Below are 113,631 nucleotides of genomic sequence, written 5' to 3'. Positions count from 1 at the left end.
TTGAAAAGATAAAAAGATATGTGAAAAGCTTTCTCAATTGAAGGCAGTTTAAAAACTGTTTAATTAGATTTCCTGTTAAAGGTATAGTTCCCCCAAAAATGAATTTCATCATTTACTCACCCTCAAGTTGTTCCTAAAGTGAACAAGTTAGCGGTAAACATTGATTTTCATAGTTAAGAAAACAATATTGAAGCCAATGGCTTAAGGCAACTGTTTGGTTGCCAATATTGTTAAAAAATACAGTCTCTCCTTTTGTGTTTAACAGAAGAAAGAAACTGGTTTGGAACAATCCAAGGTCAGTAACTGATGACAGAATTGACATTTTTGGGTATCCCTGTAAATATGATATATAAATAATAATAATATATATATATATATATATATATATATAAAGCAAGATAGTACAGGCAAGACCATTGTTTTTTCATGCACTGGTCCATTTTAAGATTTTGGGCTGTTTTGTTTCCATAACAAATTAATTTTAGAAAATCCTCCAAAATACACGTTTAAGTGTTCATTTTATAACACTTTTTCTATTTGCATTTAAATATTTCAGATACAGTACATGTTTTTAAAGGCCTGTTTGTATATTGGGTTAATTTTCGACTAAGCATAATGGTGCAATACTCAGTATTTAATCATGTACATATTAGGGATCTTTTATGTTTTAACTAGTCTACATTGTAATGCACAGGTGGTGTATAAATGGGAATATTAACAGCTAGATTTCTAAATATATTATTTCCCTCCTTTGCCTGAACACCAGATCGGAAGCAAAGATGTAATTTATCAGAGTTTTGATCAAAGCCTAGGGATTTTTCAGTTTAATCTTCTGTAATATGGACCTTCCTACATGATGTAATCTTTTGCCTCAGTCTCTGCTCATGAGCGTTTGATTTTGAAACTCATGCTCTGGTGTACCCCATGTTTTACCGAGGGACATTGTAAGTAACTTTAGACTGAAGGACTGTGTTTTGCAGTCAAATGTGTGGATAGATATGGGTGTAACGTGATATGCATGCAGGTGGGTGCCTGTATGGCCTTTTAATGTTTTTTTGCAGCAATAGTTAAAGCTTGGTTATTTGTGAGATGGTTAAGATTAACTCTCCGGAACTCTACTTGTAAGGATCATATTTTCACACACACACACACACACACACACACACACACACACACACACACACACACACACACACACACACACACACACGCACACACACACACGCACACACACACACACACACACAAGTAAGTGATCTGTGAAGAAACATTCAACTTGTTGTGTGTTTTACTGGTTGTGTAGACATGATTAAACTCAGAGTCACATTAAGGAGTTCAGTGGTTGAACCCTGACATTAATTACATAAATTATTATGGAAATTATAAAATGTAAGATCTGAAGTGTGATGGGAAACATATTCATAGCAGACATTATAACTGATTTGCTCAAGACATATTTTGGTTTATGGGGTAAAGGTCAGTTTTTTAGCATGGCATGGCATGGCATATTAAGTACTAATATGTACCTTTAAGGTACCAAAATGGACCCTTTAGGTACCAAAATGAACCTTTTAAAAATGTACTGCCCCAGTGCACAGTTGTACCTTTATTTCTGAGAGTGTAGAGAGCAGACGTAATTGTTATGGGGCAGAGATTAGTTGTCTCATAGCTGGGCTGGACTGCGTCATTCATTATGAGTTGTAAAGATAAAGATGACAGAGTCCTTACTGTCACACTCATTTATCATTCGGTCCACGATAATTTAGTCATATGGCCAGACTAAATGTATCACTTGATTTTCATCAAAACTTTCTAGAACTTGTAGAATAGATGGTCAACACGAGGAATCAAATGTAGCCATAGTATTATGCATTATTACACATATTGCACTATTACAACATTGTGTATACATACAACATTATGGGTATGTTATATAGTAATGCAAAACTAGTGTTTCCTTGTAAAATGTACTCCAAGAATATTTGTTTTATTGACAACTTTGACAAATCAGTTTTTACAGTGTAGTTCAGGCTTAAAAGGTTTTGTCAAGGTTTGTTTGGTACCAGTATGGTACTTGTATACAATGCACAAGGGATTTCTGAAGGGAATGCACTGATCTGCTGTATGGTTCATGAAATGATTATCTATAAACTGCAGTGGAAGATGGAATGTTCCCACCATAAATGTCAGTAGATTGTTTTTATGATTTTACGACTTACACTTAATGTTATTTACAATTACTTGTGTCTATGTTGTGTATCTTTTTGCTTAGTACAGTAATTACATTTTTATCAGACTGACTATAAAATTTGTTCGCAATGTCAGTCTGTTTACCTGGCTGTGAAACTCTTAAATGTTATATCACCCTGGCTGTCCTAGGTTTCCTTGGTTCATTGAACTCAATCCTTTTTATTGGACCAGTGCACTGGCACAGTTATTTGATTGGGCGAACTGATTAAAAACACAGGATATGACACGACATAGGACAATGCTGTAGAGTAGCATAGGTCAAAACATAGCATCTTTATTCTGTTTCAGTCTTTTCCTGAAACTGTTATTGTAAATTAAATTCGGTTCAGTCAATTTTGAGGTCTATGCTCAAATCACAAATAGTAAGTAAAAAAAAAATTGGGACTAATTTAATAAATATAATATGCATTACAGAAGCCTTTCAAAGCTGGTGTATAACAAAAACAAAGCAGGCTACACAAGATTCTTGGAAATGGTTGGCTTTCCAGATAACAGCTGTGTCTACCATGTTTACGTGCTCTTTGTCGAACCCCTGCTACAAGTCAACAAGACCTCATGAATTAAGGCTCTCATTCAGATACTGTATGTGAGCCTTACAAGTCAATTAGGCATTATTAAATTAATTAATTTATAATTTATGTTCAAACATTCCAAATGCTCCAGGTCAAGACTTCTGGAACTTTTTGGAATAATAAAAAAAAAGATCCACATTGTACTATGTTTTGAAGCCTAAATTCACTTTATTTTAGCTTTACAATGTATTTTATTTTATTTATTTTACATTTATTTAAACCAAACAGTTGTTTTATATATCGTAATATTTTATACATTTTATTTAAAAATTAATAAAAAATAGAATTAATTTAAAATTAATTCATTTTTTTTTACATTTAGAAATGCTTATGAGTTTCTTGACATGTTCTGCAGGTCATCAGAGTGCCCTATACCGAAGCCCATACTTAAAATGCTGCATTTTTAAGTTAGAACATGGATTTGTTTTTTGTTTGGAGTTTGGAGATCCATGATGCAACAGCAAAGGTATTGAAATGAAATCTAGGCCATCATTCCAGTGATAAGTTTAAAAATGACCTCTGACCTTTTTGTATTCATAAACAAGTGACAGCACATCATATGGTCAGGGGAAATTTTAGCTGGTATGTTGTGTGGCAAGAGATGGTAAACAAATAATGACCTCTGGATAAAGGAACTGAGAAGAAGAGGTTCTTTCTGTTGCTTTTAATATGCATTAGAGTAAATAGCCTCATTTAATTTAATTTAATGAGAAATTATTGGCTAAGGGCAGGAAAACAAATTTGTGCACTCTCAGACAAACACACAGTTGAACTGCTCAAACTGTGGTAGACGTTTTAGACTTTCTATTTACAAACTTCATTTTCTGTGAATGATTTAGAAATGATGACTCTAGAACGCACACAGGATACAGTTGTTTTCTGTTACTGGATGAATATTTCCCCACACTCACACATTGTGTCTTTTTGGGGAATGTGGCCACATGGAACCATGTACAAGGACAAAAGCGATTTTATTCAAGTGGAGGGGAAAATAGAGATCAGCACATAATTTAAAGGATGACAGTAAATGTTTGTGAATAGAGGGTATTGTGATGGTAATTCATTCAAGAGTATATGTGGCCAAGGTGAGATCATGTTTCTGAGAGAGAATAGAGGGCATGTCACTGCAAATAGAATCACGGTTCACTGAAGATGGGAACACGGTCTACTTTGGATGGGGAGCAAAAGGCATTAAAGGAATAATAAGAAATGAAAACATTAAGTCATTCCAAACCTATATGACTTTCTTTCATTTGTGAAACACAAAAGAATAATCTTCTGAAGAACATCCTGACTAGTCTTTTATAATGAAAGTGAATGGGGAGTGGGTTAGTTCCAAAATATCAAAAGAGTACCATAAACTATCATTAAAGTAGTCCATAAGACTAGATTTTAAAGTCTTTTGTCAACAGCAAAATGTAAAATGTAAGTTAGAATTACTCAGTTTAGGCGTTATAATACTTAAACTGTTCCTATGAACTCTTTGGATTTATGGACTATAGCTGAATCAGAATATGTCCCAGCACTACATTAGGGGGTGGAGTGGTACAACTATTTCACAGTTCAGTTTATTTCACGATTTTATAGTCACGGTTTCGGTATGTTTATGGAAAAACTATATATTTCAAATAAATATAAAAAATAAGAATATTCCATCTTACTGCAAGCAAGAGCACAAATAAAAACAATAGAGTAAAGATAAACTAAAATAAACAGTGACTTTCAGTTTTATTTTTTAGGGAGGTCTAGCATTAGTTTTTAGGTACAGAAATTGAATAAAGTAATCAAATGTAAAACAGCATTGCATACTGGACTGTATAAATTGAAGATTAATCTTTATAAAGTTACAAAAGCATTTCAATCAAGAGCAGTGAATGATTTCTTTGTTTATGCTGTATGCTGTAATATAAAGACTGTCACTTTAAGAGAATGCACTGACATAATTTTGACCCAATTTTTTGACATAATTTTTGTGTGAATTTGTCCATTTAAACACATTACTTTAGAGAGAGCTAAATGTTTTTTCGCGTGTTCTGAGGTGTGGGTTTTTTCCCCCCGCTGTTGTTGTAATGTCTGGGAAGCCAGAATATGCATCCATCAACAGAAAACAAATATATGCTGAACCCTGTTTGTTTTATATGTTATTTATAGCAAACCATATTACAGATGCTTTGTCAGATTTAAATTGAACTACGGTCCCAGCGTGTTCTGAACCGTGTTTGGAGAACCGAACGGTTCGGGTTTTTTTCAGTGAACCGTCCCACCCCTACCCAGCACTATGACCACATTGCCTCTGCCCTGTCTTTAATAATACTTGCAGACAGCCTTACAAAAATTCATTATGTTAAGGAGTAGAATGTTATGGACATTTTTACGACAAACAAGAGGTTTCTTTTAGGAGCATTGTTTCCCAGAAGGCCTGCTGTGGTTTGGTGGCTAGCTACTAATGAGACGGGCTTTCCCTTTTCAGAGCTCCCACTGAACTGCTCTCTGAAGAACCCTCCTGCTGTGGCTATGTCAGTATGATCTTTTTGAAAACAGTTTACTCTGTTACTGTCACAATTATGGACTTCTGTGTTTCATTTACTGTTATCCTGTTTAGTTTTGTTTCATGGCCTAGTTTTCCTTAGTTCCCTTGATTAGTTCATTCAGTTCCCGGTGTCCTGTTAATTTAGTCATTACTCCATCTCTTGCTTTTGTATAAGCACTCCCCGTTTTCCTAACAAAATTCTTTACAGCACATCCAATGGACAGTTTAACATCTCATGAGGCTATGGGAGAGGTGTTGTGAATTGCAATGAAGTGACGCAACTTTCTCTAGTAGGCCACATGACAATGTGACAAATGTAGTACGTCTGCATCAAGTTCAAACTACAGACATTATTACTGCATATAGAATAATCAAAAGAAGTACATACTGTATGTGATTTCAGGGGTTTTCTAGGTACGCGAGTACAGACATTTTTTAAATAAAGAACTGTCGCCTTATTATGTCATTATGATAAAGTAGTTAACTACAGTCTGAGCTACTAACTAAAAGTAGAACTACTTTGAAACTACTTATATTTAAAAGTATATAACAGATTATGTAATTATTATGTTATGGGAACAAAGAAGAAATGTTTGAGAATGAAGAGGGCAGTTTTATACAGTATTTTACAAAAAAAGAGAAGACAAGTACCACTCATATTACACGCTATATACATTATATTAAATACATTTATTGTCAATTTAATTACTCTTAATATCTACGCTATTGTCCTTAAGTTTAGTTAGTTACCCCTCAACATTGATGCTGACATAGTTCTGTGACATTCACTGCACCAAAGAGCTATGACCTCCTGCAAAAATGTTCAGTAGTACTTTGCTTACATCGCAAGAAACTTATCATGCTATTTGTTATGACAGCATCACATCATAACAGTCATCTGACAGTAAGTGTCAACACCAGGTCAGACCCAACTGAATAAACAGGGCACTCAGTTCCATGCCTGTGTAGCTAGCTCTCATGCTAGAGCTGCTATTATCATGGCATGCTCCATTGCTAACTGAAAACATTAGTCTGCTGTAACAGCAAACTCTAGAGGGCTGTCAAACTGGTTGTTTAACAAGCAGGTGGTGAGGTCCTTCTCTCCTAAACCTCATTCTGTTTGAGTCTCAGCCCCACTTACCGTCTCCCAGCAACCCAGCACCACAGCCACCAAACATGTCCTGCATACTTGAAAAAAATAAATAAAAAGAAGGCAGCCTCAATTTATGTGAAGGGATTAAGACAGTTGGAAAACCTGTCTGCGACACTCCGTAAGTGGACTCATAGTGACAATTTCAGTAATTCCATGCCAAGTTTTGCCCAGAAAATGTCAGAGCCATGTTGATCCCACTGAAATATGTGTGATTATTAATGTTTTGAGCCCCTCCCACTTCTGGGCTGATCTGAAGAGTCACAATTATATGTGGGTGGGGATTCTAGATGACGTAGGAAGGGGTGTGTTGTCGGAAACACTGATCTGTAATATAGACAATATTAGCTATTTAATATTGTATATCAATAATCTAGAGATCAGTGAGCTGAAATCAATTTTGTAGTTAATTATAATGAATGTTTTTTAAGGCTTCTTCCATGTTATTTTTCCAACTTTAATGTGTGACATCTCATAATAACAAATGCTTGAGATACAACTCTAAGGTACAAGTTTTCCAGGTGCACCTGAAATGCTGTATGGAGGTCACAGTTGCCATATTGCTGCTCATTAGAAGCCCAACTGATCCCTGGGCACCGCCTCAATATGGCTGCCCACCGCTCTGTGTGTGTGTTCACTACAGTGTGTGTGCACTTAAAATGCAGAGCACAAATTCCGAGTATGGGTCATAACCATACTTGGCCACACGCCACTTCGTTCACTCACTTATAAAGTTTATCAGATGCACACTTCAGCATCTCATAGGAAGTAGTATGTCAGCTGTGCACGAAAACAGTTTTAACTCTTTTCACATACTTTTTTTTATCTTAAAATGCTATTTTGGATGGAGCCTTGATGCAACCTTTATGATGCTATCTGAACATTATTATGACCATTAATGTCTTATAAATGATAATGATATGATATGTCTATATAAAATGTTTTGTTACATAAAATAGTATATAATAGTATGTTTTTATAGCCTCCCTTTAGCAACTGCTCAGCATGCTAACTTAGGCTACCACTAGCATAGCATGGCATCTTAGCTTAGCCTATACCCTGCACTTATGTAACTGTTAAGTGCACCTGGAAAACTCATTCCTCAAGGCATTCATTGTTACTACATCATGCATTCAAGTCTGAAATGAAACATGAAAGTAGCCTAAACAAAACAATTGCATTGTGAACCATAAACCCAAATCACTACATCTGAATTCAAAATCATGTCACCTGTTTATACATGCTATCACAACTAAATGTGAAGCAAACCATGAAAGTCGAGTGATTAACACCATTCACTACAGACTTGCTTTCCTCTCATTGATCTTTATATATACTGTAGACTATATTATCTATATTATAGATCAGTGTTTCTGTCTATTTCAAATGTAACCCTTTCAACATCAAACTCGTGTATCATCTAGATTCATTTATGTGTTTCCCATTTGTAAATATGTTTTTGCTCGGTTATTCAAATGCTCCCAGCTCAATTTTTCTGACTTCACTTGAAGGGCACAGTAATCACAACATTGATCAGACATTACTAATGGCTACAAATCAATGTACAAATCATTCAGGATTTTCCTTTGATTATGAATGATTGCAGGTTGGTTTTAATAATTTAGTTGCAGCTTTAAGACCTCACAGTTTAGTGAATGTAATGTCAGAGCTTGAGTTGGAATATTTTTACATATTCAGAGTCATTACAACATTGCTACTCACCTTGAGAAATACTTAGAAAGGATAAAGGGTTTGAAATTGTTGTAGTTCATAATACGGGCCACGTGTTACTGCGGTGAACTAAGCCCTTAGTGTTGTTTTTCATCACTGTTCTCACAGACTGTACGTCCAATCATAACTTTTCCAGTGTGCCAAAAAACACAGGCTTTCAGATGGGCTTCCGTCTGGTAGGAGAGGCAGAGAGAGTGTGAGTCTATCTAGTGTACAATCTATCAGGGTTGTGACCCTGGCTGAAGAGGCAATTAGAGGACAAATGCAATGCCTTTTCCTTTCTTTGGTTCTCTCTCTCTTTCACTCACTGATTGTCTCTGTCTCAGTATGTCAGACTGTTGCAGCCTGCAGCTGTTCCTCTTGCTTTCTTTGGATATAATGAGGCATTGCCGGTGCTGCAGGTTCTCATGATCTAATAGTTGGAGCGTTCAGAAAGAGTTCACTCACTCACTCACTGCTGTTTTCAAGGGAAGACCACAGATATTTCCTTTGAATGTCTGCTTTCATGTTTTTCGCTGCTTTCCATTCATGAACTCTGATGATTGTTGAGGGCCGTGAGTATTTAAACAAGCAATTGCGCAAAAAAGTTTAAGCATGAAGGTCAAATAAAGTTTTACTGTTTATACTATAGACTAACTAAAGGTATAGAGGTGATAAATAATTTAAGTATATACACTACTTTAACCACCAGTTAAACGTCTACTCATTCTCATTATAATTAGCAAATTGTTTCCACTTCTTAAATTAGCAGTAAAAGCATAACATTTTTAAAAAGCTGAGAAATGAAAGTGGAATTATGACCAAAAATGTTAAACAAAGCTAACATTTAGATGTTAATGTTAAACATCTGGTTTTTAATATGTTATGTATATAATGTAACATTCATATCACTCTCCATCCATTTTCCAAACTGACTGTCCTAAAATAATAATAATAATAATACAAATAACACAATAAATAATAATAAATAATAATAATTATGTAGTGACCAAAAATGCAACAAAGCAAAAATATATGAAATATTATTAGAATTAAAACAGTTAAATAAGTACTGTGAGACTTGAAGTGTATGCAGTGAATTACCTCTGATCTGAATGGACAAACACTTTTGTATGCTGATCTCATGTCTATTATTAATTCTCTGGAATAGCAATGCATTCCTCTCTTAATTCAGACAAATAGAAATACACATTGCATAATATACTTAACATGTTGTTTTTGTTCATTCTTTTTTTGAATCTGTTTTCCAAAGTTGCCAAGTCTAGACAAACACTTCTATATTATATGATATATAAATAGGATAATGTTAAATTTGTTACACTATTGTTCAATTTTTGTTTATTCATAATAACATACATTTTTCTTGAAATGTAGAAATGAACATTAATCTAGAGTAATAAATGTTAATAAATACTGTTTGATAACCAAAGATGTGTTACCAGCGAATATCTTCTTTTGTGTTCAGCAGACGAAAGAAACTCATACAAGTTTGGAACAAGTTAACAGATTTCATTTTATTGTGAAGTGTTACCAAATATATTTTAATTTTGTGAAGCTCACGGTTGAAATCGACAGTATTAAATCTTTGTGTGACGTTTTATAACACACACTGTGTGGAGGTTTAGCGAGATGTGCGTTTCACCCCGTCCTCTGTAATGGAGGGTTCATTTACTTCAAAGTCACCTCAGCCGCTGTACAAATGTGATGTATTTTCCAGTCGGAGGTTGAGACTTAGATGCTGAATTTAGTCTGGAATGTTCAAGGGAATGGTTTTCAAATTTCACAGCCGCCAACCTGATATTCATGCACAGAGACAAATACAAGATGGGTGAGATTCTGGGACAGAGGAACTCTTGACCTGCAAGAAGGGGGCAGTTAAGCATTTCTTTTGTTGGGGGTTTAGAGTGGACAGTCTTGTCTAAACCTCCAGACACTCCCTGTGCCGTTAGTGGCACACAAACCACAACAGCTCTCCCTGATGGCGTCATGCGCGCTCCCTTCCGTAAATGCCAAGCTTTTCCTGCCTGTCATGCAAACAGTATGGATGCCGTCTAGACGTTCTCTAATTCGAGCATGTGTCAAATAAGGAAGCCTACACCTGAGTTAAAGTGAGGTGGACATTGCTGAATGTTGCCCAAAATGGAAGAAATAAAGAGAAAATCTAAGCCAGATGTTATGAAAAGTGCTTTGTGAGAGAGGTGAACGTGAAGGTTAACAACACACTGGTTTGAATAAGTCAGTGGAGGCCGTGTAATCTGTAAACTCTGATGAGACAGTGTGGGTGGGCTCTTCAGTACTTATTCAAAGCTGTTTGATGTTAAAGGGGTGGTTGATTATGATTTCACTTTTTTAAAACTGTGTGTAAGATTGCTGTTAGAGCATAAACAATGTCTGCAAAGTTACGATGCACAAAGTTCTTTGCAAGGGACGATATTTTCTTTTATAGAAATCGCTGTTTAAGGAATACTCACAAACACACACATACACACAATTGCCTAATAGACTACAATATTGCCTCTGCGAGTGAGTGACATACAGCCAAGTATGGGGACCCATACTCAGAATTCGTGCTCTGCTTTTAACCCATCCAAAGTGCGCAAACACAGCAGTGAACACACACCATGAACACACACCCAAAGCAGTGGGCAGCCATTTATGCCTTTTAAAAGGCTGTAGGGGCTACAACAAGCTTCTTCCTGTGTTTGTGACATCACTAATTAAATAATTAATAAATATTATTGTCAGAGTATACATTTACTTATGAAAAACCATCAATATTGAAACATGCTTTCCCCTGCATAATTGCCAAAAATATAATAAATTAATAAAAAAATAATAATTAAATAATAAAGAAAAATAATTAAAGTTAAAATAGTTAAAAATAAATAATTATATGTACATAAATTAATAATAATTACAACAGTATTTCTTTGTACACAATAATTGAAAGATTTACTGTCAGTAAGACTTTGTTTTTTGTTTTGTTTTAAATGCATTTAAATGCATTGAATTTACCAAAAGTCATAAAAAGACACTTACATTTTTTTTTAAACTTTCTATTTATAACAGAATCCTGTTTTTTTTTTTTTTAATCTGAAAACCTTTAACTGTTTTCAACACTGATAATTATAAAAATGTTTCTTCAGCAGACAATCGGCTTATTAGAATGACTTCTGAAGGATCATGTGACACTGAAGACTGGAGTATTGATGCTGAAAATTCAGCTTTGCCATGACAGGAATACATTCTATTTAAAATTGCATTACAAATGGTCCTGAACTGTAAAATTCACAATCCTACTGATTTAACTGTAAAAATAAATGCAACCATGTTGATCATTAGAGACTTTACAGGGCAATGCTAACCAGCTAAGCCTTGACCGCCTGGCACTTACTGTCTTTGGAACTTCCAATATGGTCCTCTACGTCATATTCTTGTAAGACCATCCTGTCCGTCCCACTGTATTTAGACATTCAGGAAATGTCTGTGTCTTGGCATTTCAAGTACATCATTTTATCAGACTGGTCTATTTGTAACTGCAAACTCTGCCCACATCATCACATTCTGTCTCTGGTTGGCTACAAGTTATTTTTATGTATATTTTGACTGCTAGAATATACCCTTCCATCAGCTGTGTAAAGTTACATGTTATTTTGTCCATGTGGTTCCTGGAATGTCTTTCCATGTCCGTGCACTCAGTTACGTGTCCAGCTCAAGCTTTACTACTGCACAGACCACATGGAAACATTCTTCTTCACACACACACACACACACACACACACACACACACACACACACACACACACACACACACACACACAAATAATTCTCTCTCTCTCTGTATATTATCAGTGAATGCAAATCATAATTAGTCATCTCAGACTTTTGGACAGCATGTATAAATGAAGTAAAACTGAAGAGATCAGTTGGTTTAAATAGAGGACCTCTGTGTCTGCTTAAACGCTCTAATGGTAAAGTGAGAAGCAAAATGATATTGTGATGAAAACTAAACATTTTAAAGGATGTAAAAAGCCACTTAATTAGCCTTGATAGTCCTCCAGACTCTGCGAGGTGTTGAAGAGTGTGTGAGAAAGGATTTCATGGGTGTGAGGGGACAAACGAGCCATTAAATGGGGGCTGATGAAAGCAGTGTGAATTATTCATTATATTATGGGACAAAGTGTGAAATGATTGGCTCCATCCTGAACATTTACACTCCAAACACATGGACTCAAACCTTCAGTTCTCTGCCTAAACACACATGCCAGCACAAACGTATGTAACAGCTCTCCCTTTTTTTGCTTGCCATCTGTGTGATATCCATACTCTTGTGAACAAAACAGGAGTGAATCTGTTTTCATTGGCAAACTAAAAGAAGTGGAATAAAGGAATATTAAAGGAATATTTCAGTTTCAATGCAAGTTAAGCTTAGTCGACACCATTTGTAGCCTAATGCTGATAACTTCAAAACATTTTTTTTGTTTTAACCTGTTCTTGTTTTCAAGGAAGAATAAGTTAAAAGCAGAAATATGAAGCTTGAAAATGTATTTTCAAGATTTTACCATTGTACTGTGCCTCACTTTAACCTCAAAAACAAGTTGAAATAAATATATTTTTGTGGTAATCAATATTATGCCACAAATGTTGTTGACTGAGCATAACTCTTGCTGAACCCACAATATTCCTTTAAGTCAGGGTCAAACCTAGAGAGAGAAACAGCCTGGGTTGTTAGTTTTACACGTACCAGGAGATCACATTATAACAGGGTCAACAGGTTTGGAAGATGGGCAGTCTGGCCTTTCTGTGACAGTATGAGAGTTATGTTATTCCAGGAATGTACCGAACTCAAATAATATATCATGTGATATGTGATCATGTGATTTGCACCAGTTCCTGCTGTTCACTGGTAGGAATATTATAAACAGAAACCATTCTGCTGAATCTACTTTTACAAAGTTAAAGGAATCAGCATAATACAGTGCCAGTGCAAAAGGGTAAATAAGTGCACAATCATGCTGCTTTTATTCCACTGTTCTCTTTCTAAACTGTCATCAGCTCTAGTCAGCAGAGCCGTGTTGACACGTCTGTGTTCTGACTCTGGGAACTTTTCACAGCTGGGGGGGTTGAGAGAACAGCACTGCATTACAAGAGCTGGAAGAGAGATTCATGGCCACCCTCACACCTTACCAGCTGTGTCTGACCACATCATCATTCCACCTCTGACCTTGTGCACACACAGTGGACATATTGGAACAAGTATTCATTCATTAGACAGTAAATACTGTATATCTAAGAGAATCCTGTATGATGCTATTTTAGTATTATTTTGACAGCATAGCTTTTTTTATTATTATTATTACTATTAGGCTTGGTAGCCAATAACACTAATGTTCTCTAATGTTCATTTTTAATGTTTTTTTTTTTACGATTAAATTTTTGATCTAATATTTATATTTTATTTCAGCTACCATAGAAATAATGTTAATCATTTTCGTTTTAACAATAACAAGACAAATGAACAAATAACAAAAAATGTCATAATCTCTGTATGACAATATTTTATTGAGCGTCAAAGGTGCTTTTGAGAAATGTCAATATGTTTTTGTATTATGTCTAGACTTGATGAACAAATTAATTTAACATCCAGTGTTTTGATTTGCCTGTTATCTGAAGAATCTGTAAAACATGATGTTTTATATCAAGGAATCTTGTTTTATTTAACATGCTTTATTAATTACTTTATGTTTTCAGCACCTGCATTTGAAAGAATTCAATTACCGAAATGATGTTTTGAATTATGTAAATGTTGCCCTCTGCTGGTGTGGAGAATGCACTTGCAAGTTATTTGACAAAACACGCCCATAGTATTTCAAGCTTTGTATTAACCACATACAGTAGAGCCAGAAGACCACACAAAGATCACAAGCCTAATTCCCAATACCTAAATAATCCATTTAATTTACAATACCTGTAAATCCATTAGGTATGGTAATACACAAGCATTGATTTATATCTCAACCCATTCAGCCATTTCAATTTCAAAAGCAGAAACTAGACACATATGTTCCATGAAATATCACACTCAAGTTTATTTGTTTCAGATTTCTTGGGCAGTATGTACAAAAAAAAAGCAATATTTACAATGATGATTGCACAGGAAAAGGTCACAGAAGCAGCAGCTTAAAGGAAAGCATAACAACATCTAAAAATGTATACCCTGTCATCAGCAAGGATTTTGTGCTGCATCTTTTATTCCCCAGACAAATCTGACTTCTGCACAGGAACAGCAATTACAGTCCTGTACATGGACACTGCAAATGAATGGTGCTTGATTCATGACTCACCACAAGGGGGCACAGAAACCCTGCGCAGCGCAAACAGAAGCTGACTAAAGCCATATTTCCAACATTTTTATTGGTAACTTATCCCATGACTCTAGGGGTTGTATTTAGTATGTTAGTAATCCCCTGTAGTTTTTGTGATGATGTACAGCATTTTAGTGCGGTATTAAACAGAAAAACAAATTTATATATATATATATAATTAATTTTTTTAATTCAACATCTCACAGTGGCCGGCAGCTGCCTAATCAGTCTAAAACTTCATAGGCATAATGAAACTGCTTTCAGACACACAAGATTATTAATTTTTTTTGTACGTTTTTTTCTTTCTTTTTTTCCGAATAAGCTAATAAGGCAAAGCTGAATTTTCAGCAGCCGAGGTCTGAGTTTATCATGAGGACGGATCAGTTATGGGAAATGTATAAAACAAACATGGATCAGCAATGAGGGCTAGTTTAATTGAAGCCACTAAGGCCAATCATTTATCATATATAGATAACAAAAAAATCTGCTAAGCTTTTCCCTTCATATATTTTGATACTTACAGTAAGGCATCCTCAAACCACTCCTCCGTATTTAAGCTCCATTCAATGCTTTTTGGCGTTAACAAAGAGCAAACATCACAATGACTGGTTTTTGGCATTGATGACTGGTTTATAGATTAGCAACAGCACATTTGTTTTAACTCAAAACTCCTGTCTAGACTGAGTTTTTAAAAGAGGACTGTCACCTTGGCACACAGTTCAGACATCAAACCATCTGTACATTCAAACACAAAGCAAAGAGGAGTCAAATGAGTCAACATAAGGAAAAGGATATCCACTGGGGATTTTTATACAGTTTGGAAAAAAAAAGTCTTTTGAAAAAAAAAAAAAAAAGATTCACTATAAGAAACAAAACTCGAGACCCTGCAGCCCTGATCATGAGCTGCTTGAGTGGCAAACAGATAAACCATCAACATGTGCATTATAATACACTTGTAGCATTTAAAAAGTTCAAAATAGTATAACATTTTAATATTGGCGATTTTTTTCTTTGCAGGAAAAGTTTTTGAGTGCTGTTACTCTTAAATAGTGCCTGAGGGACGTATTGCAATGCTGCAATAGATATCAGATTAAAGGTTTTCACTCCTGAAATCTTAATGACAGAACATCAGTATCAGAATATGACAAATGGTTTGGTCTCTACAGCCCTGTGCCAAATAGCACATTTGATGTGTACTGTACAGTGAAGTCATACCACGTCCCATTTGTCATTTTAGGTTTCAGAAACATGCGCTATCCTTTTTGCAGAGTCCACCAGTTGGGACAGCTGAAAAAGCTTTTGCCGTGCAAGCAGATGAAATGTTCTTTAGGAGACAAACTTCACAGAATTGAATTTCAGCACAGTGTTAGGACCTCAATTAACCTGCTAGTTTAGCCACTCACCAGCACAGTGGCCTGTCAGTAGACGCTGCTACAGAGGAGGTTCTCGTTCATTTACTGATGTACTCACAAGGAGGGTGAAGGACAGGTTGGAAGGAGGGCCAATGCACAGTCTCTGGCTGCCTTTAACCAACTCCTTCCTGTTTCTGGTCAAGTCTGCGAAGGTATTCAGTGTCCTGATGGAGATATGGTCACATGATTGGGGTTCTGGGACATGTACATGTTGTCACTTCTGCAGCCAACCGTTGTCGTCGTCCTCTTCTTCATCAAGATCTCGTTTTCTCTCTAAGGTGTTTCTAATGGGAATACTGTTTGGTTAACAAGGTTTGGGACAATAATCAGGTCACTGACACTATAGTAGCATGAACAACAAACTACATTAGAGTTGTCATATACAGTACACTGCATAAACTACATTACATTATCAAATAATTCATTTTTATTTAATTATTTCATTTATGCTCACCAAGGCTACATTATTTGATCAAAAATACAATAATATTGTGAAATATTATTACAAATTAAAATAACAGTTTGAATATATATATATATATATATATATATATATATATATATATATATATATATATATATATATATATATATATATATATATATATATAAAAAGTTATTTAATTCTCCAGTCTTCAGTGTCACATGATCCTTCAGAAATGCTTCTAATAAGTCGATTTGGTGCTCAAGAAACATCAAAGAATATCTTTAAATATAAAACATAAAAAAAATATCATTATCTTTGTTGAATAATAATGCTGATTATTTTTGTGGAAAAAGTGCTACATTTTTTGATAGACAGAACATTCAAGAACAGTATTAATTTGAAATAGAAATCTTTTGTAACATTATAAATGTCTTAAATATCACTTTTGATCAGTTTACTGCATCATAGCTGAAAAAAAGTATTAATTCCTTTAAAATAAAAATCTTATATATATATATATATATATATATATATATATATATGATTATTTTTATTTTTATTATTTCCACTTAAAAAAAAAGTATGGGCTGCAGAGCAAAAAAAAAAAATACATTTGAAATGTTCAGGTACTGAGACAGAGGTTGCATTTACCAAAATTATTTATGGCACCAATTATTCATAATTTTGGCAAATTTTAAAAACATTAACAATAACTAATTTTTTCCCCCATGATTTCAGTTGAAAAACTCTTAGTTAATAGTAAAAATGTGTTCTCTAATCAAAAGTGTTACCGAAAAAATTATCATTTACTTGCAGAACTTTAAAAGATTGTCATAATATTATAATAATAACTAATTGAGTCATGATAGTATATCTAACCTGCTGATGGATGTCCACGAGGCAGTCAAGAAGGAGGAGCTAGCAGTTCTGCACAGATGCACACACAGTAAAAGAGTTACAACAGACACGGTATTGTTCATTTCATTACTGGTAATAAAATCTATGATAAAACATGTTTATCGATGAGCTTTTTTCTCATGACTGAAACGTGATGACGATGAGATTACAATAGGTCAATAAATGGCAACTTTGTCTATATCAACATGCCAAGTCATTGACGATAAAATACACAACTAAAATGTACTGAGAAAAAGGAGACAAAACATTTGATTGCGGACTGCTGTACGTGTCTTTACTTCGCGAGTGTCCATCTGTACGGCTGCCAGATATTAAGAGTTCAAATCCACAAATCAGAGATTCTCTGTTAAAAGCATATATTTTCTACCCGCTGTTTTGCTTAAATTTTGCAATCTGGCAATCATGTGCATGTGCTCGTTCATCATTGCAGAAGTGCCGACAATGCTCTGAAAACACTGTCAAACAAAGTAAGCTGAAGTTTAGTGATGTCCATGTGAGAAGTTCAACTAAAATGAAAGACTCAGGCAGGCAGTCTGTGTTCCATCATGAGATCCTGACTATTTTATTTGCAATTGTGGTTGCTGAATAAATGCCCTTATTCAACCACTGTTGTTTTTATAGAGAAACATTATAGCAATTTGGAATTATTATAATATTTTTTGTTTGTTTTTACCAGTTTTCACAGAGAGAGTGCATATCTAAGTCTTTGATATTAATTTATATATTAAATAGCCTATAATAAATCAGTACACTAGATGAGGTAAAATAAACCATGTCTATGAGTAACCATTCTGCTGGTTTGCTCTTACTGCAAGAAGACCAAGGGCTTAGATTAAGCCAGGATTAAGTCAGATTTTTAAGTAGCTTTTTAAGACATTTAAGTAGCTTTTATTAACCTAACTGGTGTGCATATTTGACTAAGATTAAGATTAATTTAAAGACTAAGACTAAATAAAAAATGACTGACAAAATTAACACACTTCATAGTACAGTATCCACACTCGCCCAGTACTTGACTAAAGAAGCTGCCATCCTTTATGTACAAACTGTATGCATAACATGTACCGTATTTTCCAGACTGAAAAAGTCACACTTTTTTTCATAGTTTGGCTGGTCCTGCGACTTATAGTCAGGTGCGACTTATTTATCAAAATTAATTTGACATGAAGCCAGAGAAATGAACCAAGAGAAATGAACCAATAGAAAACATTACTGTCTACAGCCACGAGAGGGCGCTCTATGCTGCTCAGTTCTCCTGTAGTCTACACTGACATTATGTTTTCTCTTGGTTCTAAATAAATGCGACTTATAGTCCAGTGCGACGGTACACGGTTGGTCAAAAGTTTGGGGTCAGTAAGATATTGGCTTCTAATGGTAGCTATACCTTCACACTGAAGCCCTTCACTATGTATAGACTAGATCAGTGAGACTCACAGATGAGGACTTGTGGTCATTCGGTCGCTCAAGTTTGATGCGGATGTCTGTACGGTTCTGCTCCTGGTTCTTTCCACCATCCGTTCTGCCAAGAGCTGGAAAAATAAGAACATGTAGTTAATAGAAAGACACATAAGCTACACAAATATACCACTGTTTTATTTTTCAGTGAATCTATTTGTACAGTTTGTTTCTCTCACCAGGAGAGCTCCCCCGGTTGGTTGTACCGGTAGTGCTCATGTTGTCCTCCAGCCATGTGGTGTACGTGAACGAGTCTCGTTTATGAGGAGTATCTGCTGACGACAGACTCTCCTGAACGGGACAAATACAACAAGTTGATTGAGATGATTCTAGTCTGTAATGCATTAATGATATGTGTGCTGTTCTCACCATGCCAGTGTCGTAGTCCTCTGTGGCCTCTGTTTCATTTTCCTCTACTACACTAGCAAAGCTGCTGGCGTTAGATGAGGAGCGGGACAGGTCACGAGCCTCAGGAATGGAGGGAGCCCGGCAGTACATGCTTGAGCTACACATATACAAACATTTTCTTAATGCCTTCGGCCGTAACGAGCATGAAACTTCTATAGTTCTTGTTGTCAGATCACTTGCATCCACCAAAACTCACAGCAAGGGTTCAGTAGCAAATCCTATCAAGCAGCAAATGTGAGTAAAAACAGATTTTGGGAAGAAAATAAAACAAAATGACTCTCTTGGATTAAGTTAAATGCTTTGGAAACTGTAACATTAATAGGGTGTTTCACAAGTTCAGTTTTTCTACTAACAATGTCCAACAGTGGAAATATTTTCAGCCTTTTTTCTCAAACATTTCCACCACATCTAAAATTATGGAATTGGTGGTAATTATATTTTACAAAATATTTTTCATGTTTTGCATATTTGAGAGAAAAAAAAGAAAACAGGACAAAACGCACTATAAAATGTTACCTTATTCATTATCTCAAGGATGCTCTTCATTAACATGTTTGTCTCCTTGATAAGCAAGTACACTAACATTTGAAAAAAAGCTTATGTGTAACCCCTCTCACCGGCATGGGAGGCGGACGCACTAACAAGGAGGCTAAATGGCTAAAGCCACTAGCGCGTCTCTTGAGATCGGGGAGTGAGGTTTATTTGCACAGCACTACCCACTGGCCTCAGTTACACTCAGTTAGCACCCCCTAAACCTCACTCCCATCCGGGTCACGGCACCAATGTCACCCCTCTCACCCGGGTCCTCTGTGACGCTCCTCGCACTCGCTCCGAGCGGGGCTCGAACCCGGGTCTCCGGCATGGGAGGCGGACGCACTAACAAGGAGGCTAAATGGCTAAAGAGGGCATCTCTTGAGATCGGGGAGTGAGGTTTGCCCTCACAGCACTACTCACTGGCCTCCCTTACATATGGGACAATTTCTTTTGTCGTGGTGGAAATGGTCAGAACAACAATTTTCAATATATGCCTATAACATATGTTATTAAATGTAATATTCTCAATAAAATAATGAGTTTCAAAAATAAATCATTACGTATAAAATCTCTTCACATTCACATAATTCTTAATTAATTCATTAAGATGTAAACTAAAAAAACAGAAAAATAAAACCTACACATTAAAATACAAATTAAATATAGGAAAAAATAAAATAAATAAAGTCATGGTAAAAAAATCTTCATATAACAAGAAGTTGAAATTAACCATTTAAAAAATATGGTTTAATGCAAATGTATAGTCTGATCCACACTGGTATATGTGAACAAATGAAATCAATCATCACTCAGGTTAATGCTTTCACTTTACCTGTTCTTAGTGATGAGAACCTCAGGAGAGCTCTGATTGGAGGAGTTTTCAGATTTGGGTTCCTGGGAGGCGTGGCCACTATCAGGCGTCTTCTGTGTGCTGGGAGAGCACTCTCTACTGCTGCAGACACACACACACACACACACACACACACACACACACTCACCATCAGAGGGCAGCATAAGCATTGTGTTTGCAACCCTACACTCAAAGGTGAGGTGACTCTAGGTTAGATTATATACAACAGTACATGCTGATTCACATCACTACACTGAAACACATGAATTCAGAGCAACATCATTCAAAGGGCCTGTAAGTACTACAGCACATATGACAAAGGCCAGTTCATGCAAAATCAGTAATACAGACATTGATTGGCTGAAAATCAGCAGACCACCAATCAGTTGATCATGTTGATTTTGCATGTGTGACCAGTCTAATAATGTGCGAAAGGCCATAATTCTTAGCATTTCAGATGCATTTCTATGGCCAGGTAAGGTAAGCAGCTACTCTATGGTTAAAGAAGTATCATTCTATGGTGACAGTTATACTTGGAAGGATCCACGACGAGCCTCCCATTCTTGAGAGTGACGCTGGGTAGAGAAAGACAGAGCACTGTCCTGTCCTCTGACAACAGAGCAGCAATTCTTCACCCAACATATGAACACACACAAAAGGAGGGAGTTCAGTTGGAATATTATGCTTTCTGTATGTTCTGCCAATGAAGGCTTGTTCAAACCAAGAACCATAACAAAGATAACTATAATGATAACTATATTTGTGTCCACACACAATATTGTTCTGTTTATTATAAGCACTATTCTGCAATTATACCATCTGCTGCTTTAAATGCACAAGCAAGTTAGATTATGTTTGAGTGTTGAATGTTTTTAGCGTTCATCAGCTGGAATTTTTTTTTTTTCGTTTTTAAAGATTCTTATGCTCTCTAAGGCTGCATTTATCTTCTTACCTCTTCTCCTGGACCTCCTGGATGTTCTCAATGCCGATAGCACTGCTACGTCGAGAGCTGAAGGGTCCTGACTTTTTCCTAGTTGGGCTTTTTCCAGGAATGATCAAAGACTGTAAGAGAGAACAAGAAGAACAGTGAGCCAAGGATTCATACAGATACACCTTCACCGTGTGGTCTCAAAGGAAACATAGTAATTTAAGGATAATACATCATCTATAGGTCAGGTTTATGTTATACCACTTGCAATTGTGATCTATTATTTCTTTTATCTGTGGCGTGCTCCAGTCTTTTTGAGAACAAAAGACACTGTTTCGTATCTTGACTGGCAAGGTGGATGTGAAGTGTGTGCTTGAGGGTTTCGGCCTGATCTGAGAGATGAAAGATGGGAGCAGGATCTTCTGAGCTTCACTGGGCGCTGTGCTCTTGCTAGGGACACTTTGTTCTCTTCAAGCCTGAACGCTGGGATTTTACAGCTACTGCTTTATGACTTCAAATGAAAGGCCTCCAAAAAGACTTTTATCTAATATGGCTTCAAAGGTTTCGGAAAGACTCTGTTGCCTTTTTCCTTTGTGTTTCCTACGCTATTAGCTCAAAAAGAGTGTACAGTTATCAGACAAGGGTATAGAAACACACCGAATAGTACATACTACGGAACAAGAAGTAACACTGGATATTAAAAACACAGCAGAGCGATGCATTACATGCAGGAAGAGATGCTGAAAGGGGAGCATTGATGAAATATCTGACTTTTCACCATGAACATGAACACTGCAACAATGCTGCTACACATAGATGTACACAGATCATTTTAAAGAACAGTGGCAACAGATATAAAAATGTGCAATATGATTTTCTGACTTAACAATGCTGAACTTTCAAAGTGGCTTACAATAGGAAATGGTCTGTTTAGTAAGACCTGATAGTATGACATGAATATCTGCTTGAATGGCTGTTAAAATGATGGAGGCACAATATATTTGTTTCATATCAGTTATCGGCCAATATTAAAGATATTTTATAGTTATTGGTCGATATTGGATATCTGCTTTTACAAATTAACTTTACCATCTTGTTAAGCTCACTTAAAGTTCATCTTTATAAAATACTAATAATTTTAGTTAACAATTTAACACTTTAAATGTTATACTTGGCTAAATGAATCTCAAAATGAATATCCATTTTTATATAGTACATTGTAATTTTGTGGTGCTTAAATTCACTTCAGCTTTTAAAATGATTGATTTTAGTTTTATTGTTTTATATTTAGTCTTTTTTTTGTTTAGGTAAAATAGTATAGAATTTTAATGGACAATTTATCAGTTATCAGTCATATTTTATTACAGCAACAAATTAAAAATACAATGTAAAAATAAATTGAAATAAAAAAATTAAAAAGATGTCATTATAGTGTTAGATGAAGACTTGTAGATGTAGTCAGGGTAAAATGCCATATTTAATTAAAACAATTAAAAACTGCTGTGAAATGTATAGTTTTTTTTCCTTTTTTAATCAGTTTTTGTTTTAAATATGTCTATATAGATTTTTATTATTTTATACTTAGTTTCTGTTATTTTTACTATATAAAATTAAATTAACTGACATTTGAAACCAAATGAAATTTTCAATATATTTTATTTCAATTAAAAAATTTTTTTTTAATGAAAGTAATGAAAGATTCTATGGATTTAGTTGTAGTTAACTACTGTATAATAACCCTGGGGTAAGCATAGTTTGTTCAGTGGGTGTATTATTATATACACTAGTGTCAATCATTCTGTTAACATGCGGTGAGAACAAAAGATGCATATGGGAGAGGAGTGAGAGATATACATGAACCTCTTCTATGGTTCCTATTCCTATGGCACTGCCACGACGTCCATATTTACTTGGGCTTTTGCCTGGGACAAGCAATGACTGCACAGAGCCCACAGAGAAAGAGAGAGAGAACGAGAGAAATCATGAGTCCATGCAGCAGGTTATGTGTTATATAAACAAAGTAGCCAACAAACATCTGCTGGAGAGACAGTCATCAAAGCATGAACAGCAAGAAAAAAGCTGTCATGAACACAACAGAGTAGCCACACAAAGAAAAAAGGGCCAGAGGAACCTCAGGAGGTGACCTGTGAAGGACAAGAAAGCTGAAGTAGGAGCACACAGCACACAACTGGAGACAACTGGACAGTTTTCATTTGTGCACAGCATAACAGTTAGTCAGGTTAACATTACTGGAACAGGTTAGTCAGACAAAGAGGTTCACATATATCATATGATATATGATCAAATAAAATCAAATACAATTTTAAATATTAAACTAAAAAAACAAGCGTATAAAACTTAAAATTTTACTATCCAGCTCATGTTATTTAGCAAAAAATTGGACCTAAGTACTTTGCAGTTTCAATTAGACTTTAAGGATTGCTTTTATTTGTAATTATGTAAAAATGTACAAAAATACAAATACAATTTAAAAAAAATAAATAAAAAAACAGAATTTACTAAACTTTTCATTTTTACTGTCTATGCAAGTTTCAGGGTGATTTTAAAGTTTTTATTTACTTTATGTCATTCATTTTGCATACTGTTGGACCTATACACTTTGCAATTTCAATGTGTTTCATGGATGTTTATAATAACAAAAAAAAAATAGTTTTAGTATTCAGTTTATGCGAAGAATTCCGTATTATTGGACCTATTCAATGTGGATTTTAAAGTGATTTACTTGTTGATAAATAATCATTTTGGTATGTGTTGGGTTGGGTTGTCAGTTGATGTGCACTGGGTCCTGGAGCAAAACCAGTTGAGATCCACTGTCACAGAGGACCATAATGGGCCCCCCATTACTGTTGATGGCCCTTATGACTTAATCACCAGAGGGGGATGAATCACTATGAACAATCTTTTATTTCGCATGTAACCTTTGGGATTAAAATCTCAATAGTTGAAAAATCATTTGTGCTAACATTCTGGTTTTTATTTTCCATTGCATCACCTGTATGAAGGTCAAAAAGTCCATATGACTGAAATGGCATATGATAGTGCTATTAATAACAGAAACATTAACTGTGACAGAGACATGGCTCAGTAACTCTGAAGTGTGTTCCAGTGCAAGTCCCTGTGGGGAAATTCACTAGACTCATACGAGTTGTGCTCAGAAGGGGCGCTGGCTGGACTTAGCATGGCTCTCAGTGCCGCTGCACTTAACCTGTGCAAGCATTATACTTACCAACATTACACCTGCATATTAAAACACTAGTACAGCAGAATCCATTCAACATGCACACACATAAATATGTAATGCTCCCAGCAAGTCCTTATGTGCTGATGTGCATCTGATCCTGTGGGGGATGTGGTAAGGTCAGTACATTCACAACCATCTTTATACTATAACACTGCCACAGGCCGCCTTATCCTATTTCAAAATCAGATAATATTCATTCCTGAGGGGCACTGCAAGGAAAATAACAAAGTAATGTCTCACATGACCCCTTATAGACTATCTGACAGTATTTCATTCCCTCATGAACAACATGCAACACATTCCAGACCACTTTATGTCATGCACTCCTCAGAGCACCTCAACTCCACCATAACACACACGCACTTCCTGTGATCGTTAAAGGAGTAACTGCCTTCTCTGGGGAATGCTCTAATGCATATCACATGCTTTTGGGTCAATGACATGTTTATACAGTAAAAGTGTACACAACAAACAAAAGTAAAACACTAAAACAATATATACTGTATAGTTTAAAAACATGTATTCTTTGTATTCACGATTGGATTTGAAAACATGAGCATTTTCAAAATAAAAGAAAAATATTTTCAAGGCATTTTACAAATGATCTATCTATCTATCTATCTATCTATCTATCTATCTATCTATCTATCTATCTATCTATCTATCTATCTATCTATCTATCTATCTATATATATATATATGAATAATAAAATTGATCAGATATATTTTATTTGCACCACATGTATATTTACAACTGAACTAATTTTATCTGATATTTTAAGAGACATACTGTATGAAAAATTTTATAAGAATTAAGTAGTGAAGCAGTTGCTATTTAATTTCTTTTATTTTAATTATATGTAATTAAATATTTAATTTTATCTTTGTACACACATACACAGTTATGATCACAAATGCTGGAACCATTGGTAAATATGAACAAAGAAGGCTGTGAAAATATTTTATTTTGAGAATTTAAAAATCTCATGAATTAAATGTTTTTCTCTAATACACGTTGGACACACTTAACTGTTCCCTTTTATGCAATAGTTTTTGCAACCTATTTTTGCCAGTATAACAGCTCTGAGTTTTCATTATCATTATGCCACTGTGTGTGTGTATATATATATATATATATATATGGCACTCAACTATCTCACAGTACATATAATTTTATATCAAACATAATTTTAACAGAAATTAAAACATGCTTATACAGGGATGCTGAATTTGGAATAAATGAATAGGTAGGCACTTCATGTCATTGACCCTTTTAACTCAGGAAATACTGACTGTTGCTAGAGCAGCAAACATGAGCAAGACCAGTGCAAGTGACCCTTTTAAGAAATGCTCGGTGAATAAGATTAGTGGCTACAGAGCTGACAGACAGAGGGCACGATGGGAATGAGAATAAAAAAAATGAGGATAAAAAAAGGGACTGGTGCATGAGGGCAATTATTAATCAACTCGAAGTTGGTTGATTAATCATTAATTATTTCATCTGCATTGTGTTGCTTGTTCTTAGTTTGCCAACTCAGAGCATCTGTAGTCAGGAATTAGTGAAGTACGTTTAACCAGGACCGGTTTTTTACCTCATAGTGAAGGGGAGTGAGGGGAATAGCATAGTTTGGCCAGTAGGGCAGGGGGTTACTTACTATCCCAGGGGGTTTGGGGGACTCTGGTGAGTGGTTGCTGTTGTTGTTGTGGGTGAAACTGCCGCTGTGACTATTGGAGACTGTGTACTTCCTGATATTGAGGCCCATGGTGTCCAGAGACTGGCTCCTGCTGCGGATCACCCGCTATAGCACAGGGAGAGATCAGGAGGAGACACGGTGAGCAGCGGCAGGTCAGGGTGGGCCAGTGGAGTGGGTCTGAAGCCAGTGAATCAAGTTGCTAAAACAACCCGAGGAAAATACCTGAGCCAAGTGTGCAGTTCTGTTTGTAAAAGTAAAAAGCATATGGCCAGAGGGAGTACTGATGATATGAAGTTATCAGGAAGTCACTAAGCTGAAGCCAGCAACCATTAGAGAGCAGAACTGCCTGAGAGTGTTAATGGATATTGATTAAATATCACCCACTAAAGTGCTGACGATTTCAAGGGAAAATCCCAGAATGCCACAACCACGGATGAGCTGTGTCTATGCTAACAAGTGTGGCTATAGACAGCTGCTGATGAAAACGGTCTGAATAAGTGATTGTGGAAGATGCGGAAGCAAATATAATAGGTTAAAAGACAATGAAAATGATTTATGAGTAGTCTGATTGATTTTTCATGACTGGATGACTACAATCAATGTGTGAACACCAATGAACACTTTCAATCAAAAACCCGGCTCCCAAGCACATACAAACAGTCTGTCTGTAATGAATTATTGCTATGGAAAATTCACATTCATCTATATACTCATCAGGCATGATGCTGCATTTACAGAACAATAGTTGTGTACGTATATCAGGTATGATTAATCGTGTAGTACTAATTAGTTTGCAAAGTATATTAGGAAGCGAAACACTTTAGAGCACAAGATCAATTTCATGAGTGCATCAATGCTCAGGACTAATTAGTGTTAATTACAGTAATGAGTAATTTAATCTAGGTAGCATCGGTTACGTCACTTGGAAGCTGGAGTCATAAAGACACCGCCATCTAAATCCCAAAAGAGAAAAACTGCTACCGTTCGTAAAGAATAATAGCAGCAAGGTAAAAAAAGACCAGTCTGAACCAGAGTTATTATCATCATTAACTGCAACTAAAACTACAACTAAAACTTTTATTTCAGCTGATTTTTTTGTTGTTGTTGTTTGTTTCTTTTAAGCTGAAGTACTAAAATAACTGAACCTATATTAAATAAAAGCGAATAATTAACACTGAATAGACATATTAAAACAGAAACTAATACAAATGACAAGCACAACTAAATGACTAGAACTTTAAATAAATTATACATTTTAAAATAAATTAAAAAAATCGTATTTAAAATGATAAAAACTAAAATATGTTATATAATGATTGTAAAATAACACTACACTGAATTGAATGACACATCTCATGTCATGAAAATATTCATGGCCACTAACCAAATGCACCCTGTCAACCTTTTACGCACAAGCCACAGTAATGCTTCACGGACATCCCCATCCTCCTCTATTCTGGATGTAAGTGCCCTCAGAGAGACCCCCAGAGCTCTGTGTCCTTGTGGATTACCTTGAAAGACTCAAAGAAGCCCCCTCCCCCTCCTCCATTCTCCAGTTTGTCCTCCTCTCCTCCCATTCCCATCATCGCCTGACTGTTGATGTGCAGCTCCTCGTACAGCGTCTCCAGCAGAGCAGAGCGGGTACGCTCCTGATGATGATGAAAGTGGGATAGTGTACTTGTATAGCAAATACATTTGAATATAAATAGTAAATGAATGTTAGACGAGGCTTGTAAATTTATTTTAAGGACATTTACATGCATGAATTTGTAAGTCACATTTATCATAAAATACATTTTATCAATACATTTGAAACCATACCTTGGTGTTGCATATGAGCACTGACTTCTGACACCTTAATGACACTCACCTCTAATTTGGCAAATTTTTCAGCTTTGTAACAAGAGTATTCGGCATTGATCAGCTTGGTAAGCAAGAATTCATGAAACTCTGGGCCCTGAGAGACGCAGGAAGGTGTAAATGGAGAGCAAATGAGAGAAATACAGTTGGAAGAAGAGGAAAGTCTTTCTGTTACAAGCAATACCATTTAAAATATACATCTCTTACAAGGATGCATTTGACTGATTAAAAGTAACAGTGATAGGCATTAAAAAAAAAAGAATAAAAAAGTCAGCATATTAGAATGATTTCTAAAGGATCATGTGACACTGAAAATTCAGCTTTGCCATCACTGGAATACATTTCTAAATATATTAAACTAGAAAACAGTTGCTTTAAAAAATTTATTATATTTTAAAAAATTACAGTTTTTGTTGTATTTTGATCAAATATATGCAGCCTTGGTGAGTAAAAAAGACATTCAAAAACATTTTTAAAAATCTCACTGACCCCAAACCTTTGGATTGAATATTACAGTATTTAGCAGATATTCCCCCACCAACAACCAAATGCCATACAAAGATTATTTACTCTATTTATTTTATCATTGCATTCCTTAGGAAATGAACCCATGATCATGATGTTGCTAGTGCAAAGCATAAATACTCCACTTCCATTTATTTAGATTCAGCAACTCACTTTCTTAAAAATGGCTGGGTTGGGGAGGGATGGTCCGAAGAATGGAACGTCGTCTCTCGCTGTTACTGAAACCTGGAGAATGACAGATACGTGTATCACTTACTCACTCACAGAGAAGTGTTACAGAATCGCTAGATTGCAGTTATACTGTGATAATGTACCTTGTACAGGACATTGTCAGAACAGGCATTTTCAACTTGCACCACTACGTAGGCATGAAGGAAGTTGGAGGCAATCATGTCTGGCACAAATGGAGTGTTCTCTTCTTGAAACACGATGGCCACAATGTCATTTCCTATATGCCTCTTCTTTTGTAGCTGTGATAACAAAACAAGACAGTTTAATTTTAAAATCCTTCAACACTTGCACTTTCAACAAATACCAAACAGCTGTTAAAGTGAGATTTCTAACAGTGCACTCAGGCTATCAATTTTTACCCATCATGTGTTCCCAGGGAATCAAACACCTAACCTTGCGCTTCATTGCACAATGCTCTACCACTTGAGCTACAGGAACACTGATAATAATAACATAATAATTTAGCTTTAAAAAATATTGTTTTAATGAAAAGTTGTATCTTTAATATTAATTTAATAAGCCATTTTATACAATCAATATAGTGATGTGCCATGTCCAAATATATTTGATGTAATACACAAACCCAGAATTGTGATGAGTGTCATTAAATGCTCTCCTGGCTGACATCCGATGATAAATTCCATTCATTTTGGGATTTAATTTATATGTCAGTGATGCCATGTGCTGAAGTTGTTTTTCACAACATGTCTCAACAGATGGCCGTCAAGGGCAAACACAGAGGTTGCTGCCGCTCATTTAAACATGGACATCAGTTCACCAAGCCGATCTGCTGTCAACCTCCAATCACTGCAGAGTGTGTGCACATATGACAGTGAGAGAGAGAGGAGCACGCTTCATGTGCTCTAAATGCAGAAGATTCCCTGAGGAGTGAGATCTAAAAACAATCTTCTTCAGAGGGTGCAGCGCTGCCAGTGAAGGTGCAGAATAAAGGTCACTCTGTGAGTCAACAATCGTCTGCCAGCACATCAGCAGTGTGTGGTTGCAGGAAACAGCATCTGCCCCAATGCTAAGGAATGGATTTCACCCCTCCTGCCAAACCAGATGGCTTATACCTATGTGGCTTGTTTTTTTTTCTCTGCATCAGATCAGTATCTAAAAAGACTTTTAGTCTTTTTAGGATATTTTGTTCCACTAATAATTACCACAGTTCTATTGATTAAAGGATCTAGAAGCAGGGAAATTTGCTATCAGTAACCCTCTCACTGAACCCACAGCATTATGAGTAGGGATGCACCAATCCGATACTCAATATCGGTATCGGCTCCTATACTATATTTAGTTAATTGTGTTTAACACACGAAAGATTGATTATCAGGTCAGCACAAAGAGGTGTAAAAAAATGTGAAATTCTACACTTAAAAAAAAAAAAGACAAAAAAACCTGCACTATCTGATCAGATCGGTATCGGCCAATTCTCAGAATTTTGGGAATCGGATCGGTTCTGAAAAAATGGTATCGCTGCATCCCTAAATGTGAGTACCTGCTGTGTATCACCCTCTGTGTAAGGCAGCTTAGTTGACACATGGAACATGATCTCCTTGTTGTGGAAATTGTGGTACACAGATTCAGAGCCTGTCTGACCATGTGTCACGTCCAATCCTCCACGAAACCTATTAGAAAACATGAAGGGCATTGTTAGCACTATACTTCATAGAGACAATTATTGCAAATTTTGTAGCAAATCTTTATAATACAGATATCTCTCAAAAGGTTACATACTGTAACATTCAGGGGAAGATTTCGACAATGATATTTCACCACACTGTTTTATTATTCATTAATAAATTATTCAGTCTCTCACTAAAATTAAAAAAATAATTATTAATTTAATTGTAAAAAATGCAAAAGGATAAAAAGAAATATAAAGAAACCTATTGGTTTTAAATGTCTATAATTTTGTCAATTTGAAAAATGTATTACCATTAACTAAACCATCACATTTATTTAAAATACATACATTTAAAAGTGATTTATTTACATTTTTATTTAAGAAATAATTAAATAAATAACATAAATGAATTAAATTCCTTTATTCTTAAGTGTCTCTCCTTGTTCTTTAGTTTTATTTTTTTATTATTTATATACAATTACATATTTTAAGTATATTTTATTAGTACTTATTCATATACAGTATTTATTCATGTTTATATAGTTTGAATTTTTACGTTTTCATTTTATTTCTATAAGAAGTTTTGGTAATTTCATGCGCTTTTGTCATGTTTATTTGTTTTAGTTTTTCTTTAAATATTTCACTTTACCTTTAATATTTCTATTCCAGCTTTAGTCTGAGTAATTTTAGTGCTTCAACATTTTGTTTTGGTTATTTTCCAGGGCAATATTTAAAATTTATGTGCAGATTTATATTTGATTTGATTTGATTTCATCTTTATTTAAATAAAGACTCTTTTTTTTTATAGTTTTTTTGTTCATTAGTAACAACACTGGTTTAGTCCAGTTTAATCAGAGGAAGCATAAATACATGCAATGTACATGTGACATTTTTTTGTGTGATTTGAAGGTTCAAACAACGCAGACAGTGCGTGAAAATAAACTGCGCTATAAGAAAGTGTAGTTTGTTCTTAGTGAAATCTCTCATCAGAAGTGCACAAATAAAAACTCCAACATCCAAAATATGTTGTTAAACATTTCATCCCGCACGTCTACATCTTGCTTGTGCCATATTGAGAGAGAGAGAGCTGTTCTGTTTATAAGTGTTACCCTTTGAAGTCATGGAGCTCGATTTTCTGTCCCAGAAACTCTAAAAACTCCACCAAAGCAGGACTCTCCTCGTTATTCCCAAACAACTCCTCCTCTGAGGTCTACACAGATAAAAACACATCAAGTGCTTATAAGTTTCATACAAACATTTGTATGGTGCCCTTGGCAGTAGACACAGTAACCCATCAGGAACAATAGAAGGTCATCTCAACAAAGAAGCTTCATGCATTATCATTACTTCAATTACTGAAGGAAATAAAGTATTTCAGCCTTTCACAAATCACAAATCTCCCAAAAACAAGAACACATAATGACGAAACATTATGTTACAGCACAAAGCCCAATATTAAATAAACCCCAAATGAAATGGACCCACACACACAAAAACAAGAGCTTCTTGATGAAGACAAAAGCAAACTCTAAAATTAGCAAACCTAAATGGCTCATTATGAGTCAATTAGTTTGATGAATATGTAAATCTTTCCCCTGAATACACAGTCTCGCATTTAAAGTCAAGGAGGGCAAGCGGAAGTTTTGAGAATCGATCCAAAAGGCGTGTTATAAACATGAGCATGTCCCATTAAGGGCCTCAGTGTTCTTACTGCCCACACAGGAAAGGTTGAGTGTGTAAACACACCAATCTGTGAGATGAAGAGGCTGTTCAAGTACATCTCGCAGCCTCCACTGTCATGCTATTACGCTAAGGGCATTGCTGTCACCTCTCACTCTCTGCCTACTATCTGCAGCCTTAAAGGTCAAGGATCTGTCTCAATGCAATCAAAGCTCTCCTCTGGGAACAATAGCCTCATGATTTGAATAAAAAACAAATGAAGACAACGGCTTGATTGTTGTCTAAGCAGAGGAGCCATTGTGAGGTCAAGAGGAGGAAGGACTACTTTGTTAGCTGCTCGATTCAAAAGATTTAAGGTGTTGTTCTAAATAAAGATGAATTATGATGGTGAGTTACAGCACTGATTCATCTCTGTGCATCGGAAAAATGAGAAGAAATCAGTTGTGAAGAAGCTAACAGTGATAAGGCGTCCCATGCGACTCACCTGTCCAAACTTCTGATAAATGACTCCGAACTTGAAGTTGTTGCTTATGACGTGTTCGTCGAAAGTGACGATGAGCCTGGAGGCCTGTGGGAGAGTAGATGTGTTCAATAGAATGATGAATGTCTCTTAAGTACTAGAACATGTCCCCCCATCAAACTTTTAATAACACGTAAATTTATCCCCCACTCTTTGTTCGGGCAAGTCAAGTTTTCAAAGGCTGTGTGAATAAATCTAGATTTAAATTCAAAGTGATAGGATAGTCTGTGCATGTTCTGATATTTTATTCAAATCCAGAATGAGGCGATATGAACATTGTGGCGCGCTAAAGACTCTCATGCAGTGTATGTTTCATTCATACTCAAAGCCTTAGGGTAATAACATGACATGGCAGGAAATCCCTAATATGGACAAAGACATCCAGCTACCGCTGTATAAGCTGAATGAAAAGCAGAAATGTTTTGACTGATGAGATGTGAAGACATTACACACGATTGTGAGAATATATGGTTTTAACACCTGTTTTCAAGTTATCTCCAGGTAATAAATAAAGAAAATGAAAATAAATAATGCAGTGCTAATTCAAATAGCATTTATTATAGCATAAAAAGATTCTACCTTATTCAATGATAAAAATGGACGAATTAAAGTGTTTTTATTATATAAACAAATACATTTTTTTATATGTATAATAATCTTAAAGAAAAATATTATATTGTCCAGTAGAGTATTTGATTTCTTAGCCTATTAAAAGTAGGAAATAAGAGAAAAATAAGCAAAAAGTCAAATAAACAAATAACGGTATTATATTTGACATTTCTGTCCCCCTCACTTCTGAAATGATGTCTACGCCCCTGGCTTTGTCAGCACTGGAAACCCTTGAGACACAGAACAATACTTTCACAGAAACTAGCATATTTCCCAGTGCCACTCTTTCATTAACCAGGACAAATGATTCAGAATTATGTGTTATTGAGTTAAGCATATCACTTTGGCGCAGGTGCGTTATATAAAAAGACTGATTGAAATTGTGTTGTGTAGGGTTGCGTACCTTTGGGTAAAGTACAGGGAAAAATCGGTCCACGTTCACCTCTTCACAGACGAGCTGATGATAATGAAAAGAGAAAGCACTTATTGATTCATTCCTCATTCTCATTTGATCTTGCAAAAGTGATGCAACACTATGGTTGTCTGTCCAGGCAGGACAGAACAGGCTCATGGGAAAGTGAGACAATCAGTCATGTCACTCGGATAGAGGTGTGATGAATTGAAGGGCCTGAAAACAATGGCGCTGACCCCATTCACCCCCTCCTCACATGATTCACTCTCACCTTGGCCATCTGGACAATGTTGGGGAATTCGGTCAGACAAGATATTGGAATCACGTCGTGATATGTTTTCATTTTAGTTCTGTAAAAAAGGAAAGACATTAGTAGACATAAGATTAAAGCTAAATACTGGTGCAAAAAGGAAATACATGCCCACTTGATTTTGTAATATTCTTTAATTTTTGAAGTTCCTATGAAAAGGTGCTTTTTTATTAAAGGCACGTCCATGTGGAGTCAGTGTCGGCATTCAGCAACTTCATCTTTGCACCCTCACGACTCACAAAAGCACTAGTTTATTAATAAATAATTAAAATGTCTTCTCCCCCCACCGACACATTCATAATCACTTAATTGCTTTATGTGTGAGCTTGAGCACGGAATAGCCTATAGCCTAATACGCCTGCCTATATATTAAAGGATGATTACAGTAGGCGTGTACCACCGCTGCAAGGCCACGGGGTTAAATAAAACCCAGTCACATGTTAAACTTGCTCACGAAACTCACCACGAGGTGGCACAAAGGAATGGTTGACAGTATTGCTCAGTAAAGCTGGAATTGTCACATTTTCACTTGTAATCAAAGATAAAAAAAATAAAACTGTGGTGATATTACAATAATAGGCTAATAAACCATTATAACATTTAATCTCAAATTATTCATCATATAAATGTGTAATATTCCAGCTATTTGACCACTCATTTTGTGAAATATTACAGTGACGGCAGTGCTTGAAGTGTGCTTACTTTTTACTGAACAATATCAGCCACTGTTAACTTTGAATGTTATTTTACATTTAAAGAGGTGTGCATTATGCCATAAAAAATATAATGATAGAAAAGGTGGATTATTGTTAATAGGATGATTATGAGTGATAGAGGCCTGGTTCTAGCAAATATTTTGCCACCAGTCACATCAATGTCACAAATGAAAGGTATGAAACTTGCTTTTAAAAATTTCAGCAGGTCACGCATTGTACTTATTCGTTATCTGTCCTTTTTTGACACATCTATTGCCGTATAGTACAGAGCCTTGCTCATGCATGCCAAAAATTAGAATGTCCACGAATTAAGAAATTGTTGATACATTTTTTTTATTTGTTCCTAAATAAAATGTTCAAATAATAATTAAACCATGCTTTAAATAATAACAATAATATGCATAATACATACCTTTTACCAGTTTATTAGTTCTTATTTTATTTTATTATCCTATTCACTTTAAATTATGGGAATGAATCAATAAAAAAGACCCTCATGTTTAAACGAAATCGAATGGTTAAAACATTCTTGTGAGTTTATATATTTTTTTCCCGCATATCTGTGAATTGGCTTACATGTTTTTAATTCTTTTAATACAAGAAATATTCAAAATATACAAATTGATAAAAAGAGATTTGTGTGAACTCTGCAGTCCTAAGCACACTGGTTTAAACGTTATGCTTCAATTCTTTTTTTTTCTTTTGGATAGAGCATTTCCATTTTATACTGAGCAAAATATATATTTTTAGGAGGGTTGAGGTTTGGGGCAGTTCGTAGCTTCATCGTGGTGGCTGAAATAGAAAGGTGTGAATCGCTGCTCTTTCCTACGGAGAGTGTCGGGTGGCTGATCAGTGATTCAAACTTTCAGAGCAGGTTTAGGCAAAGTGTCTCTTTCAGGATAAATTCATCATTTGGTTTGAATTTTGCAATTGGTGTGCAACGGCATATACTATACAGTATTGGATACACTATAATATAAAATGTTGCTTCATTTGCTTTGTTTCATGAGAGACACACGTGTACAATGAGAGAGACAAAGAAACTGATCGAAAGACGGGCGTTCAGATGAGAGAGAAAGACAAATTTGTACTTAATTTATGTTATGTTGCCTTGTACTCTTTTCATTTTGCACTTTTATTTGTACGCGTCAATGTTGCTGTTCTTTTTGCAATAAAATGTAAAAATACATATTTTACCCACGTGGTAAAAAGCTCATTTTGGTTGACTACCATATGTATGTGCACTTTGAGTGTGCATGAGAGCACAGTCTCTAGGTGAGCATGTGAATGATGAATGGTTTAAACACTGGCAAGACTTAAAAACAAATGCAAATTATAAACTTTCGTGATGATGCAACACTGCCTTGATTGTACAAGTGACAGTGTCACTGTTTCAACTGTGCAGCTCGCTTATAGAGCAGACACGATGTGGTGATTTGAAGCCATTTGCTGTGATCCACTCGCACTGTTTGTGAAATTACATCTCACAGAAAGTTTTCAAATTTCTTTTATAAAAAGTTCTTTAAAAAAGTTATTTAAAGTCATTTAATAATGAAATATGAATTGTATATCACCTTCTGCATTATAATGAATTTACCCACACAGGACAGAGATTGAGTGCCGCTGCATGTCATGCCAAACATCTCACAGCAGGCGCGTAGTCAGCTTGAGATTGGTTTATGAGATCAGCCTTTTTAGAGACCGCCAATCAAACTTCCTGAGGCTTACTTTTCTAACATCAATGCCACAGTTTATTTTATATAAAAAATTTGCAACATTTACATTTAAATTAAAAACTAAATACATGCAAAGTTTTGCTTTGCTTCAATAATGTATAAAATAAATTACACAAATCCTCATCCCTGGCAGCTCAAAAACAGCAACAACAAAAAATGTTTGTAGTGGAATGTAAGCACATCATTGCCCAGATCTAAAACAGTTGCTCTTATTAACAGCCTTCAGTTCAGTATCATTGTGGCATCATTAAACGTGTCACATTTGATTTGATAACAGGAACATCCTGCTGTATTCCCTCCACCCACTCACATTGCCCTATATTGCCCATCTGGTGCCTAATGCGGAAATGAGGGTGGTGTGTACATTTGGCCTGTTTAATCTGTGAGAAAAGAGGTTTTATTGTGGGCCCCGGGAAACATTCACAGTTGTTGTCAAGGAACAGATATCAGTGTGTGCTCCGTTTAAAGTCCACAATAAAAGCCAAAGCTCAAAACAAAGTAGTGAAACTGTGCCAGACACTAAGCCCTTTATAAGCCGCCCTCATCTACATGATAGAGACGTTTGGAAGGACACAAGACCAGGAGACAAGTAAGTGATTTCAAGAAAAGTAAATAAGACATGACAGAGGCAAAAGCAATCAAATGGGGAACAAAAAGAAGTATTAAAAGAGAGAAGGTCACACCTGAGCATGAGGCGGAGATGCTCTTGGTCCCCGATAACATCATATTTCATGGAGAACACCAGGTGGCCCAGGGCACTGTCCACTGTATAGTAATTAAAGTGTTCCTAATGAAGGAGCAGAAGGCGAAGATGTGAGTGCACATTCATCTTCACACTTTCAGGTTTTCAGTACCAACACTCCCCCACAGATCTAAGGGCTAACCGACCACTTCTTTATGCACATTAGTCTAATTTATAATGGATATTAGATGTGAATACATTAAGCCCATTGAAGCTAAAGCCTAATAAATCTTCATTATGACTGGTTGCTACAGTGTCACATTGGCCTATGTAATTAGGTTACATTTGCTAACAGTTACATTATTGAAACTTGTTCAAATGGATGGGCTGAATGTGATTTTATTTTGAATGTTCAGCTTTTTCTATGCATTATCATCTTCATTTGTGGGGGCTCATATTCTATAATTAGCATTCTAAAGACATATTGTTCACTGATAATATTTACGTCAGTGGACTGTTGTGGGCAAATCGCTGAGTCATTAAGTTGAGTTTGAGAACCTAAACATTGTTGATTTGTGAATGAATCATTCAAACCAGTTTTGTGAACTGGATTAATGGATTTACTGAAAAGTTCTGACTCAAAAGAATAGCCTGTTCATAATTTGAGATCTGTACTTTTCGAACTCACAAGAATGTGTTCAAGGAGTGCTTAAGCACATGTGCATGTAATAATGGATTTGATTTTGGGCTGTTCTTCTCACAAAACTATTGACTTTAAAAGACATTAAGGCTTTTTACACCGTGGCCCTGGGTTATCATTGTTCTAAACCCTGGGAAATGTAAAACAAGATAATGCCGGATTCCTTTTAACCACGGTTAACTATTTCAAGTGTGGAAAGCCCTTAATAATGCATAAATGTAGTGCACAAAACATAGTGCATTGAGTAATATAGTGCATGAGTAGTATGGACCACTTCTATTCAATTTTACTTTAATTTAATTTATTTTTTTGCCTTTTTTGTCAAGAAATTTAAATTTTGTTTTTTACAGAAGAAAGAATGTCATACAGGTTTGGAACGACATGGTGATAAAATTATGACACAATCATGTTTGGGTGAGGTATGACTTTACTTTGAATCCTTACTTTTCCCAGAAAATGCTTCCTGTAGATCTTAGCGGTAGAGTTGCACTCCAGTTTGAAGCGTGAATTGGGGGACAGAAGCTGGTCCAGATCAGTCCCATTGCTTAGCTCATGATTGGTCCCTTCAATCCAATAACCCCCAAACTGGGGCAGCAGAATCAAGGGAAATGGACTCCTTCTGCCAAGAACCTGACAGAGACGGTGAATAAAAACAATTATGGTGACGATCAGTTGTGCATCGAAACAGATATCAAGAGAAAAATAAACATATCTGGACTGGTGTACCTCATGGACGCTGGGGTAAGGGATGTAGTCTTCCTCGGTCTGAAAGGAGATGACATTCAAAACATTAAAAATGCAGTAGACTTATTTGGTTGCAACAGAACCTTTTTAACTCCAGTGACCCAAGTAGCAAAAACACCCTGCTTGCTCATCTGCTGGTTTATTTAAGAGAACTAACCCACTATATGTACTCAGTTTGATTCTATACAGGCAGTATGGCTTTAGGCTAGAGAATATTCCTCAGCACTAGCTTATCTTATTTGATTGCAGTTCCATTAGAGCAAGGGAAAGTGGGCTAGGGATGTCTTTGAAAAGTAGATGCACCAGCTTGACTGATAACTAGCTCTTCTATTTGAAGCTGTCTGCCTGCAGATAAAAACAGCAGTCTGTTGCCCTCAGACAAAAAGTGTTTTGTATTTTTGTGAGTGTGTGTGTATAAAGGGACAAAAGAGAGTCGGTGAGGTGAACATACTTTGAGAGGAGGAGGAAGAGTGCATCGTTGCTCGTCCATTCTGTTGCTCTGGAAGAAAAAAGATAGAATCTGTCAGCCCTAGCAGCCCTGTCAGCCCACATGTGAAAGCAAAAATAACACTTAGGTTAGAGCTACCGAGGAAGAGGAATCTGATTATATTTTCATGCCTTTAAAAATAAAACTTAATGAAGCACATATGCAAGAAAATCTAAATTTATAAACAATTCTGGATTTTTTTTTACAATTATATATCTTGAGAATGACACATGATGTATACATTTGAGAAATATTATTATTAAGAGCAATTAAATTTTTAACATTATTTATAGAGTCTTATTCACAAAGCACAGATAATTCAGAGGCTATCGTAAATTTTCAACAATAATTCATCTTTTTTTAATGCAAGTAAACTTAATTTCTATAAAAACGAGGATTATATTGCCCACAGTGAGCAAAACAACTCAATCTTAGCAAATGTAAAAATATACTAATTCATGGAATTATTCATTTGTTTTTAAAGAGGATGTATTCTAAAAAAAGCTACTCATTTTATGGAATTATTTCACAATAACATGTATGACAACAAAATACTATGTAATTCATAAATAAAGGTCAGTGCAAGGAAAACCTGGGGAAAAAAGTTAAACAGCATAATATGACATTCATAAAATGAATATGAAAGACCACAACATTTTATAAAAAGAAAGTTCACGTGTTTAAACAATATTAGAAAAGAGCACATTATTTTAGGCAGACAAACTGAAAGACAGAATAAGCCTACAGATCTGTCTTAGAGAATGAATTGTTTTTTATTCTCTTTCATCAGGTTTTCAGAATTCCGCAGACAGTGGAACACAAGATCAAAGAGTGCAGGGAGAAGACGTTCAAATATTTACAAAGTTTTTTTTACAGTAATTATACAAAATATAACGTCTTAAAGCTGCAAGTATCAAACCATTTGTCCACTTATTTAACTTAAAGTGCTGATCATCAAAAAAGAAACCATCTCAGTGACTCAAAAGAGTGAAGCCCTATACAGTTCAGATGGACCCCACAGGACTGAATATGAAAATACTGTAGGAGCTAGTCTCATCAGATTCTACTGTTGTAGATTTGAAACACTACACTGAGATGCAGTGGGGATCGAATGTCTGATCTATCTGATGACGGATTCCACCAAATTATCTTTATGGCAGACCAACTGTGTTATACATACCAACACGTTTGTTATCTAAAACATCCTGTACATCTAGCTAAGCTTCTCTTTTACTCTATAATGTCCTCCAGCTGCAACCCAACAATAAAGCAGATCCAGTTTCAGTGTCTTGCTGTTCTCCGAAGCATTTTGGTGCATTTAGTGCACTTATTATAGTTCCTGCATAGACATCTGTCCATCCTAAGTTAGAGATAACAGCAGCAGTATCAAATGACTAAGATCAATATGTCTCCGTGTACCCAACAACAGGATCTTCTTGTATTTCAGCACCAGAGACACCAGAGAATTTGTTCTCTTCCTAGTTCAAACGTACTCATTGTAGATTTGGCAACTGTATGACTGTGATATTCAGGGCAAAACAATAAATATGTGCATATTTTTCACCATAACTGTAGTTCAGACTTTCACTTGCCCCATCAAAAAATGAATAAAAAAATAAATTATAATGTAACCAAATAGCCACAGTTAAAAAAATATATATAATTCATATTCATATAAAAAATGAAACAGTGTAGTGTCAGTGCAGCACGGCTACAACCAAAACCATGCAAATGCAGCTATGTATCCAGTTAGGACAGCTGACTCAGGGGTTAATGGAAAATATCTACATCAGAGATGAAAGGCAGAAGGAAGAAAAAAAGTAAAAGAAACACATTACCTGCATTTTCTCAATCATTTCAAATAAATCAGGTGTCTGGAAGAAATGAGATGAGATGAGTTTAGTGTTGACCCCTGATGACATGAGAGGGATGTGGCCAACAACACAGACGACACGCTGCAGTGCAGGATACATCTAACTGAATATATCCCATCTATCACTCAGACTTCATCAGGAATCAGACATTCAAAGTATTCAGACTGCATTCATTCTGTTACTTACAGCACACTGCATTTTATTAATCAGTTCACATCATCACATATCAAAATTGCGGCAAATTCATCCTGCAAAGGTGGCACTGAATTGGCAATTAGATATCTTTACACAGACTGCTTCTTTAATGCTTCTCAGAAAAAGAACATAGCAGCCTTAGATCAGCTAACTTCTGGAAAAACTTTAAAATTGTATTACAATTTACAACAGTTAACATTTACAATTAAGAGTTTTCTGTTTCAAGCTTTCACATAGCATCTTTAGGTTATAATAACATAAAAAATTCAAATCCAGATTTTGATTTTCAAAAATGAATTATAAAATTTGTATAATGTTGTTTTTTTTTTTATTGCAATAAATCCATTGAATCAATTTGAAAGTTATACAACACAGTAAGTTGATCCACATATGACAGCCTCTGAACTTGGTCAATACTAATCTTATATACAGGCACTGGACTAAAAATACATTCATCAGTCATCGCTTCCAAAATGAATTCAGCGGGTCATCTTCTTAATGCAATAAATTAATTACGGCAGTAAAATAAAATTTCGTCATGAACAAGAACATGAACAATATCACATTAGACCACAGAAATTCCAAAATGATATTTGCATATTCAACTTCCAAAAGTGCATTAATCTTTGACGTTACATTAATTTAGTAGACTAGTGCTATGCGCTGTATTAACAAAAACATAAATGGCATTAATAAAAACAATAACACTGACAAGCTATGCAATATCGTGCTCATAATTGAATGTGATTAATCTAATGAATGCGATATAGTATAGCTTGTGAATGATCTACGGCTCTGTGTATTAAATGCATCTGGATCATTTCCATCTGAAAGCACATGATGGAGATTTACTGGTACTATTAATCACAGAACCAGCTTTACTGATGAGATGCGGATGACAATCACATTCGATTTATTGTGCAGCCCTTGTTTATTGATCACAAAGTACAAAGTAGATGAGGAGATGAGATGTGTGTTTTCAAAGCACCGCTATTACTGTCAAGAGTGCGTGGTGCACTGTGACTGGTTAAGAGGATATATCGCATTCTGCAAAAAAGGGAGACTGGCATTTGTTGTGGTTTGGAAAAAAAGGGAGAAAACATGACCTAATAACTCTGCAAATAGCGCATTTTGCATAAAATTAAAGATGGACTTTTAAATACAGACCATATACAATACTGATTTTGGCAGTAACTCATTTTTTTTATGGCGTTTATTGCATTTGGGAAACCAAACTCTTCATTTCTAAAGCATTCATTAATCTTAAGGTGTCTTTACATAACCAAGCTAAGGCTGCTCTGTACCTGCTTAAAATTCAGTGTAAAGATTTTATTATACCAGCACTGACCCACCTAAGCCCTCAGTATCAAAGTATACAGATGTGATCACTGTATAAATGTATTTATGCCTGTTCTGACAGTCAAACAGTCTGTAAAGACACGTCAAACGTCAGAAGTTCTTCTGTGCCACCTTTGCAGTGTAAATTTCAACATTTACAGTACCAACACATTATTAAAATCAAAAGTTGTATCTTTTAATATCATTTTATGGACCTGAACTAACATGAACTAACACTGAACAGTTGTATTTTTGTTAACTTACATTAACAAAGATGAATGAATATTGTCACATACTGTATTGCTCATTGTTGGTTACTGTTTGGTTAATGCATTAACTAACATGAACTAAAGGACCATATTTTACAACATAAAACGGATTTTATCATCAGCACAACCTTTTTTAGGTGCGTGAAAGTGTTTTTCGATTCAGCCATAAGTTAATAATGCCAAGTAAATTAAAATTAAATTAAAGTACACTCAATATTGCCCGGGTAGCAATTTTTGGCCCAATATGCATTACATGTAGGATATGGTGGAACTGGCATTTCCTCTCTAGCCCGATGGCAGCATGTCATTTTAAAGTATGGAGAAAAAGTATAGAGATACATAACTGAATCAACGGCACTCATGTTTGGATAAAATGCTTGTAGCTGACTGTCTTTGTCGCGATCAAGTTGGTTACAATGGGCTAAAATTATAATTGGGTGTAATTGTTATAATTGGCTGCTGAAGTACCTTGCAATTATTTCCCACATATTCATATTTTAAATCTGAGGATCAAGAGCAATATTTAACTACATTTCAAATAAATTTGTTTCGTTTATTAAATCTTCTCACTATTCTTTTGATTTATTCCCACACACATTACCTTATTCTTATGTACTGACAGCTGATGTGACTCCAGTTTACTCTGGAGAACCTCCAAGACACAGACAGCAGAGTTCTGTCCAGCCTTTGGGACGGACCCAAAGACAAAGTGAACGAAAGTGAAAACAATTATCTTCGATGTTTGAAGGATGAAGACTGGATGAATTTCTCACAGTCTTCAACAAACACTTTGTGTACTGTAGCACATTGTTTAAACACATTGTGTGAGTACTCCACCATCGGCAAACACTCCTTACACTGCTGCCTCGAAAACAAACTTCAGCGAAACCGAATCACATAAGATAATAAAACATGACACAAGGTCAAATGACTCAGTTTTGTAACACAAACACATTACCAAGAGCCTCTTCAGCCAAATGACTTACCAAAACACACGATAGTAAGTAATTTAATAAGACTACTAAACTCTGAACCATATGCACTTTATGGTTCAAAGTAACAGTATCCTCCCTAAACAAACATGAGCAGATGAACTCCTATTGGATTACAGAAATACTGTAAATATAATGAAAAGATTAAATATACTACAGTAACCTGTACAGCAAATAAATACATAAATAAATGGGAAAAAAGTGCACTGATAGCAAATCCATATTCTCTTTTCTTTCTTGCATTAAAAATTGCAGTGCAAGTAAAAGGAAAGCATTTGATATTTTGCTGTAAGAACCATGTATTAGGTAAGCATGAAATACATTCAGAGATGCCAGAACTTGCATAAATGAAATAAACCCTGCTCTCTTCACACTCACGAAAATCTTTTATTATATGAAGATTTATTTATTTTTATTAATTGCTATTTCTAGCAATGTTTTGCTGCACAGAATTAACTTGACTAATTAACTACTTCACTCACCCTCTGCTACAAAATCTGAAATTCATAGAATTTATATATATATATATATATATATATATATATATATATATATATATATATATATATATATATATATATATATATATACATATATATTTCAAATGTATCCAATATTTTTGTTCAGACTGCAGCTTACACATACTTACTGCATCAGGTCTTTTCCAGTGAGCAACTGTCACTTGCTGTGGGTTGAGTAGACCTTTAGACATTTTTCAAAAAGTAAAACTAAATCTTCAAAAACCAAAAAACTAAATATTTTCTGAAATCTGCAAATCTACAAAGTCCTCTGTCCTCAGAAGTGAGAGGAAACATCCAGCCCCGAGTGCTGCAGCAGGTTCCATGTCAATAAAAAATAAAACATTCCAGCAGGGCAGCACTAGACTGCTGTGTGTGCTCTGGGAGGTGCTTGCATGTCTGTAAACTGAAGTTTAATTGTGTATTTAAGCATTAAGATCCTTTATCTCCAGGTGCTCAGGAGTCTCTCCTTTCTCAAGGAACAGAGTGAATTGTAGAGGAGATGTTGCATTCCTACAGAATTAACTTTCTCTCCATCTTGCACTTTTCCTTTCTTTCACTGGAAGAAGTTCAGTATAAAATTGAGCTGATCTGAGCCTGGATCTGCTCTCTTTCAGTCAGAACAGCCTGAGCAGAATCTTCCTTACTCGTCAACACTGTTCCAAAAACCCAGTGACACATGCTGTCACTTATGCGTGTGATCAATATATGCTCGTTGGAATAGTATGTTGGCAAGCGTCTCGGAGGACGTGAAGGAGTAATACACAGAATTGTGGTGCAAGACAGACTTCTTATTATGTCAGCTTAACAGGTCTGTTGTTAGTTTGACATTATTATTAGAGCGATATGTCAAGGTTAAACCAGCCGTGTCAACTCTAATCAGCCTTCAACACTTCAACTCTATTTGGAGATTCAAGCAGAGCCCCACTGATCTTTCATTACTTCCTTCTGAGAAGCAATTCACAACAATTACAGGAATCCCTGTTATTATTGTACACTAAAATATCTGATCTATTTAAAATGAAACAACCTTGCTTGATCAGTTATCTTGCTTTATGATCATGTTCCTTTGGAAAAGCAATCTAAAAAAGACTAAGCTCACACAAGCTAATATACCTAAACTATCCAATCCAATCTACCTATTCAAATAGCATAATAATAGTCATTGACACATACAGTAATCAATGCCAAATCTGCAATCAAATATCAATCAGTCAATAAATAAACAGCTTTGGTTCACTGGAGATGCAGAATAATCATATCAGATTTCATAATAGGCGGAATAATAGTAATAATAATTATCTTTTTCTAAATATTAAATGAATTGATATAAATAGCTTAAATATACTAGAAATACATCAGTGGCAGTCTGTGGCATTTTAGAGCTATGCACACGGATGAATCAGCACATTTGGGTTGGAATGTAATAGTGACTGTGCTCAGAGGGCTTAGAGAAAAGTGAACAGAAGACTTTTTTCCAATATGTTTGGAGGAACTTTTTTTATTTATTATTATCTATGATTCATGCCAACCTGCCAGACAGAACTGGCAGTCTATTCTAACAGAGCTTTAAGCTAGCAAGTGGATTTGGAAATGGAAAAGTCTCCAGGGAACAGCAGAAATGAGCAAATCTATTTAACTTTTCTAAAAAGACATTGTGACTAAATTTTAAAAGAAATGCTAAAGAGCTTGTATGGTTTTCGATGTTTCAGCCTCAGCCAAATAACAACAAAAAATACCAAGTACTTATTTATTTAATATATTTAATATAAAGATAATACAATCAGACAAAAATGTCAGATTTTTTTATTTTATAATTTTTTTAAATGATAGCGCAAACAAACTTCAAGTGAAACAGGTTTCAGATTACATTTCAAAAGATAAAACAATAGCTGAGTGTTTAAATGAAGATAGAACATCTTTGGAAACGTTCTGGTTATCCAACACTGTTAACTTGAGGGGCAATTACTTTATACATCTACTCACAATCATCTTGGGACTTTTAGCAAAAAAAATCCAGGCATTTTTAAATGTGGCTAAAGTGTACTATGTGTGGCCACTGTCTCTAGATGAGAAAATCAAAATGAACTTCACCAAAACTTTGTTGGACAAACATGTGGTGAAAAATCACCTGTTTTTCAGTGGAGCTCAGCGGTAGAAAGACATACTGATGGACTTACTGAATGGATGTCAGAGGCATTATCTCCACTGTGAAATCAGGCCAATCCTTAATTAATGATCCCCTTCATGTGATCCTCTAGTCACCCTCTCTCTCTCTCTCTCTGTCCTATCCGCCATCATCCTCAGCTCAGCACAAATTAAATCAAATCTAACTTTAGAAGATGCTGCAATCAGACTAGCAGAAGGCTGTATATATCTCTTCTCATGTCCATAAGGACCAGAGCAGCTCACTGCCCTTTAAAACAATGCTTCAAAACTGGTGTCAGAGGTCTGTATACCTGTATATAAATATATATTGGGGCTTTTTCATATTTTTCTGAGATAGTGGACAGTAAGAGGAAATGATTGATGAGAGAGCTAGGGAATGTTCCACAGGCCAGAGCCTCGTGAGAACTGGAGCACTTACGCATCATGAGTTTGTGGCAATGCATTTGTCTTAATTTAGATCTTTGCAGATGCTACCATCATCTCAGTTATAAGTTGCTAGTCTCCGGAGGAGTGTCATGTGGAGGCAAGGTCCCCATATGCTCCCTGTTTTACAGTTGATCTAACACATGGTAACACTGCAGGCCATTGTTGCTACTGTGCGTAACTTTGGATAATTTTTTTGTGCTTTTAAAACAATGAAAAAGAATGGTGAGACATTCCCATTGTAACAACAACAGAAGGGCGTCTCAAGCCTGCAGCATGTACGTCAGAGGAAAAAAAAGACTTGCATCTCAGACAGCATGTAAAACTAAAATCCTCTCTGACTTGGCAGTCTCTAATGCAAATGACATCAAACTGCTGAAAGCACAATCCAGCAGAGAGCCGCTCTGGCAATGCAACTATAAAGTTGAACAAACAGGTCTTGAATTGAGAATTAAAGGGCTAGTTCACCAAAAAATGAAAATTATGTCATTAATGACTCAACCCTGTAAGACCTCTGTTCATCTTTGGAACACAGTTTAAGATATTTTAGATTTAGTCCGAGAGCTCTCAGTACCTCCATTGAAGCTGTGTGTACGGTATACTGTCCATGTCCAGAAAGGTAAGAAAAACATCATCAAAGTAGTCCATGTGACATCACAGGGTCAGTTAGAATTTTTTGAAGCATCGAAAAAAAAATTTGGTCCAAAAATAGCAAAAACTACGACTTTATTCATCATTGTCTTTTCTTCCATGTCTGTTGTGAGCGAGTTCAAAACACTGCTGTTTACTGATATCCGGTTCGCAGTGATGGACAGTAATGGAGTAGCTTTACTTAGTTACTGTATTTAATTACATTTTTCAAATATTTGTACTTTACTGGAGTAGTTTTATTTTGAGTAACTTTTACTTTTACTTCACTACATTCCAAAGCATAAGATCGTACTTTTAACTTCACTACATTTCATAAAACATATCGTTCCTCCCTATAATATATCACATGCTCTGACACGCAGAAGCGGTGTCTGATTCATCATGAACGAACTGAGTCTTTTCAAAATAAACTTTTAAATAGGATCGCAAACCGCACCAAACGATTCGTTTACGAATTAGAATGATCCAATTGCAGCTGTTCTGGAGTCGACCACTCACTGATTCAAATGAACCGTTTAGTGCGAGTCAGTAAGAACCGGGAGATCTTGAGCGCGTGTGCGTCTGATGTTGCTAAAAGTAAGTTATTAATGTCGAAATTTAGGATTAATTATTGTAACTGAACATCATATTTAGGTCAAAATTGTCAGTTGTTTGGGAACTAAATCCGCTGTAAAGAGTGATCTGTTTAAGCCCACTGATATAATATAATATATAATAATATAAGCCCACTAAATAAAATTCCCTGCTGCCGTAATATTAACAGTTTTATTAAAATGACACCATGTCCTATGTGACGTCTGTTTTTATATTGTTTATCAACAGTAACGTTATTTGATTTGAGAAGGAAAAAATTATTATGAAAATATAATTATATAACCTAACTTCAGGCCTTATTATCATTTCATATATAAATGTGATATTCTGTAAAACAACAAACTTTAAAATACTTTTTTCTTACTGGTGAAAATCAGATGGTCATCTCTGTTTTATCTCAGGTAAATCACAGTGTAAGCTTCACAGTGAACATTACTCTCGTCAACGTAGTCCACATACACAACAAAAATATATCTTGACTCCATATAGTGGTTATTTTGGAAAAAATTCCAGGTATTTTGAGCAGTAGGATTATAAAAAAAAAAATGTGCTAATATAAAATTAAATTAAATAGCCTATATAAAATTGCAAACATCTATCTTTCAGTACTTTTTTACTTAAGTACATAAAAATTTAGTACTTTTGTACTTTCACTTGATTAAAATTGAAAAAGGAGTACTTTTACTTTTACTGTAGTAATATTTTACTATACGTATCTGTACTTTTACTCAAGTCCACCACTTCCGGTTCGTGAACAAATCACTCGATGTAACCGGATCTTCTTGAACCAGTTCACCAGTTCAAACAAACCAATATCCCGGAGTAATTCATTTACTCAAACAGTACACTGACTGAACTGCTGTCAAGAGAGAACTAAAGATGAACACGAGCCGAGCCAAATTATGAACGAACGATTGACACGGTCTTACAGGTTTGGAACGACATGATAGTCGTCAATAAAATAATTTTCAATTTTGGGTGAACTATCCCTTTAAGGAAAATTAACAGAATACGCACAAACAAGTGACAGATAATCACATACAAAACCCATAAATGAGTGACAAACAATCACAAATGAAACCCATAACCCTCATAATAATTACAAATGCGTTCTCTTTATAATTTCTAATATCCTCATCGACAGCAATGAAATGAAATGGACAACAAATTTGGAAAAATTTATTTTTGCCTAAATCTCCTGAGAAAAGACTCTCTCTTCAGAGATTTGTTCAGATTTGCTGAAGATACAAAAGTCTGCAATTCTCAGAACAATGTTTCAGAACCAAGTCTGCAATTATCTGACCATTATCCACATAATAATAATGATGACATGGTGATGTGTAAATGATGACAGAATTTAAATTTGTGGGTGAACTAACCATTTTAGTAAATAAGAAATACAATTTTATACAATGAAGGATGCTTTCATAGCTCCTTTCCAAAAACTAGGATAGACTCAAAATTAATGACAACCTCCAATGACATCATCTCTATTCTTTTTCCATTAATTTTCTTTCTCCAATTTCATACATATGGGATTACCCTCCATTATGTTTTAGATAAGCTATATAGCAGAATTGTGGATGTCATTAAAGCTCTCTGACATCACACAAAATTTATCCTTTTAATCGCAGGTTCAGTGCACTGAGTTTTAAAAGCACTAAAATCTCACACAATCTCATACACACAACCTCCTACACACATAGAGATCACTCACTTACACACTGCACACGATACACAAAGGATCTGATTCTTTAGCTCTGCACTTTGAGAACCAGACCCTCAAATTTAACTTTATCAGACACAATCGCTAAGATCAGCTAACAAAATATGGCTCAACGTAACTAATGAATCTAATAACATTTAACTCAAAAGGGGCTTATCTCTCTGTATTATCTCTCTTAGTATCCTGTTGTAAGTGTTTGATAATCTGTGGATCAGCAAATATTCAATTGCAATAAATTTGATTCATGCAGTAGCTCAGTATATAAAGAAAAAAACAAAAAGAGATATTAGTCTCCCATCAGCTAAAGTTCAACCATGCAGTTAAAATTCACACTGACTCAACGATCCGGTCGCTTAATAATTCCACTTATTACAGTCCAGTTATTAAGCTTGAAAGCCCCCAATCATTCTTACTGCGTGGAAAAGAGTACATTCTTTAAAATGTCTCCTTTTGTATTCAATGACATTCAGGAACAACATAAGGGTGAATAAATGATAACAAATTTTCATTTTGTTTGAACAGTTCCATTAATGGTCATGAGAGCCGTTTGCTGAATCCCTGGAGCTGTTAAGTCTGCCAGTGGATAAATGACCTTTCTTGATCAATGCTATTTTGACAGCCATTAGTTTGTCTCATGAAATAAGGGGTGTGTCTGAAAAACCGGCCTGACATTAGTTCATTAATAGCATCTGGTATTTAATTAAATCCCTCTAATTTATCTGCATGGCATGTCAATCATGTGTATTAATAACAAACAGAAATGTCCATAATCATGCCTCCAAACTATGGCCTCAAGCAAATCATTATTAGTTCTACACAGGCTCACAGTAATGTAGCAGATGGGTCAGAAGAGGTGAGACAGACTCAGCAAGCAGAAGTCAAACACTGGTAGGATGGGAGGACGCTCAGCATGAAAGCAGGCAGGAGTTTTGTGATACTCTACCTTGAGGAACGCAGGGCTGGTGTGAGGCAGTGAGGGCTGGACCAGTGAAGGATCTAGTGTGTTAGAAAAGCAGGGCTCTCCTCCATCCTGTTTCCTGTAATGAAGCAGTACATGCACACACACACAATTACACCAGTCATATTTCTAAAAAGAGTCACAGCAGTGAAAACAGTGCTAATTATTTTTGGCCTGTCAGTCAATGATTAATTGCCTTAATTTTTACCTTGGTACTTTCAGTAAAATTAAATCACATTAAATTAATAAGTTACTTTACAGCCATAAATAAAAATTAAAAAGCTAATTTAAAGGGAAAATACTTTGTGTATCCACAAATTCATCCGTCATTAGTCAATGTACAATATAATATAATATAATATAATATAATATAATATAATATAATATAATATAATATAATATAATATAATATAATATAATATAATATAATATAAAATTTAAGGACACTTTGTTACTTGATGTCAAATACCAGTTGACAAACACTGCTCTAAATGGCCAAAGGCCATAGGGTCAGAGCAGAGGAAGTTTTAGCATTGTTATAGCCTGAGTAATGACAATTACATCACTCCCCACTTGGCCGTACGGCAGCATCTCTGAGCAGGCTTTGCATTTAGATTAGCAGGTGTTTCCATCTGTGCAAGGCTCCATGGGGTTGAAGACGTGTGCAATATGCGGGGGCTTGTATAATCTAATTTTTTTCAGACTCCTATTGTTTGACATGAGGCCATGATTAGATTTCCCATTATACTTTAGTTGAGGAGAAAAAGATTGTATTACATTGCAGGCTAAATACGGTTCAAGGCAATGTAAGTGAGCTAAAGAATGACCCTGGATGCTCCATAATAAGACAACTGGTGAATTTATTCTTTCCTAGATGTTTTCATGAAAATGTATCCTGACAGACTTTCTAGCAGATAACTGTGATTGCTGCTACACATATCCTCCATGGTAATTTAGGAAATGGATATGGATATGAATATAATATAAAATAATGAGTACAATTACAGGAAACTGTATGCTAATACACCAACAAAACACATGCTGCACTTGCATAAAAAAATTACTTAAAAGATTAGGAGGGGGAGGGGGGGTTGAATAAGAATACCTGGTACAGAACCAGAGCTAACAGAGCAAATGTGCACATAAAAATTAGCACTGAATTTGCACAGTGCAAATCACAATATATGTGTTAAAATGAAATTAAATGAAATAAAAAATGTGATTAAAAAATACAATTAAATGTGCCAAGCAAATAGTGTTTCTTATAGCTTTTCTCCATTTAAATAGACTCCTTTTTCTATTTTAAAACAGTGTTTCAGTGCATTTAGCATCTAGTGAAAAGGTGGTGTGACTCTTGACTGAATTTGCCCCTCAGGATCTGTTAGGTGCTTATATTGCTATTGGCAAAAAGACTTGTCTGAAGATCCATATCTGGGAAAATCCCTCTTATTGACATCAAGGATTGCAATAGTGTTATTAAAGTTGAGAACGATTTCAAATTTGCACCACTGATATCTTTGTAGTTTGTAAGAGAAGGTCAAAAGGAGACCTGTGATGAATCTCTCGAACAAAGAGGCAACTTTACAGTTTGTAACTCCTCGATATCTCACATGTCAGTTTCAGTGATGCCTATTACGGCTTGTTGTGGGAAATAAACCCAGAGTCTGAGCTATACAGCAGCTGCCCCATTGCTTGCATATTCTATCCCCTCCAACAATGCCATCCATCAAAACCAGACAGCTACTTTAAAGGTAAATGAGATTTTTAAGACATGGCCATTTGGCTTTTAGCATTCACATTACCATGCATTACCACAAACCATCATTTGAAGCTTGTTTTAAAATAACCTCCAGTTTGCCCTATAAGTCACATATGGATATTCAAGCAAACTTTTGCCTTTAACTGATCCAGAAATGTCTTGTGGAGTAGATTTCTGTTGTGGATAATGAATGTGATGTAATGTGGGAGTGATCAGCAGTGCTGGAACACAGACCTTAAATGAACCCCAGCTCAGTTCCAAAACAAATGATAAAAGAAAACCTCTATAAATGACCCACATTCTCAGAAAGCTCTGCTGTTTCATACAGTTTTGCGCTCATATGCTTAATTAGACCATCCTCCATGAACTGAACATCCTTTAAATTAACTTCAAGGAAGGGATCATAGAAGTGCATATCCCACTTTACCTATAAAAATGGATTATTATAGGCTCAGCATGTGGTGGTGAAATACTATAATTTAGTGGAATCTTACTGCACTGGTAAACTGACACAGATCTGGTTGGTTTATTACAGTACGGAGTGATTAGAATTCCTATGTTCTAGTTCACTTCCCACACAGGCAAGAAATTCCCACCGGACTGCTGAGGGAACACTCTGCAATCACAACTGGGATCATTATTTGACTCCCTACAGCTGAGCAGCCTAAAAACCAATTCCATGCACCAAATACAGCTATGAAATTATGCATAACATTATATAAATCATTATTTAATGATCAAACACAACCTGTTTTGACATTCAGAAGTCTTGATAGAAATTACATCATGGAAAAAACGATTACTATTGTGCCAAAGATTCAATTATAACTTTTCTTTTTGATGCAGTTCAATATAAAAAAGTTTACAACGCTAAATTTTCCAATAAAACACTTCAACATTTCCGCCAAAAACACACGTCATAATTTTTTAAGAATAATGATGCACAAAATAATATTAAAAAACAAGAATTTTAAAATGTTAAATATAACTTCCAGACATCTCAAACTGAACATCCATTTTTTCATACTGTCCATCAAATTATTGATGCATAAGTTCATTTATTCACTTAAAAACACAAATTCATTTAGTTTTTGTATTTTTTTTGTGTAGTTGTATTTAGACAAAACAGTATCACATTTAAATACAGACCATGAAAATTACATTAGTTTTTAATAGTTATTTTAATTAAGAATCTTAATTGTATAAAATTATGGTATGACCACAAATATTAATAGAGGTGCATCTCTATTACACAAGAGCATCAAGTTAAGTTGACATTAATGAAAGACAAATTCATAATACACATCTCTCAATCTCTAATTTGTAATTTATTAAACATCTGAATTGTCGATTTGATGAAGACATGAAATCGTTTTCCTCTCGAGTGTTAATATCTAAAGACTCAAATGAAACCCCTCTCGGTCTCACCCCCAACTTTCCCCTGCTTTCCTCTCGAGTGAGTTCGATTGAGAGTAAATCAGATATTTAAAGTCTGCGAAAGAGAGGTGTGCAGTTCCGTGTGAAATTACATAAACCATTCACTCCTGGGGTTCTGCCACACAGCAATGTTTCATTAGCATCCAACCTTTGTGAGTACGGTAACCACAGCAGATTCAGGATGAAATGCACAAACAAGGAGGAGGAACTATAATGAATTATGAACTATGGTTTCAAATGTGATGCTGGAGAAAAGTACAAAGCACTAAAAATTCACAAGTCAATTCCTGAGCACTGATGCTGGGAACCCCACTAAAGAGGTTGGTACAGTAGGTCACCCGTTAGGAAATTAATTGTAAATGACGAGCTGTGAACGAATGTCACATACTGCTTGCAGACTCACTCAGAGCTGTATTAAATCTCCCAGCATCCCTCTATATGTGTTAATGAAGACTCTGGCAATCTGCTCCTCTCTAAAAGCATATTCTACATGTCATCATTCATGCACCACACACCTGCCAGATGCTCTGGCCGTCCCCCCAATCTCACGAAGCACGCCAGACACACCAAACCCCTTACAACTGCCACACTTCATATTCCTATACACATATACAGTGGAATTACTTACTGCGTGCAGACGGATGTAAGATCTCCTCTCTCATCTGGCAGCAGTGAGCTTCTCAAGTCAGTCACACCCCTGCAAGAAGCATTGATCCTCCCACTATCACTTCATTTGTTGCCTGTATCGCTCTCTTGCTCTTACTCAGCTGCTCTTTTCCTCTCTCTTCTTTCTTTATGTGTCTCTCACCCTCTCCGCTCTCGCTCTTACACGCCCGTCCCGTCCCCTCCCCCGCTCACTCAAACACTGAGGGCTGTCCATCTGAGCTGTCTGATGGGGCTTTAATTTGCATTCATCGTGCTCTGCCTTAATTAAACACACACCTCCCCATCACAGACTGTTGCTCAGGCAACCAATTCACTAACAAATTGTGTCCCACATCCCTTACTGTAATCCTACCTGAACATGCTTTTTTTTTTCAACAAATTTGTCTTTGTCTGCTCCTGATATACGCTCCTGAGCCTCCAGGGGGTTTCATTCAAGAGTTTGTTTCTCTTAAGTTAAGGATCTATTAAAAGCACTTAATGTAGAAAGTGGATTAGATGAATGAATGGGGAACCATGGAAACTATGGTAATTTTCTTATGAATGCATTATGGGGAATTTAATCTGGGAAGTATTAGCTTGACAGAGCATCCCGGTTTGTCAAATCAGAGGGGTGACATGTTCCGCAGATGAAACAATTAAACCAATGGTTCAGCCAAAAAATTAAAATTCCGAATCATTTATTCATTTTGAACCCATTTGATTTTCTTTCTTGCTATTTTTTTTAAATAAATAAATAAATATATATATATATATATATATATATATATATATATATATATATATATATATATATATATATATATATATATATAGGGTCATTTTTTTAAATATATTTTTTATAATGTACATTTGTGTAATCTAATCTGTGAATTTGTCTATATATAGGCTCTACACATTTAAGGTTGGAATAATAGAGTTTTTTTAATACAATAAAAGCAATAATTTAAAGAACATATTTCTATTTTAATATATTTTAAAATGCTATTTACACAAAAGATGTCAAAGATGTCAAAACTGTTCAGTGATGTCCAGTCTTTAGTCTTCAATGCCACATGATATTCTTTAGATATCAATCAAATATGCTGATTTTGTACTCTGAATATTATACATATATATTGCATTACATTTTGCCTTAGGTATAAATCATAAAAATTGTCCAAATGATTAAAGTGCTATATTCCGATTATTAGCTGGAAAAACTTATCCACTTAAAGAATCCACCTCAAAAAGATGATTTGTCTCCAAAAACCATACTGTATTTGACAAAGCAGAGCAAGGCATAACAAAACAATGATTTATTCACAAACACATGAACCCACAAAAGAGCGCTCAGAAGACTTGAAATAGACACTTGAAACATTTTAATGAGACTTTTTCAAGATTATTATTATTTTATTTATTTTTTGTTACAGCCCAAACTCTTATTTAGCTTTATTATATTTATTATATCATATTATATATATGTATTTGTGTTCCACAGAAAACAGAAATTCATACAGGTTTAAGACAACATGAGGCTGAGTGAATATCAATTTTTTTTTGTGAACTGTTTCTTTAAGAAGCTCCTACAAACACATCAATAAATGGAGTCAAATAAGCTCATGCTTAACAAACAGACAGTACCTCACTGCATCAGATGTCTGCAACCACAACACATGTGTACCATATGACAACAAAATACTGCTGTCCACAGCATAACTCAAAGAGATAATGCAGGATTAGAAGAAAATCTCCTACCCATCTGAGAGACAGTGAGCATAATCTGCTGGCCTTGAAAAGCTGAAAAAACATGACTCACGTACAACTTCTCATTCAGAGAATAAAGAAGATCACGTTAAACTGGAAGAGCTGTTATTAGAATATGAATAAGATGTTGAAGAAGTCAAAATCAGTCAATAAAAAAAGTCATCTATGCAAGTTATATGTTATTTCATTGTAAGTCATCTAATTTCAGAGATGTAATTAGTATATGTATGTAATTATTTAAAATTGCATTATAAAATATTCAACATTGCACACTCTATTGCAATCAATACAGACTGCCCAGAAGCTGTCATGCTCATATCTGATCTCGAATTCTTCCTTATAACTTAGAACTTTTCTAATGCTGGCTGTTGAGCCTTGCAGGTGTTCAACATCTCCATTTGTCCTCAGAGAGATGGAGAACCGCACAAAAAATGATCTTGAAACACAGATCAGTCAGGAAGTCTAGACAACAGCCTCAGAGAAAAAGTTGTTTTTCTGCCATAAAATAGATCCTGCTCATGTCTCAGTGTCTATCTTTAGGGAAACAAAGACAAAACCACAAACGCAAAATGACTCAGACTGAAGACATATTCGGCACATTAAAACTGTAGACTAAATCACATACTGTAGACCACAAGATCAAAAAAAGGTACTTGGATTTAGTGTAGGTGAGCTTTTAGGTGCTTTGAATGTGTCAAAATCTGACAGCAGTATTACTAATACATTGTGCCGTTCTGACTAATAAAGGCTTACTAAAGACTCTTCCTCCTGAAGTGCATGCCTGAATGCTCCAAGAATATTAATCTATTCAAGTGATAATCCAAAATGCCTTAGAATATATGAATAATAATGTGACAACCAGAGGTGGGTAGTAACGAGTTACATTTACTTCGTTACATTTACTTGAGTAATTTTTCGGGGTAACGAATACTTTTCGGAGTATATTTAAAGATGGGTACTTTATACTCTTACTTGAGTAAATTTTTTGGGAAAAATCTGTACTTTTACTTCGTTACTGTGGGCGACGCCCCTCTCGTTACTTTATCTTAATGAAATAAATGCTTCAGTTTATTCCAAACGCGCCGTCTACTTTTCTCTGGACAATGAGCAATGCCCATTCGCGAATGATTCATTCTTTTGAGTCAACTCTGTTCAAAGGCTTGATCAAACCAATTGGCAAACGAGTGAATTGGTTCATGAATCAGTTTGAATGAGTCGTTCAGCTCCCTGCCTCACGAGCAGAGCGTCTGAAGCAGTTCACTGAGTTGTAACGTTTAAGAATATTAGCAGCGTTGAAAACGGGGCTATGGAACTGCACTGAATTGAAAGCTAATCTGCAAAGGCTATTCTTTGCTTGCGATGGAGATCCTTATTAGATGAACGCGTGTGCTGTCTACTGTTTAACAGGTAATAACTTGGGCTACATTCGATTACAGTACACGATACCACTGTGACATTAGTTTGTTGTACGTGTGTGGCTTATAACAGGTTGAATGCAGCTTCCAAAAGACAAAGAATAGCCGATTAAGATTTTATTAATTTTAATACAATCACACCAGTGCGAGTACGTTCAGCAAGTCATATCATCAGCTGCTAAATTCAGATCTGTGATCGCTTGCTGGCGCTGAGCCAGAGACAGACGCGTTTTTACAGCGCTGCGCATTAACCAATCACACACGGTTCTGTTGAGCTTTTGAATGCAATGGCCAATCAGAGGTGTTCCGATGAGTCATCGCTGAAATGCCGGTGCTTCCTTCACTCGCTCACTTACTGAATAACTCTTTCTGCCGAATTCTCTCGTCAGAAACAACACAAAGTGAAGATGTGTGTACGAATCTATAATTAAGATATTGATTTCACAGTGTTAACAGTTTCAGTGATTTTAATGGTAGTTTCTGAGAGTGATTGAAATCTAGACTGTCAGTGAAAATTATGTTTAATAATGTAAATGTTATTTGCTCTCTTTCTGAACAATGAAAGATTAGTAGCAATATTTATATCACATTAACTTTCAATGTTAAATTCACATTTAAAATAAAATCAGTCGTATTAAAAATATGTTATGGCATAACACCTATATTTGTTACTTAAGTAAACAGACAAGGTTTTATAATAAATTACATAAATTGGATTAAAGGCTGATGAAATATATACATTTACACACACACACACACACACACACACATACATTACATACATTTTTTGTCTATATATCTATATAAAAAAAGGCTCCGTATATATGACCCAAAGTAACTAGTAACTAACTACTTGAGTAGATTTTTTATCCGATACTCTTTTACTCTTACTCAAGTAACTATTCAAGACTAGTACTTTTACTTTTACTTGAGTAAATATTTCTAGAATTACTTTTACTTTTACTTGAGTAAAGTTTTTGGGTACTCTACCCACCTCTGGTGACAACCCAAACTTAAGCACAGGAGAGGAGGAAAATCTCAAAGGAGTTCACGCTGGTCCTCTCTTTCTCTCATTTGACATACAAAGACAGAGTGCGAAAATTTCAGGAAAGTAATTTGTGCTGCAATGTCACTATGCCATACAATCACTGATTATAGTCTTGAGTTTTGTGATTTGCAAACTTAAAGATGCATCACCAAGGGAATGGTACTTATGATCTTGATTTTTTCCAAACTTCTCAAACTACTTGTAGTAATCATTGAAGCCTCAGTTATAACTGATTGAAAAATTTAAAATAAATCAGGTTTGCACACTGTGTCCACATTTCCAGCCCTGAGCAACACAACTAAACTAAACTAAACTAAAACAAAACAAAAGCCCTGAACAACAAAACTAAAGACCTGAACAACAAAAATAAAACAAAACTAAAGACCTGAACAACAAAACTAAAACAAAACTAAAGACCTGAACAACAAAACTAAAACAACACTAAAGACCTGAACAACAAAACTAAAACAAAACTAAAGACCTGAACAACAAAACTAAAACAAAACTAAAGACCTGAACAACAAAACTAAAACAAAACTAAAGCCCTGAACAACAAAACTAAAACAAAACTAAAGACCTGAACAACAAAAATAAAACAAAACTAAAGCCCTGAACAACAAAACTAAAACAAAACTAAAGACCTGAACAACAAAAATAAAACAAAACTAAAGACCAGAACAACAAAACTAAAACAAAACTAAAGACCTGAACAACAAAACTAAAACAACACTAAAGACCTGAACAACAAAACTAAAACAAAACTAAAGACCAGAACAACAAAACTAAAACAAAACTAAAGCCCTGAACAACAAAACAATAGGTTACTTGCGTAACCCCGGTTCTCTGATAGCATTAAGTGAGGTGTCTCACTATAGGATACGCCCCTTCTGCGTATTCCTCAGAAGCCCAATACCATTACGCCAGCCCCAATTGGCTGGCAGTCATGACGTTGCGTCAGGGAGTGGCTCCCTCCTCTTGGTATAAAAGGAGCGACGCAACGTCATTACGACATTCAAAACAAGCATACCTCTTCCTCGCTTCACACAGCAAGGAGGGTGTTCTGGTGAGACACCTCACTTAATGCTATCAGAGAACCGGGGTTACGCAAGTAACCTATTGTTCTCTTTCAAGCATACGTTTCGGTGTCTCACTATGGGATATCCTAACTCCCGTATTGCCAGATAGCCTGTCTCGAAGTCTCCTGCCAACCAAAAACACTAATATAGGGCTGGTCAACACTTAAGATCCAACGCTCAAAACGGCATGTGCAAACGTTTGAGCTGTAACATCCAGTTTATAGAACCTCGCAAATGTGTGCGGTGAGGACCAACTCGCCGCTTCACAGATATCTTGTAACGTGACCCCCTTAAAGAGGGCCCATGTCGTTGACATTCCTCTTGTTGAATGAGCACGTAAACCAGACGGAGGCGTAAGACCCTTACTGGAATATGCAAGAGAAATTGCCTCCACTATCCAGTGGGATAAACGCTGTTTAGTAATCGGCTTCCCCGTACGCGGCTTCGCCCAAGGCACAAACAGCTGATCACTCTCTCTGAACACTTTAGTCCTCTCAGTGTAAATGCGCAGAGCACGCACCGGACACAACGTATTCAGCCTTTGCTGTTCTGCTGAAGCAAAAGGCGGTGGGTTAAAGGCTCTTAACTTGAGAGCAACAATAGAATTGACCACTTTGGGCATAAAAACAGGATTAGGTTTCAAAAGCACCCCTGCGTCCCCTGGCATAAATTGCGTACACGCTGAATTCACAGAAAGTGCGTGAATTTCACTTACGCGCTTCACTGAAGCCAAAGCTAACAGCAGCGCCGTCTTAAACGACAATAATTTCAGGTCAGCTTTGTCCAGTGGCTCAAATGGAGACACAGAAAGCGCATCAAGCACCAGAACCAAATCCCATGACGGAGAGATCGGTTTCGAGACTGGCAAAGCGCGACGCGCACCCTTCATAAACCGGCTTACCAAAGGGTGCTGCCCCACAGTTTTGTTATCAAAACCTACATGACAGGCAGATATTGCGGCAAGAAACACCTTTACTGTTGAGAATGCCTTACCCTGATCTATCATATCCTGCAGAAACGATAGGATAACTGCCACTGAACACTGAAAAGGGATTATGTGTCTAGCCACGCACCAACGCTCAAACACGCCCCATTTACATTCGTAGAGTGACCGAGTGGACAGGGTCCTGGAATTCTGTATGGTTCTGATGACACTGTCTGGCAGACCAGCTGCATTCATATTTAGCCATTCACTGGCCAGGCCCACAGTGCCAGGCGTTCTGGATGAGGATGAAATATCTCCCCCCCCCGCCTGTGACAGCAGATCCCTGCGCAGTGGCAGGGACCACGGCTCTGCGTACAGCATATGTATGATCTCCGCCAGCCAAAATTTCCCCGGCCACCGCGGAGCCACCAGTATCATTCTCAGCCCCTCCTCCCTCACTCTGTGAAGGGCTGGAGATATCAACGCAATCGGTGGGAACGCGTACAGGAGAACGCGAGGCCACTCGTGCGCCAGTGCGTCTATTCCTAGAGGCGCGCTCTGATCCTTCAGAGAGAAGAACAGAGGGCACTGAGCATTGTCCTGTGACGCGAACAGATCCACTGTCGCTCTGCCGAAAATGCTCCAAATTTGGCCAACCACTTCCGTGTTCAGCTTCCACTCTCCATAAAGGGGATTTCCCCTGGACAGCATATCCGCACCCCGGTTCATTATGCCTTGTACGTGTGTAGCTCTCAAAGATAAAAGACTGGCATTGCTCCACAAAATCAGTTTGCGTGCCAACATGTGTAAAGGGAGTGATCTGAGACCTCCCTGTCTGTTTATGTATGCCACAACTGTAGTGTTGTCCGTTCTCACGAGAACATGATGTCCTTTCAGAAAAGGAAGAAAATGCTTCAACGTCAGAAAGACGGCCAGCATTTCCAAGTAGTTTATGTGACAGTGGCTCAGATGGGGACCCCATCTCCCGTTCACTGCCCTGCCCTCGTGAATGCCCCCCCAACCGGACAACGACGCGTCCGTCGTTATGACCTTCCTGGTCTGGACAACGCCCATCGGTGCCCCTTGTACCAGAAAGCACGGGCGCCGCCAGTGACGCAGTGCCAAGACTGCGGCGGACGTCACTCTCACTCTCCTCCGGGAGTGCCGTAACGGGTCTAGTCTCAGAGAAGCTACCCAGCGTTGAAACTCTCTCATAAATAGTCTGCCTAAGGGAATGACTATTAGAGCTGAGGCCATCAGACCTAATAGTCTGAGGCATGTGCGAAAAGAAACATTGTTCCCCTTCCGAAATTCGGCCAGGCATTTCGTAAATTTTATTACTCTCCCCTCTGACAGTCGCGCTCTGAATGTCACTGAGTCCAGTAACAACCCCAGATACGTTATTGACTGTCTGGGAACTAAAACACTCTTTTCGGTGTTTAATTTTAATCCCAGTTTTTGTAGATGTACTAGGAGCATGGCTGTGTGATCTCTCGCTTTGTGCTCTGATTGAGCCGTCACCAGCCAGTCGTCTATGTAAGTAGCGAGACGAATGCCTTTTTCCCTGAGCGGAGCTAGGGCCGCTTCTGTACATTTCACAAATACCCTCGGACTGAGAGATAAGCCGAAGGGAAGGACTAGATATTCGTATGCCACGCCAAGGAATGCAAACCTCAGAAATTTCCTGTTGGGTGGATATATTTTTATGTGAAAATATGCATCTTTCAGGTCGATTGATGTAAACCAATCGCCTGGGCGCACCAGTTTCAGAAGTGTAGAATGGGTGAGCATTCTGAACTTGTACATCCTTAGGTATTTGTTCAGTGTGCGAAGATCTAATATGAGGCGGAGAGCTCGAGTCCCTTTTTTTGGGACTAGGAAGTATCTCGAGTAAAACCCATTGTGACTTTCCTCGGGTGGGACCACTCTTATTGCCTTTTTGTTCAACAGTGAGGTAATCTCTTCCTGAAGAACATGTACTAATGCTCCCCGCACCTGAGAATAAATGATTCCCTTGAACTGCGGGGGAGAAGTTGCAAACTGCAGTCTGTAACCGTTTTGTACTGTTCTAAGCACCCAACGAGACTGCGTGCATTCTCGCCAATAGTTTATTTGCAGCGTTCCGGCGCCATCGTATGGCCGAGTTGAAAACGGGTTCGTGGTCTGTACTGCGCATGCGCGAACACTTATCGCTTGGACAGAGTTTATGTGGCTCACCACCTTCAGCGGAGCGATGACTCCACGAGGTGGTGTTACGCTGTGTTCTGACAAAGTGTTTTGCAACATTTTTTGGGGCATTATGTTTTGCAACATTTGTGGGGGAAACAGTGAAAACTTTATTGAACTTTGAGCATGTAAAGTGCTTGTGACTAGTGGGTGGGTGTACACCACTGCATCGTCTCTCGTTCTCTTCACTGCTCTGCATCCCCTGGACCAACTTGGCTCTGGTTTCCCCACAGAACATCTGTAAACAACTGAACTCGTTTTCCGTTGAACGCTGAACAACTGAGGGTCGGGGACAAGTGAACGGGGGGGCTGTGAGCCCCCTTCCCTCAGGAAGACCCCCTCAAACGGCCTTTTTCTTCCTCCTCATCACCTGGGTAGGGTGAGGGGCCGGCTGGACCGTCTGAGCTGTCGCGGGCGGATAATTTTTTCTGGGCCAGGCGGGTTTCTGCTCTGGTGCGCCGCTCTGAACCGTTGTTGCATTCACACGCGGTCTCTGTCGCCTAGGAATGCGAAAGCTGGGGGGTGGGCGAGCTGTAGCCTGCGCAAACGTCTGCCGAGGAGGTGGCGGGGGCGCGGTTTGCGTCTTTCTGGGCATGCAAAGCTGCAAGGCCTCATCATCCCTTTTCTTCTCCTCGCATCTCTTCTGCATCCGTGTCAGCGCTGAACCGAAAATGCCTTCTGCGACGACCGGTGCATCTAAGATGGCTTCCTTTTCTCTGTCGGAGAGATTCGCCAAATTAAGCCAGCGTCCTCTCTCCTGAATGACCATTGTGGCCATGGCCTTGCCCGCAGCCTGAACGGCACATCTCTGAAGACGGAGCGAGATATCTGTGACAACACAGATTTCTTCCCACTGTGTCTGACTTGGCGTGGCAGACACCTCGTCTTGTAGCTCCGCCTGGTATGCGGTGAGCAGAGAGATGGCGTTCATGGCCCGGACTGAGAGAGCGACTGCTTTGTAAGCGCGCTCCGTCATGCTTGACTGGAAGCGCTCCGCTTTTGATGGCAACGTTGGGTTTGCAGCCGCCGTACGCCTTGGATGCAGATGCGCTGCAACTAAAGGCTCCATGGGGGGCATGCGAAGAAGGCCTTGCTTCTCCATACCCTCCACGTCGAGCGCAGATCCCCCTTGCACGGGCATTTTACTAGTAAAAGGGTTGTCCTTCCAGGTGACAGAAACCTCTTCCAGAAGCTCTGGAAAGACTGGAAGGAGTTGTCTCGCTGCCCGTTTAGCTCTCGGCAGCCTCTTCCCCTCATAACGCAACTTTGCAGTTTCAGCTATTACGGTCGGCCACGGAATATTGAGTTTCTCTGCAGCGCGTTTGCACACGTCTTGCAGATCCACACTAAGAAGCGGAGAGGATGGTGCCCCGCCCACCTCCTCCGTGGATCCCGCCGTAGCGAGGGATTGTGCCGATTGCGCAGGGGGGAGAAAAGGGGAATCCTCGAAATCTTCCTCCTCTTCAGAGAGAAGGAAATCCGATTGCCCCTCTTCCTCAAACTCAAACGCGCCCTCCTCCTCCTCCTCGTCCGTGCTGAGGACACCGGCCAGAGGGGCGCATACATCCAGTTGTTCGCCCCACGATAGGGTTGCCGTGGTGGGCAGCTCTACAGGAATAGGTACCTGAGGGGCGGAAACCGGAGCGGGACTAGCTGACATGAGGGGATCATGGCCAGACAAGCTAGCTTGGCGTGCTAACCTGCGACGGAGGCTCTTCATGGTGAAACGCGCGCAGTGCTCACAGGATCCGGGACTATCGACCGCCATTTGAGCATGTTTCAGCCCAAGACATGCAGAGCAGACCTGGTGTGTGTCTTTGCATGAGATCTTGTTCCCGCATGAGCAAAGCCGCGGATCTCCCTCGCTAGCTACGTTAGTCTGCATTGCTGCAGCCATAGTTGCGGTACTGAATGACCCTAACAATGAGCTGGAATGCCGATTGAGGGGTAGGCGAAAGCGGCGTGGTGGCCAACAGATCGACTATAAGCACAGTACCAGAATGATAAGCCAGCAACCAGCGTGGAGACCAGTTGATGGCTATCAGAGTTAGGTAGGCTTCTGGTGTGAAGCGAGAAGAGGTTTTTGAATGTCGTAATGACGTTGCGTCGCTCCTTTTATACCAAGAGGAGGGAGCCACTCCCTGACGCAACGTCATGACTGCCAGCCAATTGGGGCTGGCGTAATGGTATTGGGCTTCTGAGGAATACGCGGAAGGGGCGTATCCCATAGTGAGACACTGAAACGTATGCTTGAAAGAGAACTAAAACAAAACTAAAGACCTGAACAACAAAACTAAAACAAAACTAAAGCCCTGAACAACAAAACTCTCTTGTGTGGGTGGTTAGCTTTAAAAAAACATTCCCCCAGAGGAAACTCATCTCACCTCTATACAATTTGCATGATCCGGCTGTTGGATATCATTTTGGATTTCATTTTTGGCCATATTACAAAATGTGTTCTAGTAATGTGTGGTGGTAGAGGGGCCAGATGACAAGATTATCACATGATGAAGTGACATGTTTTCAATCTCTCAAGGGCAGAATGATGTAACTCATGACGGCCTGATGCTGTGTGACCAGGAAACAACCTCTGGAAACACACAGGATTTGAAGGTCCCATTGACATGTAAACACCCTTTGGGAAGACGACACCTATTTACGCTGGACTCCACCTGCCTAATGAGCAGGTGCAGCCAGCCTATGCACTTCATCTATATACATTGATTTTCCTTTAACAAAGTGGCTAGTACATATAAGCCTATGCAACATGGAGACATTGATTACCTCTTCCTATTCTACTGAGGAACGTTCACAGGAAGACAAGGATTTACAATAAAGACATAAAAAGGCATTATGTCCTCTGCCTATTCTATCTGATCTTGTAATGCTTCAGGATAATTCACACAAATGAGGCAAGATGGGACTTTTTCAAGTGGTTTTACTTTAGGACCATGAAGACATCAAAGTATAACAACTGATTATGAAACAAAAGTGTTATATATACACATACACATATATAACACTTAAGTTCACCAAGGCTAAATATATTAGATTAAAAAAACTGTAATACACCACACACCATGTTCATTCTCGCTGCATGAGAAACTGCATTTAAATGTAGTCTGACTCATCATTTCTTTTACTTTGAGTAGTTTTGTTTGTTCATGTTTTTTGAAAATGAGGACATCTCACACAACCTATCCATGGCATGTTGAAATTTTCTTATTCCACCACGTAACAGTTGAATTCGCTCCAAAATATCCATACAGTTATGCATATCCTAACTGTGCATAATTGTATTGCACTGTTTGGTTTCTATTCTGCATTGTTTTCTATGATGAACCACCTGTTGAGAGCCACTGGGTTAAAACATTCACATAATTACTAAACAGACGACTGTCACTACTGAGTGTTATTAATATCTTTGTTTTTGCAAAAAAGAGAATGTGATCTCCAGAGCATGTACCATGACTCAGTGCTTCTCTCAGCCGGGGAGAGAGAGCGCGAATGAGATGTCTGATGAACCCACAAACCCAAACCACCATTTACAGCAACTAAAGTCTCTCCTCTCTCTGGCTCTGTGGATGAGAACCCAAATGACCTGCCCCAGGAGGACACAGATGGGGAACAGCTATACATCACCTGTCCCCAGCTGGCCTGCTAAAAACTCAAGCAGCAGCATCTGAGATTAACTCCTAATTCCTTCGTGTTGACAACAACTATTTCAAAATGCATTATGCAACTTTTAAATTCTGAATTCTGCAAACATCTCTTTTGATGCAAACTGTCTGGAGTAAATCTATTCTAAGAGGGCCTATTCAAAAGAAAACTAGAATAAGTACAAACCTATCAGGTTACTGCAGATGGTTCCTGTAACAGCAGAAATTTTAAGAAAGGCCCCAGAGGATGACAGTAAGAAGGGCGTCTGAGGCAAGCACTGCTTGCTGCTCTGATATTAAGCTGGCTACTATTGACACTGACATTCCTCAACCTGCCAAGGCCAGAAGCAGCAACAACATCCTGCCCATCTGATGTCCCATTAAGGGAGTGCTGGGGTTTCTTAAAATGTCTATCATCTGTCTATACATAGATATATATAGATGGATAATATATAGTAATATATATTTTAATAATATGGATTGCTATATATATTTATACATAATATATAAATTATAAATTGTTATATTAAAATAAATAAACTGATATAAGAATATAAATTATATGAAAAATATATAGTCAGTACGTAAATGCCCATATCTTTCTTAAGAAACCCCAGCACTCACTATAGAATAATCTTTTATTTATATTTTTCATGTAAAAATATTAATATTTTTAATATCTAAAAATATAATCCATATATTCTAGATTTTTTTTAAATAAAAACCAGAAAAATATCCATGTATTTTATAAAATATAATAATAATGCCTATATAGTGTGTTATCAAACATGTTTTTAAGAAAAGCAGCACTCACTAAAGAATAGGTTTTTATTTATATTTTTGCATTTAAAAACATTAATATATTTATAAGAACTTATACCCTAATTTATTTTAAGAACCCAGGCCTCAGTATACTGTAGAATAAACTTTCATTAAAATTTTTGTTCAGAAGATATACTTTGTATATTTATTATACAGTATATGAGCGTGTGACTGTGTGAAAAAATATACACATGTATTTTTAGAAAAATATAATCATAATGCTGTATATATTACCATATGTATTTTAAGAAAGCCCAGCACTCATTCTAGCATATTTACATTGCCAGAAATCAGAAATTCTAATTTATTATTATTTTTTTTATTATTCATCTTAGTGGTCCAAACACGACCACCACAACTGGCTTTTTCTGTGGGTACAGCCAGGGATGAGCAGTATTTCAGATATATGTAATTAAAATACGTATTTGAAAGGCAAAATATTTTTATTATTATTTTTAAAAGCATTTACAAAAGTAATTTGCAATTAAGTATATATTTTTTTCCACACAGTATTTTGTATTTGAATTTTAAATACTTTTTTATGTGTTTATGCCTATCTTTAGGTACAGCGAATGCCCTCCACTAGCTGCTTGCCTACTGAGTCAGATGAGTCTCTGCCTGCCAGAACCTCCAGAAGTGAGCTTGGACTGAGCTTTGATGCATGGTACATCAATCTGACATGCCTCTCATCTCCCCGTGTCTCTGCCATCAAAACACCCCTGAAGGTATTTTGATGGAATAAACCCAAATGGGCAGCTTCGGTTTGAGGAGGGGGAACTTGTACATCACAGCATGCTAGGGTTTAATATTCTTATGAGTGCTGGCATTCATACTGATAAACTAGCTGCTTTTCCCGAGGCCCAGACCATCATCATTTCACATAACTATTCCTCTATAGACTTCTCTGCATGAGCGAAAAAAAAGTAAAAAAGAGTGATGTGGATATTGGGTATCTATATGTCTTCTATGGAAATTAAGTGGTTTGTCATAAGGAAAAATAAAAAGCAGCTTCTGGGATAACATGATATCTTAACCAATGGAAGTAGAGCAAAATGCTAAAATAGGAATTAGAGTTATAGCCTGTATAAACGTTGAAGAAGTTTGGAGAAATGCTGACCATGGCTCGTTACTAATGCTTCCCATACATTAAAATGCCATAAGAAAATACTTGTGGCTCAGAAGTGTTAGTCAGTGAATCTTCTGCCTCAAAATATGAGAATATTGTATAATAACATTTTTTATGACCCATGGGAGTGTATTCGTGTCGCTTGATTATTCCTGCTTTCCATCAACTATACAAATGCACACGCTTCAGTTACCATTCCAAGGCTTTAAAAAGGTCTCTGAAGCTCACACTGTTTCTTTTACTGCATTACTATAAAGCACACTTGCTACTGTATTAAAAACAGCTACTTGTGTCAAAAGGTGTGTGTGTGAATGAAGTATAATGACCTGTTAACTCTTTGTTAAAGATTCTCTGCCAATCTGATAACAGTCATTATACACAGATTCTCATTGTGACAGAGATATGTAAGCACCCTGGCTACCGTATAGAAAACAGCTATGTGTCAAAAGGTGTGTGTGTGTGTGTGTGTCTCTCTCTCTCTCTCTCTCTCTCTCTGTCTCTCTGTGTGTGTGAATGAAGAATAATGACCTGTCTTCTCTTTGTTAAAGGATTCTCTGCCAATCTGATAACAGACATTATACATAGATTCTCATTGTGACAGAGACATGAATTAAAAATGCAGACATTCACGTTTACAAGATCAATTAATTGCCCAACCGGAATATGTGATTAACAGAAGATACAGTAAGACTTAATCAAGGTGTATTCATCATAAAATATTTTTTTCATACACCTAAAGAATTTTTTCATGTGCATATTTCTGCAAATCTTGACCTGGCATGGAAGCATCAGGTTGTTTTTAATATGCATTTTGTGCACCATGTGATAAATGTTGTTTCAGAGAATCAGGGACTAGCTTGTCACATTGCTGCTATATTTAGTCAGACAGTTGAATGTAAGAGACACACAGAAACAGTCTGGGCTGATTATGTTTGACAGCTCTCTTCTCCCTTCTCCTTGAAACTTTAGCTGATAGATTTCCATAAAAACACACACAGATACATAAGTGTGAAAGATCAAGCAAACTCATCTGTATGCGTTCTTGTGCATGAGAACTGTGAAAAACTAAACAAATGTAGTCCTAAAGTAGAACAGTGCCCACTTCTTTGATTTGAACCAACTGTGGCGGGCACAGTGTGGTTGAGAAAGCACATAATTCAGGCAGATATCAGAGTTCTCCAGGAGCATCATTACAGACAAAAGAGAAGATTGAAGAACATTATGTTTCTCTGAGACTAATTTAGAGGAACTGAAGGGATAGTTCTGAAAGTATACCATCTACTCCCTCCCTCCAAACTTCTATGATTTTGGTTCTATGGACACAAAATGAGATTTATAGGAATGTTCAAGCTGCTCTATTCCATGAATGAATGTATACAGGAACTTGGGTTGTCAATTATAAAAAAGTTACTTCTATTTTCAATAGCTACTAAGTTACAACTTTTACATGAGTGACATGAATATTAGGATATAAATAAACTCTTGGAGAAATCTACACCACCACTAGAGGGCAAATTACTTCATTCAGTCGCATAAGTGGGAAACAAGTACAAATAACACATTTGTAATTGTACACATAAGTACAGTTTAATATATATATATATATATATATATATATATATATATATATATATATATATATTAGGGGTGTAACGATACACGTATTTGTATTGAACCGTTCGGTACGAGGCTTTCGGTTCGGTACGCGGTACGCATTATGTACCGAACAGTTCGTTGAACTAATTCATTATATTTGAAAAAATAAAAATAAAAAAAGTGAAATATAATGATATGCGTTCAACAAGGTAGCCCAATAACCCAAATGATGTAACAGGCAACGCCCCTGACACCCCTGAATAAGAAAAAAACACCAACTTATATGTTTATGTTAGGCTACTCAGTCAGGCGCTCGCTCACTCAGTATGTGCTGAGTGAGCAGGCAGTTCATGCAAGGTACGCGGTGGCCAATGCATTTAACAGACCACAAATAGAAGATCCTCCAATAACCAACAGGTCTGGTGTTTGGGTGCACTTTGGATTCCCTGTAAGCTATAATGGTGATGGCAAGAGAGTGGTGGATAAAAAAACAATGGTCGCATCTGCTACATGACAATAGGGTACACCAGCGGGAAAAAAAAAAAAAAAAACACCAGCGGGAATACTTGTCAACTCATTTACGACGACATCACCTTAGTGTGTCAGTATCTGGGAAAAGACGAAAAAAAGGAGAAACATACACGCAACAAACTATCCCCGCAGGATTTAGTCAGACATTTCCAACTGACTCAAACAGGGCAAAAGACATCACCACGGCGATTGGGGGGCTACATTTATGTTACATTTACATCATAGCCGCGGATATGAGACATTACTATTTACCATTCATTCTGTCATCACCATTATAGCTTACAGGGAATCCAAAGTGCACCCAAACACCAGACCTGTTGGTTATTGGAGGATCTTCTATTTCTGGTCCGTTAAATGCATTAGACATTTTGCAACGAGCCTTCAGCGCGTGCTGAGTGAGCGAGCACCTTTTTAATTTAGTTTTAGTCTTAGTCTTTTGACTATAATTCTTTTTAGTTTTAGTCAAGTTTTAGTCATCTGATTTGTTTTAATTTTAGTCTTATTTTAGTCGACTAAAATTGCTTGGTATTTTAGTCGACTAAAATAAGACTAAAATCAATAACAGATTTACTAGACAATTTTTTAAAATTCAACTTTATTTCAACACAACTGTGTCTTTATTTCGATTCAAAAGCTTTTATGCAGCAACAAACACTGTCATGATAATGTAAACAATAACTAGCTGCCAATTGACCATCAATAAAAGAAAAATAAAGTTAGGTCCAGGACCTTAAAGCTTACAGCTGAGCTGAACAAGGAGTGCATAAATTTAAAGTAAATATTTAATAAGTTGGGTGGATAAAAAAAGTAACAAGATTTTATAAGGTATTCATTTGTCTAGCAATATTGTATGTTTTAAATACTATTAAATAATACTTTAATATTGTTAGATTAGTATGTATAATGATAGGATGTGAACATTCACGTTTCACATGACTAATATAGAAATATTTGTGATATTGTCAACAAGTAGAACATTATAAAATATACTAAACATTAGTATTAATCAAATGTATGCATCATAATATTACGTATTAGTATTGTGCTCTCATCTAACTTGAAGAAGGGGCTATTTTACAGTACTTTCAGTTCGTAATATTTAATGCTACAACATCTACGCACTGCAGTCTTCCAATTTTGCTTAGCTCAATAAACAAAAGAACATCGTTGTGAAATTACATTTGAGAAAATGTCCAGGTGGCTCGTCTGTAAATGTCTTTTCAAATTGGTCGTGTTGCCACGAATGAGCGCTCCGCGTGCTTTACACTTTGTTTTGTTTTGTTCGTCGTCAAATGTGAAGTGAGCTGTGGACATTTTGTCGCTCTTTTAGACATCACCTCTTCGAATGCCGACTTCCCGGGAGCTCATTTAAAAACTGAAAACCTTCGCTTCACGTCTCAATAAGTCAGGCTCATATTGGTTCTCTTCTCTCACGCAGTCTCGCCTGTTCCGTTTTGCCGGTTCTTTTGTTCATTCCTCGCATCTCTCCCGTCTGCTGATTTGATTTTCGTCACAGTCTATTTTCGTCTCGTCCTTTATTCGTTGACGATAATGTCAATCAATTTAGTCATAGTTTTAGTCTCCATCAGTGCCTTCTTTTTTTAGTTTTCGTCCGCAAAAATATATTCGTGACGAAAATAATGACGAAAATATTTAGTCAACGAAATTAACACTGAAATGGATTTGCAGATCTAAAAATCACTTGCAGTAGGCTAGCTCTGCTACTAAATTTATTTCAAAACTGCAATCCATATACAACTATGATCAGCTGTTTCTTCATCTTGGCTGAGCTTTCAACGTTGTTACGAAAGGATGAAGCTGATTGGTTAGTTCTTGTCACATGACCCGTGGTGCGCTTGCGGCATTCTGAAAAGTTGAGATGTTTTTACATTTTGCTGTATCTAAAACGTACCGAACCGAACCGTGACATCAGTGTATCGTATCGAACCGAACCGTGAATTTTGTGAACCGTTACACCCCTATTATATATATATATTTTAGAAAACGTATATCAGATTTCAGATTTAAATGAACCTAATTAAATTCAGTGATGCTGATGAAACAAACTTGTATTGGATTACTTGAACGTACTATATTTGCCAAAACGGCTAAATAAACAACAGCCTATGGTAAAAACAATCTGCCCATGTCTATGTATGGTTTTGTACGGCTATTTGCTCTGGTGGACATGACTCTATCAGTGTCGACAAACACAACCTGTTTTGCAACAGTCTGTCTGGGACAAGAAAGCATTGGGACAAGAGTGCCCTTAAGGGTTCACTGTATTATTTTAAACCAGCCTCTGTATATCTCTGTCTTGTAGACAGAACTTGGCAGAACTTCCAGATGAAATGATCGACTTTGTCTTAAAAGCAGAAAGTCTGAGGAAACCATGTCTAACTTCACTGTGACACCTGCACTTTGTGATGAAAGAAGAGTAAAATGAACCGTTGTAACTCGGTATTGACATGACATATTTCTGCACTTTTTTCAGTGATACTTTATCAAAGCCAGGGATGTCTCTTTGATGTTAGAGAAGTAAAAAAGGGCAACAGGAAAGACACTTGATTGCTTTCAAACATCTCAGAATGTCAGCAGCCTTCTCATAGCCACAGGTCATTCTGCGATTAATGAAAGCATGTACAGTAGCTAAAGTCCACTGAGTTAATGGGAAAATTATATAGAGTAGAGATGCGTGGATCAGCTCAAGCGTCACCCGAATCCACTGCTCCAAACAAATTATACACCCACCATCCACCACTCTGATTTAGATTTCCGCCCCAACCAGCACCCAACTGTCACATTACAATTATTCCAATTCTTAGTTTTGCATGATGATATGATGAATGGATGGTTTCTGTCACTGTTACTTCCTGAACAGGTGAACGCGCGCTCACACACACACACACAGACACACACACATACAACACACACAACTTAAATATGTTGAGCCTGTCTGGCTGCCTGATAAAAAAGATATTTGCATCATTAATGATCGATCTCATCCACCCTAAACCCACCTGCAATTAATCAGAATGTATTTATTTATTACCCAACCTGCGGATTATCCACAGCGCCCGCGGATATAACCGTGATCTATGCATCACTAATATAGAGTGTGTATTATTTCCACTACAGGAAGAGAGGTGAGTCTCTCTGGACCTTGAATGGGTTTAGCTGACTTGAGATGGGGTTAGATATAGTGTGGGACCAGCAGCTCGTAATCTGAGTGTCATACTGTGTGCTAAGTGCTTCCGGATTTAGCACTGGCCTGGTATTAGGGATGCTGTCGTGAAGAGGAGGACTATATGGTACAGAACTGCAAAACATGCAGCTGGCTTTACAAGAGTGAGAAAGAGAAAGTTTGGAGTTTGTAGTTTGATACATCAGTAACTTAAAGGGATACAATGACAATTAATTTACACACCCTTATGTATGACTTTATTCTGCAGCACACTGAAGATCTTTAAAGAAACTTTCAAAAGAAATGTTTATTTATTTATTTATTTTTGTTATTTTTTTTGGTCCATACAATGAAAACCACTGCATGGACAGAAACTTCTTTACTATTCCATAGTTCAGATACAACATAAAGGTGAGTAAAAGATCAATGCTTTTAATTAATTTACTTCAAACTATTTTTTCATTTAAATTATAACTTTTTTGCCTTTTCCTGTTTTAATGTTTTTTAAATGTTATTTCTTCCTGTGATACAAAGCTGAATTTTCTGCAAAAACTACTCCAGTCACATGATCCTTCAGAAATCATTCTAATGTGTTAAATATTTAGGGCTCAAGAAACAATTTTTATTATTGTCAATGTGCCGTTCAATATTTTTGTGAAAACGGAGATGCTGTTTTTTCTTTATGAATAAGTTCAAGGAAGTGTTCTTACTGAGTAAAGGTATTGATTGCTTTAAAGAATAACTGCATTATTTCTCTTCCGGGAATACAGACAATAAATAATGATGACTCATCCTGAACTACACAGATTTTTGTCCAATCACATGCCATCTACAATGATGAACACCGCATGCAACGGGCCAGCTAAAATGATCCTTTCCCAAATTGTGCTCTTGCGGACATACAATACCCATTTTAGCTTTCAGAAGTGTGCGAGCGCCCCCTTTGCGGCCATAATGTGCCCTCAATGAGAACTTTTGCCGAGCCTGCACTGCAAGGGCGAGTCTACGTGGGAGCTAGGGTTGGCACCTGCCCCCACTGAAATCTGGTTGGCCACCCCAGGTGCACCCCCACCACATATCTTGCGATACACTTGTTTTTATTATATTTCTAACTGCATCAGTGGCAGTCTTTCTTCTATAGACTTTTTTCTGTATAATTTCAGGCAGTTTCTATAGAGTTATCTTAATGAAAAATGTCACTCACAAGCAGCATTTCCTTTTTTTCTCACACAAAACTTTGCAAAGTGTGTGGCCATATAACAAAAGTTCTACATTTTGAATGGATTATACTTATTATACTCTCTATCACCTTCTATACCCATGGCTGAAGTGCCCTTGTGCAAGGCACTGAACCTCCAGTTACTCCCCGGGCGCTGGATATATAGCTGCCCACTGCTCCAGGTGTGTATTCACAGTGTGTTCACTTCTCACAGCTGTGTGTGTGTGCACTTGGATGGGTTAAATGCAGAGCATTCTGAGTATGGGTTGCCATACTTGGCAAATGTCACGACTTTAACTTTTTCTTTTTCTTTGTTCATTGTAATCTCACAAGGTTCTGTTATGACAAATGAATTTCTACACTGTGCGATCAATTTATTATTTGCATCATGTATACACTCTGTATGTTATAATGAGAGGATTCGACTGTATAACTCAGCACGGGAACAAAGACTTGTGTATGTTGTAGCCTCTAGCAGGGTTTCCCATACATTGACTTATTTGTGGCAGCCTGCCTCAATATCAACACTGACCACCACAAATATATTTTACTAAATGCTTTGTCTTTGATGAATAAACATGAGCACTGTACGTTTCAAAATCGAAATGTGGTGTTTTTATACTAATGTATCTTTTTTGAAGGGAACCGATTGTCTCATGAAAAAGTAGTGTTCATGCTGTTTTGATTACATCCATTTCCAGGAAAACTGCTAGTTCTCCTGCCCTTAAAGCGCATCCTGCTGGCAGAGAATGAATTTGCTCTTCCAATAAGCCCATCTGGTGTTTTATATTTACATTATAAACATATATATCTTTCATTCATCGAATATGTAAAATCTTTCATGGGAACATTTAATTTATTAGATTTTATGAATCCCAAAAATATTAACCTAATTAACCTATACATCAAGTTACAGTGATAAAATGAAATTCAGTTAGATCAGGTAGAAATAGCTCCCTAAAATAACATTTGCAGGTTAGAACTTAGTAATAGTGTACCATAGATTCTACAATGTTTTTTTTTTCTTATCATCATGCTCACCACCCTCTTTTGATGCAGTGCCCACCCCCAAATCACACCCCACCCCCATCCCCGGTTTAAAATGTTCTAGACATGCCTCTGCCGCACTGAAGTGAGCTCAGCAGCAGACTTCTACCTGACAGTCAAAGCGGCTTTGCGTTATAAAAGTGTGGACTCTGAGGAAGACCGGGAGGGTTTAGGGAGCAATTTGGGACAGGGCCTATAAAGTAGCAAGGTTCATGGCTCTGGCAAACTAATCATAACTGGGTATTTTTTTTAAAGAGAGGGTCACTTCAATATGTCCCATCCGCACTCTGTTTCAATAAAAAATACATCAACACAGGAATGGAAACTATGCTAGTCAGGCAATTTCATTCAGTCTTTAATACAAGGCCTAAAACTAATGCTGCTATATGCACATAATGACAGTGACCTAGATTGCTCATATGTCCCAAAGAAAGAGAAATAGTCTGAATGTGAGAGATAGAGAAAGCATGAGTGAAAGAGACAGGGAGATAAAGATGCCTTACCAACAGATAAAAGTTTCTTGATGCACACTCAGTAAGCAGCACCATTCCTCTAATGCAGCATCACTGCAGAATATTAAAACATTCCTGCTGGATCTGTGCAAAGATTGCTTTGTGACGCTAAGCAAGGTGCCTTTATTAAGCAAACCAATCTAAATCCATTCATGCTAATGTAGGCCACATCCAAGAGCACAATCCACATGTAATAACCACTAAACATTCTTTTCATATTCAGATTGACCATTGAAAGACCTTCTCGAATTAAAACTCACCAGAACTTCTTTGGCCTCCTGATTCGGAAGGGAGAGCAAGGCATTGTGGATCTGTCAGACTAATTGAGATCTGTGTTCCTTACTGAAGGTCTCAGGCAGTCCCTTACAAGAGGCCTACAGACGGGATTATGGCCTAATTCTGGATCTCAGTAGTCAGATCCTGTCTCACTCTGACAAGCTAATGAATCTTCCTCCGTTAAGTGTCTTCTTCCTCTCAGACTCTTTCAAAGACTCAAAATAAGTATAATACATAAATTTGCATATATTTCTGATGAATTCCCACTATATACACACCATTATAATAATAATAATAATAATAAAAATCTATAATTGTAAGTTCTCTACCTTACTTTGGTATATTTGACAATAGATAATATTTTATATCCTGTTTCCAAAATATTCCGGCAATGGACTAGCTATCAAAGTCTCATCACAAAGCCACTGAAGTGTGATGTTAAAGGCTGCTTGAAGAAATCCTCAAAGTGTCCTCAACTGCTCTGTGCCTTCAGAAGAAAACAGTGTGGAAGGATGGACGCGGTAGGTCTCTCTTCCTGCAGGCTGTTTGCCACAGCGGCGGAGACTGATGCAGGCAGGGTCCTGAGGTTACACGTGGAGGGACGGATGCCGTCTGAGCCTGGAATCTGGTTTATCCCATGGGTTTGTTAGGACTGACCTTCAGACTGCTGTCCATCTGCGTCTAGCATCCAGAGCAGGCCTTTACACAGGCCTGCCAGCACACACACACTCTCAGTCACAGAGACGGGCGTGAGAGTGTCGCATGTGCGCCTCAGCCAGTTCGTCCTGCCAAAACTGCAGAGCTGTCTTCCGTCGCTGTGGCAACAAGGCAGCAGGACTGCAGTGTGTCCTCTGTGCTCCGGACCATTCTCATCCCAAAACCTCTGACTGAATCAAAAACATTTAATATGTCTGTCCTCGCTCTGAATGGCTTTGTGACACTCCCCGAGCAGAATCAAACAATCCCACATCTTGACATTTAAGATTTTAGGAGTTACAACAAACAGTAAAAATCTATAATTTCGTGAGTTGGAATTTGAATCTATCCGACTATCTGTTTTTCTCACTATATACTGTATCTGTCTGTCTATCTGTCAATTAATCCGTCTGTCCACCCAGCCATAAGGCCATTTCTAAAATCCAATGCTTATTTAATGCTTATGCCAATATTTAAATCTTTCCTTGAAAAAAAAACATATGTATATATAAAAACTTATATGAATCTCTTTGAATTTCAATTAATTTTAAATTAATTATATTATTATTATTTTTTTCATTCATTCCCTGAATTTGTATAGCAATTCTGTATACTCTTAGGTTTTTTTTTTAACCTAATTAAAACTCAGGAACTAAATTAAAATGTAATTTAATCTAAATTAAATTCTGAATGGTGCACATCTCAGCAACAATGAAGGTTTTATAAAAGCAGTTAAAATGGCAATAAGCTGGTAAATGGAATGAAGGAAAATGAAGGAAAAGGCAGCTACAACACCAAGGGCCTTTGAATGGTTTCCTTCCGAGTCACTTGCAGCGGACAGAAAATTGTCTTTCCTCTGTAACTGTGTCCAGGCTGATACCCTTGAGCAAAACAGCATAAAAGCTTGTGGTTTCTGGAACGGCTCTTTCAGGCTATGGCTAAGTTACATAAAAAAGACAGCACTTACCACAAACTCCTGGCTCTGGAAAATGTCTTGTCAACTCTAAAATAACAAAAAGATAAATAAAAAAAGAAGAAAAAACTTTTTTTAGTAAAAGGCAAAACTATATATTTTTTTTAACAATATAGCCCAAAACTGTGATCATAAATATATAAATAAACACATCAGTATCCCTTCATTGAAAACACATAGCTTTTTGGTAACAAATGCAGAGAAATTTGGAGGCATATTCATTTATCATTTATTAAGTATTTAAAAATGAATTTTATTGCAACAGGGGAAGTGATACTGGGGTGGGGGGGGATCATGTGAACTCAATATGGCAGTCATCCTAAGGGGGTGACCTTTCCCCCACAGAATAAAACAACATATAAAAATGTATAAAATTATTTGAGCAATTTGTTTCTAAAGTAGAACCATTTGTTCTCAGTTGACATTTAAAAGCAATCTATCTCAACTAAAAACACAAAAAAACAGCTAGCAGTGACTGAAATTAATTTTTTCCTTATACTATAAAAAATCTGGCAATACACATTGTGTCAATAAAATGTTGCATCCCTGAAACACAGAAGATTATATTGCATAACAAGAGACATACATTTAAATAGTAAACTAAAATAAGCAATATGCTCTGCAGCTGTAAAAAAAAATAAAAAAATTCCCAGACACATCAGTTGTTCTGTATGTGTTTCCCCTGCTGCTGTTTAGATGCTCTTACATTTCCAGTGTTGTTTTACTCAAAGTGCACATCTAAGTCAGACAGACGGTAGAGTACACAGCTTTAAGCCCATCCATCTTTCCAGGAACCTGTCTGTCATGGATTAGGCTGCATACTATTAGGTTTCATACAATGCTGGCTAACATCTATGGTATTCCAGACCTACGGTAGAGACAGAAATAGATGCAGAGATGTTGCTCTTAAATACTAGAGCACTAACACAATATAAATGGACTGAAAGTATCACTGTGTGTGTGTGTGTGTGTGTGTTTTGTTGACAGCCGTGGTACAGTGGACTTTGAATTCACTATCCCGCCTCACCTCCTCATAATAGACAAGAGGACCATCGAGGTCACGGATGTTGATTTTCCTGACAGCCTCTCATTTCCAATAAGACAGCTGATGTTAAACGCTGACACCTTTCGTGGCATTCAGAGTCAAGAACATCAAGGGATGTTTCTACAAAAGTATAGTGCTATTGTTATTTATAGTATATTCTCACTGCAACTCCATACATGTTTGATGGCACTGAGAAAGCAGAGGCAGTGTGGGGTATCAAAACAGGAGATCAGTGTTTCCTTTTTGTTGTTTTGCAGGCAATACACCTAGCTTTGCTAGCAATGATATTGTGTCACATATCTGTATCTGTTTACACTTGTGATTTACTATTCAGAATGAATAAAGGCCAGTCACAAGATCGTAGTCACAGTTCTCATGAGTTCTCAAGGCGGCCTAACACCAGCAAAGTATTTTGTTTAGGAGAAAGAGTCTCACATATACTGCAACACAGCTTCATTCCATTCAACAGCTTCCCTCTGACTCATGGCTTGTTTTCAGTCTGGTATTGTTTGTGTATTACAAAGAGAGACAAAAGGTGGCTTCCTTAATCCAAGTCACTTAAAAGTCTGATAAAAGATCCATCTCTCTATTAAACAGAGGCTTTGTTTCGCGGTTTCATTACTGGAACATAAGCGAACACTGTAGGTTCAGTAATTAACCCTCAGCCAAACTGAAATACATTAGATTTTCTAAATTTTTCCATTGAGTGTAGGTGACCTAAAGTACAGTGAAGACCTTGGCTTAAATCTCTGTTGCCTTTAGGCACCAAGCCTAAAGTATGTGCCTTCAGTTCACACTTCGCTAGAGTTAAACGATAATTTATTCTCCCTCATGACCTTATACAACATGTTTGCATGACATAAATAGATATTTCATTGAACAGTCCTGTTCAAATATTGGTGTTTTTGCTGCATTTATTTATATAGAGTTTAACAGTACTATTGTGAAATATTACAATTTAAATGAACTGTTTTCTGTTTATATAATTAAAAAAATATATTCCTCTTGCAAGGCAGCCATGACTCCAGTCTTCATTTTCACATGGTCCTTCAGAAATCATTCTAATATGCAAATTTGATGCCCAAGAAACATTTCTTATTCTTAGCTATGCTGAAAACAGTGTCGGTTAATATTTTTATTGAAACTGACATTCAATTTTTCATTCTTTGATAAACAAAGAGTTCAAAACAACAGCATCTATTTGAAACAGAAACACTTCTAATCTCAAATGAGATTATCAGCAAAGAAAAAAAAACATTTTTTACATGTTTAGTTTTGGTGTATACTACTGTAAGTTCTTTCAAGCATACACAAGTATTCTAAACTAAACCTTGAGCAACTTACTCAAAAGCTGTTATTATTGATTTGTGTGTGTGTGTGTATGTGTGTGCTGGTAGGTTTTAATTTTATAGTTTGATCCATTTATAAGAACAATCCACAAACCTCAACCAATCCACACAATCTGTTTGACAGAAAGAGACAGAATTCCTGTGTGTGGATTAAAAAACATAATTACTGTCAGTTCTGATGTCTGTACTGTGAGGACGTCCAGTCTCTTGAGTTTAATTAGCCTCACATCATATCCACAAATAAACAGTAAAAGCCTCAGTTGCTCAAAAACATAAACGACACATCACTCAAAGACACCCCAAAGACCATGAGACACTCAAACTATCAACCTGTATGTAAATGATCCCTAGACAGATCAATAAATTTTATTGTTTACTATTCACGAGCGCTAATATTTATGATGTTTTTGACATTGTCAAATGGTCAGAAATCAGCACTGCCAACAAAAGATCAGAACTCCAGTCATGGAGTCAGCCCACAGGAGAATCATAAAACATGATATTTTTTCATCCTTGGACTCACGTTCACCTCCTCTTCTGTAACAGAATCCTCACGAAGGGGAAATTGAGTCTGGGTGTGGTAAAACTCTGAAGCCAAGCTTTGACTGAGCCAAAATATCCTGCAGAGGATTACGGCTCAACGGAATGCATTATAGAAACATAAACATACATAAACATTAAACATACACTAAGCCAAATATATATATATTTTTAAATATTAATGATCTTTTGACATCACAATTCTTTTGCAAATATTCTAAATGAAATATCTGCACTTATAAATTCATTAAATATGTGCATCAACGGTTCACGCAGAACTTTATCTTGAAAACGTCAGGCGGCTTCCTTCGTCTTGAATACTGTGCTTCATGCAGAAATGAATGTTATGTAGGTTATTTGGATTGATTACTTTATAATTGCAAGTACTTTGTGACTACAGTATATAATGGATTAACAGAGAAATGAGCAAACAACATTTATAAAGTGGGCAGGTTTAGTATTGTTTTCATGCTGAGTAAATGACACAATATTACAGCAGATTATCAAAAGAACAATAAAAAAAAGTTTGTGATTGCCGATAAAGATGTTTTCCATGTCTCTGTGCTATAAACAATGTTCAAAATTTTTTTTTCAAAGAACTTTCTTATGCTCCCAAGGTTGCATTTATTTGATCAAAATTACAGTAATATTGTGAAATATTACAAAAAAAATAAAACAGTAATTTACTGATTTAGGGCACAAGAAACATTTCTTTATTTCTTTTATCAATGATGAAAACTGTCTATTTTTTATAGAAACTGTGATACATTTTTTGGTCTGGAATTAGTGACGAATAGTAAAAAAAAAAGCATTTATTTGAAATAGAAATCATTTGTAACATTATAAATGTCTTTACTGTCACTTTTGTCAACTTAATGCCAATTTAAACTGTCAATTTAATGTGTCCTTGCTGAATACTAGTAATAATTACTTTCTAAATAAAAAATATGAAAGGAAAAATTGTGTACTTAGAAGGAATATACAGCACAGCAAGCATATTTTACAGCCAATAATCTTTCAATATGGGAAACATAAGACATTCCTGATATATCACATCAGAAAGAAAGATGTTTCTTCTTTTCATACTCTTCATACTCTGAATACTGTTGTGTTTTAAGAAATGATGCAAGGGACTTGTGCGGAAACAGTATGTCACTGTTGACAGATACTATAATGTTTTAGTATGTGAGTGTTTAAGGAGGAAGGAGTTACACCTGCTTTCATGGGAACAGAAGTTAACCAAGAGAACAGCCCTCTATGCCAATACACTGTGTACCATAACAAGACCCTTATATAAACACCCATCAATTTTTAATGACACTGGAACACAGAGGAACAATACCCCAGCAAAAAGAGCATGTGTATCAACAGCACATGTTTTAGTGTCCGTCTTCTTGTGGAATAATGAATAATGTTCAAGTGATATACATCAAATGAAAACCACAAAGTGTGAAGCGAAGCAGGCAACAATATCCAGTGCAACATTCAACATCTGAAAGCAGCCACTGAAATACAGTAAAGAGTAACAGTGCAGTGGATGTCTACATTGTGACAGCCAGATGAATGCATACAGGTGTCTCAACACATGCAGACTGTCTCGCAGCTCTTCAGGTTTCAGCAGAAGTGTGTCTCCTAGCTGTGATGTCCACATTTGTTGTTACACAACAGCACAGGTGCAGAGACCCATTAAAACAGCAGCAGCACCTGTCATGTGACACAGAGGGCTGGAATGTGTGACAGCATTTTGAAATTTGAGCTGGGGTAAGTTCACTAAATAAATGTAAATTATGCTCAGTACTGATTAAAGGGATACTCCACCCCAAAATGAACATTTTGTCATTAATCACTTACCCCCATGTCGTTCCAAACATGTAAAATCTTTGTTTCTGCTTCGGAACACAATTTAAGATATTTAAGATGAAAACTGGGAGGCCTTTGAATGTTCCATAGACTGCCAAATAAGTAACACTGTCAAAGTCCAGAAAATTATGAAAAGCATTGTCAGAATAGTCCATAAGACATAAAGTTATGAAGTGATGAGAAGACTTTTTGTACAATATATATATATATATATATATATATATATATATATATATATATATATATATATGTATGTATGTTACAAAAATAACTACTTTATTCAACAATTCCTTTATCAACAGTCTCTTCTGTGTCTCTCCATATCACTCAAACTGCGCTATTTACGTTATTTTGTAATTTTTGTTTTCTTCGCTTACAAAAAATATTCCCGTCACTTCATAACGTTACGGTTGAACTACTGATGGCAGATGGACTTTTCTGATGACGTCTTTCATACTTTTCTGGACTTTGACAGTGTAATTTACTTAGCAGTCTATGGGACTGTCACGAGCCCCCCGGTTTTCATCCAAAATATCTTAAATTGTGTTCCGAAGAGGAACTAAGCTTTTATGGGTTTGGAACGACATGGGTGTAAGTGATTAATGACAAATTTGTAATTTTAATGAAAATTTTCATTTTGGGGCAGATAACCGACCAACAGGAGATATTAAAGTTATATACTGTTATACACTCTCAAACTAGTGTTCAGTTTGGGGTAGGTACAGTTTTTTATGTTTTAAAAGAAGTCTTTAATGCTCACCAAGTTTGCATTTATTTGAAGAGAAAAAGCAATATTGTGAAATATTATTACAATTTAAAATAATGTTTTTATTTTAATGTATTATAAAAAAATTATTATTTCTGTGACGTCAAAAGCTGAATTTTCAGCAGTCTTGTTTTATCCTTCAGATAATATTATAAATGTATTTGCTGTCACTTGCAATCAATTTAATGCATCCTTCCTAAATAAACAACAGATTTATAAAAATAAAAAAAACTATTATTGGGTGCAATTCTAAGGAAATCACCCATACCCCCCACCCCCTTGAAAACGAGTTATGTGGCATTACAGCCTTCTATGTGAGTACAGGAAGTGTCTAATAGCTGTCCTTCAGGACTAATCAACAGTCTTTGTCTCCTCAAATAAAACTAAAATGAATCCAGCGATCTTCAGTCACGTCTACAATACAGCCACTGAATGTGAACGTGACTGTAAATTCAGATGAAGATCGGATGAAGGAGAGAGGGGTTGGTAACCTTTCCTGAGAGAGGCGGATGAGTGATCACAGATCCTTGAGAGGTGCACACATGGTCTTTGTAATGCAAAGCAAAAACCTAATGAAAACGGTTCAGCTGACTCTTTAAAATGCCAATCAGTAAACAAACAGGATTAGAAAAACTAATGCTGACAGGCACCTTTAATCTTTGTCATTTAACTAAATCTGTCATTAACTAAAACCAACATGGTAGAATCAAAGGAAAATGAAGAAGAATTTCCTGTCCTCAAGTCAAACTTTCATACCAAGACTGTAAAAAAGATTTTTCGAGGTAAAATAAAGATTATTGGAGTATGTTTAAAATACTATCTACTTCAAAGTTTCACTTTTTATTCAATGTGTTACTTGCCATTTCTTTGTAACAATTTGTGAAATTGACTAGCAATTTCTGAGTGAAAATGTTTTTTTACACCATTTTTTTTCGCCTCTCGGTTTGCTCCTTGTCCCATTCTTTGCCCCACTGGAACATTGAAACTGGGCATAAAAAATCTGCTGACCTCCAAAAAACAATGATCGGCACCACTGCTTGCAAAACAAGTAGCTTTTCCACATGGTTGTTTCTGAACAGGGACCACTCAGAGTCATTTTGACAGGTCTGGAGTCAAGTCCTATGACTCAACCCAGGTGCCAAACTAAAGGAAAGAAAGAAAGACAAAAAGGAAAAGCATTTCATGATCTGGGCAAAGCCTAGGCCTGCTGTTTCTTTTCTTTTGACTCATGAGGCCAGAGAGATGTGCTAACTTCACCAGGCTTCATTTTATAAAATGACATTTCATTCTGAGGTCACCTGAGGGGACCGTCTACATGCAGATCCGTATTCTGAACCTGGATAATGAGATTTCATTCTTACAGAGGCTAAATATTTGTTTTTTTGGGATGGAGATAGATGTGGCTTTAATATCTTGGTCAGAAACTAAAGCCACTATGAATTACACCCTTGATCATTGTTCAGGACTGTCGTTGTAGTGTAGGTTAGGAGCATAATGTCATCAAGGGCAAATACATAAACAACTCAAAGAGATACCATGTTTCTTGTGTACATTTCGGAGAACCAGGGCAAATATTTCTGTATGAGGCACCAAAATGAGGCAAAGAAGTCTGCCATATGGCACCGGGTTTCGGTACCCAACCCTACTGGTAATACATCTATTTAAGGACAGTTCTGGTGGGACAAGTTAAATGTGTCTTCTTCAGCACTCCTGTGATCAGATCAGCCATGCAGACACAGATAACACTTGTCCTTGACAACACAGAACTGAAATATGGCAGCCTTGCACCTGTTGAGCAGACAGGATCCCTTAACAGAGGAATCTCACTGGAGTCTGTGGGTATTCAGACAAACAAATTCTCGGGTTTGAATTCCTCCCTACTGAATCAACAGATCACTTAAAGCGGGCTTAATCGAATCCTCAAGGCCGGATTGATAGGGTAAACAGCCCGTGATAACATTAACCTCCCTTGCTGCTTCTCAGACACAAGGTTTCTGCCTGGATGTGTGTTCACTTAAATCAATGCAGTGTCTAATTCAATCCAAACTCAATTACCCTCTCCGCAATAATGGCCTTTAATAACAGGGTTTACTAGCAGGAGAACAGCTCACCAGAGCCGCCGTAATGCACTGCACTCTGAGAGAGCAGTCCCGTCATTCAAATACATACCAGTGATGAAATCAAGTCTGCTTGTAGCGATAAGACTCCGCTTTTACAATGCATTAGCATTCAGACATTCTGATATCATATATCTCTACTAAGACCGTAACCACAGTTGCTGATATCCCAACAGATCATTTATAATCACTCCTAACAGCACAGAGTAAGAAAAGTGAATGTAAAATGTTTTGGTAAACAGCGTTTGCTCTTACCCGCCGTATGCTCCAAAAGTGAAACTCCTCTTTCTCTGCGGCATCTTGGCTAATGCATACAGCTGTGAAAAACAGAGAGACAGAACTCTACAGAGACACCAGCACTGCCGCTGTCTCCCTGGACTGACTGGGTATGTGTTTGCGAATATATGTGTGTGTGTGTGTGTGTGTGTGTAACTGTACACATGCAGCCCGCTGTCCTTCCTTTCCACTTCCCTGGCTCCCTCTCTCTCATGCCTCCTTGGCAAATAAGGGACTGAGACGCTGGCTCTGTCCACTTTCAGTCGCCCCGGTAACCGCTCCCCACTTCTCATTCATATCAGCGCTACTGTAAACAGGCAGAAATAGAGCAGTACCTAATGTCTTCATAATGTCCTTTGAAATACACTCATTAAATCTGAATGAGATTTCAGGTAGAGGTCCGCAGAACAATCACTAGATAGACACTGCAATAAAATAAGAAAAATAAAAAAAAAATAAAATATATATTTTATTTTTCACCTATCCAGCCCATAACAGCAACATTGCATTGCAATAGCAAGTTTTAACTACTGGTTTCATGGACCATGTATACACCATATACAACATTTAAATGTTTGATTCTTCAAAATTTGTACATATATATATATATATATATATATATATATATATATATATATATGTGTGTGTGTGTATTTTTTTATGTATGTATGTATACAAAATATACATTTTATTTTCATACACACACACATTTTATATATTAACAAATATATACAGGGCCATCCTTAGCTGACCCCCACGGTCTATTCACGTTCACATTCTATTCATCTGTCAATATGAAAAGCCATTATTTTACCATTACTTGGAACTACATTTTAATTTTTAAACATGAATTGAGTAAACAATTTAAACTGGCTATTTATCAGTCTATCAATAAGCAATTTTAATATATATTATTTTTTGAATATATGGAGACGTGAAAAAATAAAATAAACGGGGGAAACATATATCAAACATAGTCATCTCTGAAAGGCTGTTACAATAAATAAAATAAATATCTAATATCAAATGATAGTTAATATGTACCAATATATCATGTATCCATGCATCCCTAAAATTATTGGTGATGCTAGTGGAGAAAAAACACCAGGGATCGTAGTAACAGCTGCACAAACAAAAGCGTAGTGCCAACTGTTGACACAGACTTGTATTCTTTTTCAAAGCCACTTAACTATTTACCTAACTACACATACCTACTTCCTCTGTTGTGAGCATTTTTAATAAATGAGCTTTGGACAGAGTCAAAGGAGAAGTGTATCTATCTATAAGTCAGTCATTAAGAGACTTTGCACGAAAGGTCTTGTGGCACAGTAAAGTCTGAGTCTGGCAGTAATGTCTCTCTGATTACTGAGTTGCTCATCATGACTTATCTGGTTTTAAACAGTTTAGAGTCTTATTGTACTCTAGCTGGTACATGGTTTTGTACTTAATCAGGAGTGGATGACTTCTGAAATTAAAAGAACACAAAAGACATCCAGTAAAGGGCCTGTTTCACACTGCACATGTAAACAGCTCATATTTATATATTCTTAATGTTTTTAAACATTTAATCATTATATTTTAGTATATATTATAGAATTATATTTATACTATTCTATACCATTCTAAATGTTTATATATTACATAGTATTTTCAATGACATTTTTAATTATTCTTTATATATATATATATATATAAATATATATAATATTATACATGTTTATATCACACACATATACAGGTGCTGGTCATATAATTAGAATATCATCAAAAAGTATTTCACTAATTCCATTCAAAAAGTGAAACTTGTATATTATATTTATTCATTACACACAGACTGATATATTTCAAATGTTTGTTTTAATTTTGATGATTATAACTGACAACTAAGGAAAATCCCAAATTCAGTATCTTAGAAAATTTGAATATTGTGAAAAGGTTCAGTCTAGTTTTGTAGGCTACTCAATCATGAGGAAGACTACTGAATTGACAGTTGTCCAAAAGATGACCATTGACACCTTGCACAAGGACGGCAAGACACAAAAGGTAATTGCAAAAGAGCCTGGCTGTTCACAGAGCTCTGTGTCCAAGCACATTAATAGAGAGGTGAAGGGAAGGAAAAGATGTGGTAGAAAAAAGTTTACAAGCATTATGGATAACTGCACCCTGGATATGATTGTGAAACAAAACCCATTCAAAAATGTGGGGGAGATTCACAAAGAGTGGACTGCAGCTGGAGTCAGTGCTTCAAGAATCACTACACACAGACGTATGCAGGACATGGGTTTCAGCTGTGATGAAAGTAAAATTTGCATTTCCTTTGGAAATCAGGGTCCCAGAGTCTGGAGGAAGAGAGGAGAGGCACACAATCCACGTTGCTTGAGGTCCAGTGTAAAGTTTCCACAGTCAGTGATGGTTTGGGGTGCCATGTCATCTACTGGTGTTGGTCAAATGTGTTTTCTGAGGTCCAAGGTCAACGCAGCCGTATAACAGGAAGTTTTAGAGCACTTCATGCTTTCTGCTGCTGACCAACTTTATGGAGATGCAGATTTCATTTTCCAACATGACTTGGCACCTGCACACAGTGCCAAAGATACCAGTACCTGGTTTAAGGACTTTGGTATCCCTGTTCTTTATTGGCCAGCAAACTTGCCTGACCTTAACACCATAGAAAATCTGTGGGGTATTGTGAACAGGAAGATGCGATATGCTAGACCCAAGAATGCAGAAGAGCTGAAGGCCACTATCAGAGCAACCTGGGCTCTCATAACACCTGAGCAGTGCCACAGACTGATCGACTCCATGCCACGCCGCATTGCTGCAGTAATTCAGACAAAAGGAGCCCAACTAAGTATTGAGTGCTGTACATGCTTATACTTTTCATGTGCATAATTTTCAGTTGGCCAAGATTTCTAAAAACCCTGTCTTTGTATTGGTCTTAAGTAATATTCAAATTTTCTGAGATACTGAATTTGGGATTTTCCCTAGTTTATAATATTTAGATTTTTCCTAGAATATAATATACAAGTTTCACTTTTTGAATGGAATTAGTGAAATAAATCAACTTTTTGATTATATTCTAATTATATGACCTGAACCTGTACATATACTTGCAGCTGCTTATGTGCTGCTAATACTGTACATACAGTGTGAAACAGGGCAAAGTCCTCAATTCAAAGTTAACTTGGTGACTGACTGGCCAACCAAATGAGATGGATTTATCCACCTGAAGAAAGTTTCCTTTAAATGAAAGCCCTGACATGTGCCATGATATATTGTCAATCCATCTGCAGAGTGGACAGGCTGTCCTCATTGACTCAGATGGCTGCTCTCAACCGAAAGACTTTTGCTCTTAGGGAATAAACTGCCAGGTAGACATTGATCAAACGACAATACTGTTTACGCAGCTCTTATGTTTTTCTTTGGATCACCGCTGTTCATCATTTCAAGGCTTGAGACAGACCCAGATGCTCCACAGAGAATGCTTATTGTTTGAGGGGCAAACAGAGGCCATATCAGTCACATCTCAAACAAATGAACGTGGCAGGTCCCATTTAAAAGCCAATAAACCCTCATGTCCTTTACAGCACCTGAGCAAATGGGATTTTCAACAGTGAGACCAAGGCATTAATATAAGGTTTGAACTTACAAGACCAAAATGTGAAAGGAGGTGAAAACTCATAGGGTGTAGTCTGAAATCTCCTGTAATAACAAAGAGGCTCTGAAAAGTACAGCTCCGTCAAAGATCTGCTTTCAGCTCAAATGAAAAAGTGTAGACAGTGGTGCAGTTGTTTATGAGCTGTTGACCCTGCGGCATGAAAAGGTTCAGCTTGCTTCCCTTCAGACGGGAGTTTTAATTACACCATAACATTTACTTTGTCTCATTATAAACACCTTTCTTAGGGCCACAGCATATGAAAGAGGTTCGACCGAGGCTAAGACTATATTTCAAATGGAGAAGAGATGATTCAATGGGGGCAGGTATTAAAGGTAATTGTTTAAAAAAATATTTTTCTCTGACTTTCACACTGCACGTCAGCCGTGCTAAAACAAGACGACTTTCTGTAAAACTTTACTCATAAAACTCCATTTGATTGGTGTCTGGAGCTTGTTTCAGATGGAAAAAATTCAACAGAAATACTTTTCACAGGCAGTCATGGGCTTGTGATGTTTAAAGAGGCCGTAGATGTACTAGATGTTTAGAAGTGGCCACATGACCCCACGTCCCAGCAAGGGAAGCAGACATGGCCTCCTGCACACTGCGCCCCTTCACTTGAGCTCTGTGTACTACTGCAGACACACTGAGAAAGAAACGGTTGTTCAAGCACACCATAAGCTTACCTAGAAACTTTTTTAGCAGCTTTTGGACACAGCCTCTGAAACTGCATTCATAATCAGGTTCACCTGGTCTGGTTACTGCCAACCCTTTTCAATTAAATCAACATTTAAATATAACTTATTAAACAAATCTTACATACTAACAAACTGTGCCAATTCCAGAAATGATGAGGAAGGTTACTGAAATACACCAGTTTGGGAAGGGTTACAAAGCTACAGTATTTCAAAGGCTCCTGGGTTTCAAAAAACCACAGTGAGAGCCATTATCTCCAAATGGATAAAGCTCAACAAACCCTCCCAGAAGTGGCTGACCTTCCAAAATTCTTCCAAGAATCCACAGCGACAAATCATCCAAGAATTCACAGTAGACCAAAGGAAAACATTGAAGGAACTGGAGGCCTCTCTTGCATCAGTAGAGGTCACTGTTCATGTCTCCACTAGTCAAAAGACACTCACCAAAAATGGCATCCATGAAAGAGAGGTGAAGCAAAAACCACTGTCAACCAAGAAGAACATTAAGGCTCATCTGAATTTTGCCAAAATGCACCTTGATGATCCTCTCCTATATAAAGTACACAGACATTACAGACACGTTACACAATTTCTGTCATTTGTATTGTTAGAATGCTAAGAAAAGGCATTCTCTAAAACAGATTCAGAATTCATCACATCTCCAATGCCCATCAATTTCAGTATTTTGAAGAGAAGCTCTACCATAGTAGTAATGGATGATTGGTGCATTGATACTCATATGCCAGCTAGAACAGACCTACACCCAAAGGCTAAAGCACAACCAGAGTTCACCTCTCTCTCTCTTTGGAGGATGACAACTCAGTCCTTCTCTTTCACACAGATGTACAACTCCTTTATCAATACATTTACATTTGTACACACATTTGAAGAAGTGTCAGTACAGTCTGTTCAGGGCAACACTGGCACCTACTGGCAGACCATTAAAAAACTACAAGGAAAAGTGATGCGTGAGAATGCATGTGCACTAAATTGTAGTCTCTGACTCACAGACTCAAACTGCAGTGACTGCTAAGTGCTATGCTGTTTGTGCATGATCACAGAGTATGTGGATTTTAACAGAAGAACATTCAGTTCTGAGAGCATGTGGAAAATAAATGCAACTTTTAGTGAAAAATTACAATAATATTACAAATGAATAAATGATTTTAAGTCATTGTTTACAGTAAATTCGGTCTGGTTTTGAAAGTCTTTAAATAAAGTGCATATGTAAGTTGAATGGGCCACTGTTTTTTTTTTGTTGTTGCTGTTGTTGTTGTTTTTTAGAGCAATCCAAGTATGATTATGGTTTTCATCCAATTATGGTTATTCTCTAGTCTTGAGCATTCATTAGCTATACACTCGGTTTTGCATTGCATTGTAGGAGTGAATGAGTGCACTCGATAATGTCCACTAAGGTTTTTAACACCACTAAAAATGCCTGTCCCTTCAAATAGTGCTCTATTAAAGTGTTTGGGGGTGATTTTGGATGCAGGGTGTGTGTTGCTCAGAGACGCACAGTTCTGCTTTAGCTTTAAATCAATATCAAATTTGCACTCATGCTATTTGGGACAAAAACAGCACTCGTGTTATATTGCTTTACTCTACCGTATGATAGAGCTATATGAGACAAAAACTCATAAAGGGCATTTTTGTACGAGAGCTATAGAAAGCAAACTGCTCTGCATGCTTTCGAATCGCTCTTGCAGTACTCTGAGGTCAAACACAGATCGGTCTTCAGGAAATAATTATGTGGGGTTCAGGAGAGTCTAAGTCAGGACACAGCCAAGTATTAAAAGCCAAAGAAAGTGAATATGCAGGGAAGACACATCGCTGGACTGTCCATCAGTGAAGCCTGTCAGTAGGTTTTGGCTCCTGTGTAAGTGTCATCTTAATGAATCATTCAGTAAAAGCAGGCTCTTCAGCTCAGCAAGAGGGCAGGGCATTATGTAGAAGCTATCCGATTTTCAGTTAGGCCGTCACTCTCCGAAGGCCTTCCAGTTTACCCAGCTTTCTCCTCACCTACTGTTGCTTTTCTGGCTGGGAAGTTTTCCAAAATAAAATGACAACATTTTTCTCAGAGCTCTGAAGGCTTGGAGTACTGTTCTTCTATTGTATTCTGATAACTTCATGAAGATGAAAGCACACACTCATACTTCCTATTCATCTTATGAATTTAAAGGACACATATTTGTCTCTTATGGAAACTTCACAAAATTTGGATCAATTATATTATCAGGGAATCAAATGCCAATAAAAGCTAATTATTCCTCTTACTGTGAATGGTTTATTGGTGCACAATATTACAAAAGAACATCAAAGTCTTTTCATCTCTTTTTAACATCTTGTCCACCAAGTAAAACATCAAATAATACAAGTAAAATGGTTTGCGATACTGTTTTCTGGTGACAAAACAGTAGCGTTCTATGATAATGTGCTGCTTTCATTGACACAAACACACATCACTTGCACACAGAGATTGGTGAACATGCTGTGCAAACACAGACAAATCTAGGAGCACAGCGATTTGTTGTCAAAGCTGCCCCACAACTTTCATTAATAACATAGCTTTGATACTGAATCACTACATTATATTTCACAGCAACAAGGGGATAAAGTCGCTGTTTTTGAAGTAACTAAACTGACAGATTCACTGTTTGCAGAGAGAGACGAGCAGACACAGGGAATTCACACACACAACTTTTATCTCTCTCTCTCTCAAAAGGCCATATTTGAGAAAAAGGTTGAGTAGTTTGCATCACTGGATATAGCTCTCAGTTAATTTAACATTTCTATTGTAAAACGTTTAATTAATGTTAATGATTTCTAAATTCCATCTTACCTCTCTCTCTTTCAACATTAAACTGATGTGCTGTAATTTGTGCTCTGCTGCTGTGAACAGTATACACCGCCTACTTTGATTTAAAGAGCCAGTTAGATGAAAATTCTAAGTTTCCTATCACTGTTTATAAGGCACTTACATTGTCATTTAAATTACCTCAATTCTCAGAGATCCCCAAACGGTTCGCGCGAGGCTGTTCAAAAGATTCAGTTTCCTTAAACCCCACCTTTCGATAGCATACTGTGTTCTGATTGGTCAACTAATATAGTCAGGTTTGATTGGTTGTTCCGCACACACCTCCACAGTAAACTATGCGTTAGCATCTGTTTGGGGTGAATTATGTCTTATTCCTCTCATCGCGAAGCAAACAATAAAATAAAAAACGTGAACAGTCTCGCTGCTTTTTCTTCTGTGTGGGTGTATTCAAACCGCGCGCTTCAGTTTGAATCTGAATAGTGCGTTCAGCGCGGGGGCGTGGTCACGAAGGGAGACATGAAAAACAGACATCGCGTTGTTTTCATATGGATTACTTTATCACAGAATATCTGTTTTCGGCAGCACTTGTTTAGTTTTAAAGTAGACATGTCAAGCTTTCTATAGATATCTCTCTCATGTCTCTTCGTTGAGTATTCACGGAGTTACAGTTCATTTTAATGACGTGTTTGTACATGACGATCAACGCAGACAGGCTGCAGACAGCACACATACTGATAAGATGCTCGGGAGAAAACAGACACATAACTTCATAATCATACTTCGCGTTGTGATTCGGAGATGCTTGTTGGTCTAAATAAAGTTTGTAATGAACCATCTTTTATGGCCAAACGCTTTGAAAATCACGCTGTACTCACCGAGATTAGAAAAGCAGTCATCAGTGAAATGTTGTGAACACAACAAAAGGGATTTGTTGTACTGCTCTGGCATTGTGGTGAAAATGAATTTTAGCCATTGGTTCTTCTGATCTTCATTCTTTGGCAGTGAAAATAAAACAAACGGTCTCCTAGACATGATACTCTCACACAAACCTGAGCGTCTGTGTGGGGGGTGGGGCAGGTCAGAGCTCCGTTTCTCCCAAGACGGTAGGCGGAGATTATTATGCAAAGTGCTCCTAGTGACGTACATATGGGCAAAAGATTTGAAATCTATAACGACTCGTTTCGGGGATTCAGAGTCGACTCCTTACTTTAGAAGCCAATAACTTTATAACAGACATGGGGACTTGTGACTTGGTGACTTGGACTCGAGTCGACTGGAGTCGCTATTTTTAGGACTTGAGACTTGACTCGGACTTGGAAGTTAAAGACTCGGGACTTGACTTGACTTGAGACACGATGACTTGAATGACTTGAGTGTTAATCACATCATGTTTTCAGTTTGAATATAAAATATATAAATTATTTTTTTAAATAAAGTTGATTACTCAGCTGGAGCGCAGGCTGAGAATAGCGTCGTGACTGGATCAGGACACTATCATCAGTCATGCCCTCTCTACCTTACACACACCACGCCCACTTAAATCAGATATCACATCAACATGTCAGCCTGAGAGGTACCGAGGGTCATCGCTTTTGTCTTCAATAGAAAACTTCAAAAAACGCGTGGAAAACGCTAGTCGCGCCGCTTTCTCCTTGTTTCCAAAGCGCTCGGGCAGAAGTGCTCCTGGGGCGTCTGTCGTTGCTAAGCATCCATGACACGCTCTCTCTCATTGAAGACGCGGAAATTTCAGCAAAGGATAAATGGATTTGCAGGACTAAAAATCGCTCGCAGTAGCTCTGCTACTAAATTCGTTTCAAAATGGCAATCCATATACAGCTATGAACAGCTGTTCCTTCATCTTAGCTGAGCTTTCAACGTTGATACGGGAAAGGATGAAGCTGATTGGTTAGTTATTGTCACATGACCTGCGGTGCGCTTGCGGCATTCTGAAAAGTTTAGATGTTTTTAACTCGATGCGGTGCGACGCGCGCGCGTTGCTTCCATTATGAGCGCGCATACCGCGCGCCTACATTGGAAATAACGAACTTGCGCGCGCAAAAGACGTGATGTGAACGGCCCCTAATGATCCGCTAGCAGGCCGTCAAAAAAACGCATTCCAGGGGCGGCGCTAGGGCTGGGCTAAGGGGGCATAAGCCCCGAATATTTTGTTACCTTGTCTTTCTCATAGAGCAAAACCATTAATCAGAAAAACTAATGTAGCTGCCGCGATTACCCAATCATGAGAAGTGCATATATATGATGTGTATATATATATATATATATATATATATATATATATATATATATATATATATATATATATATATATATATATATATATATATACAGTACAGAAAATAAATATGACGTATTTTAAGTTGTTTCATACTTTTTTGTTATGTACAGTACAGACCAAAAGTTTGGACACACCTTCTCATTCAAAGAGTTTTCTTTATTTTCATGACTATGACAACGGTAGAGTCACACTGAAGGCATCAAGGGCTATTTGAGCAAGAAGGAGAGTGATGGGGTGCTGCACCAGATGACCTGTCCTCCACAGTCACTGGACCTGAACCCAATCCAGATGGTTTAGGGGTGAGCTGGACCGCAGACAGAAGACAAAATGGCCAACAAGTGCTAAGCATCTCTCAGGGAACTCCTTCAAGACTGTTGGAAGACCATTTCAGGTGACTACCTCTTGAAGCTCATCAAGAGAATGCCAAGAGTGTGCAAAGCAGTAATCAAAGCAAAAGGTGGCTACTTTGAAGAACCTAGAATATGACATATTTTTGGTTGTTTCACACTTTTTTGTTATGTATATAATTCCATATATAATTCCACATGTTTTAATTCATAGTTTTGATGCCTTCAGTGTGAATCTACAATTTGCATAGTCATGAAAATAAAGAAAACTCTTTGAATGAGAAGGTGTGTCCAAACTTTTGGTCTGTACTGTACATAACAAAAAAAGTATGAAACAACTGAAAATACGTCATATTTATATTCTATACTCTGAGAGAGAGAAAGAGAGAGGAGAAAAGTAACAGTTTAATGTTGTATGTAAACTGTGTTTGAGAGAGAGAGAGAGAGAGAGGTGTTCAGAGAGGAGTCTGTTCGATGTTTAGCTGTTATTTGTTTTATGGACTCAATGTTGAAAATGTAAAACATGTCAAACACTGTTGGCAGAAGTGAAAAATAAATACATTTTAGGAAGTTACAATTTTGTTTGATTCCATGATGTATTTTACTGAACATGAGTATTTACAATGCAAATCCAAATTATTTTAATTTACTGACAGTTACTTATATCTTGTCTTTTAACTTTATTAAGATCAGATTCTGCAGGTAAAATAACAATATTAAGGTGACTTGACTTGGACTTGACATAGCTTGTGACTTGACTTGACTTGACTTGCCCAAGAAAAAAATACTTGGGACTTACTTGAGACTTGAAGGTTAAGACTTGAGACTTACTTGAGACTTGCACATGTGTGACTTGGTCCCATCTCTGCTTTATAAATCGTGTACTTTTTGATTTCCCATCTGTGTGGCTCTTTAATTGACCATCTCAGTCATTTTGATTTTGTTGATTGCTGTTAGGCCACTGGGACAGACCAGGTTAAAAATGTAACTTTTAAAGCTTTTGTCATCCTAACAACAAGAGTGCTGCTAAATGAAGTGCAGCAGATCAGTGCAAGAATTTCAAAAATTATTATACATAATCGTATATTATATAAAAATTGGCCCCGCCTCCAAGCAATCACAACAGAATGTCAGATTGTTTTATTTCTCAAAAGAATTAAGTTGACATCAATGCTGAATAAATGGCTCCAATGGCCACAGAATAAGCTTTTGCACAGAGCATAACAGACATTCTACAGCCAACAAACTCATTCTATTAATGAAGCATTTGGCATTTTTAATCAGGAAAACATCACATCGCAAACAAAGTGCTTTGCTGGCAATTAGACAGGCAATTTAATTTCTTAAAATGCCAAAGTTACATAAAGCACCCTGTTTGCTTGCCAGCCTGCAGAAATAAAAATGCTGAATGAAATATTCCACTTAAAGAGAACTCAAAATCTCTCAGGGTGAAGGAGAAAGATCTTCACACCCCCGGACCTCCCTTGCTCTTCTTCAAAGACTTTGTCTCATTTAAAATCTAAGCAACAGGATGAAATCTTACTTAAAACATGATGAGAACTGCAAACTAAATATTGAAAATTAAATACTTTCAATAATATTAGATTCCAATCCCATCTGCTCACTTTACTCATGCAGCAGACAGAGATGACATGAATGCTGACTTAATTTTTCTCTGCAGTTGCAAAGAGCTGAAGAAATGAAGTGCAAATGGCATAGCTTACACTAGTGACATTACAGTGGGGATCCGCAATGAGCCAAGCTGCTTATTGAAATTGGCAGCACATCACTGCTAGAATTCATGAATACAGATGAACAAGCTTCTGAACTGCATACTTCATAATCAAGAACATAATAAAAATACTCTAATAGATTGTGTTAGTATGCAAATCAAAACAGTAAATGACTTCGGCTGATTTTAAGGGCTTATCATCCAAATTAAGACTAGGGTAGTTTTTAGAAAAAAATATAAAAAGGAAAATTTATTACATTTATTTATCTGAGGAAAATAGGCACTTCACAATATTCACTTCTATGGTGTTGGAAATGGACCCTTTTCACAAGACTGTGATGATGCATTTCAATGGTCATCAGCATCATAAATCCTCCACAGTTTTTTATATCTTAATTTTTTTTTAAATGTATGTACATTTATAACACTATATTTTGAACTACGGTATATTACATTTGTATCAAATTACAAAAAACTAGTTAACGCTAATGCAAGGGTGTTTCTAATACAGCGTCTATGGAGGTGACAGTAGATTTTACTTCGTTCTCTCTACTGACTGCCGTTATCAGTCTCTCTCAATGTTTTTCCTTTTTTTGAAAGTCATGAAAACATTATTTATAAATTTTTTGCTAACTGATTAAATGTGGATGCAAAAAAATTAGTGGTAGTCTCCCATTCACTGCTATAGAAGTTTACCCAACTATGATGACATCTGTTTCTGAGAAACACGGAAATGTGAAATAGGATCACAAAAAAGGCAATTCAAATACTATTTTTCACAACTTGCGCTACTCAGTGTCTTGCAATCTTCTAATGTCATCTGTATGGCTCTGTTGATGGAGCAATCCTGTGTTTGCTCCTCTATTCTTTCCTAAAATCAGTGGGCGGGGCTAAAGAGGCAGTGATGTAGAAGCAGGCACTGATCTTCTCCTGCAGAGGCAGGGTTCAGCCACACTGTTACATCATAAAGTGGCACATTGCAAAACAAGTCAATTTCTGAGCTTAGTTTCAATAAAAGCTGTTTTTAAACTTACAAAACAATTTTGAGTTTAGAAGCTTACAGGATGTTTTACATTTTCATAGTGCATTTTGTTGAGGCAAAATATTAAGGGAAATTTTTTTTTCTGTTCTCTAAAAGGGAGAATTAAAAAACAAAGGAACAAAAATACTTCTAAATATTCAAATTAAAAGCCATTTACGATATTTTTTTAAATCTGAATAAGCAATTAGTAAGTAACTAATAAGTAATAAGTAACTGTGAAAGTGTTTAAATCTCATTTTATTACAACAGCTACAATATTTCAACTAATAACCTCTACAGCCGTTTTCTTATCAGACACTGATTTATAGAGCTCATTCCAGATGTTAAGCATCTAGAAGAAACTGGCAAGGTGCCATGAACACAAAGACAACATTTATCAAAGAGGGAGCAGAAAGCGCAATAAATCACTGCAATACAGAGAAACAGATGTATGGCCTTAAAAAAACGATAAGGATGTTAGTACGTCCATTTTTAAAATTTAAGGTGTTAATGGCTGAGATTTATACACTACATAATCGCAAGAGACATTATTTTGTAATAACTCTGGGACCAACTGAATAGTAGATAAGAGTCAGTTAAGGCTACAGTATGAGTGTGCTGTTCTTTCATTCAGAAGCGTTTCCTTAAGGTTCCAGCGTACCACTTCAGGTCTCTCTGGAGAGATCCAGCAGCCAATTAGTTGAAGCCCTAAGGCAGCTTGATGCATCTCAGACAGGATCCAGGGTGACAGATCTGTTCGTGCATAAAGTTCAGCTCTGATGAAAAGCAAGCTACTGCAAACTCATACACCACCTACAGCAGCACTATTCATCCAGTTGTCCTAACAGAGCCTGCGAATCCAAGGAATCGGAGGTCTTGTCTCTTAGATGAGCGTATAAACATGGTGCACTGTTTGGCAGACAAGCATTTTATCTGATGACATGCTGGGCAGTCAAAAGGGACAAAACAAGTTCTCTTCTCTTGGAAATATGTCAGTGTGTATATATTAGGGGTGTAACGGTACGCAAAAATCACGGTTCGGTACATACCTCGGTTTTAAAGTCACGATTCGGTTCATTTTCGGTACAGTAAGGGAAAGAAATGCAAACATTAAACTGCACTTTTTAAAAATACTTTAAAAAAATATATATATAAAATAATAAAAGAATAGGAAATAAAATACTGCTGCAAAGTTCTCCACTAAATAAAATACTCTCAGTCTCAAACCAATATCATATAATAAAATATAATGAAAAATAACTATGATGCAGCATTACCAATCCCAGCTTGTAGGCCAGCTCATTTTAAAAATATATAAGTGCAGCATGAACAGTTTGAGTTTTTAGACCTGCTCAGATTTCGTTATTGCTTTGGACCGATTGGAATTAAGAGCAAAGGTCTGTTTAAATGCCTTGACAGGAGCTGCATTTGAATTACAATCATTTTTTTCCTAGTAGTAGTGATGTTCACACTCGCGTGATGCCTTTTGAAAACCTTAGGCCGGTGACACACTGGCATATTGCCATAACACCATGCTCACACCACGCAGCCAGTGTCTCACCGGCCTTAGAATCAGCTGCAGGGAGGGATTCGCGCTGAACGCGGAGACACACAAACTATTGCATTCGGTCATTCAGTACACATGTGCACCGTACTGAAAGCCCTGTACCGAAATGGTCCAGTACGAATACACGTACCGTTACACCCCTAGTATATATGCATATGTGTATATATGAATGCATTATTTGGGGTTATATCTAAAATATACCAACCAATAAAAAATAAAAAGTTGGGACAAGGCCATGTTTACCACTGTGTGGCATCCCCTCTTCTTTTTATAACAGTCTGCAAACGTCTGGGGACTGAGGAGACAAGTTGCTCAAGTTTAGGAATAGGAATGTTGTCCCATTCTTGTCTAATACAGGCTTGTAGTTGCTCAACTTTCTTAGGTCTTCTTTGTCGCCTCTTCCTCATTATGAAATGTTCAAATGTTTTCTATGGTCTCTTCTATGCAGCCATGATGTTGTAATTGATGCTATTTGTGGTCTGGCATTGTCATGTTGGAAAATGTAAGGTCTTCCCTAAAAGAGACGTCTGGATGGGAGCATATGTTGTTCTAGAACTTGGATATACCTTTCAGCATTGATGGTGCCTTTTCAGATGCGAAGCTGCCCATGCCACATGCACTCATGCAACCCCATACCATCACAGATGCAGACTTCTGAACTGAGCGCTGATAACAACTTGGATTTTCCTTGTCCTCTTTAGTCCTGATGATATGGCGTCCCAGTTTTACAAAAATAACTTCAAATTTTGATTTGTCTGACCACAGAACAGTTTTCCACTTTGCCACAGTCCATTGTATAGAGTTTTAGCCAGCAACAGTGAATGGCACGGTGGATTGTGTTCACCGACAATGTTTTCTGGAAATATTCCTGAGCCCATGTTGTGATTTCCATTAAAGTAGCATTCCTGTATGTGATGCAGTGCCGTCTAAGGGCCCAAAGATCACAGGCATCCAGTATGGTTTTCTAGCCTTGACCGTTATGCACAGAGATTGTTCCAGATTCTCTGAATCTTTGAATTATATTATGCACTGTAGATGATGATAACTTCAAACTCTTTGCAGTTTTTCTCTGAGAAACTCCTTTATGATATTGCTCCACTATTTTTCGCCACCGCATTGGGGGAATTGGTGATCCTCTGCCCATCTTGACTTCTGAAGGAGGAGCCAATGAGCCAGTATTTGGCATGCCATTTCAAAATGTCTCACTTTCAACATTTCATATGTTATCTATATTCTATTGTGAATAAAATAAAACGTTTATGAGATTTGTAAATTATTCCATTCCTTTTTAATTCACAATTTTTTTGGAATCAGGTTTGTACTGTATATTAGATGAAAGCTGCACTTTCATAACCAACGAGACAAAAGGAGTAGCAAGCAGTTCAAGAAATAATATTTGAATTATTTGGTCATTGGAAAACACAAGTACACATGAGGTAGAATATCAGACAGCTGAGCACAAAAGGCAACGAAGCAGATGTCCTACACCATGTGATATCCACTTGAAATAGTAACTAAAGATGCAGCCTCCATCTTATGTACAAAGAGTGTGGATATCTTAGATATGTGCCTGACAGTCTATTCCAGTGATTCACATTAAGTTACAGCTAGTTCAGTTGTCCAAATTCAGCCATCTTTACAACACAGACCCTATTGATTCTACTACATTCTGCAGCCTGTGAATATCCGGGGGACAACCATTATGCTGAATATGCCAGAGAATAATTTCTAAATGTTAATCAAACAGAAGAGCAGAGGGATGTAATCTACACTGACCCTAAGTGAAATTGAATTCTGTCATCGCCGAAATAATGGATACTTGGAATAAAAAGAGTTAATTAGGGAGTCTACAAAGGTTTTTTTAATTAAATAGACGATTATTTCTGGACTGTGAAACATTGGGGGGGGGGGGGGGGTGATGTGTCTATTGAAATAATGTGCTATTCTATAGTAATCTTATTCCTTCAAATATCTATAATAATAATAATATTAATAAATATAAGAATTACATAATTACATTCAGTGAAATTTCAAATACATGAAAAATATTATCTTTGAAAATTTGAAAGCTTTTCTTTTAATTTAACAAAATTAATTTAAGGGTTATTATTATTATTATTATTATTATTAACAATCAATTATATTATTATTATTATTATTATATAACATTAATTATATTTATTATATTATTAATATTAATTTATTTATTAATAATTTATATATAATTACATATATACTTTACACATTTGATAAACAATATTTTATTTATAAATTGTATATTTAAAATTTTATCTTTGACTACTCAAATTTTATCTTTTTACTTCTGGAAAACCGGCAAAGCTCAAGGCTAAAGCTTGAGCATCAGAGCAAGAGAAAAGTACACTTCCCTCAATCCACAGTCTCCAATCAAACAGTCTCACAATTCTCTGCTCCACGCTACAGCTCGATGTGTGTATCTTTGTCTTAACAGCATTTGCATATAGATAAAATGCACTGTAGATTCAGTACCCACAAAGCAACATCGCTCAAGGGAGTTTGAATGTCAATATTTCACATCTTGAAAGAATTAATTCTTGCTAGCTTTATTTCAATCAAAGAGAAAGTTTCTGTCCTTGCTACCAACCACTACTTGACTGAATTAAATCCATTCATACTTATTAAAGGAACACTATTCAACAACAACAACAAATAGAGGACATTCTCCATACATTAGGCTACATTTTGATATTCAGGCAAATGGAAAGCAACCCACAGACCTTCTAATTTTCCTTCATCCTTTCAGTTGAGATGGTTTTGGGAATGGAAAAAGACAGATATAAGTGTGTGCCTTTTCCCTAATGAAAAACCACTGGCAGTGCGAGCAAAAGGCAGCTCTGCACTCTGTGTAGTGACTGAGATGAGATGAATCCAGCATCAAACCGAAAGGCTCAGAAAGGACCAGAACACTCAATAGAAACTCAGTCTCTTCATGAAAACACAGGAATTCAAAAATCTTTAAAAAGGAGCAAACTTAGTTCAACAAAAGTACTGTGTTTGTGGACTGACAGCTACAACAATCTCCTTAGCACTTGCATAGGAAAAAGAGTGTAAAAAGCTATTACACACTGCTACCTGAACAGAGTTGAAAGAATTATGTTACTCAAAAATAGAAATACTCTGTCATCATTTACTCACCTTCATGTCATTCCAAACCCTGAGGCGTACCAAGCTTGAAAAAGTATGCCCAAAAAAAAACTTCTTCTGAAGTCATTTAATAGTTTCATAGAAACAGGCAAAGTGTATACCATTATACATGCTAAATGATTCATTCTCCATTGTGACTGATCAGGTTCTGGAGATGCTCCAGCCACAGCGTTTCTCTCTGGAGGTGAAGATGATCAGTAAACGACTAACATTTCACCCTGTTGCTCACACAATGTCTGCTGTTCCTTTAGGAGACTTGAAATACAGCACAGGAGTCATATGAACTACTTTTTGGATGCACTACAATTATTTATTTATTTATTTATTTATCTTTGGAGCATGACAGCTCCAGTCCTCACTCAGTTTCTCTATACTAAAAATAGCAACCAGGGTGTTTTTCAGAAAAATAACCTGTTGCATTCTGCATAAAAAGTCAGATGTTTTTGAAAAGGCAAAGATGAGTAATAATGACAAACCATTCCTTAAAAAGTATGCAACCCAACAGTCAGGATGATTCATAGATTAATATTGTATTAGTAAATGGTCCCACTTTATATTCGGTGTACTTGCATATACAAGTCATCATAGAATATACTTCCTGAGTTTGTCCCGATTGGAAAAAAAAAACACTTTAGTTTCTATTGAGATGTGATACAGTTTAGGTTAGTTTAATGGGTGGGTTAAGGTGTAGGGTCAACAGTGTAATTAATTAGATGTAATTACATGCACGTATATTTTTAAGTATAACATAAAACCATGTATGTACACAATAAGTGCATTTTGTCCGATATATGCATACAAGGACCCACTTTATTTTATGTGTGATATTTAAATATCACACATAAAATAAAGTGGGTCCTTTTAGGAAAAAACATAAATTCATCCTAAATTAAGATGGCAGTTAATGGTAGACCACTCAAAAATATAGTAAATTGTTTGAGACAATCCACACAACAGCGTATACACAGAAAGTATAATTGTGTAGTGTAGTGCACTGCGTGAGTCAACAAACGGCTTAAGCATCTGAAACTCAGTGTTTATGTCATGCCTTAACCCTGTAAGTCAAAATGAGACAATAATCAAATTAAACCAGCCTCAGGTAGAGTCTACCCTCATAACTCAAATTCATCTGACACGCTGTCATTATTAGAAACATCCATGATAATCCTGTCTACGCACTCGAATTTAGACGGTCTCTCAAAACTAAGACAGCATGTTTGGGCGCTTGAAACGGGCTATTTCCAAATTTTTCTAAATCAGTAAGCGCACGAATATCAGAAATTATTTTAAAAAAAAATACACGGTCTGAGTAAGCAGCTTGTTATATTTAAAAGACAGTCATGCGAATAAAACTATATAACGCCGATAGGCTATCAAACCGGAAGATTTTTTTTTTTGTATTATTACAGATGAAGCTTAAAATGAAGCCAATGCTCTCGCGAAAGCTGTATTTCTCTGCCTTATTTTTTCCCATACCTCACTTCACATTACAGTAAAGCATAAAAAGTATGTCGGCTTACCTTGTTCTGTCTTCTTTGATTACTTCTCTTGTTGTTGTTGAAGTCTAGTGACTTCACCGTGCGCTTAAACTAGACCATCTGTAAGAACACAAGCAACGGGAAGCTCCATTTATGCTCTGCTAGTCTGACAGTGTAGCAGGAAGATTCAGCGATGTAGCTACTGAATTATACAGAGCTCTCCTCCTCCTCGAATACAACTGTAGGCTACTTCTCCTCAGATTGACACCGTAGAGTCTGAGACATATACATAGATTATCCTGCTGTCAGAATAATGCACCGAGCCATCCAATCCCTTCAATTTTATTATACACGGTTTATTTTATAATATACATTATATATACGGTGTGTGTGTGTGTGTTTAATAAGAATATATAACTAACTAAAAGAAAAGCCAGAGTCCAGGTGACAATTGCATCTATATGACTTAATATCCATTAATAATTTAACTCCTTACAGTCCTCCATCTGAAAGCCCACATCCATTTTAAGAACCCATTTAAAATTTTCCATGAAGTAAGAGCATTCTGCAAAATTGCGTTTAGTGGAAAAGATCAGAAACTTGTTCAAAACAAATTATACTCACAGACATATTGTCTGATCGGCTTTGATGTGCAGGGTCTCTGCAAACCAAAACAAAATGTGATTTTGGATGTTGGGATTCAACCTAAAATGTGTTTTATGAAGCCATTGGATGTAAACATCAGGATGCATATGTTGCATATACTTGAGTATCTTATCGGCTTCTTTGTAGTTTTACAGAGTACCAAAATTAGCAACTTTTCTCTTTTTTTAATAGGTAAGCTATGTACTCTTTACTCCACTACATTTGTAATGAGTCATGCAATTCTCATTTTGTATTGCACCCAGGTTTTAATGCAGCAGTTTATTTCTGCTGCAAAATAAGCAATATTGCCTACACGGCATTAAAGGTACTATATCTTGTGTATTTTGCTCTTACTCACCACAAACTTGTCAACGAGGCTTCTTGAATGCGAGTGCATTAGCAGGTAGCTGTTAATCGCTGGTGTTTTGTACGAGATGAGGACATTACTGCAGCCAGCAATGAGGCCGAAACAAGCACATCTAGTGCAAGAAGCCTTTGATTTTTTAATTTTACTTATCATTATTTTATTTATCTGTCATAATGAAAAGACATTTTTGAAGGATATTGGTTAACTTTAGCCCTTTTTAAGCACTTATGCTTCACCAAGACTTGATGAATAGATGTTTAGAGGGAGTGTTAACATTGATTTGAACATTGAGGTGTTGAGTTTTATCTGGATTATAGAAAATAAATGTTATTGCTCTCCTCACAAATAAACTCTTTCTTGTTTTTTTACTGGCACATCACTTAAGGCCTGTTCACACCAAGGATGATAAATATAAAGATAACGACTGAGTCCACACCACAACTACAACAATAAAGGCACAAAGAAAGGATATCTTAGGATATCTATCTATCTAGACCACAAAACCAGTCTTAAGTGTCAATTTCTCAAAATTGAGATTTATACATCATCTGAAAGCTTAATAAATAAGCTTTCCATTGGTGTACAGTATATTAGGATAGGACAATATTTGGCGAGATACAAATATTTGAATATTTGGAATCTGAGGGTGTAAAAAATCTAAATACTCAGAAAGTCGCATATGAAGTTGTGCAAATTAAGTTATTAGCAATGCATATTACCAACCAAGAATTAGGTTTTGATATTTCATGACGTATTTTTGGACTCATGTGACTTATACTTTGGTGCGACTCATAGTCAGATCCGAAAAAATACGGTATTTAGAGAAGGAAATTTACAAAATATCTTAATGGAACATGATCTTTACTTAATATCCCAATTAGTTTTTTGGCTATTGCTAAAAATATACACCAGCGACTTAAGACCAGGGTCACATACCTGTGACACTGTGTTGTTTATTGAAACATAGCTATTTTTCATGGGTTTAAGTAATACAGTTTAGTCCATATATAAATGGGACATACACTTGCACTACAAAGTGCGTTTGGCTCTGAATTTCAGATTTCTAAATCATTTTTTTTTTAAAGTTGTTCAAATCTAACCTATCAAATGTAATCCATTTGTATCCATGAGTGAAATAATGCATCCTTGATTGCTCTCTTCTTTTAAAAATCCTTGTTACTAAAAAAAATGATTGACCCAAGCTGCAACCACATGACATCACCACTGCCGCTGGCGCTGACATTTCAAATGTCAAGGGGTTGCATCTTTTGCAGTTTTGAGGTGAGTGCTGAGCTGGAGAAATGACCCCCTAAACCTCTAAGTAACTCTGACATTTGATTTAATGATCAGTGGTACCAATAAAAACAAGGTGAAGAGTTAATTCTCCATGCTTTATGACTTGCGGTTAAGGTGGAGACATTAGATATGATTTACTTTTCCAGGAAAATGGCATCATTCTCTGAAATGGCAGTAACTGTCTCCACTGTCTCTGACAATTCTTTTAATGTAAAAAGAAGCAGCTAATTCTTTGTTTCATTTATACGTTTTTTGGATTTTGAAGTCACACAGGAAAGTCTATGCTCTTGACAAGGGGTTGAGAAAAAGTAATGTAACAAAAGATACATAAACTGTACAGGGAAAAATCTTAGTCAAAAGTGGGAAACAGAAGTCATTGGCTAATGCAGTCACTTCATATTTTTCCACATATTTACCATCAGAGTTGTGGATGGTTCAGTTTATCACATAATTGTCTTCAGCAGACACCAAATCTGAATCATGCAGCAACCACTGAATGATCACTGTTGTTTTGAACCTGTAAGTTGCTTAAACAAAACGAATTTGCATTGCAAGATTCTCTTCAAACTATTGGTGTTCCATGGCGGTAGGTGACCTGAAAAAAATATGCCACTTATGCTGTCTAGTACTGTAGATACTACAATTGTTTTGAAACCTACTTCACACCTTTTAAAAAAAGTATGTTCTATATAGTAGAAATATGGATAGTATGAATGAAATACTTCCAATCCAATACTACATCTGACATGTTTGTTGCTTTTTGTTAAGTATATGTGGACACAACTGTAATTGGTAGGTCACATGAGAATGACAATATTGTGAACGTAGTATGTCCAGATTACATTCATATAACACACAATCATACTATATAAACCTACTTTTTTTACTTAATCATAAAATAAGAACCTACTCAGAGAGATGCAATTTTGGATACAAACTAATTTGGCCTCTGACACATTTTGCACTCAAAAATGATCTTGTATAGCAAGATTTAACTGTGTTCAAGTATTGTGTAGAGTATGTTTTTGTCTTAACGGTAAAAATGGACAGTGTATCTTATTAGAATATATATTTTTTAATTGGTTGATCATCATTGGATAATCATTATTTATTGCATTATGATGAGTTAGCTGCTCAATAACATGACGTATTCACTTTATTGCCGCCAACCAGATGTACATGTGCACATGTGCAATATGACTACACATGCATTCTTTATCATGTTTTTTACATTTTATTTTCTGTTATTTAAGTTGATAAGCTATGCAGTATTTCGCCTGCGGCACTCTCAACTGTCCATTCATGTGCAGCTTATCACAATTGAAAATAAAAGGTTCATTGTCCTTTAGAAATGCACAACTGTATCCATAGACACACAGTGCACAGACCTTGCCTTTAGGCACGAGACATCACACTGGACTGAGGTGAGTGTGGGAGCTTTTTAAGCACAGTTTTCATTTATGTCTTTCCTGTATTATGTAAAAATTCTGGGTATGATCATTATGGTAAAGGTTAAATTGACCCTAATACAATTCTCTAATAATCATACTACTGAAGAAGAAGAAAAAACAGTGAACCTTTAACATGAATACTTCTCACACATTAAATGAAACCATGATTTAAAAAAAAAAAAAGAAAAATCTGGGTTAACTAGTATTTCTGACGATTGAAAAATGAATCAAATTGACCTAGAACATAATATAAGGGTAAAAGGGTTAATTTAACCCTTATGTCATTTCAAACCTGTAAGACTTATTTTGCAGAACTCGAAGATATTTTGAAGATTTTTTGGGGTAAAATGTTAAAGCAACATTGTATGGACAAAAAACACTGAGACCGTATTTTCTTTTGTGTTCCACAGAAGAAAGCCATACAGTTGTGAAACAACATGAAGGTGAATAAATGCATTTTTTCACTATTTGTAATCATAAGATGCATCACTGAACTGAAATCTGAGGGGACATGTGGGGGACATGCTTCTGCATTGAAGCAATCTAACAGTTCCACTCCACCCACAGCAGTAGATGGGCTTGTACAGTGAAAGTCAAGGATTTTTTTCATCTGTTTATCTCAATGCTAATCCCTTCACATCATCCCTGGCTGACTCTCTGACGTCCACAACACACATCAAAGACGGCCCCTCAGGAGCGCTTTTCAGCCCATAACAGAGAACAACCAATCCCTCCGTGCCCTCCTCCAGTTCCTTCAGCCCAGCCCTACAGTTCAGTATTTGGAGAGAGAAAGCTAATCACACATCTCATGCCCTGAACCTATGTCTTATACATAGTCATTATCTTGGCCTTAATGAAATTCAGCTTGTTTCCTTGTTAGAGTCGCAGAGAAGCGGAGGAGTACCAGACAATAATGTCAAAGCTCTTTGTTGCATGGCAGGGACTGGAGGACATGATACAAATTGCTCTCATAATGGTTGCCATCCAGAGAGTTGAAAAATCACTTTATATATATTTATTTTATTTGTTTAACTGTGCCCTGTAATTATCAGGAAATAATAACAGGACTGTCAGTATCAAAAGTGCCTTTCTGAACAAGTGCAATTGTGCGGAGGCAACATATCTGACTTTATTTGGCTACTGATACATGAATAAAGAACTGAGTAGTTTTTTATGTATTATATTATCTATATTATTTTTCTGCATGTATCTGTATTGTAGGTTGTTTTAAGCATTCCTATTCTACCAACATTGGACATCATTCATCCTCAAACCAGATCTCCCTGGGAGGAAGCAATCCAAGACAGACTGGCCTATTTGAATGCATATTTGATGGAAAAGGCACTTGCACTATGAATTGTTGATGCTGGAGAAGAAAAGAGTGAGTTCATTTGCACCACAACTGTTGGCAAAAGTGCTTACAAGCACATTAGTCGTTAAACAGCTTTTGGTGCTTATGTATAATGTATTTGTGATTAGGTATATATTTATATTTTGTCTATTTTGACTGTTTTTGTCCATTTAGATAATTTCCATCCATTTTTCCATCCAACTGTGCCTGGCTATAGAGCCCAAAATATTTATAAATAATTATATAAAACAGTTAATTTGAATATACTGTACAAAAGCAAAATAAATAAATATATGTATTAATTCAATATATAGCATATAATATATAGTGTCACTTTGTGTCATATCAGTTATTTAAGCATGTTTTAAATTTTCCACACTACAACGTTTTTGGATTCCTGTAATGTTCAATATGCCTTTTGTTGTTATAGGGTGAAATCATATAGAGAATAAATTCACACAGTGAATAGAGACAACGATTGCATAAAAGCAAATAGGCATGAATTCCTTTAGCTGAAATTGAGAGCGGGAAGCACACACTGTTCTTGCGGTTTCATAAATATTGAAAACACCATGAAATATTTAAATGCTCAACCACATACGTGCATGCTCACCCAAAAACATATCTCTGGAATCTGGCATTGGTCTCTTTATAAAGAACAACTAAAAAGGCATCTGGTCAAGAGAAAGTGCATCATCCATGTGCCCCACCAGCTCTGTGAAGATGCAATCAGCCACCCTCATATGCAAATATAGCTCTAGAGAAAAATGATCAAAAAGATAGCTGTTTATATTTAAGTCATGGCTGCAATCTGATTTTAACAATTTATCTGAATAATTTACATTTATATTCTTTCTGAGAGATTGAATAAAGTATCTATAAAAACACCATTGATCTGTTTCAAGTCAGCCATGGTGCCTATACAAAGCAATTTTAATCTTGTTTGACTCACAGTATAGTATTTGCACTTGAGATTTGTATTCAAATTTGAATAATGCTATAAGCACCAATGTATCAAACCACTCCAATCTTCAGACTAAAAAAATATGAATTCAACACCCTTAAAAAACATTTTTCATAATTACACATTTCATTTCAATAAATTCACCTTGAAGATCACATGAAGATCAGTAGATGTCATATGATATTATTTATCTGAATCAAGAAGCGATCTCATTCTGGCATTACATGAAGTGTGATCTGCAGTGGCTTCTGGGAATTTCACATGGCTGAAGGATATTTGTAGAAAAGCACTTAAACAAAAAAGCCCTGTAATGTCTATCATTCAGATCACTAGCACTTAAATCCAGCATTACATCTCTCATTATGCCAGTCAGTAACAAAGTTAAATTGGTTAATTCATATTAATAAAGTACACAGCAGCATACTAGTATTAATAAAAATATTTGTATTTATTTTTCACACTTTATTTTTCCACATTGACAGATGCCAGGTATGTATATATATTATCCTAATTCTCAATTAAGGGAGTGGTATAACAAACAAAAATATGAAAGGTTCTGTAAATAATTTCAGCTAAAATGATTAAAATATGCATGTGAATATTAATTATGATATAAAAGGCTAAATAAAAGATGTAAAAGAATGTCATTTTAAACCAAATAAATATTTCAGTGTATGTACTGAAGATGTCTGTACATGTTTAGACAGAATACATTGAACTATGAATAGTTAATTCACAAAATCATAAATAAAAAATACATAAAACTTATACATTGAAGCAAAAGTTGAAATTGAGAGAATGCTGTAATATAAAGCAAAATGCAATTCACGGTTCTCTCTTAGGTACTATAGTCTGTCTGTCTGTCTGTCTGTCTGTCTGTTTGTTATAGGATAGATCGGTGTGAAAAGATCAGGCTCTCATTAAAAGTAGGACCATGTCTTGAGCTGTACATCCAACTGAGGAGTAAATTTAATTAGCGGACTGTGAATCGAAGTCATACTGCAACTCTCTCACTCACTAGATTCATTATACACAATGCAATACATTCTGTGGCCTAGTTCTGCCTCAAGGCATAGCCTTTACTTAAAGTAAATTAGTGGATTTTGTTTGCTTGTTCCTCTATAATCTTAAAAGGGTTGAGAAAATATTTTCCGGTGCTATGAAACTGTAATGTGGTGGGAGTTTGGCTACGATGCTCTGATTTTAAATGGAGTGGAGCTGAAAATGAGAACAGGAGCTGGAGAGAAAAAGCAATTAATAATCTCTTCAGTAGACTGTGTCTGCATGACTGCACAGCATGCAAACTAATGGATTTCTTCTTCATGTTTTTTTTATTTTATTTGGAAAAATCCATTCAGGTTATGTACACTATGTCAGCATTCCATCTGTAGTGTCTGCATTTTTATGCTTTGTTTTGTCTTTAATATGGCATAGAATGGACAGTAGTTTTTCTGTTTTTAAATGATTTTTTCATCCCTGAGGAAATTCACAGTACGTTCATAACTGTTGGATTTTATAATGTAATATTTAGTTCCCAATAAAATTGTTGACATCCCATCATTATACTGGCAGGATGCTGCAATCTGTCGCTTTATGACAAAATCACAAGACACCCGATGGTTTTGTCTCTGTCCATTACATTAATAGGATTTTGCTGGCAATCGGCAGACTGGCCCCTAAACTGTACAGAAGGTCCAAATACACGTTTTCTTCCATCACAAGATAGAGGATCTCTGTTGAGATGCTTTCCTGCATTATGGGTTGTACATTTAAGGAATGGTTCATCCAAAAATGTAAATTTGCTGCAAAATGCACTCACAATTTATTCTGTGATGTTTTAATCA

General features: G+C 36.6%; 1 protein-coding gene across 9 annotated transcripts; it reads right to left on the bottom strand.

Annotated features, from left to right (window-relative positions):
- Positions 1–14,297: 14,297 nt before the first annotated feature.
- Positions 14,298–87,048, bottom strand: LOC113068393 (rap1 GTPase-activating protein 1-like). Of its 9 annotated transcripts, XM_026241157.1 has the most exons (27): positions 86,907–87,048; positions 78,969–79,004; positions 51,021–51,114; positions 41,167–41,202; positions 39,293–39,340; positions 38,824–38,862; positions 38,542–38,727; positions 37,399–37,502; positions 34,225–34,303; positions 33,945–33,998; positions 32,897–32,980; positions 31,842–31,942; positions 30,604–30,733; positions 29,186–29,341; positions 29,025–29,096; positions 28,357–28,443; positions 27,998–28,135; positions 26,448–26,591; positions 23,391–23,468; positions 21,555–21,664; positions 21,136–21,231; positions 20,585–20,704; positions 19,180–19,315; positions 18,990–19,101; positions 18,790–18,884; positions 17,317–17,364; positions 14,298–16,306 (listed from the first exon to the last, which is right to left on the bottom strand). In XM_026241157.1, the coding sequence occupies exons 1-26, from the start codon at positions 86,948–86,950 to the stop codon at positions 17,356–17,358; spliced, it is 2,388 nt and encodes a 795-aa protein (XP_026096942.1). In that variant the 5' UTR covers positions 86,951–87,048; the 3' UTR covers positions 14,298–16,306; positions 17,317–17,355. The 9 variants fall into 9 exon arrangements, with proteins under 9 accessions (XP_026096942.1, XP_026096945.1, XP_026096943.1 ...); XM_026241160.1 differs by lacking the exon at positions 21,136–21,231 and having other exon boundaries at positions 14,298–16,294; positions 20,585–20,701; XM_026241158.1 differs by lacking the exon at positions 23,391–23,468 and having other exon boundaries at positions 14,298–16,294.
- Between the last annotated feature and the right edge of the window lie 26,583 nt (positions 87,049–113,631).

This window comes from Carassius auratus, linkage group LG44F (assembly GCF_003368295.1).
Source record: "Carassius auratus strain Wakin linkage group LG44F, ASM336829v1, whole genome shotgun sequence".
NCBI classification, from domain to species: Eukaryota; Metazoa; Chordata; class Actinopteri; order Cypriniformes; family Cyprinidae; genus Carassius; species Carassius auratus.
The sequence above is the reverse complement of the archived record's forward strand: the minus strand, read 5'-3'. Positions and strand labels throughout refer to the sequence as shown.

Excerpts from the sequence above, each read along its gene's own strand:
- LOC113068393 (XM_026241157.1), bottom strand. The coding sequence starts at position 86,950 with ATGCCGCAGAGAAAGAGGAGTTTCACTTTTGGAGCATACGGCGG. Across the intron at positions 51,115-78,968 it reads TCCAGAGCCAGGAGTTTGTG|GAAACAGGATGGAGGAGAGC; the intron begins GTAAGTGCTGTC and ends GCTTCATTACAG. Across the intron at positions 38,863-39,292 it reads CTCTTCCTCCTCCTCTCAAA|ACCGAGGAAGACTACATCCC; the intron begins GTATGTTCACCT and ends ATCTCCTTTCAG.